Source organism: Brienomyrus brachyistius, chromosome 25 (assembly GCF_023856365.1).
Source record: "Brienomyrus brachyistius isolate T26 chromosome 25, BBRACH_0.4, whole genome shotgun sequence".
NCBI classification, from domain to species: domain Eukaryota; kingdom Metazoa; phylum Chordata; class Actinopteri; order Osteoglossiformes; family Mormyridae; genus Brienomyrus; species Brienomyrus brachyistius.
Window position 1 is genome coordinate 79,638 of NC_064557.1, and position 134,275 is coordinate 213,912.

At 42.6% G+C, this 134,275-nt stretch overlaps 1 protein-coding gene and 1 long non-coding RNA gene across 4 annotated transcripts; one reads left to right on the plus strand and one right to left on the minus strand.

Annotated features, from left to right (window-relative positions):
* Positions 1-21,586: 21,586 nt before the first annotated feature.
* On the minus strand, positions 21,587-117,851 carry LOC125720713 (follistatin-related protein 5-like). 3 transcript variants are annotated; one of them, XM_048996478.1, is made up of 18 exons: positions 117,713-117,851; positions 117,314-117,376; positions 116,709-116,813; positions 101,192-101,330; positions 95,830-95,863; positions 87,356-87,604; positions 69,878-70,074; positions 67,204-67,318; positions 51,193-51,359; positions 47,733-47,853; positions 44,982-45,143; positions 43,026-43,160; positions 32,262-32,288; positions 31,928-32,046; positions 30,012-30,161; positions 28,073-28,180; positions 27,210-27,334; positions 21,587-23,952 (listed from the first exon to the last, which is right to left on the minus strand). In XM_048996478.1, the coding sequence occupies exons 4-18, from the start codon at positions 101,324-101,326 to the stop codon at positions 23,250-23,252; spliced, it is 2,547 nt and encodes an 848-aa protein (XP_048852435.1). In that variant the 5' UTR covers positions 101,327-101,330; positions 116,709-116,813; positions 117,314-117,376; positions 117,713-117,851; the 3' UTR covers positions 21,587-23,249. The 3 variants fall into 3 exon arrangements, with proteins under 3 accessions (XP_048852435.1, XP_048852436.1, XP_048852434.1); XM_048996479.1 differs by lacking the exons at positions 116,709-116,813; positions 117,314-117,376; positions 117,713-117,851 and adding an exon at positions 113,408-113,689 and having other exon boundaries at positions 95,830-95,860; XM_048996477.1 differs by lacking the exons at positions 116,709-116,813; positions 117,314-117,376; positions 117,713-117,851 and adding an exon at positions 113,408-113,688.
* A 10,682-nt stretch (positions 117,852-128,533) lies between these two features.
* LOC125720766 (uncharacterized) lies at positions 128,534-129,473 on the plus strand. The gene is made up of 2 exons (XR_007385569.1): positions 128,534-128,897; positions 128,968-129,473. It is a non-coding gene; the product is annotated as an uncharacterized LOC125720766 (long non-coding RNA).
* The last annotated feature ends 4,802 nt before the right edge of the window (positions 129,474-134,275 follow it).

Genomic DNA, 134,275 nt, shown 5'->3' on the forward strand with positions numbered 1-134,275 from the left:
CTGTCTGTCTCTCTATGTAACTGTCTGTAAGTGTTTATGTGTTTGTGTGTCTGTCTGTCTCTCTATGTAACTGTGTCTGTCTGTCTCTCTATGTATCTGTCTGTATGTGTTTAAGTGTGTTTGTGTGTCTGTCTGTCTGTCTATGTAACTGTGTGTGTGTGTCTCTATGTAACTGTATGTGTTTGTGTGTCTGTTTGTCTCTCTATGTAACTGTGTGTGTGTCTGTTTGTGTATCTGTCTGTATGTGTTTATGTGTGTTTGTGTGTCTGTCTGTCTCTCTATGTAACTGTGTGTGTCTCTCTATGTATCTGTCTGTATGTGTTTATGTGTGTTTGTCTGTCTGTCTGTCTCTCTATGTAACTGTCTGCAAGTGTTTATGTGTATTTGTGTGTCTGTCTGTCTCTCTATGTATCTGTCTGTATGTGTTTATGTGTGTTTGTCTGTCTGTCTGTCTCTCTATGTAACTGTGTCTGTCTGTCTCTCTATGTATCTGTCTGTATGTGTTTATGTGTGTTTGTGTGTCTGTCTATGTAACTGTGTGTGTGTGTCTCTATGTAACTGTCTGTATGTGTTTATGTGTGTTTGTGTGTCTGTCTGTCTCTCTATGTAACTGTGTGTGTGTCTGTTTGTGTATCTGTCTGTATGTGTTTATGTGTGTTTGTGTGTCTGTCTGTCTCTCTATGTATCTGTCTGTATGTGTTTATGTGTGTTTGTCTGTCTGTCTCTCTATGTAACTGTCTGTAAGTGTTTATGTGTTTGTGTGTCTGTCTGTCTCTCTATGTAACTGTGTCTGTCTGTCTCTCTATGTATCTGTCTGTATGTGTTTAAGTGTGTTTGTGTGTCTGTCTGTCTATGTAACTGTGTGTGTGTGTTTCTATGTAACTGTATGTGTTTGTGTGTCTGTTTGTCTCTCTATGTAACTGTGTGTGTGTCTGTTTGTGTATCTGTCTGTATGTGTTTATGTGTGTTTGTGTGTCTGTCTGTCTCTCTATGTAACTGTGTGTGTCTCTCTATGTATCTGTTTGTATGTGCTTATTTGTGTTTGTCTGTCTGTCTCTCTATGTAACTGTCTGTAAGTGTTTATGTGTGTTTGTGTGTCTGTCTGTCTCTCTATGTTACTGTGTCTGTCTGTCTGTCTCTCTATGTATCTGTCTGTATGTGTTTATGTGTGTTTGTGTGTCTGTCTGTCTCTATGTAACTGTGTCTGTCTGTCTCTCTATGTATCTGTCTGTATGTGTTTGTGTGTCTGTCTGTCTCTCTCTATGTATCTGTGTGTGTGTCTCTCTTTATGTATCTGTCTGTATGTGTTTATGTGTGTTTGTGTGTCTGTCAGTGTCTCTATGTATCTGTCTGTATGTGTTTATGTGTGTTTGTCTGTCTGTCTGTCTCTCTATGTAACCGTCTGTATGTGTTTATGTGTGTTTGTGTGTCTGTCTGTCTCTCTATGTATCTGACTGTATGTGTTTATGTGTGTTTGTGTGTCTGTCTGTCTCTCTATGTAACTGTGTCTGTCTGTCTGTCTCTCTATGTATCTGTCTGTATGTGTTTATGTGTGTTTGTGAGTCTGTCTGTCTGTCTATGTAACTGTGTGTGTGTGTCTCTCTATGTATCTGTCTGTATGTTTATGTGGGTTTCTTTGTGTGTCTGTCTGTCTCTCTATGTATCTGTGTGTGTGTCTCTATGTAACTGTCTGTATGTGTTTATGTGTGTTTGTGTGTCTGCTGTCTCTCTATGTAACTGTGTGTGTGTGTCTCTATGTAACTGTCTGTATGTGTTTATGTGTGTTTGTGTGTCTGTCTGTCTCTCTATGTAACTGTGTGTGTCTCTCTATGTATCTGTTTGTATGTGTTTATGTGTGTTTGTCTGTCTGTCTCTCTATGTAACTGTCTGTAAGTGTTTATGTGTGTTTGTGTGTCTGTCTGTCTCTCTATGTTACTGTGTCTGTCTGTCTGTCTCTCTATGTATCTGTCTGTATGTGTTTATGTGTGTTTGTGTGTCTGTCTGTCTCTATGTAACTGTGTCTGTCTGTCTCTATGTATCTGTCTGTATGTGTTTGTGTGTCTGTCTGTCTCTCTATGTATCTGTCTGTATGTGTTTATGTGTGTCTGTCTGTCTGTCTCTCTATGTATCTGTCTGTATGTCTTTATGTGTGTTTGTGTGTCTGTCTGTCTCTATGTAACTGTGTCTGTCTGTCTCTCTATGTATCTGTCTGTATGTGTTTGTGTGTTTGTTTGTCTGTCTGTCTCTCTATGTATCTGTCTGTATGTGTTTATGTGTGTTTGTCTGTCTGTCTCTCTATGTATCTGTCTGTATGTGTTTATGTGTGTTTGTGTGTCTGTCTGTCTCTCTATGTAACTGTGTCTGTCTGTCTCTCTATGTATCTGTCTGTATGTGCTTAAGTGTGTTTGTGTGTCTGTCTGTCTGTCTATGTAACTGTGTGTGTGTGTCTCTATGTAATTGTCTGTATGTGTTTATGTGTGTTTGTGTGTCTGTCTGTCTCTCTATGTATCTGTCTGTATGTGTTTATGTGTGTTTGTCTGTCTGTCTCTCTATGTAACTGTCTGTAAGTGTTTATGTGTTTGTGTGTCTGTCTGTCTCTCTATGTAACTGTGTCTGTCTGTCTCTCTATGTATCTGTCTGTATGTGTTTAAGTGTGTTCGTGTGTCTGTCTGTCTGTCTATGTAACTGTGTGTGTGTGTGTCTCTATGTAACTGTATGTGTTTGTGTGTCTGTTTGTCTCTCTATGTAACTGTGTGTGTGTCTGTTTGTGTATCTGTCTGTATGTGTTTATGTGTGTTTGTGTGTCTGTCTGTCTCTCTATGTAACTGTGTGTGTCTCTCTATGTATCTGTTTGTATGTGTTTATGTGTGTTTGTCTGTCTGTCTCTCTATGTAACTGTCTGTAAGTGTTTATGTGTGTTTGTGTGTCTGTCTGTCTCTCTATGCTACTGTGTCTGTCTGTCTGTCTCTCTATGTATCTGTCTGTATGTGTTCATGTGTGTCTGTCTGTCTCTATGTTACTGTGTCTGTCTGTCTGTCTCTCTATGTATCTGTCTGTATGTGTTTGTGTGTCTGTCTGTCTCTCTATGTTACTGTGTCTGTCTGTCTGTCTCTCTATGTATCTGTCTGTATGTGTTTATGTGTGTTTGTGTGTCTGTCTGTCTCTATGTAACTGTGTCTGTCTGTCTCTCTATGTATCTGTCTGTATGTGTTTGTGTGTTTGTGTGTCTGTCTGTCTCTCTATGTATCTGTCTGTATGTGTTTATGTGTGTCTGTCTGTCTGTCTCTCTATGTATCTGTCTGTATGTCTTTATGTGTGTTTGTGTGTCTGTCTGTCTCTATGTAACTGTGTCTGTCTGTCTCTCTATGTATCTGTCTGTATGTGTTTGTGTGTTTGTTTGTCTGTCTGTCTCTCTATGTATCTGTCTGTATGTGTTTATGTGTGTTTGTCTGTCTGTCTCTCTATGTATCTGTCTGTATGTGTTTATGTGTGTTTGTGTGTCTGTCTGTCTCTCTATGTAACTGTGTCTGTCTGTCTCTCTATGTATCTCTCTGTATGTGCTTAAGTGTGTTTGTGTGTCTGTCTGTCTGTCTATGTAACTGTGTGTGTGTGTCTCTATGTAATTGTCTGTATGTGTTTATGTGTGTTTGTGTGTCTGTCTGTCTCTCTATGTATCTGTCTGTATGTGTTTATGTGTGTTTGTCTGTCTGTCTCTCTATGTAACTGTCTGTAAGTGTTTATGTGTTTGTGTGTCTGTCTGTCTCTCTATGTAACTGTGTCTGTCTGTCTCTCTATGTATCTGTCTGTATGTGTTTAAGTGTGTTCGTGTGTCTGTCTGTCTGTCTATGTAACTGTGTGTGTGTGTGTCTCTATGTAACTGTATGTGTTTGTGTGTCTGTCTCTCTATGTAACTGTGTGTGTGTCTGTTTGTGTATCTGTCTGTATGTGTTTATGTGTGTTTGTGTGTCTGTCTGTCTCTCTATGTAACTGTGTGTGTCTCTCTATGTATCTGTTTGTATGTGTTTATGTGTGTTTGTCTGTCTGTCTCTCTATGTAACTGTCTGTAAGTGTTTATGTGTGTTTGTGTGTCTGTCTGTCTCTCTATGCTACTGTGTCTGTCTGTCTGTCTCTCTATGTATCTGTCTGTATGTGTTTATGTGTGTCTGTCTGTCTCTGTTACTGTGTCTGTCTGTCTGTCTCTCTATGTATCTGTCTGTATGTGTTTGTGTGTCTGTCTGTCTCTCTATGTATCTGTCTGTATGTGTTTATGTGTGTTTGTCTGTCTGTCTCTCTATGTATCTGTCTGTATGTGTTTATGTGTGTTTGTGTGTCTGTCTGTCTCTCTATGTAACTGTGTCTGTCTGTCTCTCTATGTATCTGTCTGTATGTGCTTAAGTGTGTTTGTGTGTCTGTCTGTCTGTCTATGTAACTGTGTGTGTGTGTCTCTATGTAACTGTCTGTATGTGTTTATGTGTGTTTGTGTGTCTGTCTGTCTCTCTATGTAACTGTGTGTCTCTCTATGTATCTGTTTGTATGTGTTTATGTGTGTTTGTGTGTCTGTCTGTCTGTCTATGTAACTGTGTCTGTCTGTCTCTCTATGTATCTGTCTGTATGTGTTTGTGTGTCTGTCTATCTCTCTATGTATCTGTCTGTATGTGTTTATGTGTGTTTGTCTGTCTGTCTCTCTATGTATCTGTCTGTATGTGATTATGTGTGTTTGTGTGTCTGTCTGTCTCTCTATGTAACTGTGTCTGTCTGTCTCTCTATGTATCTGTCTGTATGTGCTTAAGTGTGTTTGTGTGTCTGTCTGTCTGTCTATGTAACTGTGTGTGTGTGTCTCTATGCAACTGTCTGTATGTGTTTATGTGTGTTTGTGTGTCTGTCTGTCTCTATGTAACTGTGTCTGTCTGTCTCTCTATGTATCTGTCTGTATGTGTTTGTGTGTTTGTGTGTCTGTCTGTCTCTCTATGTATCTGTCTGTATGTGTTTATGTGTGTCTGTCTGTCTGTCTCTCTATGTATCTGTCTGTATGTCTTTATGTGTGTTTGTGTGTCTGTCTGTCTCTATGTACCTGTGTCTGTCTGTCTCTCTATGTATCTGTCTGTATGTGTTTGTGTGTTTGTTTGTCTGTCTGTCTCTCTATGTATCTGTCTGTATGTGTTTATGTGTGTTTGTCTGTCTGTCTCTCTATGTATCTGTCTGTATGTGTTTATGTGTGTTTGTGTGTCTGTCTGTCTCTCTATGTAACTGTGTCTGTCTGTCTCTCTATGTATCTGTCTGTATGTGCTTAAGTGTGTTTGTGTGTCTGTCTGTCTGTCTATGTAACTGTGTGTGTGTGTCTCTATGTAATTGTCTGTATGTGTTTATGTGTGTTTGTGTGTCTGTCTGTCTCTCTATGTATCTGTCTGTAAGTGTTTATGTGTTTGTGTGTCTGTCTGTCTCTCTATGTAACTGTGTCTGTCTGTCTCTCTATGTATCTGTCTGTATGTGTTTAAGTGTGTTCGTGTGTCTGTCTGTCTGTCTATGTAACTGTGTGTGTGTGTGTCTCTATGTAACTGTATGTGTTTGTGTGTCTGTTTGTCTCTCTATGTAACTGTGTGTGTGTCTGTTTGTGTATCTGTCTGTATGTGTTTATGTGTGTTTGTGTGTCTGTCTGTCTCTCTATGTAACTGTGTGTGTCTCTCTATGTATCTGTTTGTATGTGTTTATGTGTGTTTGTCTGTCTGTCTCTCTATGTAACTGTCTGTAAGTGTTTATGTGTGTTTGTGTGTCTGTCTGTCTCTCTATGCTACTGTGTCTGTCTGTCTGTCTCTCTATGTATCTGTCTGTATGTGTTTATGTGTGTCTGTCTGTCTCTATGTTACTGTGTCTGTCTGTCTGTCTCTCTATGTATCTGTCTGTATGTGTTTGTGTGTCTGTCTGTCTCTCTATGTATCTGTCTGTATGTGTTTATGTGTGTTTGTCTGTCTGTCTCTCTATGTATCTGTCTGTATGTGTTTATGTGTGTTTGTGTGTCTGTCTGTCTCTCTATGTAACTGTGTCTGTCTGTCTCTCTATGTATCTGTCTGTATGTGCTTAAGTGTGTTTGTGTGTCTGTCTGTCTGTCTATGTAACTGTGTGTGTGTGTCTCTATGTAACTGTCTGTATGTGTTTATGTGTGTTTGTGTGTCTGTCTGTCTCTCTATGTAACTGTGTGTCTCTCTATGTATCTGTTTGTATGTGTTTATGTGTGTTTGTGTGTCTGTCTGTCTGTCTATGTAACTGTGTCTGTCTGTCTCTCTATGTATCTGTCTGTATGTGTTTGTGTGTCTGTCTATCTCTCTATGTATCTGTCTGTATGTGTTTATGTGTGTTTGTCTGTCTGTCTCTCTATGTATCTGTCTGTATGTGATTATGTGTGTTTGTGTGTCTGTCTGTCTCTCTATGTAACTGTGTCTGTCTGTCTCTCTATGTATCTGTCTGTATGTGCTTAAGTGTGTTTGTGTGTCTGTCTGTCTGTCTATGTAACTGTGTGTGTGTGTCTCTATGCAACTGTCTGTATGTGTTTATGTGTGTTTGTGTGTCTGTCTCTCTATGTAACTGTGTGTGTGTCTGTTTGTGTATCTGTCTGTATGTGTTTATGTGTGTTTGTGTGTCTGTCTGTCTCTCTATGTAACTGTGTGTGTCTCTCTCTATGTATCTGTCTGTATGTGTTTATGTGTGTTTGTGTGTCTGTCTGTCTCTCTATGTAACTGTTTGTCTCTGTCTATGTATCTGTCTGTATGTGTTTATGTGTGTTTGTGCGTGTGTCTGTCTGTCTCTATGTAACTGTGTCTGTCTGTCTCTGTATGTATCTGTCTGTCTGTGTTCATGTGTGTTTGTCTGTCTGTCTGTCTCTCTATGTATCTGTGTGTGTGTCTCTCTCTATGTAACTGTCTGTATGTGTTTATGTGTGTTTCTTTGTGTGTCTGTCTGTCTCTATGTAACTGTTTGTGTGTGTCTGGCTCTCTGTGTATCTGTCTGCATGTGTCTGTTTCTGATCTTGACTTGGTCTTGCTCGCTCTCCACCAGTGCACTGATGTTAAATGCTTAGCACCTGCTCACCTTCACTTCACTTCCTCCTCCATCGCTTGGCTCTCAGGTGAAGCCCAGTGGCCTACCTTTTGAAATCACCATGGTGTTTCCTGGAGCGCATGCCAAAAATCCAATGAATGAGCCCCCCCCCCCCCCCCCCCCCATGTCATAGCACATTTTTTTTCACATACTTTTTGCTGGTAAAACTCGAGACTCTGTATATTGTGAATAGATCAGACTGATTCCTCTTACTGTTAAAACTCGATATTTTGTGAATAAGTAGGACTGATTCCTTTTACTGACTATTATTTACAAAAATCGTTGCCCTGATTTTGGTAATAAATGTACAGATTCTAATTCACATTGTTTATTTATCTGACGCTTTTATTCGAAGCTGCTTCAAATAAAAGGTTACAATTTATTTGCATTCACTGGGATTCAAACCCATGACTTCTGCATTGTTTAGTTAATGAGTGATACAGTATATCAATCACGTAACTAATAGTTGAATAGTTGTAAGCATACACTCTTTTAAGTCTATAATTACAGTTTCTATTAGGTGTGACTAATGTAATTGAAAAATACAAGTACTGTATCTTTCTGTGGATCAGGAGACCAAGTAAGAGTAAAGCAGGGAGTACTGTAGGAGCACTGTCGGAGTACCATAAGAGTACTGTGGGTCACATTAAGGTCACAGATATCCACTAGTGCTCAAATTGACTGCACTGCAACACTTCCTGTCTGCTTCCTCTCTCTGTCCTGTGATGCTATGGGCTTTGAAGTCTATCTTTTATATGTCTGGCAGACATCCAGCCTCTGACTTTTCTCTCTCTCCCTGTTTCCTTTTCTCTTTTTGAAGCTGTTATGGTGAGGAGTATTTCTTCCAAGATGAGTTCTTCCATCTGCCCTAACATTTCCTAGCTTACTCTTCAGTTTTAAAATTCTTTATATATATATATATATATTTTTTTTTCCATATATTTAATGTTTTTGCTGTAGACCTTCTTACGATGGATAGCTGAGTATTAGCATCGCCGAGGTGATCGTTTTCATACACTTTAAAAAGGTGTGTTGTGGTGTGAACGGTACGGTCCATTTCGGGTTGTTGCGATTGGAAGCTGTTTACCTCTGGGCCATTTCCTGATATACGTTGGGTGAAGGAAATGTGACCTTAGGACCATTATAGGACAAAGAGGCAGTTTCCTACTGAATCCTATATGTAGGAGCTGAAGAGATATCTTTTATTTCTAAGTACTGCATCTACATGCAATCATACAATACACATCAGAAACAACTTCAATCCATCTGTCCTTGTACACAATATAGACAAAGTGCACAAAGCAAGGCCCATAAAGACATGGTTGGGTGAGTCTGGTGTGGAAGAACTTGACCGACCCGCACAAAGCCCAGACCTCAACCCCATCGAACACCTTTGGGATGAACTAGCATAGAGATTGTGAGCCAGGCCTTCACGTCCAACACCAGTGTCTGATCACCTCACTAATGCTGTTCTGGGTGAATTCCCACAGAGACGCTCCAAAGCCTTGTGGAAAGCCTTCCCAGGCGGGACCAACACCATACTGATGCCCATGGATTTAGAATGGGATGTCGTGAAAGTTCCTATAGGTGTAATGGCCAGGGGTCCCAATACTTTTGTCCTTATAGTGTATATGATTAGGCTCACCTAGAGGCTATTTTAGGCAGCACAGGACACAAGGCTGAGTTGCTCCCTGGATGGTCCATCACAGAGCATAAACACAATCACACAAAACAGGCAATTTAGAGACGCTATTTAGCTTAAGTGCATCTCGTTAGACTGCTGGAGGACCCTGTATACGGTGGTAACCATACTTCATGCCATTAGTTTGATTTATATTAATATTTTTATTTATATTTATATTACATTATATTATCATTAGCGTGGCGTAGGCCTGCAAAAACACTATTCTCAGTTTGAAACTTTGCAACCTAATCTGTAACTCTATCAATCAGCTCAATGAACCCAATCAGTGTATTAACGTGGTAATTACTTCTATAACCAGCTAAAAATAGTTATACAGACTAATATACAGATATCAAGACATGAATAGCTTGTCAAACTTTGCAATGGAAATGATAATACGTACCAATATATAAATATCGCAGATGCAAATGTTGTGTGTTCTTGAGATGATTAAAACTTTGTATTAGTACAACGCCTATCTGGGAAGGGCATGTAATTATGAAACGTTTCCAATCGCCCCGAAGCTGAATAAAATCATTAAGGCACCATGATTGATTTACTGAATGAGGCTTGCAGAGAAAAGAAGCTAGCTACGCCATCCATAATCATCATCATCACTCATTGCGCTGAAAGCTGCGAAAGTCTTTTAATGCCATTGACGTCTTTTCATTCCTCGTCAATATCGGTTTGATGAGCGAGTGACTAAATGCTGCCAGCCTGTTAAAGTAGCTATTTATCATGTCTTTTTACGCTATATTTAGCTACTGATGTTCAGCATTTTGAAAGAATACCTGACCCAGAGGTTGGACAAAAACGAAGTTAAACAATCCTCTGACTGAGCATGACAGTCATTTACCAAAAAAAAGGACTGAGATCTGATAATCAGTATTTCGATGTTTTCTTTTTTTGTTGTTGCAGAAGTACAAATGACTGGCCTTTTATAAAAGCGTGAAGTCTTCATAATCGGTGTTTCGGGAACAGGATGTACCACTCTTAGAAACAGCTGTGCAGAATGGGATGATTAGAACTAATATTTTCTATATATCACAACAGAAACTCGATTTCAGATTCCAGGTTAGTCTCCACGCACGATGTTCGGTGGATAACTTCAGTGCTGAAGTTTAGCAGTTTGTCATGTATTCCGGAGTTTGAATACTGAGTATTGAGTATTACTGACTGTTGTTTTTTCACCTTCCCAAGTAAGAGAAATCATATGGGTTAACAGCGTTTGCAATATGATGGTATTCAGGTGGTATAAACAGATTGGTGGTTCAAAGATTCATCATGTTTAAACCATTGATTAGCATGTACAGAAAGCTGGTTAATTGAGTTTTACTCTTGGGGGTTGTCCCACAAAGCAAGACTTCGCAGTGGGTTAACTTAAGCTAGAAGTTATTATTGTTCAATAGGAATGCATAGTTATACTATTATCAAACAATCATAGCTTAAGTTAACCCAGCTGAGACATCCTGCTCTATGGAACGTCCCCCCCAGTCCTCAATTCAGACCTGAACTGCTTAATATGTTTACTTGTTATAAACATGAAGTCAGAGTCTCAAGCAAAAATGCTGAGTCTTTACACATTTACAGTACAGCCCATTTGCGCTAAAAGTAACAGTTCTGGTGATTCTTGTGTTCAGGGATTGTTGTGTTTGTTGATTGAGTTGCTGATAAACACTGTGATTTTTAAATTGAATCTGGCCATGGAGGTAAGGGAATCATTTCACTTGGATGCAAAAAAGAAAACGAAGAGAGTCACAGTCACCGACAGCTCGTTTGGGGCTTAAGAGCATGCAGACATAATTCACAGGTTATTATATTACTTTATGTAATATAATGTAGACGTTCCATTGTTTATTATGCAGCCGTGGTTCAGTTTTTCTCTCTGTCCTTATTACAGGAGTCCACTGGCTGCAGAACTAATTAAATATAAAATCAACCAGACCAACTGGGGAGCTCATCATTACAAATAAAGCCTTAATATCACATCAGCCATGAGAAGAATAACAGAAGATAAGAGTGAACCTACTTCCTTATATTAATTTAGTTCTTGATATGAAATGGAAAACCAGAAGTGGGTTGTTGTACAGTGGGTATAGAAAAGAGTTAACCCATTAAAAATATTCACCTTTTGTTGCTTTGCAGCCTGAAATAAGGACACATATTTTTCCAGCTGGATTTACTCGACACAACTTATAACAGCCAAGTGAAAAGGATCTTTATGGAACCACCTTTGACTTTGATTTCAGCCAGTCTTGGATTCCCATCTAGGTTCCTGTAACTGCTGCCATAAGCCTCTTGGGAACATCTCTGATCTGTTTCCTTCTTGCTCTTCCATCCAGTTTGGAGGGAGGGCCTGATCCAGGAAGGGTCCTAGGTTCTTTACTGTGGACTTTGCTGTTCTCCGAGGGACTGATAAGGCCTTTGATTTTCTGTGTATCCATCTCCTGACTTGTTCATGTCCACAACCCCGTCCCTGAGATCGTTTTGACGGCGCCTTGCCGCCCGTAGTTCACCGTTTGCTTTCAGTTGCACTTCGTATCTCTGCAGTGTTTTTATGCTGAACTCATCAGAACGATTACGATTGATCCCAGGTGGAAGTAAATTAACTTGGGGTGCGATGGAGAAGGCGATTACTTACATCTGATTGAGTATACAGGTATTTTTTTTTTTGGGAGGGGGAGAGGAGGTAATGCTTTAACTGTCTCAGTGATTGTGATTTTTTATTTTCTATTTTATTTTTTCTGAACTGTTGCTATTATATCTTTTATTTATATTAAATATCAGAAATCAATCACTCAATGATAAAACACAGTAATACGGTATATAAATGTAGCTAACTCTTTTTCAACTAATTTTAGTTTAATATTTGTCAGACTATTTGTAACGATATTCTTTTTTTTTTTATTTCTACTCACTGCGGGACTGTTTAGAAGAGCAACTCAGTGCATTTATTTCTAGTGAGTTTCTGTCGTCCTACTGTGTTTCGTGGTGTATTGTCACCGTTGATGGGGAATCGCACGTGAATTTATGGGTCTCTTGGTAGCTTATTTCTGTGGTCTTTGTTGTTTTTCGCTGATACATTTTTACGGGGTTGCTTGTATCTGTAGGGGATCATCGTACCGCATCATATTTTGTACATATTAAGTGTTACATGTCATGTCATGTTTTGTTTACTTCACGTGGGGAGCTGCGGTCTCAGTCTCATTGTACTGCCACGTACAATGACAATGAATAATTGAATCTCGAATCTTGTATTTTTTCTGCTGGGGTTTGCATACGTTTTTTTTTTTAATCTATTTAATGATACTTATTATGATAATGATACATTATTGCTTTGTAGAAGGATGAGGCACAATCGGGTTCATCATTAGCGTTCACAAACACTATATAGACAAAGGTATTGGAACACCAGCTTGTCCAACATCTCGCTCTAAATCAAAGGTTATTAATATGAAGTGGGTCGGCCCTTTGTTGCTATAATAGCCTGTTCTCTTCTGGGAAGGCTTGCCGTTTGATGCTGGGTCATTGTTGGCGGGATCTGCTGCCATCCATGTTGGGTGTTGATGTTGGGTGACCAGGTCCCTTTCCATGAGTTTCTGTGGCTCTCACCTGGCAGCTGAACTTGCTCCCAGATGTTTCCCCTTCACAATCACTTCACTTGAGGTTGACCAGGGCATCTCCAGCAGGACAGTCATGTGGAGAACTGCCTCGTTGGAAAGGTGCCCAATGGTATCCAATGATAGTGCTAAGTTGACTAACCTCTTCTGCAGGACCAGCCACTGTGTTGCCATTGTTTGATCCTGCAAAACTGTGTGCTTAATTGTACACCTGTACGTCAGCAATGGGTGTGGCTTATATGGCCAATCTCCGTTGTGGTAGAAAAATTTAAAATATAACACTTAGAATAAAAGTCGGACCTCTCAGTTTGATGAGGTAAAGGAAATCTCTTTTATTCCAGCATTCCAGCAAAGCCTCCCGTCACACTCTGGCACTTGGTACCAAGTCACCTGGAGCTCTCAGAGCAACCAGTTGATAAACCATAACTCCTAATTCCCAATAAGTAATCACTATTTGCGTCCCAATACTTTTCTCCATACAGTCCATCTTACTCCCCTACGAGAGACACATATAGCGGTGAGAGCAAATCTTGGATTTGGACAACAGGGTCAGCCACGTATCTAAGAGTATCGTCAGAAGTGGAAGCCTGTGAGGTTCTTTGGTTTTTCTGAAAAATGCTAAAATGCTCCCAGCTTTTCCTAAGACTGCATTTCTTGTCAGAGAGAGACAGCAGGTCGGCTTGTTAGCAGACACCATCCAAAACCGGGTTTTCTTACCATTAGTTATGCATTAACACCTGGTTCATCTCCTTATATTGTTATGTAATACTGAATGAGTCACTATAGCGTATATAAGATCTGCATGGGTATACAGTAATATTCTGATAACTTATTAGAGTAAACAAGACCCAGGAGTGCAATACTCAGATATTAATTTCCAAGCTGTTTTCCTTGAGATATTTCACAGGTGAATCTTGTAGGTTCTGCCTTTGAATCTGATCAAATTAGCATACTTTCCTCTCCTTTGATTATTTATTCATCATTGTACCTACTTACTACACACCGGGCATTCTCAGAAGGCGTACGCCACGTTCAGACAATTCTGCGCAGATTTAGGCATTTGCGATAGAATCTCAATACTTTTGCGATTTTCAAGATTACGAGATGTATTACCTTGAGTCCCTGAATTACATAATAATCATAATAAAATTGTACACTTTAAAATGCTATTGGTTCTGAAGACAGTGGTTATAATGAACATCATTATAGCTGGTTTTTACGCAATCTGAGGACAGTGTAAAATATTTCTAAATATGTAGGTGTGTGTTTAATTATTCTGTCTGACCAAGGAGATATTAATAATTGAATGAGAGGTGTTGAAAATCGGCAGTGTGGAAAAAGTAGCACCTGGAATCGAAACGACGTTACCCTTAGATTGACCATTTAACCTTGAATATTTTGCTAAATGGCTTCAGATTTAGAGGGTTTCATCAAAAGATAAAACTCACAGACTGCGACATGTTAGTTCGAATCACACACTTTGGTGTTTTTCAAAGCACGGGCTCATTCGCCAGATGGAAACCTGAGTCTGATTCTCAGAATGGAACCACACGTTTGTTCCAGTCACTGAGCAGCAGAATCGGAGCGTTGTGATTCGCCTGCTGAGGGGAGGAGTCAAGCCTTATGCAAATGAGGGCACCAGTAGGTTAATTATGACCATAGGGGACTTATTTTAAAAGAGCCCTGCTTCTTTCCAAGGGGAGATGAGAATGAAGGAAATGGAATCATAATTTTCCCCCACTGGTTCCTGCTTATTTGCTTCGTAGATTTATTACTTTGCTGTTCCTGAATCATTGGCAGAACCTCTGGATTGTCTTTATTGCTTAAAAGTAGACACTATTACTTGCATGCATTATGAGATTTATTACCTTAAGTCTCTTAAATTGCAGAAATCTGGATTATGGAAAATACACACACACACACAAACACATCTCAAAATTGGATTTCCTGGATTATAAAGCATAAGTCTTGTAAAATAAAAAAAAAAACAAATCATAAAAAACTTCTCCTGCTCTGCTTCACCATCCTATGACCAGAAAAGTGCAAACTTACGAGATGCAACCAGCAAAACAAGCAACGTTCCCCGGACATCACAGAGGAAATTGTCTGACCTTCTGAATTTAAACAGACCCTCTAGCCCTGTTATATAAAACCAAGATGTTTGATGTACGGTCATAATGCCTCCTGATTAAAGACCCGCAAAAACACAATGAAAAGGTTTCAAATACTCCTACGCAATGCCCCCCAAAATGCTTTAATAGAAATTTTGTAGAATGAATGAAAAGATTTCTTTCCATCTATCTTCTGTAACTGCTTGTCCTATTCAGGATAGTGGGGGGTTTGGAGCCTATCCCAGAGATTATGGGCACAATGGGGGGAGCAACCCAGGATGGGGCACCATCTCATCACAGGGCACACTCACACGCCATTTGCACCTACAGACAATTTGGTAACTTCAATTCACCTCAGTATATTTTTGGACTTTGGGGGAGAACATGGTGAGAACATGCAAGCTCCACACATGCAGTATGGAGCCCTGGCAGACACTCGAACCCTGGTCCCAGACGTGCCACCCCACTTTTATTATTATTATTATTCCTTTCTCTGTAACATGCACTGGTCCAAATACATCTTTTATGCCCAGTATTAAAAATATTTCTGTGAAGGACACATGAGCGGCTGGTAGATGCTCCATGTCTAATTCAGCCAGCTGGACGGGTCCACCGCGGAAGAATTCAGCGTTGTCCTGAGCATCTGCTGCTGGGATTTTCGAGGTGAGTCATTCGCAGCCGGCCTTACCTTGTCATGCACGTGCCAGGCCCCCCCCCCCCCCCCCCCCCCAAAAAAAAAAGCCGAAGCTGGACACGGACAGACGGGAAACTCAGGAAGGTGAATCTCCGGCGTTATCGTGCCTGACTTGTAATGCTCCACTTTTATTGTTTTGCTGTTATTTTTCATTTGTTATTTAAGCTGATCTCAAATATATGCAAGAGCACTGATTAAACCCAGGCAGCTAATAACAGCAGGAGGCCTCCATCTGCCTGGGAAAGGAAGGGGAAGCGAAAATCTCACAAAACCTGATGCTACTAAAGAAATTAAACAAACGGGCGAGCGATAAAGGATGCGGACGAACGGAGGGATTCTGAAGCCTTCCAGAGATGATGCTTAAATTAGCCATACGGTTACTGTGCCGTCATTACCGACACAGAACATCACGGAAATGCTTACCAGTTCTTCTCGGCATTTTCCCCAGTTTCACCGAATCTGAATTGCCACCGCACACCTGGAATGATAGCTTTGTTCGTCCAGTTTGAGTACTTTTTGCTTCTCTGAGAACTCTTGTTTGACAGCCAGAGGAAACTCTGCCGGATAATTAAAGCCCTTTTATATCCACTTAGTCTTCATTGATGCATCCGCTTGATTGTCCTCGCTCTTCACCCTGAGCGCTAGCTGTGAATGCTCTCAATGCCACTGCATCGATGGCGAAATTGTATCCATTACATTCCTACCACTCTACAGCGTCTCACGAAGCATTAACATATAAGCATAAACATTAGTCAGTTGTTTTTATTTCCAGAGCTGCTACTGCTCATAATAAATTTTTTTTTACCGGAGAATTTTAGCGCATTATTTTAACGCTAATAGTACAATGCTAATTTCTAATATGCTAATTTAATAATCCGTGTGCTAACAACTGGTTAGCATCCTAAGGGTGTTACAGCAGGGCCCCTGCTGGGAACCTTCAAAAGGCCGAATCATTATATTACCTGTTTGCCCAAAGACAAGCCTATGAAAAAAAACTGTGAGGCACCTGTGATGTGCCGGAGCCTGGCTTTGCTGCGGAACGTAAGTGCTCATTTTATTCTGCATACGACGTGATGGACCTTTTCGAGATTAAATTAGATCTCTGTGTGATGTCGTTCACTGTAATACAGTGATACAGTTATTACAACAAAGTCAGCCATACATTCATTCACAGCTGCTACTTTCAACAGTTTTGCTAACACGGAATAATTAAGTGGCAAAGCAACTAATACCCAGACAAATCAGAACCATATATACACTGCACATCATACAGTGGGTATAGAACCAGTGGAATGGAAAAATGAATGAATGAATAAAAGGAAAACAGATCGTACTGCATCATACACTTGACTAAGGGACAGATGGAAGTTTTAAACTTCTTCACCTCAAGGTCATGGCGTCCTGTTGGATTCTCCAGTGAATGTCATCTTGCTAAATTCTGAGTTCTATAAGTCTGGCTCAGAGAATGTCACTTAAACCAGACACTGACCACACAAGGCTCCTAATGTATTGAAATCCAAACCCTTTATGAGAGGGAAGACCTCCTGTCCACACAGGAGATCGGCTGGTGTGGCTGGTAAATGGCCAGAGGTGTTAAAGACACAGGACTTCATTTTGGTTGGAGGAGGCATAAAGACAACAAGAGATGCAACAAAGTAACCAACAAACTAAAATATGGGAAGGGATTCATTTTTTTCTACCTTCGGAGGTAGAGATTTAGGATTTCCCACTCCATACTGCTTCCAGTGTCCTCAGTGGTGGATAATTTTGCTGCATGTTCCAGACCTGTTGAGTCCATCCAGACTGGCTGGTTGAGCGTTCTGCAGGTGGTGACGTTTACATATATGATAATCCGATATAATCCATATGTAATCCTCTCCCCTGCATCGCACACTGAATAGACAGATGGAGGAAATAAGCGAATAGAGGGATGAAACCAATGATGCTTAGCACATGTGTTGGAACACCATTAGAACGTTCTGAAGTCCCATTCTTAACAACTGCAAATCAGTACCGGTGTGACATCAGCAGAATCTGGCCTAAGCCACGCCCCCCTGTTTGCTGCAGCCCTCCCCTTCGAAAACGGCACTGCTGTGCACCCTGTACACGACTTTGTGGCTTTCTGCTAGTCTTCGCACTATGTGTTTGTGTTGTGAGGTACATTTGTTTGCCCTTGTTCGCCTCTCCCTGGCTTTTGACCCCTTTCCTGCTTGTGGACTACAGCCCAGGATCCACTGTGACACTGCAATTCCTTTTTTCCTCGTCCGAGCTTTGGGGGTCAGGTGGTTTTCCCCATTTGTGTGATCATTCTCTTCTTAAAGATTACAGGTACAGTGCCTTGGCAAACGTCGTAGGCAGGCAAAGAAAATGTTTCGAAATATTTATCTGAGTATATTTGCTCAGAGGGAAATGCAATTTAGTATTAGAACATTTTTCTTAAGGGCACCCAGTAACTCCATGCATTTGTTAAATTCCACCACCGGCTCACTTAATTCATTAGTTAAATTAGTTTCTTTTTAAAAAGTCTACGAGAAATTGATTAGCAGAGGGGATGCTTGAGATTTTTGGGCCCCCGACCGAGACAAATCCAGTTATGTTCCAATTTTTCTTAGGGACTGTCATAACTTTCCTCAGCTTTACAGCCCCCATGTCCATTAGTCATATGAGGTGTGCTGGAATACATGGGTGTGTTGGATGGTCGCTGCAAATGCAGGGTGATTGCAGGAGAGGTGTTGAAATGGCAAAGCTGACATATTTTGACAGACATAATATCATAGCTTAACACCAACATGATCACTGAAATAGCATTTTCTTTGACTGCCTGAGACTTTTGCACAGTACTGTAGAAGTTGGGTATCTGAGAGTGTAACTCGAACTATTTCCAAACTAAAAGACCTGAACTCAGCATGTGAGTCACTGTGAGTAGACAGATGACTCTCTTATTGCCGTGAGTTGCGAGGATGGGACTGTGGTGTATTGCAGTGAGTTGCGGCAGAAGAGATTGCTTAGGAAACTGTTTTAAAAACTTTGTTCCCCTGTGATGTCTTGTGTGTTGTGCATCAACATACTATAATATCTGCCCTGTGACTGAATCCTGTTAATTTTTTTAAATTTTCCCTTGGTGCCTCAAGTGTCAGGATTTTGTTCTGAAAATAGAGAAATTGCATCCCCTATTTGCATGGAAATATACTCAAGACTATACGAGATGAGGGATTATGTCAAAACTAAAGCCAGTGAGAATGCTTTGCAATTCTAAACAAGTGGGACTTCTGGGAACAGGACTGATATCAGAATTGCCTCACTGGATCATGTGCAAAAACACTTTTCAGGGTCCGTCTGACATTTAAAAAAAATGTCTTAATGAAATCCTAATAATCACCATGAAACATAATCAGCCGACTGAAATTACAGCTCTCGCTAAAAAAGACACAATTCTGAAAAGCAGCAATTACTTTATAGCGAAATTAAGTGAAACAGAGTTCTATCGTAACGTTTTCTTATTTCTGTCCAATTTTCCATTCAACTTATCCAGTTGAGAATTGCGATACCTCTCATGTAGGATTATATAGGCCTAAACATTACATAAACATACCAATTAATGTAGCATTAAGTAACACTTTCTCTCCGTTAAGTTTGTCTGACAGGCTAAGAACACTTTTATCGAATGTGTAAGGTACCCCTGTATAAGTTATATATGTTTCATTTATGCGAGCATCCCATCCCTGTTACACTTCGGTCTTATAAAAGACTCGTCCCGATAAGTATTAATGTATTCTGGGCTTCAGAGTCACATACACATACAGTAAGCAGTCAGTTACATGCATTTTATTTTGCTAATTTCATAGCAGGGACAGTATTTAATGCTTATAGAACAATTGTATTATATAATTATGTAATATCCATCCATCCATCTTCCAAACCGCTTATCCTACTGGGTTGCGGGGGCGGGGGGGGGGGGGGGGTCCAGAGCCTATCCCGGAAGCAATGGGCACGAGGCAGAGAACAACCCAGGATGGGGGGGGCCAGCCCATCGCAGGGCACATTCACACACCATTCACTCACACATGCATACCTATGGGCAATTTAGTAACTCCAATTAGCCTCAGCATGTTTTTGGACTGTGGGGGGAAACTGGAGTACCTGGAGGAAACCCCACGACATGGGGAGAACATGCAAACTCCATACACATGTAACCCAGGCGGAGACTCGAACCCGGGTCCCAGAGATGTGAGGCAACAGTGCTAACCACTGCACCACCATGCCGCCCCATTTTTAATTATATTACTTCAGAATGTTTTCGTGTTTTTAATGCTTTAAAATCCCTGCGTCAATATCAATGCGTAATTTCCCTCCGTGTTGCTGTTTTTTAATTAAAATATTCTGGGCTCCTTCAGCCTAATCTGTTGTTTAATGGAGAGCAACAGGTGTAGCAGCAGTTAATGAATGACTCGCAGTTCCCTGATGGAACATAGGTACTTTGGCTGAGCGATACGACAGAAGGATATCAGTGTTGGTCTTTAAGCTATGTACATGTGTTTCGGGGGGTCTTCTAACTGACTAGAGGCAGATTTAGTTCTCTGGCGGCCTTAGGCTAAAAGGAGAAATGAGAGAGAATCTGCTAATCAGCATGCGGAGTGCAGGTGGTAGAACTTCAGGCGTTCAAGGGGGTGTGCTGGTGGCAAAAGTTGTCGATCTTGGGGGTGCTGTCGGAAAAATGTGCTGAATGCTCATGGGAGATTTGCTTACACGAAAATGTTCTGATGGCAGAGCAAAAAAATGATTGGTTTGGAGAGAACCAATCAGATTGTAGAGGAGGTGGAGCCAAACAACTAGAGGAGGCAGCATCAACCAGTCAAATGTCTTGGTCCCACCTCTTTTAGTTGTTCTACAATCTGATTGGTTATCTCTACCAAAAATGAACCAATCATTTTTTTATTCTGCCCTCAGAACATTTATGTGTAGGTAAAAGTCCCATGAGTGTCCCGCATACGGATGGATAGTGTTGCCAGTAAAATTTAGGGTGGGAGAGTGTTGCCGGTAAAATTTGCCGAATAGGGAGGGACAGTGCTGCTGGTAAAATTGCCAAGGCTCTGTATCTAGCTCAGGACAGCCTATGCATTAGACTGCAGAAGTAATCGACTAAATCATAGAAGTGGAACTGTTTTTCACGTGACTCAGATCCTTGATTTAATGAAGTCAGGAATTCCATGGCAGTGGTGCTCGATTTTGTAAGCAGTAGTGCCTGACACCCCCATTCCCATCCAGTGATCAGCATTCAGCACGACTGGCGCACTCATCATGCCCTGCCAAGGGCCGCGTGCTCCGGCCACCAATCGAGGCCGGGCTCGGCCGAACGTGAGCTCTCATCAGCCGACTGTATTATTTCACACATCTTACCCAGATCGTGACCCGCGGCATCACAGGATCGGATGATGAGGAAGAAGCCTCCTGTAACATCGCCCTGGCAACGGTGCCTTCACTGCTAGCTATTTAGTTGGCGAAAACAGCAGGGGTTTATTCTTACACTTTTTTTTTTTTGAAGAAATGGCTTCGTACATTCAAAGAAAATACTGGTGATTTTCCTGTCAAGAAAGGTATTTATTCAGTTTAAAGGATGTGCCTGAGATCTTGTACGCAATATTTTTAAAAGTGTTTAGAAAGTGTTCCTAATAATATTTGAAAAAGTGACACAAATACTTAGCCGTGGATAAATCTAAATAACGGTGCATGGAGGGAACATCTAATGTCATTTATGACCTGCTATGTTTTTTTGCATCTCGTACGCCAAAAGATAACTGTGATAGCATTACTCCAAATTGCTCAAATAATTTCAGCTCTACAGGCACCTTATTTATTAAGCATTTCACCTCTCTTTATGACCTATGTACAAAATCCATAGTGGAAACTTTAAAATTGAGCAAAATGCAAATGTAAACAGCATATGCCGTCAATCTCCAACATCATACAATGGACAGAAGTGGCGGTCATAAAGAAGAGGTTAGTGACTTTCCACTTGGCGCCATCATAAGATGCCATCTTTCCAACCTTTCACCACATTTCTGACGTGCTAGAGCTGCCCTGCTCAACAGTAAGTGAAATGATTGTGAAGGTCAAAATAAATTGGAAGGAAGTTCGGTTGGGAAATGGTCGGCCGCACAAGCTCAAAGAGAGCAACCTGACCACCAAGCATCAATACCCAACCGGAATGGCAGCAAATACCACCAGCGATGTTCCAGCATCTAACGGAAAACCTTCCCATAAGAGTATAAGCTATTATAGCATCAAGGGGCCAACCCAGAACAAGATGCTGGACAAGCTGCTGCTGACATACTGTGGGCTACATGGTGTATTAGCACTAGTTGACAAATGAAGTTAACATCAGAAATGTTTTAAAAGTAATGTTTTATTGTTTTTTTTTCCCCCCAATTTCAAGCAATTTTCTACATAAATAGCAACCACATGAATAAGCACTCATGACTAAATGTAAAACAGACAATGCTATAATAGGTGACGTCACAATTCGGCAGATAATGTTTCACTCACCCATGTGCATCTGAAACTGTTTCATCTGCGTCACGGTGGAAAATCTTGTTTTCGATCTTTACAGAGGAAACTAATTTAGTTCCTATAAATTAGAAACACTAAGACACATTTATGGAAACTAACGAGCAGGATAGTCAAAGGACCACTTAGTGTCTATGTACAGAACGTAACTAGAAAAAAGTTTTTATCACAGGATAGCGATTAGAAAGCTGTGGGATCTGAGCAGCTCTGTGTAGTTTAAACAAAAGATTAGAAAAGTGTAATAGTTTTGGATGATCACCTCAGTTTTAAAGCCTCAGTATTTAATGTTAAACTAAAATAAAATGGCATAAAACTGGTATCGTGCCTTCGAAGAAAAAAAAAAGTAATCATAAAAATAAAAACCATTCAGTAAGGATAAAACAATGAAAATGCATAGAATACATCTACCCAGGAAAAGGGTTTGAATATGAAGCACAAACGGAAAATGTTCTGTGCTTAGATTTTTTCTTTTAAGACTGAAATGAAGGACCCTCCACCATAGTCTGTTGATGTCTGTTTCGTTCAGTTTCACTTAAGAATAAAGCTTTACAACAAACCTTGGGTTCCTTCATAAAGCACAGCACAGACACCTTACAAATGGATGAAATGTTCCTTTAAACAGTTTAGACAGTTTACTTTCCATCAAACAAGTCATTTTTTAATCTTACACTTTAGATACATCAGTCTTTCCTTAATTCACCATGTTAACGAAATTTCCCCGACACGAATTTCAAATAATAGCTATTAGTTGTATCTTCGCACAACATGTGAAAATGACTCATTTAATTGCTTTTTGTTTTTTGTAGTAAGTTTAGTTTTTTATTAGCGGAACTCATTTTCCGATTTTCTTTTATACTTAAGTTAAAAGTTGCTGCAAAATCGTAACTGTCTGAAAGCCGTAATCGACATTCTTGATTAGGTCACATGCCTCAAAGTGATCTTCAAAGGAAATGGCATTATTTTGATCATTGAACTCGGCCTAGGAAATGATTTTATAGTTATGATCGTACTGCCTCAGTGCCGGCAGATTTGATTGGACCTCTCGCACCTGAAAGATGATCTTAGGACTGCCGTTCCTACGAATGTGGATAATAGTTTCATTTGCTCTTCGTCTTGAAGGTGTATTCCTCCAAGGTACAAAAAGCAATAGAGCACAGTGATCAGTTCTCTAACTGTGATTTCCTTTTAGGTCTGCGGAAAATAAGGAAATATTTAGACATAGTATCGTAGGTTATTTAATTTAATCATTTTCCACCATAATTACTATCGTTAACAGAGGTTTTCTTTCAACAAGACTATTGCAATATGTCCTCACAATATTGGAATTTCTTATTATAAATATGTATGCTTTTTGAATTGTTGCCACGGATACAAATCTCGATTTAGTAGAATACCCAGAGTTCAATACAGCTTTTGTATAGGTCTTAAGTTTAAACATTACAAGGCTGGTTAAATCCATAATTTTAATAAGTAGAATGTAATTTCTACGCTTCCCCTACCCATATGATCGTGTTACCCTTGGGGACATCAGTAATTTCACAGTTAAGTTTATTCAATCTGCCGTCCAATATGAAGAGAGACTCCCGTGAAGGAGTCATTAAGTATTGTCCAAACAGGCCGCTGTCCACGATCGCTCGGTTCTTCCTGTTCCAGAGCCACTCCGAAGCTCTCATTGGTTCCTTTAGGCTTTTGATCATCTTGACCTGCCCGCTGGCCAGCTCCACATACAGCACGTCGGTCTGTAGCCTCGAGCTGGCGAACACGTGGTACTGGTGGACCTCGGTGAAGGACGGCTGGAATGCCACGTCAGAGACGTGTAGGTTGGTGTGGATGTCGAAGGGTTCCTGGATTTCTCCCCTGACCGTGATGGACTGGATCCTCATGAGGCCTCCCTCGTCGTCGACACTGACCAGGTAGCGCCCGTCCGGAGAGACATAAGGGGTGCCGCTGACGTCTCGGTTGAAGCCGATAACAGAATCGGTGATCCCGTCCAGAATGAGCTGTGGTCTGGAGGCTCCCGTCACAGCATGCCTGCAGTTCACGAAGTAGTAGCCGCCCAGGTGTGTGTAGGCGAGGGCCTTGGGAATGCAACTGTGTTCCTTCAGGGAAACCTTCTTCACAGTGGACATCGTCTCCAGGTCGATCTTGTGAAGCGCTGCTTCATTCTTGTGAAGGATGAATCCAAACCTGTCGACACATTTCAACGAAAGAAAGCGATTGGCCAGGTGCCCCTGTCCCAGCAGCCCGCCCCCCCCCCCCTTGATTGTGATTCGTGCGCTCATTTTCGCCTGGGATTTTTACCGCTTGCTTCCAGGCGTCAGGTGTTTGTTTACTGCGTATGGATCGATACGAGATCACTGATGACAGTTCGCATTGTAGGGGGAGACTCTGGGAGAGTATGGCTGCCCAATAATGAACATATTTCCTGAAAAAACTGTCAAAATCAATGATGTCTGCATTTTTAACAGGGGCGCCACGGTAAATCAGTGGGCAGCACTGTATCCTTGTGCCTCCACAGCGGGCATTTCGAAGCCTGCCTTCGCTCTGTCTATGTGAAGTTTGCATGATCTTCCCACTACACTGTCTGGTTTTGGCTCCAGCCCCCTAGGTGTCCCTGACTAGGATAAACGTTTAGAAGATTGATGGGTGCCTGCATTTTCGACATCACTATTACTTCAAGTCAAAATCACCAAACTGCTAAAACTGATGAGCAATGTTTTATGTCAGCTTGGAAAGGTAATGAAATGCAATGAAGATGACTCTGCGGGCCGTGACGGTAATGAAATGAAAGCTAGCTATTTATCATCATGAAACGGTTACTCTATAACTTACTACTGACCTATAAACGGCCAGTCCAGCAAAAATGATTAAGGATATGCTGACATCCTCATACCTGACAAGTTAGTGTTCTTTTCTACATCTATATGTTGCAATCAAGTGAGACAGCTCTTTAATAAGGGAGGCATTTTTAAAACACTGTGCTATCAAACTTAATGTACAGCAATGTCAAGAAACATGTAATGTGGAGTCATATGCCTAAATCTACAATTAATTATCCTTGTCTTTAAATGTTTCTTCTCTGCTTAATTGCAGACAGTCTAACTCAAGTGATCTACTGAGTTTTTATTTACTAGAAATGTAACAACACCGTCTTCAATATTACTTGAATTTTGTATATTAAATATACTGCCAAAGAAATCACGGAATGAATGATAAGCCTAGAGATAATCCACGCCAACATAAACAAACAAATACTTGGTGCCAGGTGTGTGAGGCTGAGTGCACAGCCAAGGTTTCTGGGAAGGGTGGGCTGCACTAACAGCCGGCTGAATGGACACTGAGCCCCCGACCCTCTGCTCTCCTCCTGCGCTCGATCTGCTATGAGGAAACCTCAGAAAATTCCCCGTATGAAAAAAAAAATCAATGAACCTCCCCCCTCTATTGGATTCAGTAGGTTCCTGAGGCTCACTCGCCATTGCTTAACTCTATCAAATTGCCCTGTCGAATCCAAGGAGGACAGTCCCGGGACTACGTTCCAGAATCTTCCAATCGCCCACCTGCAACAGTAGTGACCCAGACCTCCAGTCCAAATACTAGTATGAACTACAGGTCATACAACTCATAGCAGGTCACACAGGAAAACGCAATATATGACATTTTATGTCTATTTAGATGCCCTTAAACACTATTTTCCTATCTGCTTTGATGCATTTACGATTTTATAACATTTTTAACATTATCAACTCTTGAAACAAAACCGAATCTCGAATAAAAATAAAATGAAATCTCAAATAAATGTAATCTGCATAAACAAACTGTACTTTAATTAATATATATCTTAATATACATCGTATCAGTTAACATTATTTAACTTGTTTAGTAAAGATAGCTATGTGACTCCCACCCCTGTACACTGTAATAAGTCGCTCTCAGCACTATGGAAGGATGCAGGTCTGCTCCTCTGGGTTTATGAGTGTGAATGATGCTTCTTCTGGTGAAGGGCTACAGCCCGAGTCCTGATGCGGAGAAGCATCTGAACTGCGACCCTGACACCACCGGGCTGCGCTTTCACTGCAGAGGGCACATAATGACGGGGACAGCGAGTGGACCATGATTACGAAGGGGACGGTTAAGGATGGTGTGGTTCATTGGTGGGGCTTTGGAGATTTTTGTAGAACAACAGAACCTTGATACTTTATCAGTGTGATATGATCATATGGCCGACCGACCGACCGACCGACCGACCGACCGACCGACCGACCGACCGACAGACCGACAGACCGACCGACCGACAGACCGACAGAGACAGACAGAGACAGACAGACAGACAGACAGACAGACAGACAGACAGACAGACAGACAGACAGACAGACAGACAGATAGATAGACAGATAGATAGATAGATAGATAGATAGATAGATAGATAGATATAGAATTTAAAGCATTAAGAAGGGCCGTGTTGTCTCTTGTCCTGATGGCGACCTCTAGTCAGGCTAAAAATGCTGTGCATCAGACATTAAATGCAGCCCCTGCAGTTCAAATCTATGCACAAAATGCATGTGGTGACCTTTTATGAAGGCGTCAGTGGTGACAGATGGTTCCTGTTTTCAGTGGCTGGGGGGACAACGAGTGTCACAGGATATGCACAGCAGGACAAGGGACATGTAAGGCAACCCTAACCCCCCAATCCTACCCCAGCTTGAACCGTAAGGCAGTGGTCACTTTCGGACGTTCCTATTCAGCCACATGGATCAGCCGGCATCACCCTGCATTGTCAGGTAACTAGTCAACCTTCTTCGCGTACAGGAGTTGCATTAGTATATTTTTTTTCTTAGACTCGACACTGAAAAACAGACATCCCCCCTCTTCCGGAAGTTCCCGCAAACTGACAGCAGTTCCCTAACAGTTCCCCTCAGTGTTGTGCAAGTAACTGAAAATTAATAGTTAGAATTACTAGTTACTTCATTGAAAACGAATTATATTACTTTACCAATTACTGCATATAAAAGGAATTAGCTACAGCTACTAGTAACTTTTGCGTAATTGCGCCCCCACCTGGTTGGCAAATTTTACCACCACCCTCTAGCCCTGGTAAAAAAAAATCCTAGTGCTTTGAGTCATTCGGAGAGTTACTAGGAGTACAGCAACAGGCCGTTAGCCTCAATCGTTAGGCGAAGCTACTCATTGGCTCCCTTATTTATAGTATCAAAAAAGGGCCTGTTGGCTCTCGTCCTGGGGGCGCCCCCTAGCCAAGCTAAAGATGTTAAATACAACTGCAGCAGTGTCAAATCGCCGTACAAAATGAATCTACTGCACTTTTATAGAGGCGTCAGCCATGACAAATGGATCCTACTTTTGTTGGCTGGCAGGACAGCGGGCGTTAGAGGAAGTACGGGCTGGGTCACGGGATGGCCAGGCTCACCGGCGCCCCCTACCTCCCTTACCTGACATGATTGATGATGAGGGTGGTCCTCGGGATGAAGAAATCATCCACCTTGTCGAAGCACCTGCCGACGGGCTGTGTGTGGATGGTGTGATGGGATATACTCCCACTGGCCTGATTGATCACCTGAGCAGAGAGGGAAAGGAAAGGCGTTTCAGATGGAGACCTTCTGCGCCACTCCGCTCGTTAAGCCGGCTAGAACACGCGGCCACGCAGCCCGCTGCTGCCTCTAGTGGCAGCACTCCTGCTTTGCACATTAGCGGGATGGACCCAGCACAGCGCCATCTGTTGGTGAAAACTAGTAGAAACAGGGTTCAAACCCCATGTCCGGCTGAGTGACTTCACCTTAACCCTAACCCCCCCCCCCCCCCCCATTGCTTCAGGGACAGGCTGACGCTGCTTTCTTGACTGTACGCCATTTTGGATAAACTGTACAATTCGTACTACGGAATGCACTGCCATGGTGCCTATTATATAAAAAACTGGGTTAAATATAATAGCTCGGAAAAACGAACGCACATGCTAATTTGTGACACTCGTGAAAACATTGCATGGCTTTAGTCACTTTTTTTTTTTACTGTATAGTTGTTATTCTTATTATGTAGTGAATTATAATTATTCTGACTTACAAATTCGACTTAGAGACAGATTTAGGGAAGGAATATAGTTTGTAACCTGCGGACTGCCTGTACATTATTTTACCGCTGGGCCCTCAAGCAAGGCCCTTAACCCCAACTAGGTTGCTTTGGTTAAAAGTGTTAGCTAAATCACTGTAAATGTATGCTTCCAATGTAAAATCCCATGATGCTTTGAGGTAGGCGGAGTCTTACTAGGACTACAGCAACGGGGAGGTGCTTTGAGTACCTGTAGAGTAGGTGCTGTCTTCTCCATGTCGCCCCAGCTAAGAACCCAGACCTGGTCGTGGGATTTGTCGTAGTGCAGTTTCACCGGGACCGGATCGGTGCTCACTGTCTGCAGTGCCAGGCAAAACAGACCCTTCATCCGTTATTTATTCATAATTGACCGGAGCAGTGTTTGCAGTGACGCCGCATCCCAGTTGCCCGGTTTGTTAAAAATACAGAACCATCTGCTTATATGATTACTCGACCTCGATTAAGCTGCGCATTAAAAATTAAATGAGCTTGTTTAAAAATGCATTGACCTTGACAAAACGAATGAGACGCGCTGCATGTTTAAAATACGGAATCGTTTTTGAACACAGAGTGTATCTGGTCGGATTGACATATGGAAACCATGTATTCCAAATCACTTCTGACATGCAAATGCATATCGCATAATTCTCAGATGGAAATTAAATGCTTTGGTTATTTCAAATTTACTGTTTATACATTATTTATATTTTGCCATATTTGGCTATTTTTGCGCCTGCAAATATTATCATATTTATTTATGAATACCTGCAAATATTTTGCCTTTAACTCTTTGACTTTTAGAAGAAGTCTGTGTTTGTAGTCATATATATATATATATATGTATATATTCAAAAATGTGACAAAGCATAGAGCTTTAATATGATTAAGTCTGTTGATTAACCTCCCTGCAATAGCTGATTATGAAGTAAGCTGTAGCATTGGCACTTAAACACTGAAGGCTGCAACAAGCACTTTAATCAAAGCAGGCAATTAATTTAGGCACTAGCTACTTTGATTATGGCTTCCGAAAGAAGCTGCAACAATTTTCTCTTGATTTAGACTTTAAACCCACATCTAATTAGCGTGCTTAAGATATACCACAACATAATACCGACAAAATGCTAATACGGTGAATCCTGCTAATCCAGTATAGAGACGGTGTTTGCTCATTAGTTACGATTTTTTTTTTTCATTCCTCGAAAAGAAACATTTCCCGAAAATAAATGGGAATAAAAACAAATCCTCAATCCCCCATTTCTCGCTGCATTTAGAGGGCTACCAGGGGGCTAATTATGACCAATGGAATAATGGTACGAAAGCCAATCTTCAGGTGACTGACTAATGAACATCGCGCCAACAGAAGGCATGAGGCTGGTGACTCACGGGAAAGAACCAGCACAGCTTAGGGAGGGCCTGTTGAACACTAGGGCCCCAACCTGACAACAGGCCCCAAGCTCAGGGACAACTTGCATCCCCAGAAGCATCAAAATACACCAAAGCCTAATTACGTCGGAAAAGCAACCTTTCTCACACACCCCACGGAGCCACAGCACCCCATGGTTAGATCTGTCCGAAGCACCTGCTCCTCGCGGCCAGAGACAGCACAGTGAATTTGCACGTTAATGTTGACGTCGCACATAAGAGTTTGCCAGGATGATATCTTTGAGCCATTCTGCATATGCCATTCAGTCACCTGTCAGGTACAGGTAGTGGAAATATAGTTTAGAAGGTGGCTCGTGCACGAATGCTGAATTTAATGTGTAATGTGTACACACAGGTGTGCAAATATGACCGCACTCATGGTAATGCAAAGAATTGCAATCCGCACGCGACGGAAGTTTAATTTAACCTCAGTCACTGTGGGAATCTGTGTAACGATGAGACAAATTATTTTCGGTGATGAATTCAATGAGAATAAAGTACTCTAGCTGTGAGCTGACTACTGGGAATTTTCCAAAAGATCAATGAATACCGTGCTGCCGCTCAACAAAAGCAACTCAACACAGAAATAGTTTTAAACAGAAGACCCTGACTTCCTACACAATGCTGATCATCAAAGGAATATTTGGTATTCACCACGTTCAGCTAGATTTATTAACAAGTTTACAGTGGCATGAAAAACGACTCTTTTATAGATAAAGAAGGCTTACCTGGACGGCCTTTTGTGATTGAATGTCTACAACGAGGACTCTGTTCAAGGTTGGCTGAGTGGCATAAATATACTTGTCCTTGACATTCACCGCTGACGTCCAGATGCATTTCTGTCCTGCAAAACTTTCTGACTTTGGGCAAACCTCCTCCTGAACACAGGAAATTAACGAGGAAGATTAGGTGAACGCGCTGCATATTTTATGGAGGGAAATAACTCGAACATAAATATAACAAAAATGTGTAAAAGGTCCTCATATAGGGATCGAGACATGAATACGAGATTGCACCGATTGAGAAAAAGACCATCTTAGCCAACCAAATTAGCTCAAGCTGTATCCCTAGAGATGCCACAAGAGGGCACCATTTAGTCTCATCTTCAGTAAGACGGGTCAGCTGACCTACATAGTAGCTTCCCAGTGGAGCGGTCACATTCAAGGTTCTGTGTTGCCTTGCCAGCACAGCCAGATGGAACCAATCTCAGTGGCAACACACAGGGGGATTCCTGAAAAGCCCTCACACCTTTCCTGGCAAAACAATCCTTCCTGAAAAGCTGTGACCTGCGTCTGTCATTAAACAGCCAAGGCGATAATGGATAAGCATTGTTGATCGTTAATATATTCTCTGGTAGGGTTGTAGTAGAAGAGTCTAAATAAGAGCCACGCAGGGAAAAAAATAGTATTTGCTACATAAAGACATACAGGTAGGAGATCTAGACTAGTTATGTTTCAGATTTTGTTAATGTTTAAATTGATTTTTCAATTTTGTCTATATTTAATTTGTAAGTACTCTGCCATCAGAATTGCATCCATGGCAGCTAAATCACTCTAGCTGAACCCCAAAATATGTCCAGCCTTCATAATTGCACACACTTTGCGGAAAATCCAGCACGTACCCTCATTTCTACAGCTCACTTAAGTAGCTAAAAGGGATTGATTATGCACCAGGACATGAAGTCACTGTGCTCACGATGATAATATTCGGAGTGAATTCCGTCAGACACTATCGTCAAAACCCCACAGCCACTTCACATCAATAAGGCATAAAATGCTCCGGACTCTAGCATCCGAAAGGAATCGTCTCCCTCCCTGTAGAAATCCGGGTGACCATCGGAGGTGTAGTTGAATTTGAGTCTGAATTTCACAGAGGCTAACCCTTCGCAGCTTTATGAAATTGTAAGGCAGGCCTGTGGTTTGCATGGAAGAACCTCGCCTTGCTGCGTTTGCTACTTCACTCAAATCATTTGACAGGGCATAGAACATTCTAAGACAGCTCTTATGTTTCGCTAAATTTACATTAATCATTTTCTCTTTCACTGAGTAAGCATACATTTGCAAAAATCTGCTGCCTTACACCAAGAACGCCATGGCAATGAAAATGGATGGTTCCAGGAATACCTTCATCACGAGTTCTCCTAACACCATTTGAAATCTCTCGAGTCCTACCATCTCTTGGAAGCCCTCATTGAAGCACACCTTGTTTTTTGACCCTTCCCCTGTTTTGCAACAGATGCCTGCTAAATGTATTCACAAAATAACGGCGAGAAAATGGGCAACTTCAATACTGCTGTATTAAATGTAATTGAGGTGTTCTCTCAGATGAATCCAGTTGAGTTTCAAATGTGTGCAGATGATGGAAATTAGATTCCAGCGGATCCCTTTAGGAACCAGAGCAATCCCAAACATTTAAGTCGGCTGTGATCTCCAAACTCATTACGCTCATTATGGGATGCGAGCAATATCAAAAAACTAATGACAATAACAACACTCCCCTCTTCATATCACAAACACCTACCCAGGATATGAGAGTTTTCCCGGACCGCAGACGATAAACAGTAGCGCGCTACCGGGATGAGATAGCTAGCTGCAGTAATCGTATTTATCTGCGTCCGTTTTCAACAAAGAGCACATTACGTTACCTGCAAACCCAGCAGCTTCTCACTGGGTTTTATGTGTCTCTGGATTTCACACGCCACTGGCTGAATGACTTTAATCCCATCCTCGTAAAACACATAGAACATATTGGCAATTCCCAGGCCTGCAGGACAGACAGAAAAAATAACCTCCCAGTCAGAATCTTGGTTTTATCATCAACGGATGAAGAAGAAAATTTATGGCCTAGTATCATTTTATGATGCCCTTTATGAACCTCTCGTCTATAATTTACAATTAATGCTGGTTTGCAGTACACTAAAAATAATCTGAACACTGGGGCATCCAATAATATAATTATCAAATAATGACAGTGTGTACCTTCTTCACGCCATAGAATGTTTGCCACTGAAATAGAAGAAAACGAGAAGTATTATTGCAAATAAAAAAACTCATATTCAAGAACTCCTGGGATTCAATTCCATCCTGTAATCTGTTTTTATCCATATATGGGCCTACACTAACACCTGGTCGCAGAAAACCGGCCATTAATCAATGCCATCGAACGTATGTGAGTAATGAACATACAGATGTGTGTCCAGGATATCTGAACAAAACAGCATTATTGTCACTGCTCACCATATTTCCACAGCCACTTCAAATGTACTGGGGCTTGACACAGCAGTCAATGGTCATCACCAGTCAGATATAAATGTCCTGAAGGATGAGGTTCATGACAGACAACCTCACATATCTTCATGACTGTGTCAATAAATTAGTTTTTAAAAAAAAGAGATTTTAGGCTAACGGATAATATGTGGCAATATGTAAATAGGGTAGCGGATAACAAATGTGTCTCACAAATGTCGACAGTTTGTTTTGTGTTTATATACATGATGATAAAATGTTGATGGGGTGTGTGTGTGTGTGGGGGGGGGGGTGTTATAATCTTGGCCCCATATTTTGTCTGTCAAACTGACAAGTAGCCGGTGTTGTATTCCCAATTTAAACACCCTCTGGAAAAAACAGTTGCTTATTGTTACCCGGGCGATGAGACAAACTGAAAGCTAACAGACTAACCAGGTGTCCCGGATGGGGACGGACCTTCCAAGCTGTCTAATATGATAATCACGGCTTGACGCCTGAGTGAAGCCCACTGGCGACTCATGATTCACCTCCAGTCCACTCCAAGTGCCCCTTTCACGCCAGGATTAATGTGTCTCACAGAGGACGGACGCTACTACGCACTGGGCACAGATAAATAAATTCTGTGCTTGTCTTCACACTCGGTGCTTTATGGTATGAGTACCACAGACCTGTTTCACGGCCTGTCCATGTGGAAATATACAGCTGCTATTACAGGTGGCGATTTTGGCTTTATTACAGCTATTGTCGCAAAAACAATTACAAAAGCTACATAGTAACTGAAAAGAGTTTATTATGAGTACTTCATATTTTAAATTTTAAAGTATTTTGCATTTAATGGCAGTTCACAGGATTGTCGTGCCAGTCATTTTTAAGAGAATTTGTATATGTAACGCAAGATACGATTTAGAATGTGAAATAAATTGTTGTCTAATTTTCGTTTCATTTCGTAAAGTTGCTGCAAAAATTCATCACGCTTATTTCACAGCTGGCTGAAGAGCGCTGACCTCAAGTTATCCCGTAACTTGACTCATATGGGAACTAAATGGGAATTTTTATTTGCATTGAATTCATATGGCATGTTATGTTATAGAAGGGTATATAACTTCAGAACTTTGAAAAGATTCTAGAATGTGTGTAAGAGCACTGTTCTGCTGGAAAATGAAATGTCTGTTTAAATATGTACCATATGGTCTGGGCTGTATCCCCTCCTTTCTGCCCACTACAGTTACTCTGGGATACATTCACCTGTAAAATCCACTGCTTTGCTAGCCTCCTGTGATACGTTGTTAAACCATCCGTTGATTAAAACTCCCGTACTAAGAGAGGTGTTTGCAAAAAGGCCGACCCAGCCACAAAACTACAGACTCAAGCAATTTAATAATGGCAGTACGTTGGAAATGGTTTGGTTACTCTTCTCTGGTACATCAATGCATTAAGTGTAGCTATTTTCTATGTGGTTCCATATTCCTGGATTATTCAACCGGGCCTATAGTCTCAGGAATGATTCCCTAAAATCAGATTTTTACTCCAATCTGTCACCACATCTGGGGCCGTGAATCTGATGCAAAGTGAATCAAATGTCTTGTGCCAGATAATTGTTTATTAAGTTCTAGAGACCTACGTGTATACCAGAAAACCAGGATGTCTGACGAGCGCTTCAATCCATTAGACGAATAATCTATTAAGTCCTGAAGTCCAGACAACAGCGAGGCGTATTAGGAACGTAAAAATGGAACGAGATGCTTGGTACCTTGGGCTTATGGGATATGAGATTATACTATCGAACATGAAGATTCACAACAGGCATCATTCCCGACATATGAAAACTCATATATCGTCCATTTCTGCCGAATTAGAAGGACTGAGCTGCTTAAATTCGGGGGTCTACCCACCAGCTATCTTATAAGACGTAATGAAACAGTTTAACTACGAGTGGAGAAGCTAGTTCAGCCCAGGGCTATTAGCTAGCTCTCCAACATTAAAACACCCCCCCCCCAAAAAGAAAAGAAAAAAAAGATTTCAAATACAACAATAAAAACATTACCCAATGTGCAAATCACGCCAAGGGCCTTTGTTAATTAACACTGACGGACACGCTAACGACTCGCAGCTAACGGATGTTTCATTTTTCCGTACAATTAAATGCTGCTCGTCAGCAACCAGAAGTTACCTCACAACATATAACAATCTAAAAACAGTGTTTAACCGTGATCTAATTAAAAGTCTGCAATTGCTGGTTTTGTTGCGTATTAATGTCTAGAATATATAAATAAATGGCAGTAATAATATCAATTGTAAGAATTATTGTTCTAATTTCTGCAGATTTAGTGAAGTATGATGATTCACAGTCTCAAGTAAAACTTTTTAATGAAAATAGCCAAGAAACAGATTCTTTCACATCAGTAATCAGGACTATTTTCAATGATTCAACGATTCAGACTATAACAGTGTTCCTGATCCTTATATGATGTGTTTTACAAGTATTTTCAAATAAAGTCATTGTTTTCACATCTACTTTTACATTCATGTCTCTATTGCTTTGCTTCTGGTTATTTATTAAGAAAGAATTCTTAATATTTCCTTTTCAGCATCAAGGAAAATATTTAAAAGTATCTCCATATTTATCTACCTAGTCTTCTTTCGGTGACTGGAAATCAGCGGGTTCATACGTCTTCACCCAGATGCTGCAGAGAGCTTAACAATGTGCTTTTCAGCGTGGTGCGGGGAACCATCCCTGGCTGTGTCTGCTTCCAGTAGTGGCTCACATTTAATGAAACACAGTAATGCGAAGGTTTCTTCAAAGGCAGTCAGAGAAACCTTTAGAGGACTCGCGTGAGAATGGAGATTTCATCTTCCCCTCAAAGCTAAATGCTGTGAAGTTCCTTGGATATGAGACCTGCCAAAATAATTGCTGTCAGAAAGTTGTAACACACTGATAGCCCCCCCCCCCCCCCCCCCCCCCGCACCACACAGAGAAAGCTTCGAGTTGCACAAACTTGAGCGTGAAATATGTTACGCTACCCTCTGGAACTAAACAGAAATAAATAAAAATAAAATGGACATACGGGCAGCATGAAAAGTAGGAATATTTTCCCACCTGACACCCTGTTAGGCCCCCCCATGCAGTGATGGAAGTTTTATTATTTTATTTTTTTTTACCTGTTACTTGGACTAACACAGGTAAATAAAATATAAATGTAAATTTACTAGATAAAAGGATTTTGAAAGGGTGTATTCAGTGTCACAGGACTGAATCTGACAATACTATAGCAGCAATTTACTTATGCGTTTCCATATTTTCATCTCATATTATTGCGGGCATTTAAAGTATCGCTGAAATAGATGGAATGTGACTACAATCGAGAGATCACCTTAAAAACTAAAACCAGTATTTTATCTAACTGGCCTAGATAATTTGTATTTCCCAGATGTACTAAAGCAAATTGATATTAACGTGAAATAGTCTTCATAAGCATTACTCTTTTTTCCGATTATCCGCTTATTTTAAAGGCAGACCTGATGCAACACATGCATACAGCAGGCCGGTCGTTTGTTCAAGCTGTTCTGCACTCTTCCTAGCAGCTCAGTCCGGTGAATTACGCACGCCGGCACTCAGCGGCCCTCAAAACGCCTTGTAGGACGTCGCATTTCCCAAGGCAAACATTTACAGAACTCTCCGTTTTTCGAGGAGAGTGATTGATCGACGTGGACACATTCTGATTCTACGGAAATGACCCGGTGGTTCCCTGACCCAAAATGAAGGCTGCTTCATTCCTACTCTTCATTCTTTCTTGGTGTATGGCTCAGTGGGTTAGGACAGTATATCTGTGATCGGTAGGTTGTTGGTTTAAATCCCAGGGTCGGAAAAGTCCCCAACTGCTCCCGGAACTGGCTGACCCTGCTGTTTCACAATTGTACGTGTGCCGAACACTTTCCCCTTCGGCATGAATGAAGTTTTATCTTATCTTGAGTGAATGAAGAACATAAAATGTAATCTTACTTCTGCCAGACACCCTCGGTTCATCTGCTGTGTCCCCTAAACAGCAGCAATACTAAACACATGGGGTCAGCTCGGTCCATTTATCCATCCGTCTGGATCGATATAGCTAGCTTCAGAGATGAGCTTCATTTGTATCATTATAGATCCGGCAAACGGCGTATTGATTTGCGCACTCAGAGGCCGGAACACTCCTTCAAGACACTGAGACTAACACTGCAGAGAGGAGTCATTCTGAGTGCCAGTAAACTGAACTATTCCAACCTTTGCGTGAGGGTTTATGTAACACGCCAGAGGGCTAGCGGGTAGTAATGCGAGCACGAAATGGCTTCCTGACAGCTTTATTGTGACTAAAAGCTGCGAGGAAACCTTCACAGTCTATAACTCAAGCAGGTAAAAATGTAAAGGTCTTCATGATATATGTTTTTTTTCCCCCTTTGAGGTCACGGCTTTTCGCATCTCTTCCCACCTGTCAGGACTCACCGGCACTTTCCGACTCAACACGTCACCCGTATTTAATCATCGATGGTACCTTGAAGTTTTTCTGGCACAAAACGCAGCCACATGTCGAACTGGGGTGGAGCCGGAGCGCCGCCCTGCTGACTCTCAGGAGAATTACACCCTCGCTGCAGCATTCCTCGCCTCCCAGTGGCATTCGGTGACCCCTGGTGACCTGACAGGCTTGCTGTGAGCCTGGAGATGAAGCTTCCCCAAGTGGCAGGTGACGACACCAGCTGACAGCAGCTCTCAGAGAAACGCCGACCATAACTGCTTAGCCAAGCACTGCCACTGCAAGGGGTCCCAAATGGAATTCAAAAATTGCCCCCCCCTCCCCGTTTTCCTCCGTCATGTGACTATATCCCACTTGGGGACTGCAGAGCTACCTTGTTTATTGCTGGGTTATGGTAAAAATTCAAATTAATTTCCTCTAAGGTGTGCACTGAACGTAAAATCCACCCATAAGTCTTCTACCCGACGATCCTCTTTTACTGGGTTTTTGTTACGCTAATCAAAAAAATCTACTGCGGGGGTGGAAATCACTTGTAACAGTTGTGGATTTGCCTGGCAGCCTTTGCTGTGGTCCCCTTGGGCCAGGTACTTAGCCTACATGGGGTTTATTTAGCCACGTAAGTGGATAAACAGGAGAACTTTAAGCTGTGTATAAGCTGCTCTGGGTGAGGACCGTCAGCTGAGAGACAGGAACACAGACGGTGGGACGGAGGCCTCACGGGTCCCTCTCCCTGACGGAAAACCTCGTCAAGGACTCTCGCGTTAGTTGCCAACAGTCTAAGGTAGTGTTTCTCAACCTGGTCCCCGTGGGTCCCCAGACAGTCTATGATTTTGCTCCCTCTCAGCTCCCAGTAGGGAGCAAAAATGTGGATTATCTGGCAGGGAGCAAAAACATGGACTGTCTGTGAGTCCTCGAGCAGCGGGCTGGGAAACACTGGTCTAAGGACAGTTTACCAAGAAACAAAGAGAAGAGACACCGAGCTATGCCAGGCAAACTCTATTGTGCCAGTACACCCCAAAAGGCTACCCTTATGCACTCTCTAATACTCTCAAGCAATCACATCACATCAAAAACATGATGCTTTAACCATTCAGAAAACAGGGAGCTTGCATGATCACTGTGGGTCTTTATCACAAAGCAAGATTTGTTGGTTAGCTACACTAGATGACTTGTCAGATTTAAGGTACCCCATTTTAAATGGACTTTATCTTCGTCCACTTACATTTAGCCCAGACTACCTTAAGTCCGACACGTTATCTTGCTAACCTAAAAATCTGTGATTCATGATACAGGCCCCTGCAGTCCACCTGGTTAGGATCTGCACGTACAAGATATACAGTACTGTGCACTCAAAAGAAATGTTTAACGCTATTTATCTGGGTATTAAGTGCACATTTTCCTATAATTTAACATAAGAACATATGAAAATTATGAGTAACACAATGAAAACTAGTAAAAATGTCTTCTGTTCTCCAAAAAGTTACTGATATCTACTTGGATAGCTAGATGAACACCACTTCAGTTCCCAAACTTCTCCTCAGTGGCACCCGATCCATTCTGTGTATTTATTAAATTTCACCACCGGCTCACTTAATTAATTAACTTAATTAGTTAAAAAAGTGAAAGAGATATTGAATAGATATATGAGGCGGGCTAGTGGTCAGGTCAAAAAATACACGGGTGTGTTGTATGGTTGCTGGAAATAATAGGGTTATTATAGCAGAGGTTTCGAAATGGCTAAGCTGACACGCTTTGCCAGGCATAACAGCATAGTGTTACACCAACATGACAGTTATTTAAACTTTTTATTTTTTTTTTTGCTGCCTAAGACTTTTGCACAGTACTGTATGTTTACAGATTCGAAAGAACTTGTTGACTTGTACAATGAGGTTTCATGGGCCTCTGTCGCATACGGAGAGACTGCATTTAGCCAAGACCATGACTCATCAAACTAAAAACAAGGACTAAGGGGCAGAGAACAACTGATAGGACTGCAATGGCCCTCATCTTTGATCTGGGTCAAGAAGCAATTTTGGTAACACTTTACTTAAAGCTGTTATCTATAATGCACTATAGATACCTTCATAATGCATTATAATGGTCGGTATTGTCATGCCCTGCTCGTCGGCTCCTCCTGTTTGCCACGCCCCTGCTTACCCACGTGTGTTTCCCGGATTGTACCCAGCTGTTTCCGTTTATTTTCAATCAGTCCTGTGTATTTCAGTCCGTGTCTTACCCGAGTCCAGTGTCCGTCATTGATGTTACCTGATGTTGTCGATGCCTATGTCCCGTCCTGCCTGTACCTCAAATAAACCCCCGTTTTCCCGTATCCCGCTTGCCTGCCTGCTCCTTCCGCACGATCGCCGCTCTGCCCGCGATCTCTCCCGTGACAGGTATAAACATTAATAAAGCGTTACAGCATCTTATATTGACAGTCATAAGGCATTATAGTGTTGATTATAATACTTCATAAGCGCAAATGAAGCTCTCATCTGTAATGCACTATAGACCCTGATAATGCATTACAATGGTTGATATAAGAACTAAGGATACTTTGTACTGCATTATGAATGTGTCTATAATAGATGAGAACTTCATAGAGCATTCATAATGCATAATAAACACGGCTTTTTATAAATACTTTTAGCCATGTTAATAATGCTTTATGAATGCGTTCATAGATTCTCAGACATGTTCATAGACATGGTATTCATAGAAAGTCTCTGAGCTACAGCCTAATTACAATAAATAATAGTTAATCGCCATTAATAAATCCTTAAACCAGAACTGCTTACCCTTCAGATTATTGATACAAAGTTTGAGATTTCACAGTTGCAGGACCCCCATATGGAGGGTGCCTTAGAAAAGCCCAGCCTGTCCGAGGCCTGATTACCCAGACCTCAGAGCATCAGCACGTCTTCCTGTCCAGCGGAAGCCCTACAGGGTCTGAACCCAGCTACCGGCTCCCTGCAGCTTCACTGCTCACATCGTCCCAGCACAGCAGGAAAAAAAAAAGCATACATTTCACAGAGCTATTTTTTTTTACCCAGCAACGCTGTATATGATCACATGCCAGAGCGTCTCTGGGTTGCCTTCTTTTATTTTACCGCAAAATTTACCGCTTCGCAAAGACTACTCCGATTGCAGGAAACAGCGTGCGTGCCCCCCCCCCATCCAAAATCAGCAAGGGAAGATTCTCCGCAGATTGGAGAAGTTCGGAAAGACGTCAAAACAGGGGATGCTCCGCGCCTCCTCCCTAGGACGCCTCTCACCTTGTCTGGAGGCCGCAGTACTTTCCCAGGCTGCCTCTGAGAGCTTGAACGCTTGCACCACAGTATATTTACATCAGGCTATAATTATCAGTGATATTATCCAGCCGAGAGCACATGATTGCCTATTTACATCACGGCTTTTTTGTTTTGTTTTGCTTGTTTTACTTCCTCTGAAAATTGCACATAACTGTGGTGATATGGGCTGTATTAGACAGAATTTATTGAAACACATTAGATGCGGGACAGCGTGGCGGCTCCGTGCTTGGCATGGTCGCCTCACACCTCCAGGGCGGGGCTAAATTACATCTCTGGCTAAGTACGTATATGGATATTCTCCATGTGTTCATGTGGGTTTCCTCTGGTGTCTGAACCGGCATCTTTGAAGTGTGTGTGTCTGTGTGTCTGTATGGTCAGCATTTGACTAGCAGCCCATCAATGGAGTCCTCTACCTCATTCCCTGGGCTGTCAGGCTCAGCTTCACCTTATACCAGATAAATAACGACAGAAGATGGATGGATGGATGGATGGAAGAGTTACACCCATACAAACCATTCAATGTGTAGATGATAGGACTATCTGCATAAAACGTAAATAGCAAAGACAGTTTTTGGCTTGTCATAAGGTCATGTTATCATCTCCTTTCTTTATTTATTTGTTTATTTGTTTGTTTTGGGGGGAGGGGTCACATACTGAGATCAGCTGTGAGGTGTACAGTAGGGTGAGCAGATAATCCATGTCAGGGGGGACAGTTTGCATTGAGACAGGATTTGTAGGCTATCATTTCCATTAAATGGACCTGGATTTCGCTTAAGGTGTGCGCTGATTGGTCGGTCTCCTATAATCATGCAGGTGTCACTAATGTTAATGAGAAACAGCTGGGTGAGTCTTTCAGTCAAGGAAACAAACCAGTCAAAGTCAGGGACGGATTATGGGTTGTGTGGGCCCCGGGGCAAAACCACCACCACAATTCAAGGGCCCTTGGCAGCCAAACGCCCTCCCTATACGGTCAGGGGCCCTTGTAGGCAGAGGATCAAAGAATGTAGGCCCTCTAAAATAGACAAACGAAAATACATTGCAAATTGTTTTGGGCTAGGGGCCCCATGGGCCCCTGGGCAGTGGCCCCGCTGGCCCGGTCCGTAATCCGTCCCTAGTCAAAGTACCAGAAGAGCTGAACTATTTAGCCAAATACAGGAACCTTGGGGTTTGAAAGTAGTAAAAGTAAAAGTAAAACCTGAACTAGCTCAAAGTGTCCTCCTTGGAATGGATTATCCTATTATCTTAATGTATAATATTGCCTGTTGAAACCGCAAGTTGACTCTTCGATGAAGTAGCCCTCTCTAGAATGGTATTTGACACCTGGCCCATGAACGGGTTTTGCCCTAAACTCAGCATGGACATGTAAAAAAAAAAAAAAAAAAAAAAAACTCACCACAATATTTACTTTTAATGGAAAAACTCAATTGAACAAGAGGCCAGATTATTCCAAGTCGATGCACCTGGGTGAGCAATCTCCGAGAGTCGTTTAACAGTGACTGCCCGGCATCCGTTAATATTAATGTGTCTAATTCGGCGCATCCATTATTCGGACGGCACGCGACGAAGGGGCCCTTAAACGTAAGAAAGCAATAAACTGTTTTAGAGGGTGGCGACAGCGAGTCAACAAAGAAGTGATTTAGCGCAAGTGTGATGTATGAAGTGTGGCGGTGTTCACAGATCATTTGCTATAATGTACGAAGCAGTCACGGCAATCATTTTGTTTGTAATGGGAAAATAAGCACCGCAATGGCATTTGCAAATAGCCTACTTTCCGGCACCATTAAAGATCTACAATTACCTCAGACGTCTGCAGCAAATGCCAGTCACCTCAGAAAATTTGATTATGGACTGGTCTGACTTAATTATTGTCTCTTATAATAGAAAAATAGCACCTTTCTCTAACAGCGAGACGTTCGTATCCATAAACTGAATTAATCAAGCTAAATAAACATCAGACTCATTTAAATAAGAAGTTTGGATTCATTCTAGGCTGAATTAATACCGTGATGTTCACAGAGGAAATGTATGCAGGGGCAAGTTTGTATGCAGTCATTCATTAGCACCGAGTTTTTAATTAAACATTAATAAACATTAAAGACCAGTCACAGAAATCACAGAGTGCTGTGTCACGCACACAAGGGTGGCCACTTTTGAGACGTAAAAACACACCTGAACAAAGAAAGAAATGTTAATTTATACCTTCGGGAGAACTAATTCATGTAAATGTACATCTCAGCACATAGTCTGAATTAATTAGCAATTTATTAGGGTGAAGAAATTTGAAATACCTTGTTTACTAAAACCGTCTTTGGAATGTGTCTTGGCTTTGACTTGTGAAAATTGACCTTCTTTGGAAAATCAACAAGATCTGTTGATGTCACGCAAGGCTGCCAACTTTGGAGATATTCCAATTCGAGGCAAACTTGCACACACATGCACACGCATTTACATGTATGTAATGGTTTTATTACCTTGTAAATGGTCTGCAGGGTCTACACACTACTCCAACGGTTTTGATGTAACCAATTTTAAGTTTAAAATGGAATAATATAGATTTGCCGTAAAATTTCTTGCGAGTTGGCAATCCTGCTCACACACATAAATCTTATGTTTAAACAAACGTATTGAGAGAACGTGATCAGCATGCTAGTCCTGCGGAGGTTGCATGTCCAGATACGTACATGTCTTCCTGCCCGAGTCCTCCACAAACAGCGAGGAGATGTCCTCGTCCACCCCAGCCTCGTTCCGGGCGATGCATGTGTACGCTCCCGTGTCCTCGTAGCGAACGTTGCTCACGTGCACCTCGCTCCCGTTCGCTGCGTGGGGCAACAAGGAAGGCACGCGGATGCTGGATATTCGATCGCAAACCACTTTTCTCTTTAGGTTTTTTTAAAGGGTGCAATAAATGCAGCCCACGTTCTCAGGTTGTATTACCTGCGTTATGTTTGTTCCTCTACATCCAAAACTGCGATCAAAGTCTGTCATCTGTTGTCGGCTGACACGCAGCGACAGGAGCAAACTGCCGTCGATACCTATGCAGATTATTAGTATCTGGCTTCTCTGTTATTTCTGTGCCGTGTGCGATCTTTAGAGAGACTTAAGAGCATACGCCAGATTGTCTCAGACAACTCTGAGTGAAATGTTTACAGTAAAGTGGGAGGGAAACCCTTGAGACGTGGCTTGTCAGCCGGAAAAAAATACATCTCATACTCTTGATATGGCAGCCGAGTAACACTAAAACTGCAGGGATTTAGGGAATTCTACTGGGCAAAAATCCTTTGGCAGTCGTAATTGCACTCTGCGATTGCTGGTTCCACAGATTGTGTCTGTATTTGTATAATGTAAGACGGTCAGAGACAACGCAGGCTGGGGTTATAGAGATGAAACCAACATTGGGCAAACAAGCCTTGAGTAAATAAAGCCAACTGACCCCGATAAGGCTTTCGATGCTAGGACTTAAAGGGTCAGGTGAAACGTGCCTGGAAGATGCACCCATGGAAAGGTGCGATTAGATCACAGGGGTCTTGGAACGGTTAGTTTATTCTGTTTGGTTTTATTTAAAGTGTTTTATTTTCTTAGATTTTTCCACACTGCTTCTGTTTAAATTATACGCTTTGCTTAGTTTTCTGTGTAATAGTCACCTCATTCATTTGAATCTTGCTTTACAGCACTTCTCTCTGATGGCTGATTTTATTGCCATGTCTATTAAGAGGATGTGTAGAACATGTGTGTATCTTTATGATAGCAATGATAATAATAATAAAACCCTTATGGGGCCGGTGTATGGTTCAGCAAGTTAGGCCTCTGTGCCACTGATCAGATGGGTGTTGGTTTGAGTCCCGTCTGCGGCAGAATAGTCATATGCCTGTTGGGGAGAGGTCCTTAATTCACTGAGATGCTCCTTGGTGCAAGATAAATGCTGTTACTGTGTACTCAGACCCCAAGCTTCACTCCCAACCGTATACAGCTCTGGAAAAAAATGAGACCTCTCCATATTAAAAAAAAAAAAAAAAAACTGTATTTTTACATCCTGGTTTAATTCAGAAGGCTACACTGTGCGGCAGGCTGCTTCCAGGCTCAAAGTTTCTGAGACAGCAGTACACAAGAATAAGGTGAAGCAGGAGACACTGGGAATGACCAGAAACCAGCCAGGTAGAGGGCAGAAGCAACTTTCTTAGGCCAGAGATGACTGTCAGCTTATCCGGCAGTGTCTCATAAATCAGAGGATGACATCAAGTGACCTTCAAAAGGAATGGGAAACATTAAGTGCAGGTGTGAGGTGCACTGCTAGGACAGTGTGTGTCAGGCTCATAGAAGCAGGACTGAAGTCCCATAAAGCAAGGAAGCAAGCAGGGAAGCAAGCAAGGAAGCAAGCAAGGAAGCAGGCCTTCATCAATGAGAAACAGGGAAGAGCCAGGTTGAAGTTTGGGGGGAAAAAATGTATATTTCACACAGGTACATACTGTACCCGGAAACTGACATAATTTTTTCCAGAGCTGTATGTGTTTGTAAGTCTCAAAGGAGAGTATGATGGGATATGTGAAAAAAGAAGCATTCTGACATACTTGTGCAAATGTTAGATAAAGCATTATTTCACGTGTTTTTCCTTCATGATAAGTGAATAAGCGACTTCACACCTTGCAGAGTTAGCTGCTTGGATAGCTTTGTTGCTATGTCCATGCCGTTCTTCAGCCAGGAGAGCTGCGGTTTGGGGATCCCCTCGGCGTGGCACCGCAGGCTGGCCGTGACGCCCGGCTCCCTGGCCTGGCTCTCTGGGTGCACCAGGATCACTGGAGGAACTAGATGGGTTTAAGCAAACGGGAACGTAAAGAAAAAAAAACAGGCGCGCAGTGGACGCCCCGACATAACTTTACATAAGAGGACCCAGTGCACTGACATTTTTTTACAGATGCCAGCACCGGTTACGGTGAAGTATTGCGCTAATTACCTCGGAAATAGCTGCTGTATGCCTGCAGCATTTAGTAAATAATCTAAATTACGCTTGGCAGAGGTGTTTGCAAAAGAATATGGAACCAATATTAAGTTTCTATTAGTACAGGGGGAAAATGTTTAGTTAAATAGGCATCTGCACATAAAATCAAGCTAATGGAACAAGGACATAATTTAAAAAAACATAGAAAATGAACTCTTCTTAAGGTAAGGCACTATCCCTTTGCGAAGGGGCATTTTTAGCCGTACTGGGCCAGTTCCAGGCGAACAGCCGTCTGAAGAATCCCTATAAAAATCCGCCACCCTCGGAGCGGCACGTTATAAATGGCAGATCAGCGCGGGCCGGACATGTTTTTCCTGGCACGGATACAAAGCCGGCGAAGCCCTAGAGACGCTGCCCCCGAACTGCGTAGGCAGGTGAGAAGAGGGCCACACCGCAGCCATCTGCCGCAACTCCTGCGCTTAACCTGCGTGAGTCTGCAGCATGCGGCTAACAAGTCTGTCGCAGTTTGGGGCGAAAATAAATAAATATATATAATAAAAATGCGAGATTATCCCCTCCAGTGCACTTAAATCAAGCCTCAATTAAAATTTATTCCTGCTCCCGGCACTGTATCAGTTTTATACATTTTTTTACGGCAGAATATAGCTCATAAAAAGAAAGACAAGCAGTCGTAGTGTTTAAAATCTGAAGGCCTCGCGAAAGAAAAAATAAAACAGGTTAACTTGTATCGTTTGTAAGTGAACTGCACACTTCTGAGATTCAGCTTGTTTTGAGTTGTCCTGTAACTATTCCGATGTCATTCAGTGCATATTTGAAGTAAATCTAAGTCACAATGAACTGCCACTTAGTTATTTATTTATTTTTTTTATGTTACAGAGAATCAATGGTAGGAAATGTTCTCTTGGTTCTAGCCGCAGGTATTTTACAGCTTCCGATATAATATATTGAATTAAACAAACCATTCACGGCACTTTAAAAGGAATATATCGGACCTCCAAAGCAATCTGCAAATACTTACATAGTTCAGATATTCACCTTTCTATTCATCATTCCTTGGGTATTTTGTGAATATAATTTAAAAAACGGATTTCTGAAATGTGCGCCCTCCTTAGAACCTGCATTTTATTGATAAAAGTCGGCGTCACTGCGGGAGGATAATAGCAGTAGATCTCTGGAGACTCCCGTGCTGTGCCTGAACGAGGTACCTCTGACTTTTTAACATTTTCTTGGAGTCTGCAGCCCCCCCCCCCCCCCCCCAAACTACACAAGCTCATGTTGCCCAGGGACCAATGGGGAATGTGTATTTGCCTCGCCCTCTCTTCCACTAAGTCAGGTTCAGAAGCCTCACCCCGTAAGAACTCGCTCAGGGAGTACTTTCCGGAATCTCTTCACTGAGACCCAAATCCGGCTTCGTGAGGGTCAAAGGAGCCAGAACTTCTCCCACCACCTGCGGCCTGAACTCCCCGTCCACATAGCACCCGATTAAATCCCATCCCCATCCCTAGATAGATGAACCTCTGCTGGAAAACCCACTGGATTCTCACTGGAGAGGTAATAGCACTCATTTTAAATTAGTAAAAGCTTCTTGTATTGTGTGTAGAAAAAGATTTTAAGATTATTATTATTATTATTATCATCACTATTATTATATCCAGAGGGGCAATCAAATGAAGTAGCCCAGCATTTACCCTCTCCAGTTAAATTTAGATTTTTCCATAGCAAACCACTGGGATTAAGCCTGCCTTCAATTGTGTTTTTTTTTTTTTTTGTTATAATTTAATGCTGAGGTTTAGACGGGGGGAGAATGCTGGACAGGCCTGATAGAAATTGCATGTGGAGTAGAGTATCAGGTAGTGTGTAAGCATAATGACATTTTCAGGGAAAACAGAGCCCAGAAACAGCCTTTTGTTTAATGAGGATCTACACGTGTAAGAACTCTTAAGGGACGGAGCCGGTCATGTACAGTAATTGGCGTAGGCTAGAGCTCTGGGGAATTCTGAGAGAGAAGTTCATTAGGGGTGATGTGTGGCTCAGTGGGTTGGGATGTGGTGCCTAAGACAGAAGGTTGCCAGTTCACATCCCAGGGCTAGTGAAGTGATGTCACCATTGGGCCCTTGAATAAGGCCCTTAACCCTTAATTGCTCCAGGGACTGGCTGACTTTACTTTCTCAATTATACATCACTTCACTTTGCATAAAAGCAGCTATTAAATAAATAAATCGTAAATATTAGAAGTATTGAGTATTTCTTACAAACAAGCCGGAAGGCTTAGATGCCATAAGAAAATCACTAATTAATCAGAAGGGCCACAGATGTAAGCTAACCACTGAGAATCACAGACAAATTTGAGTTACGGACAAGCAAATGTTTCCCACCGCTTATGACTAGATTGCATCGGGATGTTAAACGTGGCGTTTAAAGTCGCTTCCCTTACCATTTACTTGGAGAACAAGCGTCTGTGAGAGCTGCTCGTAGCCATCGGCATGGCAACTGTAGTTCCCCATGTGCATCGTGGTCACTTTGGTTATATACAGAGATCCATCATCTCCGAAGTCCTAGACGAGAAAATACGGTGTCATTTCATGAAAGCGGCAAAATCAGCTGTGGCTAAATAACGTACAAAAAAATCTGTGTGTGTGTATGTGTGTGTGTGTATATAATATATATATATATATATATATATATATATATAACAGCAGAAATGGTCAGTGAAAAACACAACGGAATATGAACACAGGAAGTTGACACAGTCTAATTTCCGAAATGAGAATATTAGAAGCTCCACTCTGTTTTTCTGATTTCAGATGAGCTTACAAATCAGCCGAGCGGTGGGTGAAGTATGACTATTGCAGCGAGAGAGATTGAAGGTGGTTTTTATTATAGGTAGATTGTAAGTAAAATCCACATCAATCCCAGCAGGAGAGAGAGCCATTAGTCTTCACTGCAGTGGAAACCATTTTAATTTCCTTCTCGTTGCACCATGAAAAATGACTTCTTCTGAAAGGTGGGACTATAAAGCACCTCCTCGTGGGTTTTTGATTTCTACCCTGACTGTCTGAAGTATAAAGAAAGGAAAAACTTTTTATTTATTTAGGAAAAGTTCTTCTAATGGTCTCCTGATAAAATCTCTTGAACACAGAACAAGTCTAGAAACGGCTATTAGGTGCCTCATACATGATCACATTTCACTGGAGTTTAATCTCGTGGATTCGTGCATTTTAGCGCTTACTGTACGAGAGTACTGTACTATTGATTACCATCCTAGAGTTGTAAACATTCTTTTATTGGCTTATTACAATGACTGTCACTCTTGTTCTACCATTTTTTTTCCAAAAAAAAAAAATCAAAATGAAATTTCTCCGAACAATACATTTCTGATCATCCTGTGATTATAATCACAAACATTGTTTTACGATAAGGCTGACCTCAAAAGACTGTGATTATACTTTAAGTCAGATTTTTACCCTGAGAATAGTCTTTTTTTTAAAAAATCCTTCTGGAACAATCTTGGCCATAAACAGCTCTTCAAAGCTCCCTTTGGGAGACTTCAGATGTAGAGTTTTTAGAGTCCTAATTGCATATCAAACGCTGGCGTCTTCCTTGAACTCACTTCAGTTGTGCATATTCCCCCCCCCTCCCCCCAGACAATCTGTCACAGAGGTCAGTGCAGCATGATTGTAGAAAACGGCATCTCTGCAATAATAGGCATACTTCCTGTAAACAAAGACTCCACAAAGGTGCGTACGTTTATGTGGTGACAAATTCCACAGTCCACGCTGTGAAGGATGCAAAACAAATGTGAAAATTCAGCATGTACACATACGCCGGAGCAACGCTTTAAATGTTAATTGCAAGTATTCAGGCGGCAGGCAATGTTGCAAGCTGAAAGGGCAGAAAAGACAAGCAAATCAGCTTGTTGCAATCAACGTCAAAGCCACAACGTGACAGAGATGATAGCCATGAAACTAATGATTTCAGGAAGACTTGTCCCAAGTCAAAATGCAGTACAGTTTTATGTAAAGGTCTTGTTTTTCAGTAGCAAACAATATTCTACATGATTCTGTTTATATACTTGCACTGCCTGGCAGACAAATAAGAGGAGTATCCACAGAGACACAAATGTTTTTTTCTTTTTTAATCCTCTGGTTCAAAGATATAGTTAAGGGTCTTCATTTTCAAAGACTCCCGCTTACAGAGGCTTATCGGCTACTCTGGGGTTTGCTACCAAACAACGGCCACGGGAGGCTGCCAGACAGGCCCCAATTCCAGGATTTTTTATTTTTTTTAAGGTGGAGGGGAGCATAAGAGTGGCCATACTTCATACAGAGTGGCTACCCCTTATCATTAGCCAATGATGTGTTTTGAATCGGTGAGTGACAGGAGAAAGGACACTCCAGGGGCCAATCAGCATTCAGTTAGAGCCAGTGCCCCTGTGGTCCCGCCCCTCCTGCCAGAGCTAGAACATTCAGTAAAAAGAAAAACTCATGCCGCAAGTGTCTTTGAGGGTTTGCTGGGGCTCACGGCCCGGTGAACTGGACTCCACGGCCTAACCGTCCGCATTAAAGATTCATGGTAAACCGCACATTACATGGCTGGGGCAGCGAATGTGAAGGCCTCCCCACACCACCCCTCGACTAGCCCATTTGTGAGGAGCATATAAAAGGATCCGCGGAGCTTATGGAATGCTGTCTCTCACAGGATTAAACCAGGCCGGTTTCCATTAAATAATCTAACTTCTCGGTTGCTATCAAAAAATGACCTCTTAACAGGCACCACCAAGTACGATAACACGTCCGCCGTCCGGCCTGAGCCCCCAGAAGGCTACGTAGCATCACCTGAGCCCCTACGTGGTTTGTTATTATACTTCATTAGTTTTATGGCCTTAGATGCTCGACGGGTGATCGGGACAGACGACACATCATGGACCTACCTCTGGAGGAATCTGCGGGAAATAAAAAAAAAAAGCAGCGACCGTTTAAAATAATAACGTTGGGATGATGGAAACAGTGTGCGTCGAGACAGAAGAATCCGTTAGTTGGAGGGAAAAGCTAGCATGGCAAATGAAGAGGTATAAATCCAGGGGTATGAATTTGCAGATTAGTCTGCAGTGGGCGCACATAGCAATGGCTATTTCACTCATTACCGAAAACGGATAGTAAATAACTAGAAATGCACAAGTATTCCGGAATTCTGTGGTCTGATGCACTCATCCTTCCGCCCTAGTCAACAGCATCAGGTCACATCGTAGGTCATACGTGCTGTGCGTTTTATAAACGGGTGCTCTGTCGTAATGAATGCAGGGGAAATGAGGTATAACTTCACCCTTGACGTATGTGCCCTTCGTCGTGCCTGCAGGCTCTGTGTCGATTCATGGAAGCTTAACACGCACAACGAAAGCATTCGAAGACGGACCGGTATTGCTTTTTTATTCCACGGTAGCATTATGCAAACAGCAGGAGCCATTTTGGTATAATGACCAACTGACTCTTCTAATTAGGAGCTGCTTGGTGATTGTCCAGCAGCGCAGGACTTAAGAATAATGTGGCCATTGATTTACTGGCATCATTAGTACTCAATGAAAATTATAAATCACGTCTCATTTATCTATCCCTTAAGTGCCCCGACAAATGGACAATATGTAAGAAAAAGGTAAAAGAACAAGATTTTTATTTTATTGGTTTGTCGTTGGCTACTACTGTATGTGTCTTTTAGTTTAATTGACTATAATAAATCTGCGATCCCCTTCTACAGAGACTACAAATTCACAAATGTATTTAAATAGGCATATTTGACTTCCCACTAATTACATTCCTTGATAAAGTGATTGAGGCCATTAAGACCATGGAACGTTGATGCGATTAAGCTTGGCCACAATTCGCGCTGTTGTTACTCACATTCATATCCTCCAGGTCCAGCGTATTTAAGATGCGGTTGTTGCGTTTCCAGACAATACGAGGCCTTGGCATTCCAACAATAGAGCAAGTTAGCACCACGCTCTGGCCCACGGTTGCTGTGGTGACAGTAACTTTCTGGTCGTCGGGCAGACTGAGCTGAAGAACTTCTGCAAAACGACAGCAAACGATAAAGTAATGATGTTGATACAGCAACAACAAGAACAGCAACAACAACCATCCAATAATCCAGCCCACAAAATAAATGAAAATTTTATTTTTCATCTGCATATATTCACAGCACCTCATTTAGGACAAGTTACTTTATGCAATATTCAAGAGACTATATAAAATTTAAGCACATTTTTAAACACAATGGAGAACAAAAGGCAACTAAATCTACACAGGAGACTCAAGAAATATGGTAAGGAGCATTTTAACAAGTGGAATCATGAATGAATTTTATTTAATATCCATTGGAGATTATGTGTAATTAAACTCTAACAGCATTCTAAGTTAAAAGCAGGAAATTTTGTAGGAATACAGGACAAAGGTTTAACTATTTGCCAAATTACATAATCCCACAGAGATTCACATATCCTCTATTAAGTACACAGTATTTCAAAATGAACTTCTTATGAAACCGACTATTAATATACTCATGAAATTAATCCAATCTGCGTCTTGAAAATAATTTCTTTAAGTATTAAGTATTTTTTGCAACGCATATCCTGCTAGCCCAAGGAAAGATTAGCAGCCAAAAATGAGAACAGTGTTTAAATAAAGTCTGTGTTATAATTACAACAACAATGTAACTTTTCTTGCAGTCGCCTGGCATATCAACAGCAACCGAGTACACAAACATCAAGTACGAGTATTTAACGACTAGCTAATAGCAGTGAATAAGTCTTGCACTTTAGAGAGTGCTTCATTAGAACAGTTGTGTTGTTATTCAGCCCTTTGATTTCATTACAGAATTGGACATGCGGATTCATAATGCCCCTTATGGGCAGTGAGGACCAGTCCATACTTCAAGCCAAATGAAAGTCTAACTCAATTCGTTCGGCTCCTGGAGGCATGAAATCCCAAACATAATGAATGCCTAGCTATGAAAAGTAGCACAGTAGCGTCAACCGACCACTGGCAAAACCAGGGGTGCCCGAATTAGGAACCACGCTGGACCTCTTTGTGAAATAATCCTCATTATTTTGTTCCTCCGGATGCCAATAGTATTCCCGCCCCCCCCCGTCTTTCATGAATTGGCCCCTGAGGAAGGTGCCAGATACGATTTTCTTTATGACCTAACGACGGACAGACGGCTCTTACTCATTACTCATCGGTAAGTAACACATGCAATCTGATGGATAGATGAAAAAGTAAAGTGAAGATGAAGCTGGAACTGGGACACGACTTCATCTGTCCATACAAAAGGTGCTACTTCTGACTGCGGGAAAGGAATAAAAGGACGTTTTTAAAAAGCAAAGATTACTGTCGCACTTTGACCTGCAGTTTGGAAAAACGGTTAATGTGGCGAATGTCTAGAATATTCCATGTGCCTCATCCATTTGTGACGCATCGACAGGGATGGAAAATTCTGATTCAGAAAGTACAGATCCAGACCAAGATTTCGTTTCAACCAGACAGTCGAGCATAAAGAGTCACAGTCACAGAGAACTCAACTGGTTAGTGGAAACAAAACCATGGACTGGATTTATACTTTCTGGACCTGAACTTTGCACCTCTGCACATCGCTTGAGAGTGCAGAGCAGAGACTATTCATCCCGAGTAGCAGGCTCCCGGTCCATTAAAACAAGACAAACACTAAAAACCAATGTGTGTCTTGACACGACCATTCAGCTAAATATTAAAATGGGAACATTTTTACATTCACTCGGAATACAAGATGAATGGGTGTTGCAGTTAATTGTGCACGTGTATTTGAAATCACAATTAGATATAGCTTTCATTATTCTCTGAAAATAATTTGTAGCGCAAGTGATTAAATTCAGGTGTAAATTCTAGTTTTATCATCGCTTCACAAATGCTTTAAATAACTTAGATTGACGTTTCGGTTTGAAAGACAACAATATGATTTCACGTGTACGTCTATCTTCCACAAGTGATGTTATCTCATTCGGCAGCTCTGCGACTTCAATGTACAGCATACTGCATTATCTGCTTCCAGAGTATTCCGTCACCAAACTTATTCGATTAAAACCTGCCTAGATTTGGAACCTGATCTGGTCCGAAGTTTTGGTTCATAGCGGATGTGTGGCTATCATAGTCATTACATTCAGCTAATAGGCTGCATCAGCAGTAGAGTACATAGGAAAGGGGTAGGGAAGAGCAGAGCAGAATCCAAACTGCACAGCAGATCTGTTGGCGCCGATCCAAAGCCAACCCAATTTATTACCTAGGAGCTAATGATTTTTCATTCATATTTGGTCCTAGGGCCCTTGATCTTATCTCAAGGGGCATCTGCCTTCAACACAGTTTCAGGAACAATGATTAATGCCCGGGTCAAAACTTTGATTTGCTCTGGTTGATAACCTTAATTGAATAGAAGCCCAGGGATTTGGTAAGTAAAATAAATCAACAACAAAAAGAGAAAAAAATTTAGATGGGACAAAAAAATCGCGTAACACATTAAAAATGAGTCACTATGCAAATACACTATACTATGTATGCATTTGGAAAATTATTAATGAGAAAAAAGTAAATCTTAAAAACTACAGGCTTTTAAGAACATTTGCATAATGAATGTTGGCAGGGTGTTGAATACTCTGGTGTTAGTGCAGAATATGTTAGGTATGTACCCTCCCTTAATGATAATTATGGTCAATATGGGCTGATTCAGACAATTATTGTTACATATTTCCATTAGAGAAGATGGCAAATGTCTTATTTTAGTCAGCTTCTTTCTCTTGAATCATGAAAATGTTCTCCTAGTGACAGACTAGTCCTGGAAATGTAACATCTACGCTTGTCATTTAAAATCCAACAAACACACACTGTCTTGATCGGCTGTTGCTCCTTAACATGCTCATTGTGACTCGTACAGATGTTGGTTGTTTTCTCTCATCAGCAGGTATTGAAGCAGATTATCTGTGGTTTTCTTCTTTTTTTCCCTTTTTTTCTCTCTTCCCTCCCTCTCTATTTCCCTTCTTCTCCATTTTCGTCCTTCTGTCCCTCTCTCCCTCTCTTGAGGAAATAAATAAAAATAAATAAATAGAAATAAAGTAGTCCTCCGCAGAGGGGGGGTGGTGGAGGGAATATAAAAAAAAAGAAAAAAAAAAGAATGAAATAATGCAACATTTGAAGTGTCACCTAAAATAATAATTAGTCTCATTTTGTGCACCATGGTGGATCTGCTCATAGGAAGAGCTGAGTGTCTCTCCTTAAAAGTCAGTGTTGGCTGCAGTGACTGCAGTTTCTAACCTAAGAAACGTCCCAAACACTTTTCCTGCATCGAAAGTCAAACCAGTGCCTATTCCTGCCATGAAAGCTTCACATAATGTCACCGATACCTGAGCCAACCATGTTTATCAGAGGATGCCAACCCTTTGGCTGCAGCTTTCTCTGCACAGGCTGAGAGAGTCTTCAGTGTAGCAGGAAAAGATTTCAGGCTAGAATATTGCAGATTAAATCATGAAACCTTTGAAGATATTACGCTGATCAAATGTAATATAATAAATGTATTCATGTTTATTTGAATAAATCATAATTGCATTTGCAAAAAAAAAAAATCCAAGGTTTCCAAAGATTTAAGAATTTAAAAGTTCTTTAAAATTACAACTGTATTACTGCTGTCTTTTGCTTTTGCAAATTGTATTCGACGGTAGACAGCCAAATATAAAAAAAAAAATTCTCCATTTTTAAACAGACTCTCATTATGCCCCACGAAAGAATAGCTTAATCGTATTTGTAATCAGTTTACACCAGAGGTCTTCAGCTGCTGTCCTGGTCCTGGAGAGATACTGTCCAGTAGGTGTTCTATTCCCTCTGGCTTCTGATTAGCCACACCTATTCTCAGATAAATGCCTGGAACAGGTGTGGCTGATCAGAAGCCAGGTAGGATAGAAAACTTACTGGATAGTAACTCTCTGCGGGCCTGTTTCATGAAGCAGGATTTCTTGCTTTTCCGGATAACTTGTCAGATTTAAGGTAATCTGGGCTAAATAGACTTTATTTTCATCCACTTACATGTGGCCCTACAAGTAAATCCTACAAGTTATCCAGCTAAGCAAGAAATCCTGCTTTGTGAAACAGGCCCAAGGACCCGATTTGGATATCCCTGGTCTACACATATTATTATGCGATGTTCCGGCATCCCTTTCCTTGCTTCCTGTGAAAGGCTCCTGGCTGGATGATGGGTTTAGGGATGGATGGATGGATTAGACACTTTACACATTCTAATCATACTTCTGATTTAGCCCTGCTGGCATAAAACAGTCCACTGCCTTTCATATGGGGACGTTTCTAATAGTGCTACATGATGAAGGGTGAAAGTCAACAAAAACTTACCAAAATATTCAACTGAAGATGCTTTAATTTGGTTTTGTAAGAACATATATGTTCATTTCAAAAGAGAGAGGCATAGACTCCATGGTGCTGTTATGAAAGATTGTATTCTCAAGCACCTACAGATGTGGGTAGAATTATCAGCCCTCCTATGAAAATTTAGTTTTTGTTAAAGCATTTCCCAAGTGCTGTTAAACAGAGCAAGGAATTTTTAACACAGCTTTTCCAAACATCCTAGTTTTATTTCGGCTGCTTACATTATTTTGCTTTGAATACAGAAACAAAAAAATTTCACAAAAACCAACATGGTCAAAATTATTAGCCCCCCCCCCCCCCCGATGCTAATAGTCAGATGTGTATCCTTTTTGCTGGATGACAGCCTGCAGTCATTTGTTGCAGTTTTTAACACGTCTCACACACGTCTCCTGAGCAATCCCAGTACATTCTTCTTTGGCGAATCTCTTAAGCTCCTCCAGATTTGATGGTCTTCTGGCATGGACCTTGGTCTTCAGTTCACCCTACAGATTTTCAATGGAATTCAAGTCAGGATTTTGTGTGTGCCAATCAATGACGTTCACTTTGCTTTTCTGGAGGTAGTTTCCCAGGAGCGACGTATGTTTTGGGTCGTTGACGTGACACAAGGTGACGACTCAGACCCAGTTCTGCTGCAGACTGCTTGAGGTTTTCGTTCAGAATCTTCACATATCCTTCTTTCTTCATGGTTCTTTCCACCTTGCAAAATTCCCAGTTCCAGGCGCACTGAAGCATCCCCACAACACAATACTCCCACCATCGTGTTTAACTGTGGAAGGGGTGGTTTTGGGTTGTACGTCTCTCCCTTCTTTCTCCACACAGAAGCAGCATCTTTATGGCCAAAGAGCTCTACTTTCGTCTCATCTGACCAAAGGACGTGCTTCCAGTATGCATCATCTTTTTTCAGGTTGTCCTTAGCATACCTTAGTCTGGCTTGTAGATGGCTCTTCCACAGAAGTGGAGTTCTTCTTCGTGTGCAACCTCACATTCCATGCCTATGCAGGATTCTAGTGATTATCTTCTTGGAGACTACGATTCCCAACATGGCTTTGTCAGTCACTAGTACCTTGGCAAATGTTCTGGGGTCTTCAGATACATCTCTCACTAGTTTTCTTTCCAGAGTTTTTGAAATCTTTCTCTTCCTACCTCTCCCTGGCTTGTTCTGTACTGTGTGGCTCTCTTTGAAATTCTTGATGATACTTCTCACTCCAGTTCTTGACACTTGGAAACACTGGGATAACTTGGCACATCCATCTCCTGCTTTGTGAGCAGCAACAAGTCTTTACTCGACTTAAAACTGATTTCTTTTGTGTTTGGCATGATGCTTTCCCAAGTGAAAGCTCAGACCCTTGCTGCTGCAAACCCTCTTCCACTTAAAAGTGTTAATTGGAAGGTAATCCTCAGGTGTAACTTCAGTTTACAAGCTTTGAGCATTACAAAGTTAAAACAAATCATGGCACAGCAGTGGTTTGTACTATGGCTCAATAAAACGGTCAGTTTTTCAGGGTGCTAATATCGACCCTGGTCATTTAGAAATAATTCTGTTATTTAATGCAAATTGAAATACATTATGCTTTATGCTAAAGAAAACTAATATGTTTAGAAATGCTATGTTGAAAATCCCTTGCTCTGTTAAAAAAGCACTTGGAGGTATTTTGACAAGAACATAAAATTTTATAGGGGGGGCTAATAATTCCGCCCTCGTCTGTATAACCGATGCTACCCTGACAACTCACAAAGCTCATCTCTAAATGTTTTCAGGGAAAAGACGTAGAAAGGGAAGAAAACACCAAAGAAAATTAACAAAGCAGCATGTGGTATAAATGTCTTCTCTTCCGATTCACAGATGACTTAAAGAAGCCAGCCAGAAGCAGATGGGTCACCGCATAGCAACACAGGCTCAAAGCAAAGTTAAAAAAAAAGGAATTAGAGTAGTTTTATTTTTTTCCGTATCTTGTCATGTATAAAAAGACCCAAAATGAACACTGTATGCAGACTGGTTGATTATTATAAGCAAATTAAACAGCATTTGTATAGGAATGATTCCGTCCCAAGCTTCTTGATCCATATAAGCGGTTTATCACTATAACCATGAACATTATAAACAGGTTCTACAGTAATAGAATAGCCAGCAGGAATTGCTGTTATGTCCGTAGGACAACAGCAATTCTAAATCACGCTGTGTGGAATATTTGCGGAGTGTTTGAGTTTGAAGACTGACGACGGTGATGCGTGGGACCAAGATTCAATGATCAGCAGTGACCAAACCACAGGACGACTTTATGATGGGCCGTGCTGGATTCGGCGCCTGATTGGCTGACAAATAACAGGTCAGATGTTAATTCAAATTAGACTTCCGAGAAATGGAAAGAGATTTGGTAAATTCAATGGAACTTGAATAAGGAAAATGATAGAATTTTCATGAGAATGCAGTTTACTGTACACCTGACTTTTAGCCTATTTGAAATGTTATAAAAAAAGGGGTGATACCTTTCACAATTTAATGAAACTCCCATGCTATTTAGAATTTATTTTCCTAATAAATTCAATTAATGAATTTGTAAAATTATCTTGCTATCAATTCAGATTCCAGTTCTGGGGTCTATTTTGAATTGCGGTGAAAGACGGAATTTACAGTTGACCTACACACTCTGCTCTCAAGGTCCATCCTTGCTTCTAAAGAGCAAAGCATACATCAACACTGAAGATCAATAAATCTAAACCCTTAATGTTCCATCCATCATTTATGAATGTTTACATATCCTTGTTTTATGTTTCATGTAGACCTAACCACATGAAGAGCCGTTTATGGAATATAGCAGCATGCACTCACGGACTTTTAAAACAAACATTTAGTAAACATTTTGAAATGTTTACACTCTGAGCCGCAGCTAGGAATGCGTAAGGAAGGATTCAAATAGCACGCTATACGTTAAACGCTACATCAACTGCTACATAATGCTGCCCAATTTAGTACAAGGCAACTTTTCACATAAAAGTGCACAGAAGCCTAATGAGATTTTAATGAAAATGCATCGACCCATTAAGAGCCTAAAGTACTTTACATTTCTTAATCTGAGTGTTTTTGGGGGGAAATGGATTATGCAGTGTGATGGTGTGTGAAGGAACAAACAACTTTCAGTCTGGGAGTATATGACACAGATATATACTGTAATATAGATATTATTACATATATATGAAATTATACTGCAACTTTATAACCTCATTCCCAGTACCTTCTCCCCCCACAGCAACAGTAGTAAATATGACCTACAATATGCGTAACATTTATTGGACATTTAAATAACAATATTTAATAACATCAATGGTGAAATATTGTACTAGCATCAAATGTAGTACATGAAGTAAAGGGTTTGAACTGTTCTTGGATCAGTCAGTGTGGTATTTAGGACAGCATAGTATTTTAATGGATTAGAATGAGCGTTAGAAGGATGTTAAAAGAATTTCTGGAATACTATACAAATGGTATTCTGGGAAAAGTGAAACTGTAGTGAGTCAACCTCGATAGAAGTGTCATACTCGGGGCATTGGTTCCAAACAGCATGAATTAAGCATAAACAAACTATAAATCTAAATCAAGATATTTATGCTGTACACATTGAAGCTAAGCTGTACTACTACTAGTACTAATACTACTATGCTGTATATAAGCTTGTATAAAGTAATGAGATGTGATACATGCTTGTGAGTATGGGAGTGCTGCATTATTTACAGTTATGTGAAGTTCAGCGTCGAACTTCGTAACCTTTCCAGCAGCTGTATATATGGATGCTTCCCTGTCAAATCACTGGAGGCCTCTGGAGTCTGAAATAAACCTTATTTCCATGGCCAAATGGTCTGTCACGCGCTGTCAGAGCCAGAGAACGAAAAATAAAATATTGAAAACAATATGATCTTTTTTTTTTGGCCTCCGATACTTGCCAGGATTATCAGCTTCAGCACTTTTGGCGCCATTGACTGCCAACTGTTCTAGCTTGAAACAGGAATAAGAATAAAATTACATTTTATACAGCACGACTATTCTTGTTGGGGCACAATTACCCATAATGCTGCAAATTCCATATAGCGAATACGGTAAAACAAAACTATGGAAATAATCAATTGCAATTTAATTATGTCCATCACTCTCACCAGACATTTGCCTTACTGTTTGTTAAAGAAAATGAAAATCTTTTGGCGTGAGGTGTAATAAATTATCCATGCTAATTAAACTGTTACCATTCATATTCATAATTCCGAAGATTGTTGTGCCTTTTCTTTAAATTTAATTAGCATATATTAAGCTATTTCCAGCTCCCTGACTCTTGTCCATGCCTCGCGGCCATTTTTAGAATCGAACACTGGCTGTATTTGGAGGGTTCACATAAGGCTGCCCCCTTCATGTAGCGTTTTATTTACTTGTCTCTGATGTATAATTCAGGTGGAATTGTCTCCCTCGGGCACATGGGACACTGAAGAAAAGAGGTGAGAAGTATCTCCAGCAAATTTTTACGCCTGAGTAGGTCTTCCTGCCGCGGCATCGATTGTTCTGACATAGCCGACGACGAAAAAGATTTTTGAAGCACTTTCTTCTGAGCAGAGAGGAAATGGACAAGGATTCTTCATCCATCTTATAATTGCTTACCCTGATCAGGGTCACTAGGGGGTGACCTGGAGCCTATCCTAAATACCGGGAACAAGGCTGGGCTACACCCTGAAATGGATGCCAGTTCATTGTAGGGCTCATATATTTAAACAAAGAAATTTAGAATCATCAAATAGTGCTTGTGGGAGCGAAAAATGATTGGTTCAGAGAGATAAGACATCTGATCGGTTGGTCCCATCCCTCTAGTTGCTTAGACCAACCTCCTCTACAATCTGATTGGTTATCAATCCGATGTCTTATCTCTCTAAACCAATCGTTTTTCATTCTTCCCTCATAATATTTTTGTGGGAGTAAAACTCCCAAGTGCTCAAATAGCTTAACTGCATGTCTTTGGACTGGGGACGGACATTTGTGGCATAAGGAAAACAAGTTATATGAAAGGGAGGGGGGCAATTCAAACACTCAACATTGGAAATGTGAGGCAGCAGTGTTTCCCAGAGAGCCTCCTCCATACAGAACAAAACTATAAAGATTTCATTTTTTTAAATTAATTCAACAGGGCTTTCTTAGTTATAAAGTTGGTCAAAGACAGGGGGTACATTCCAGCACCTATAACTCTTCGAGGAACAGCGGCAAGCCGATTTTATCGCCACGTGTACGTCGTCTGGGCTTAAACACTTTGAGTGGCGTTGCATTATCTATGAAACTTTACAAGGACGACAAGTGGGCCTTATTTCTGCAGAGCGGATATCGGCGAGCATCGCTGATCTGGGGAAACAGCACAGGGAGCTGCCCAACGTAAACATACAAGCCTCCTCTATCTGGCTCACGCTGGTAGCCTTGAACATGTACCTACCTACAAAACTGATGATCATTTCACTTCCTCCTCAACACAGGTATTTCATGGGCCTTTTCAACTGCCTGATCTGGTATAGTAGGAGTCTGCCCTGCCATGGGTGAGGAAGGTGGGATACCTATCCATCTCAGGGCGCATGCACGCATGCACATACATACACCTCCACCCACATGCACACAGATTAGGCATTTATATCTTTGTTTCGACTTTCCATTCATTTCTATGGGGAACACTCTAATCTCATCTCTGACGACCTTACCCAGCCCTAACCTTAACCATAAGGGACCGAAAAAATGGTCCCCACAACGTCAAAATAACAGGTTTTCATAGCATCGTGGGGATGTCTGGACACTACGATGCAACATACAGAAAACCACAGTCACAATCATGCGCTGTGGGGAATTGAAAGACTCCAATTCACCTAACCGCATGCCTTTGAAGCGCATGAATATGGAGTGAGCACCACACACAGGGCAAGAAAACGGAACCCAACAGACTGCTGAACGCCGGTCAGTGAACCACACTGCCGTGCATATCCCTCAACTGTATTCACGAGCTCGTTCCCTGTATTTAATACCTTTGTTTTTCACACTATTAATACAATGCTGTGTTGCCGATCCTTGTATATTTCCAACTGCACTGTCGTCTCGGCATGTTTCATATTTATCTGTTCATCATGGCTTCATTACTGCTGTGCAACTTTGCACACAAGTTTGTCATTAACTTATGCTTTCCAAGTATCAAGCAACAAATACAGTGACTCAACTTAACTCCCTATGTAATCAGTGCCACACACCTACCCACTGCTTATGTATACAAGATTTATAATTAATCTTGCATGCCAGATAAAAACGGGTTAAATCAATTATTTTACGGAATATTTATTGCACATAAGCTCACGTTCTCCCAGTCAAGTAAACCGCAAATCTAATTTTAGACTGTAAGTAGCAGACAAAAGAGAAATCAGCCATAAAAGGAAAATAAAAGACAATTTGGACAGGATTTCTAAAGATATTCTGCTTGTATTTACTAAGATTTACATTCTGGCGGCCAAACGTACTGGTAGATTTAGTAACGTGATGCAAATCTTTTTTTTTCTAAAAAGACAGAATAATCTGATTAACCTAAAGAGGAAGCGTTAATTCTGGACTGTCTTCATCACCGTGTCCCGTACCACCAGTGGCAGCGATCATCATGCAAGTGCTTTGCTTCATCATCCTTTCTTAATCTTCTCTGGGGGGAGTTTCCCAGCTCTGAGCCTGGCTGGCAGCTATTTTTAACCCAGGACTTGCACTCCGAGCAGGAAGCTGACGGGCTTTCTCCTCATCCAGGGCTCCGGGCTACACCACGGCGCCTGTGTTGCTGATTCTCTTAGGCTGCCTGGCTTTTGAGGATCATGCACGGGCATTTTGCTGATGAAAGGCCGGATCTTCTTAGCTGTGGTTCGGGGGCTTCCCCAGGTATCAGCTCCACGCAGAAGAACAGACTTGATGTTTGACTTAATGAATCTTCATGGATTTTCTGAGCTCCCTTGAACTCGAGCTGTTTTGCAACACAGGGGAGACAGTTTTCACCTTCCAACTTGGTTTTTCCTGCTTTTAATGTGGCCAGGGAGGATAAATACATAAGTGCAGATCAGATAAATAAATACGAGTAATAATAATAATAACAATAATAATAATAAATGATTGTATTTACATTTGTCTCGGTTGCTCTGAAAGGAGTAATGATTTTGAGATGCAGCTTGATTCCGCGTCTTTTGTGCCCTGAATTCAAGCTGGTAGTTCATTTCCTCCTGAGACAAATCCAGGCCCGTCAGTGCAAATGACATCCTGAGTCTGACAATGTCCATCTGGCTTCACACGACGCTGTCATGACTCGCGTTTCACTTGCTACCGATCTGAAAACTGTCCCACGTCAGACACGGGTCAGATGTTTTAGGCGCCGATGACAATTCGAAGGAGTTTTTTTTTTCTTCTTTTCCAGCTATTCTCTTTGATGACAGAAAAGGGCTTTGGCTACAGAATCACCATCTCCCTTCTTTCTTCTAAAGTCCAGCTTATCCTGTGTGAGTGATCTTTCCATTTTATGTTACTTCTCATTTCAGCACTCGTTTCGAGGGAAGACACTTCTAAAGGTGTCATGCGTTTTGCTTTATTGCTGAGCACAGGGCCAGCGGTTGGGCGTCTCCTAGGAGCCTGAACATTAACCAGACTTCACGTGGTCCAGTTTTCCCATTTTCCTTCCCACCGAATCCCATCTGAGTCCTGTTAGAGTGTGATGAAAATTCATGTCGCTTTTTATAATGTCAATCAGGGGGAAAAGACAGTTCCCATATCGTCAAGAGAAACCAGGCTGAAAGAAACTAACGACGGACCAGGCTGCAGATTTCTGTAAACATGAGTCTGACATCCAGAAATTGAAGAAATGCACTGTACATTCAGCAAAGGACATTGTCAGTGCCAAGGACTGCTACATATTAATAACTGTAATGCAGTTGTTCCTGCAAGTGTATCTGCCTTTTTGCTGAAATTCTCCTCAGAGGTGTACCAAGAAATAAGATGTTCGCCCACCGTGAAGTCACCTAGGACAGCTTCTCTCCAAGAAGACTAACAGTGCGGTTTGATCTCTCATGCAAACTCTCGATTTGCCCTCATCCTCTCTGAAAATGAAAGGGGTTTTATTTGACACAGCGGAGGAACTCTCACAGGAAATTAAGCCATATTCAAATGTATCACTGTATCCCCCCCCCCGACTCTAAGGACCACGAAAACGGTGCCGTGCTGAGCTTCTTCTCAAGGAAATGTTTTACGCCGTCAAAGTTTTCATGTAATTAAAAAGTGGACTTCATCAATCGACTTTTAAAGCTTTACCCGTCTAAATGTCAGTGGAGATTCAGAATGTCCAGTTGACAGTGGGGATGATGAAACAGTGGCTAAGAGTCTAAGGAGTCAGAAGAAATTAGCTGGGTTTCCTGTGTTCCCTCAGATGTGGATTCACCTGTCTAATGACAGACCGTAAAACACAAATGTTGTGCTACAGTATAGGCTTCTGCGGCACGGATGTGTCTGAATTCCAGAACCCGTTCATGCGCTACAGCACATTGGTAGGATTACAATGCACGGTACTTCATTCATCCGCCCACTACATAGAAAAACCTAATGACACATTTATCATCTACATAAATGCAAGCTCTTGGCTTTCGTCTGTGTGACTGTTTAATCAACATAATTTTTCTGCAAATGGTAATTTTAACAAGCCTGGCACCAACGACAGCTGTTCCCAGGAATAAGCAAGAATGACTTTTTAACAGAAGTCAGTTGCCTGTTCTTGATAGTCATGATGCTTCTTACTACCAGGGGTGCTGTAAGGGGGGGGGGGAGTTCGGACAATTCCAATGGCCCCCAAGTGACAGGGGCCCTAAAGAATTTGGAAAAGAACTGGATTGGTCTGGACTAGGGGGGGCCCAGTATGATATATTTTCATGGGGCCCAAAATCTTTAGCAACAGCCCTGCTTACTCCTCACAGACAGAAAACAAGCTGGCGACCATCACCCACACACATGGCGCTCAGAAAAAGCAAGGGAGCGTGTTACTCCTCTGTTTTTAAACTGCCTGAAGGAAAGAGCTTTCCAGTCTCGCCAGCGAAAATAAATCTCAAGATGACTTTAAATGCCAGGCCCTCGTTGGCTCGCTTTCACACCAGCTATTATCTTCAGACCATAAAACTGTTTGTAATTTCAAAATATGTCCATGGTTTATTTACTCCAGCTGATTGATAGTGTCAAAAATGAACTTGCTTGAGAGTATTTCTGAGCGCCTGATTTTTCATAGTTTGCCGTTAATAATTAGCTGGCCTCTCATGAACCTCACCTAAATAAGACAATATGTGGGAAAATTTCTCCAGCAGCGGATGCTGTGATTTCTGTGCATTGCTGGTAAATGTAGATCTGGGTCAGCTTCAATGAAAATTTAATTAGGGATCATTCCGGCATTAAAATCCCTGACAGGCGTGGAATTCTTTGCACCAGGAGGTTCCTTGTAGAACAGTTCTCCCGGCCTTGCCGCCGGTCCGACCTCACATCAGAGGACGTAGACGTGAAATCAGCCTTCAGTAGGATTTTCGCTTCCAAAACCGACCGCATGTGAAGCCAGAGCCAAACAGCTGGGCCGGTATCATGTTTATCCAGCACGTCAGTGTTACTCTACTCTCTTCCTGCCAGGAAACGATCACCGTGAGGATCAGAAAACTTCTTCAGAAGTACGAATCCTACTTAAGAGGTGAAGGTCACAGCCAGGACCATAATCCCTTTTCAGTCCCTCCGTGAAAGATGCCGTGAAAAGAATATCCAATTCCAAACTACACAAATGGTAAGGGAGGCTTTCAGGCCATCGCGTTTAATGAGCGAAAAATTTACAGTGAAGCCCCTTCCAGCCGATGAGCGTGAATTCGATCACACCTAGGAGCAACGTTAACTCCTCTCAAGAAATTGTTGCTCTTCAGCACTTGCCTCAAGGTCAATTTTACTTAAAACATATGGGCTGCATGTGATGAAATGCCACTGATGTAAAAAAAATAAATTGACATAATTGCCATGGTATGACATTTTGCAAACGACGACTTCGATTCAGTGAAGCACTATAATCCATCAATTCACCCTTGACAAAACTTTAATGAATAAGTGGGTGGAATTTACATTTTATTGCTTAGATAGTAGATGTGAATTTAAGTATCTAATATATGTTGGTGCAACAGGTATCAATAACTATTCACGCCTCCAAGGAGAAACGGCAGATCAAAATTCCCCAGAATGAGGGATTTTATGAGAATATGTATATGGGCTGTGATGGACTGGCATCCCATCCAGTGTTTACCCCAGCTGTGTGTCCTGTTCTGCTGAGGATAAGCCGCAAAGTCCCCCCCAGCCCCCTCCCCGTAGTAGATAAATAAACTGAAATAGCCTCGGAACAACAGCTCACCATTAAAGCAAAATATGAGGGAAAATATTTGCTTTAGGATTAATTAGACAACAGAATGGATGTTCAAAGGAGACGCGGAATAATTTACGATCCATCAGCGCTATCTGCAGTTCCCTTCAGTCTGCGGCTCTCGCCGAGAATCTGCCTTCGGAAGTCGGCATCTGGAAGGAATTAACGCCTCGCTGACAGTGACGAATGTCACCCTCACGAGCACATAAACACACGCAGTTCAGGCCCCAAGTTTCCCCGCTGTCTGAGAAGAAGGACTGTCAGATTTCGATTTTTAATCCTATCCAGCGACACCATCGTACAGAATTAAATATAACAAGGACTAGGGGGGAGGTGCAGTGGCTCAGTGGTTGGCAGTGATGCCTCACATCTCCAGTTTCTGGGGTTCAAACCAAATACTCTGGTCTCTCAAAGACATTTACTTAATTGTTTGGTATTCCTAAATTCCCCTCAGTACGTACCAATATTCTTTGTTTCTTCTAAATTCTAGGTGCTTATCCTGTGTGTGTGAGGGAGTGTGTGCCCCCACCTTGTGCCCTATACTGCCCGGGACCGACTTCAGCTAACCCCTCCCACAAATAAGCAGTTGGTAGATGGTTGGAATGGATGTGACTGTAAAATAATCAAATAAAATAAACATCCATCCATCCATCCATTTTCCAAACCGCTTATCCTACGGGGTCGCGGGGGATCCGGAGTAAACGTGAAGTAAACAAACCAAAAATCCATATTATGTCCATGAAGTTAAATCAACACTCTGTTGCTTAAATAAGTTCTTCCAGTTTATTCTACAGACTGGAATGGACAATTGTGACGTACCGGAATGATTGACTGAAACCTTATATGCCATATTCTCCCTGATTAACGTATAAAATGACCATGACACGTCTGAGGAATGATAAGACTAAGGTGGAGCCTCGGTATCGTGAGATCACGGTCATGGCGTCGTCAGACAACAGTTTGCGCTCAAGGCTAACAAACAGACGTTGGAGAAGAACGAGGCGCCTACCGAACGCTGTGAAGAATTCCTCCTTTGTCAAGCGCTCGTCGTCGTCGTCGTCGTGGTATTTGAGGAGATCAAAGAGGGTGCAGTCGGACAACTCCAACCCTTCCTGCCTGATGATCTGGAACGCAACGGGCAGCGACTCAAAGGCCTGCCTGCGAAACCTGCAACACTTACGTTCATGTGTGATGTTTTTTCTTTTTTAATAAAGCAAAGAAATCGCAGTGGCTACCGTGACAGTTAATAGAGGGGGGGGGGATAGGGAGGGGGGACAGGTCTAATAATGTGCATTCAAGTAAAGAAAGTAAAACACCAGCTGACGGTTTGCTACACTCCTTAAATTCAATAACCACAGTGCTTGGCCAGATGTGATGGTGGAAATTGCTCCCTATGAATGTATGAGTACTAGGCTGAATGCTGGAAGGTAAGATGGGATCTCACTTTGGGATGGATTTTGGATGCATGCTAGAGCTGTTGCTGTGCCTGGTTAGATATACTGATTCTTTTTCATTTTTCTTATCACTTGGACGGGATTTGTCACACATCTTTCCTTAACTGCCCCCATCCTGTCCGTCACATGTCATGTCTGACGAGTGTGTCCTGTTCATGGGGCCTGATGTGACGTATGATCAACATTTTGACCTTATGTAAATATTCAAGTGCTGTGCTTTTCTGGACAATCGATAACAAAATCGGCAGAATCTTCTGCTTTAGACAGCCGGGCTTGCAACCTCTACATGTGCTCAGGAGAAAGCTAATGCTAAGCGGTACCCGCTCTATGCTAACAACCTCTCCATGTGCTCAGGAGAAAGCTAATGCTAAGCGGTACCTACTCTATGCTAACAACCTCTCCATGTACTCAGGAGAAAGCTGATGCTAATGCTACACGGTACCCGCTCTATGCTAACAACCTCTCCATGTACTCAGGAGAAAGCTGATGCTAATGCTAGGTGATACACGCTCTATCCTAACGTCAGGGCGGCAGTAACGGATCGGAAGGTAAGTGGGGCACAGATGTATCCTGTGCCGGAATCTGGTGCATGTCAGAGTATCTACTGCAGATATGGACAACCACCCTCGTAACGCTTAGCGCATAGCACCAGTGCAGAGATTCAGCCAGGTTGCGAAGGACAAACAGAAAGTCATGCTATTGTTTGACTTGAAACTCTTAGAAAAACTGACGCTACCCTAGGGTTGCCAAATTTGGTCAGCTGGTTGGCATGAGATTTTCAATTTGAGACAAGTCTGCACACGCATGTACGTGTATGTACCAGTTTTGTTACCTTCTAAATAGTCCATAGGGTTTGTAAACTGCCCCGATGTTTTTGATGTAGCTAATTTTAGATTTATAATGAAATAATATAGATGTTGTGTGAGATTTCTTCCATGAGTATGAGAGTCTGAAAGTATGAGTATCATACCAGATGCATGAGAGCTGGCAACCCTGCGCTATAGTGATCGGCTGAAATTCCCCCCTTTGAAAACACATGTTGTACTACGCTGCAAGCATTCTGTAACATATGTTAGGGCTAAGGTCTGCTCTACTACCAACGATGGGAAATACCGTTTTAAACTTATTAATTGCCTTTTCAGCAAAGGGTCATCAGATCACATCCCCTTGTCTCTACGTTGGAAATGTTCTGCTGTGTTTCTCTGTTTGCTGTGTAGCTTCCTGTCCATTTGAAAATGTTACCTATTTTGTAACATTTGTTTGTTAACTATGCAAAAAAAATGTTTTTATTGCTTATATCATGTCTTTTCTGCTTTAGTCTCCCTTTGAAGCTGAAGCATTGTCTCAAGTGATCAATTTGCCTATGATACATTGTTGCAAACTCATCTCCGGTGATATAATGTAAATGAGCAATGTGTCGGGAATGAGAGAAGACATAGACTCTCATAAGGTTCCAACCATCAGCTATATACGACAGACCTATCATTCTGAGAGCTGGGGATATACTCCTTTAGCTTTCTGTGAATGCAGAGCCCATTTATGCATAATTACAGCTTTGTCTTATGCAATACAGTACAGAATTATCTGGCTCTATTTTTAGCCGTAATATTTGTGATTTATGTGGTTCGAGATGTCAAGTTGCATTATTTCAGGTTAGCAACCTGTAGCTTTTCCAGAAGACCGTCTACTCTCATCAGAACCACTGGAACCCTCAGCAAGACAGCTCTGGTTACCTGAGTGTACTTTAAATTTCATGCTTTGTTGGACACTAGCTGATGTAATTCTGAGATGTTCTGGTCATTATTGAAGTGACAGGCTAGTGTGTACAGTGTTTATCAACTATGATGAGCTGAAAAACTCTAAATTAAACCTTATATTAAGATCAGCATGCAGGTAGATGTTATCAGAGGTAAAGTGGGAAAATGTTTAATGATTGTAAGTGACAGGATGATGAAAGCATTATTCATTTCATGCATCTTCTGTGTGTTTATATTGTCGGTGGGTGAGTCAGAAGGATAGGGGCCCCACACTGCCAGGGTCACGGGTTCGATTCTAATCCAAGCCCTCTTTGCATAGAACAAATCCAAAATTGTTTGTCTGAAGTGGACTGATGTCACTAAAAGTCCTTTCAGTATGTGCCCTGTGATGGACCGATATGGGTTTATCTAGGTGTCCCACATGATAAACTGGAAACCCAAACAACAAAAGAATGTGTTTTCCTTGAATCACCTGTGATAACTCGTTGCTGTCCACCAGTTCATTGTTATCTGCGTCGAAGTCCTCAAACATGCTCTCCACCAGCTGTTTCCTCGATGTCATCGCGTCCTCGTTCCGCTGCCGTTTGCCCCTTCTCGTCTGCCTCTGCATCTGCAGGTCAAGGACCTTATTCCGCAGCTCCCTGTAGCCACTTGGCCTGCATTTATCATCTGCAGAATTAGCCAAATAAACAAGCCAGATTAGCTCGGAGGAGTACATTGGGGAATTATGCAGCTCTTCAACTGAGATTGTAGGGTTGTTGAAAAAAATAACATTTCACTGCTAGTCCTAATTAGGATATCCATGGTAGTTTTTATGTGAATAATTAACTCTGTGTAATACTTTGCAAAGTGTGTGTATTTCATATTGGATTTAATATTATTCAGGAACAAAAAAAATCTTATCCAAACATAATAAAACCACTTAAAATTATATCTAAACTTGATATTATTACAATTAAATGCACCTCAGTCAATGGCAAACATGACATTTAAATCATATTCACATTTTTACACTGTCAAAAAATTTTATATTTTAAAAGCATTTTAATGGCAGGAAATATTCTGCATGTTCCTATATTAGCAGACATCCGCTCCTTATTCTCACGTACTGTGCTCTTAAGGTTTAACACTTTGCATAAGGCTGTAAACTCAGAAAGCACAACAAATTGCACAACCATGAGGAAAAAGTGCAAAAAAATATATCTAACCAGTGACAATGGAGAATTACACAGCCATGTACTTTATGGCTTAAAAACGACTTTCTGGAGCAGGACGGAATTTTTTTATCGCCGGCATCAAGGCCGCTAACTCTTGCGGGAGTTTTATGGTGCCTTTCAGCTTATCGCAGCGGCCTAAACGAAAGTGCCCTGCAATGCATGGCAGCGAGAATGCAAAAGCAATGCTAGAGGCCGCAATAAAAAGAGCTTCAAGAGGGACCTTCCTCCTTCCTTTAAAACGACGCTTAACCAACAAACGTATATCCATCCATCCATTTTCCAAACCGCTTATCCTACTGGGTTGTGGGGGGTCCGGAGCCTATCCCGGAAGCAATGGGCACGAGGCAGAGAACAACCCAGGATGGGGGGCCAGCCCATCGCAGGGCACACTCACACACCATTCACTCACACATATGGGCAATTTAGCAAGTCCAATTAGCTTCAGCATGTTTTTGGACTGTGGGGGAACACCGGAGTACCCGGAGGAAACCGCACGACGACATGGGGAGAACATGCAAACTCCACACACATGTGACCCAGGCGGAGACTCGAACCCGGGTCCCAGAGGTGTGAGGCAACAGTGCTAACCACTGCACCACCATGCCGCCTCTCCATACGTATATCCAGCTACAAATTTATATAAAACTACCACATATGAAAGATCTGGTAATATACATATATACACACATACATATATGAAGACAAATCCTTGTAGATAATGTTACTATTATGTGTAAAGTGTTTCCCAACCCAGTCCTCGGGGAACCCCGGACAGTTCACCTTTTTGCTCCCTCCCAGCACCCAGCCAATAAGGAAATAACTGGTACAGGTGCGCTGGGAGCTGGAAGCAAAAACATGGACTGTCCGAGGTTCCTCGAGGATTGGGTTGGGAAACACTGTATTATTCTACCCTTCCTACTGCTACACTAATATGGATCACAGAGGCTTCCTGGAATCAGCCCAAGGAGACCCCGATGGGTAATCCACCACTACTACGCAGAGATATGTGGCTCAGCAGATTAGGCCTCTGTGCCTGTGATCGGAAGGTCATAGGTGTGAATCCCATCCTCAGCGGAATAGTCACACCACTCTTGGGCCTGTGAGGAAGGCCCTTAGCTCCCAGAAATGCTCCAGGGTCCCTTGATAAATGTGTTCAGACCCCAAGCTTTGTCCTCACCTGTGATGTCCGTGTCTTAAAGAAAAGCATGATGGCATATGTGAAAACGAAGACATTGCAATGTTCTTGTGGAAACAAAGGTTTGCTTCACATCTGCATATCTCTACCTTTTAGCTCCTCCCTCACCCTGGCTCATGTCCCCCTATTGGCTGTCGATTGCAGGAATAATCAGATTTATCTGGGGACAGCTAGGGAGAACAGCGCGCTGACAGTCCCTGATTGGTCTGTATAACTCCAGCATGATGTGTTCACTATAGGTCACACAGGACCATGTGTTAAACAGCCATACAAAACACAGACATAACGTAACAATTAATCTATCATGAGTTTATTATGTACATTTCAGGTCGTCTATACAAAACATGCCAGCCGTAACACACTATAAATTGTTTAGGACAAATCACAGTTTAAATTGTTTCGTCATGTTTACCTCAAAAATGTTTTGATAGCAACCACCATAAGTATAAAGCCATAAGTAATTTAGGACACTTTGACGTTTACCTGGCAGGAAATGTGCTAATACGTCGTGTTTAATGGCTCGGAAAGGCAGCGTTTTTGCCAATTTCCCCGCTTGCTTTAAATATTGCATTTAGCGGTGACCTTGTCCTTACAGCGCCTGCACTCACGCTGATGTAGCTGTTTGTTGGGCCACTGTGAAGGCCCTGATATAAATTATCATGAACTGGCTATAGGGGTGAGCCGGTCAAAGCTTACATTGATCATTAAATCCTTTCATTGATCAGTCTGATAGTGCCAGTGATAGAAAGTAATGTGTAAATGTCCTAGACTACCACAGAAAAGTATGTTTATGTTTGCAGAACTGTGATTTTGTGTCTTACAAAGTGTGTCTACTTGGCCATTTCAAAACCTCTCCCCCCCAGTACTGGTTGTAATATGCTCAGATATAACACAACCACTACCCTCATTTGACTATTCAGTAACCTCATTATGTTTATCAATTGTTTAAGTTAATTAAGTGAGCTGGTGGTAAATTTAGCAAATACCTGGAGTGACTGAGGTGCCCCCGATGAGAGGTTTGGGAGCTGAAGTGGTGATCTTATAACCATCCAGCAAGATGGATGGTTAGAAGACCAGTAACAGAACCAAAGAAATGTTTGTTACTTTTTGTTGTTACTTCAGGTATTGTTTAGCTGCCAAACATAACCCGAATTCACCTTTGACACTCAAGAAAAAGTTGTCAAACTAATTTGTATCATCCAGTTTCAAAACAAGGTCTCCTGGGATTTTTTTCACGGTTGCAGAGCTCATTTAAAATCATCCTCTGCAATAAGGCTTAACTTATTAATCCATTGCAGGGAATTTTCACTTGCTTCATTTCAGTGTACGGGGCTCTTATGCCAAAGAGTAAGATGCACAATGAATGCTTAAAGTGGTTTTACCGGAATTTAAATGTCCAAAAGGTCCAGAGGAGTGTTTCCTCGGTACTTTATGTCCCTCTGTTGGCAGATCCGCATGCTCATTGAAAAGCACGCCACACTGCAGCCCCTACGACAGGAGCATGTTGGCCCAGCGGCTGAGGGAATTGTCAATGCCCTCCTCGCCGCCTCTCCGAAGTTTGATATCCGATTAGCGGCCGTGTGTGGCAGAACACAGCAAGACACCATCCTTACTTAGTCATTCCTCACATCGCACCGCATAGATGGTAACCTGCTGGACGGCTGCCGTTTTCCGGCTACGCGGCGATAATTGCTGGCCATCGTTTAACATGGACAGCCTGTCCGGACTGTGGGGGGAGGCCAGAAAATACCCTGAGAAAAGTCTGGGGGGCGTGGAGCTGAATCCATACTGGCAGAGCCAGGGACAACCAATTCAAGACGTATTACTCTCTGGTTTAGGCTCGGGACCTACGTTTCACTTTGGTCATTATGTCCCGACCCAAGTTTATTAATTTGAACTATATACAGTATGTATGATCCATAAAACTTGCCCACCAGGGTGTTTGCAATAGAATTTGCCAACCAGAGGGTGGGGTAGGGGCAGTTTTACCCACATACTCTGCGACCCAGTGAAAATGGACCCACCAGTTGAGAGGCAGTGTTCCAATCCACCATCCTACCAACAGATTTTCTTCAGGTTTCCAGAAATAACTATGATGCGATTCTAACAGCAGAAAGAAAGCGATGCCGATTTCCAAATGGTCAACGACATGAACGCCGCAAAGGACCTACGCCGGTGTAAGATTCAGGCCGACAGCCATTCAGTCTTAAACGTCAATTATGAGTCTGAAAATGATCATCACTCAGATGTTAGCGCACTGGACAAAATTGTAGCTTTGTAACTGAAATGGAGGGAAAGATTAATGGATAAATGCCGGTTCTTCCATTCAAGGATTTTTAGAAGGTCTCCCAGTTCCCAAATGGTTCCAACGTCTAGGAATCGGTTTTCTACAGGGACGGGAAGCTTGCCGCTTTCGATTTGTCAGCCACGGGAAGCTTCACCCATTCCTCAAGCCGTCATGCCGTTCTCGTCGTCCCGCCACTGACACGGCTTGGCTACCCCAACCCCCCACCCCCCCGGGAAGAAGGAATATAAGAACCATCGCTCATATGATGAAAAATAAATAAACGCCAGCCTCCTGACAACCGTATGCAGCCGGCGCGCAATCGACAGCGACAAGGTCACTTTGGCGGACCGAACTTTCCACGATTCCTCTGTTTTTTCGGGTTGCATCCAGTCGAAAAAGTTTTCAGATTTATTCCCGCTTAACTAAAGAAATGCAGACGTTTCATTATTTGCATAAATCTGATATGCACCCTGGCATTATACAGCTGTACTACCTAAGAGTCATGAGCACGTGCGGACCAGACGGCAAGCATTTTAAAAATGCTAATCTTTGCTATGAACTTGCCTAATAAATTTGTAATCAATTTCTTGAGTGGGCGTTGCATCCCTTTGTTCTAGACGATAATGAAAAATGCACACTCCACGCGTCTCATTTCGCAAAATGATGCATTTTGCATTAGGCCCCGGATGCAAATGAATAACAAATAATGACAAGGTGCAGAAAGGCCATTGTTTTTAATTTGTGTTTGCACCGACCACTCTCTCTCTCTCTCTCTCTCTCTCTCTCTTTCTCTCTCTCTCTCTCTCTTGTTTTCTCTCCAGGAAGAATGAAAGCCTCAAATTATAAATGAGAGCTCGGCCCTAACAGTTCCAATAAGGCATTCGTCACACTGCAGAGAACGATCCAGAAGGTTGTACCACAGGTGAGCTCTCCCCCCCCCCCCCCCCCCCTCCCACCCCCGGAAGTCCTACTCTATTATTTATACACAGGAGGTCACCCGACAAAACCGAGGCTTCCATCTAACCATCGGCCTCCAGAAAAACATCCTGCAAGCCCACAGTAGACCAAGCTAGTGATGACAAACTTGGTTCCTCGAATAGGAGGGTCACGGACTGCAATCTTGAAGGATGGTCAGAGGGACTCTGGCGGCAGCGGCAGGTTGCCATGGCGACATGCCACCCCGCCCACTAATCTGACTCCCCCCCCCCCCCCTTTAAATGTCTGGCCACTGTGTTCAGACTGGTGAACACAAACAGATGCAAGCCTAATATATGGCCCATAGACATACTTTGCAGTCTGTAGAAGAGCAGCAGCTGGGGGCCAATCTACATCTCCAAGGAATGAGGTGCACTGGGAGCACAGCTGGCCCTTCGGGGCCAGGGATCACTGCACTTGGAAGCCCATTTCTATATCATCATCATAGGGTGTCCCTCAATTCCAAGAATGTGAAGATCACACTTGGGGTCTTGGCAAGACCGGTGTCGCTAACTTGCCTCCCGAGAATGAACTCGTGGCACAAAGAATCATGGGATTGGTCTCTTTCAGCAAGGACGCCACCGGTGAATCTTTGATATTTGGGGCAGGGCAACACCAACATCTGGGGATTTTTACCATCCTCGAGTATTTGTGTTATTAGTATTGGAACTGATCTTAGGCAATGGAAGATGACATAATACAGGTACACAAGTACGGTCAAGTATGCATATTGAGGAACACCCACAGACTTACTGTTCATAGCTGAGTGTTTGATCAAGCTTTTCGATCTGATCACCTTGCTCTGGGGCACAAATCCTCCCACTTACATGTGCACCATTCAAGGCAAATATTCAAGTAACCTGCTCGTTCAAAACAGGTGTTACTGTAGGTTAACACGCCTATAGCAGAAGGCAGTTTTCCCGTTTCGGTTTATTTGTTGATGGTTCACATTAAATATGCGAATATGGAGCAGAAATATCGCTTCAATAAACAAAACATCAGTGTAACGGCAATGATTTAATAATGCAGTTCCCTTTTCAATGGTTCTGAATTTTAATCTCACTTTTTAGTAAATCTGGTTAGAACCGTAGTTACTATAAAAAATGAACGTTTAATACAAGGAATATCTATTATAGGCCTAAAGCAAATATTACGTGTTTACCCCATCGGGGTTAATAAGATAAATAATGGAGGATTGAAGAATATCTACATCATTTATGGAAAGGTCTGCCCAATGTAAACAGAAAAATGACATCCAGCTGAGCGTTTATATCTGGGTATTTGCATTTGAACTCCATCCCCCGAATGCTTGGGGGCCACTTTACGGCTGGAGCGAAACCGTCAAACGGGGACTTTCTCTAGAAGACGGCGAAGTGGAGCGTGCCCGTGGCTTTCGGCTTGGCAGGACCTGGGAGGCATCGCTGCCAGGCTGCCAACCATAACTGGCTCTCCGAGGCTGTCCCCCGGCCAAATGCCGAGCCCGTTGCCACCCGCTGGACTTCAGCCAATTGGCCGCGGCCGGTTTGTGCGGCAGCATCGAAGTACCACAGCTTATCTCCATGCTAAATAAGCGAGACAGGCTTTGTTCTGCAGCTAAAGTCTTTGGGCGCCTTTTCATATTAAAATCTTTTCGCAGCTCCAGACATCTCCTTTGTGCTCAGGAGTTATCAGGTGAATAGTGGCTCCACTGCAGAACTGCTGATATCTGCCGGCGTATTGTACGGCGTCCTGATCGGCGATGATCGAGCCCTTCATAACGCTACAGCTCGGACTGAATGTCGGGAATCACATAAGAGATAAATACGGCTTTGGGATCGTTAGACGTTCGTTCCTGATCTCCGAACCAAAACTCGATCCTGACATTTTATCAAGGTTAAAATAAATATTTCACTTAAAGGGGAAATTTATATGAAATCAACCTGTTTGTTTGAATTAGAAACTGGAGAGGAATTACCCCCTTATGAGTAACAGATGTTTCCAAAGCATCAAACAGGTTTCACAGCAATCATTTTTTACCTGGAAAAGGGTTGGAAAAAGATTTTTAAAATCACAGGCTAGGAAATGTGGAAGAAATGAAAAAATACTTAGCATAATTAACAAAATTGCCAGCATATATGGACAAAGATTCAAGAACTCACATTTTACTCTAAAGTAAACATGCTTATGTTATAATTATGTACTTGTATAATTATGTTTGTAAGACGATGAAGTGTATGATATCAGCTGTTACAGTATACCAAATGACCTCTTACAGTGGACCAGATGACCCCTTACAATGGACCAGATGACGCCTTACAGTGGACCAGATGACCCCTTACAATGGACCCGATGACCTATTAAGGTGGGTCAGCATTTCTCCATTTTTCAGTCAGTGGTCGATGGCAGACTGTTGTTGGCAACGAATGCTTTCCCATCGCAGTTTTGACATGAAGGTACATATTTTCAGGAAATGTTCCCAGGTCCTCTCATAAAATATGGCAGGTAGTCAACGGGAAGAAAACTAATTTTTGCTATTAGTCGGAATTCTTAAGGAAAGACGCAGTACTAGACAAGCACGTGTAACCCTAAGTTAGGGCGGGAAAACAGGATAAAAACACCTTCGGAAACAGAATTGCCATGTTTCTGTTGCGGATTCGCCCAGCAAAGTGGTTAAAGAGAGACACTCTTACTCTTTATTGCATGTAAGTGGCCATATTCTAGTTTAAATCAGTTGTAATTGGTTATATTGCGATGGTTAAAATGGGACGTAACGGATTATTACAGTGCATTCCTGTACCTGTCTTGTGATTTGCAGTAATTCCACTATGCATGTTCCCGTGCCTGCTCTACCATTAAATTATGCAATTCATCTTGATTCATCTCTTCTTTTCACACCTAATATGATGCATACCTGTTTAGCAAACAATGAAACGTTACAATTGAAGCTCCATAAATTGTATAATGCACCCATATCAAATCTTTTTATCAAACTGCCGGTGAAATCATGTCAGCTCTCATCCGAGAGAAAGTTGCACAGACACATCAAGCAGACAGCAATCACTTTGATCATCATGTTTAGTATTCCTTAAATGCAGAGGCCTTAATTCGTCGTTAATTTTTTGCCATGCAAACTATTCTGCTCGAGAAGGATAGTTGAACAGCTATGTTTTTAGCAAGAATGGGACAATTTTGTGACCGATCTAATAAATTTCTAGCCAGTAGCATCATAATACATGCAATATTATTCAATACGAGGCTCTCATTAAATATTAAATTCCTATAAATTTGTCGTTATATTATAAGATACCAGAAGTGGAACCACAGCAACCCTGACCAGAGTAAGTGGATAGAAGATGGATGGATGGATGGATGGATGGATGGAAATTGAACTATAGTAATGTAATATCCAAATAATAAGTTACAGAATAAAGCACAAAAAATACCACAGCCATGAAGTTTACTAATGAAAACACAATGTAACCTAGTAACAAGATTGAGAGAATAAAAAAAAGTGTTGTATTCTGTTTCTGGGCAGCAATAAGGCAGTTTACCCAGCATGCCCCTGGACAGTAGCTGCATTTCCCACTTCGGCTCGAGAGGTTAACATCGTAACGTTTGTCCCCGAACTCAGTCAGGTCTCTGCCTCTGGCTCCCTAGTGAATGTGGCACCAAGCATCAACATGCCCATCAGGCAGCGATGCGGCACAATAAAGATTTTAATTATCTACATTGTTACATAATCATTGGATGGTTAATTTATAATACGATATATTTTATCTTGGGGAAAATAATGACCTCAACACAACCCTATGCTGGATGAATGGCTATGAAAAGCAGATGGAAAAGTGCCCTCTTTCAATTAATATTCATGTAGCATATAAATAATATGAAAGGATTGTTATATTTTTGAGTAACTGTATAAGACATAAATAAAAGTAAGGCTAGGAAGGGAAGTTACCGCTGTCATTGGTGGCTCTACAGTGCATTGAGCTGGCTGACATTAGCTTACCCTTGGGGGTTTCACGCAGTATTTATTTATATATAAAAATCAGAATATGTAAGGATACAGAATTAATGCCGCATAGGAAATTGATCTATGGGGGCACGGCATAGAAGCTAGAAAATTAACCGATATTCTCAATCAAGTCACACAGTTTAATGAAAAGTTTAATTTATCCCTAATTCCCACCAAAGTCCCCCGTTATTTGGGTCTGTTGTAGTTACATCTCGATTTGCTTTGTAATACCGTTCAGCAGTGAGCCGTCGTTTCTGAAGGTAAAGCTCCGAAGACCTGCGCTGGGGTTCCACATTCTTCGTAAAAACCCTTTGGAGTAATAGCACAATTGCGATTTGACTGTATGCAGGTATTACAGCTTTATTAAATAGAGTGCTTCTGTGCTTCGTTAAAAAAGACACAGCAGTTCTGTGCACGAGAAGCAGATTTTAAAAAATGAGGCCGGAACCATTACTGGTGGATTACAGTAACACCTAACAAGCAGCTAGAGAAATACTCTAACCCATACAGTACATCATGTTTTGGTCAGCAGGTGCTTTTATCCAAACTAACTCACAATTTTTGAGAAAGCAGGATCAGCCATTACTTGAGATAAGTGGGAGTTAAGGACCTTACTCAAAAGGCCCAACAGTGGAATCATTTGAGCGACCTTGGGATTCGAACAAACAACCTACTGATCACAGGCACAGAATCCTAACCCACTGAGCCAAACATACCCCACCTTAATGGGGTGGCTCTGAAACAGCAGAGCTAACCCCTGGACTTCCTTCAATCTATGGTATCTGACTCTGCAGAGGTCCCGGCATCCAGGGCGGCCGCGCGCCTCATGGCTGCGTTTCCTCTGAGTGCGATTATTTTCTGCCTCATTTCCACCGAAATGCTGATGTTCTGTGAAACATACTTGGCACTGTGTCATCTCTCCCTGTTTGTAGAGCCACATTTAGCAAGCAGATAATAGTCATGCTCAGAGAGATAGCATTTTAGCTATATACCGTCTATACTCTACTACTATTCAAAGGATATAGTAGAAAATGCTCCGTCATTATCTTCCAAGGCTCTTGAAAATATGACTTGATTTATTTTTGTACCTGAATTCTTTTTATTAATGGTGAAGAAATATCTGTTTAACCATAACAATTCTCCACCATTACAATAATTTCATGCTAAAAACGTAAGATATACAATTCAAATTGGCCATTAATCACCTGCCATTGACTCTCTACTTGTTTTGGTGAAGGCTTTCAGGAAAATGAGAATACAGTTTGATTTTAAATTGCTATTTAACATTTCTCTTTTCAGTTAATCTCTCATTTCTCTTCAGTTAATGACAGCACTTAAAATTATTATATGTGTTAACTTTTTTACCATAAAATTTTAGGGTACATGCAACTTTGGGCATGCAGTTTGCATCATTCAGTAATTAGATTTTATATTCAGCAATACCCAGCCATCTCATTCTGTATTCTGTCAAAACAAGTCTTTTCTTTCTCCTACTTTGTGTAATTGAAAAGTACTCAGTGACAATTCCTTTATGAGGGCTGGTCGACTGCACGGATCCGGTTAATGGGTTCCGGCCGGCATAATCAGATCAGCAGAGAGCTGAAGCGATGCCAAGGTCCCGGGGCAGCGGGAGAGAGGAGGCGCGGAAATATAGGAGGCGCCGTTTGCGGAGATGCCGGCGGGAATGTGCACAGTCAGCAAAGAGGGAGAGGCAGAGCCTTAAAGCTCACTGTAGGTCAATCCTTTCACCTTGTACCTCATTGACTGCACACACAGAACATGCGGAACATTTAGACATCAAAAGGACGCTGATCTCCTATTCAGAGGAGGCGGCAGCTTCGGGATCATATGACATCGACTACTGTGCATTCTACTGTTGACTTTTTTTTCTGTGTCAGTGCCCAAGCCCCTCCCCTCGGTCGACATCCCCTCAGAAGACGCGACCCCATCTTCCCTTTGCCAGTATCTGCCACTGGTCGATCCTACAAGCCCCTTACAGATCTTTCCATCTTTAAAGCACTTTCCAGATTTACCTCCCAATGGTATTACGTTGGGGCCGGCATGGTGGTGCAGTGGTTAGCATTGTTGCCTCACACCTCTGGGACCTGGGTTCGAGTCTCTACCTGGGTTACATGTGTGTGGAGTTTGCATGTTCTCCCCATGTCGTCGTGGGGTTTCCTCCGGGTACTCCGGTTTCCCCCCACAGTCCAAAAACATGCTGAGGCTAATTGGAGTTGCTAAATTGCCCATAGGAGTGCATGTGTGTGTGAATGGTGTGTGAATGGTGTGTGAGTGTGCCCTGCGATGGGCTGGCCCCCCCATCCTGGGTTGTTCCCTGCCTCGTGCCCATTGCTTCCAGGATAGGCTCCGGACCCCCCCCTGCGACCCAGTAGGATAAGCAGTTTGGAAAATGGATGGATGGATGGTATTACATTCTTCCTCTTAAGGAAAAACAATATATTGTACGAGGTCGTCATGAACGCATTTGATAACACAGCCCCCACTCCGTAACATACTTTATCGCATTTAATTACATATCGAATTTCACTATAACTCCCTACAATGTACACGAACAAAAAACATCCCCAAGTATCTTCGCTAAACATGTGACAAATCTGAGCTGCTTAATCGAGTGGAATATTTGTCCCGATTTCCTTTATATAGGTAGGACCAACCTAAATTAAATCACACCCTGGAGAGGAAGGGTCCCTATGCATTGGCTATACTCCTGGGAGCGTAATTAATGTTTAATATTTCATAACATTTCTATAAATATGGAGGGAGGACAGTGCTGGGCTGTGCGGACGGCTGTGGCGCCTTGAGTTAATCAGTGCCTTGTGGTCCAGTTCAAATGCGCACATTGATAATTTATTCCTCTCCGCTCGCTGAAGGAGCCGTGCCAGACAGCCGGACAGGTCTCAGAGCCCGGTGTTACAAAACGGAAACGGTGTGGCCATCTCATTCGGCTAATAACATAACACAACCCGAAAAGTCTAGCCGGCGCCGCCCCCCCCCGGTCTACGAAAATGGGTCAGAAGGTCACATGGGAGCTTATTTAACAAACCTGGTCCCCCAGCGGTGGAAAAGGTTAATATAATACAGAGGGCCATAAAAAAAAAAGAAGACTGGGGATTATGTGCTTCTATCACTCTCCGTCTCTTTAGGTAGTAGAGTAGGAACAAGCAGAGTTTACAGAGCCCGCATTGCTGTGGCCGCAGTTTAATGAACCCATCGCGTGGTTACATCTCGACACACATGCAGAGGCAGGAAGGGATCCGACTTTGCCCATCGCAAGAGCGACGGCTTCTATCCTTTTCTTCGCTTCACAAAAAGCAGGAGAACATAATTTACATACTTATGAGCTGGCTGCCTGTATCTAATGCACTCAGAGAAATAAGAGGAGGTTATATACTTATAGGTATAAGAGGAATACTAAGAGATCTTGTATTGGTGGATGTTTTATTTATTTCCTTTTATCCCAGAAGGTGCGAGGGAAGGGTTATGAGATATAGGCTGTCCCCTCCGTTTTCCATTTGCTGATATACGGAGCCTTTTAACAGAATATGACTTTGTTTGCGGTATAACTGATAATGTGAATACAACATTCTGCATATGTGACTGCTTTATTATAAGCATTTTGTCAGTGACTGTGATGTGGATATAGGGTTAGAATAAGGGGTTAGAAGATGATTTTGATGGATGGATGAATGGATGGATGAATGGATGGATGAATGGATGGAGGGATGGATGGATAAACATTTTGATAATTGCATAGAATGCCAGTGACATCCATCCTTATCACTTAAATCAGCCAGTACAGGATCACAAGAACTTTGAAGCACATTGCAGCAGTGTGGTATGTGTGAGATGCCACTACAGGGCATGCACCCCCCCCCCATACACACACACACACACACACACACACATATACACACACATTTGTACTGATATGTTTCTAGGGACTCTTCATTCATCTCTAGAGGGATAACCCTAATCCCAACTATGACAGTCTTAGCCCCTACCCAGCCCTAACCTTAACCATATGTAAACAAACTTTTTGTTTAGCTTTTATTGAGTGCGGTCGCTGATTTTTAAAAAAACCGAGCTTCCCCTTGTGGGGACCGAAAAGGTGGTCCCAACAACGTCAAAATCACAATATTATATTGTGAGGACATTTGGTCCCTAGAATGTAATATATACATAACCCACACTCAGATGCAGAGTCACACACAGGCATACACACATACTGTGGACTCTATATTGAACATCCATAACCATAGCCTTACTCTCCCAGCCCCACGCAGACACATGCAAACTCAACATACACTGATCCCAGGCAGATAATGAGCCAACATCCAGCACCCATGGGGCGAGTGCTGAACCCCCCCAACCCACCGTGTTGCCATGCAAAAGACAAAATACTTAAAAAATATACTACACAAAAAAAAAACTACACTGAAACACAGTCTATCCGCCCTGCACAGACTTAGCAAATTATCCACACCTAGGAGTATAATATTTAGATCTGGACAAGTACAAAAGCAAGGTGTAATTTTCCCACCTCCAAAGTCGAGGCGGAGATCCAGAGCACAGAAATGAACGGCTCAGAGGTACGAGGGCAGATCTCGCCACATGTGGCCGCTGCGAAAATGCCCTCCTGCATCAGCAGAATTCTTATTTGTTGTGGGTATGAACAAAGAGGTGAAATACATTTTCTTTCAATCTATAACTGTGATGGTGGACTGTGATTGCTTGACAAAGACCTTCCTGGGGGCCCTCAGACTATCTCTTCTGGAATAAAAGGAGCCGTACTTTCATAGCTATCTGCAAAAGCAGGTCACATTCTGCACACTTTTTCTTTTTTCTTGCATTTATTTTTCCTCATACATGATGAGTTTCATTCTGAAGCGATGAGAAAAGAGCGCTCTTTTAACAGCTAGCTAAACTCACAGTCCACGTTTGTCCTTTGACGATTACTTATTAAATTAACGTACATTATTTAAGCGCGTTAGGTGTTACCGCCACACAAGACAAAAGAGGGCAGGGTGAGATAGCCGATGTTGTGGGGGAGCCGTGGTGCTCAACATCGCTCAAACCACGCCCCCTGTTGGCGGCAAATAGTCACTACACTAAAGGGGCCCCGAAATGACTCTGAGTGGCACCCCAGGAATAACCAACCCGCCCCTGATGCATGGAGTCTACAGACCGATGATACGGAATGACTCCACGGATCAAAGACGCCCCTAACATCCCAACAGCAGGACAGTGCAGGAAACATCTCTGCCTCTCAAGTGGAGGAACAAACCGGGCTGGTGGACTCTGTTTTCCTTAAAGCCACTGTCAGCCCTAACGGCCTCTTCACTGGGACCCTCAAACGAAGCCTCTCGGCCCATTCCCTGGACGACACCACGCAATCACAGAGACGTTTGACCTAGAAGCACCCATGATGGGGGGGGGGGGGGGGGGGGGAGTGACTCCCTCCAGCTCCAGGACTTATTCGCTATGCCCCCATTATAATAATTACGTGCCCAAGGCTGCGTTTCACTCCGAGAGGAGCTTCCACCTGTCACAATGCAGAAAGCATTAATCACCATGATCTATAGGAAGAGGCCAGATATAATTTGTCCTTTGGCGTTTTGTAAAGTGCACTAATGGGAATAAACATAGCCACAGGTGAAAGATGAGAGCAGTCTTCATATCAGTGATATATGCTTCCTTAATGGCACGAGGAGCCAAACCAGTCTCAATACGACCAAATGAAAGACCTTTGCATTTTTTTCCCATAATGCTTTTCACATATCTTGACCCCGGCGGCTGCTAACACTGTAGCTAATGTTTTAAGAATGCGACTCCCTGAGTGTCAGCTTTAAGCATCGTAGTTTTGCGTGTTCTTGCTATAAGGAGGCACGATAATCCCTTGCCAACTCTTTCCCTACAAAGCCAGCTCAACATGTCATCATCGATAACACCCAACCTACTCCTCGCTGAAGGCTCCGGACTCAAGAAAACCAGGGCAACCAACAAAACATAGCTGCAATTAGGAAAACGGGGGGGGGGGGGGGGGGGGGGGGGTCAAAATACCCTTGAGCTGATATGCTGCTGTATCAAAATTCCTGATGCATAGAAAGTGGCTGTTTAGCATTCCGGAATCTGACAGTTAATTTTCTGTTGTTAGGTCTATTGATTGCCTCTCAGAAATCCGCCTGATAGACGCCATCGCCGTCCTGCACGGAGTGAGCCGTTGTTCACCGTTTAATTTTTTTTCTGCAGCATCTAATCTTTAATCAGACACTAAACGGCGGTGGGGAAATCGACACATTCTCCCATTCCTTAATGAACACCTTCCATCAGATTTTTTTTTAATCGCGTTTCGTTTGTCAGTAATGAATGAAGGCTGTCAAGTCACAAAACAGGTAAAAATAACTGTTCGGGGTTGCTGTCATCATCGTATCCCTGTTTACGAAACAATGTGTTTACGGCATAAATAGCAGAGCAGACTTTGAACCTGAGATGTGCCTGAAAGCCAATTAGCAATTAAATATGCATTCTGAATAACTACATGAAAACAACTCTTTTTTGTCAAACGATGCTTTTATTTCTGCAGCCTAGTAAACTAATGAATTATCCTCAAAGAAGCTACGTGACGGTTTCTTAGGGTTACGGTATGATACCAAGAAACCACATGAGACTATGTTTCCTTTATTATCCTGCGCATGAACGAGCTCAGCGTTTCTCAATCCGGTCCTCGGAGACCCCAGACGGTCCAGGTTTTTGCTCCCTCCCAGCTCCCTGCCAGACATTTCACATTTTTGCTGCCTCTCAGCTCCTATGCTGGAGCTGGGAATGAGCAAAAATGTGGACTGTTTGAGGGTCCCTGGGGACCGGGTTGAGAAACACTGAACTACATCCATTTCAACACTTCTTCAGTAAGTCCCTGATCCCGAAAAGTGACAAAAACAACAACAAAAACTCCATATATATATATTTTTTTTTTGTACTCAACAGCTCCTCATTCTCTGTTAAAGCTCCTTACTCACAAAAGAAATGTTCTCCCTATTTTCTCACATTTTCTGTAGGTTTAGCACCATCAGAAGCAGAAATAACAGAGGCTTTCATTAATCAAAAGGCTTTTGTGTTTTTATTGAGTGCAGGCATTCAGAATCGATGTGGATCCTCTCCAGATGACTGGCTTACACTCATTTACAGTCTAAAGTGGACCCAGCTGCCATTTCTGCTTGCGCCTGTAAGGTTTTTCTGTGTTTTGGTCCTAGCAAGAGGCCACATTGTTAAGCGACCTTAAAGAAACTCTCCTCGGGACTGGGCCTTATCCCTGTGAGAAGCAGAATCGTGGCCCAGATTCTTCAGACGCAGGTCTCAGTAAAATAATCCAGCGCTAAGGACGCCAGCAAAGGTCTCAAACAACCGCTTTGTGCAGCTTAGCTACCTATACATATTACAATACTCAGATATTAAACACTCAGCCCATTGGGGGCCTTATGCTAATGCGATCATTTCAGGGTAAATATTTAATTCTGGGCACCACTCATCAAACATACAGCACCATTAAATGAAAGCTGTCAGAAAGTGTGCTGTACTGGGCTGCAGCCTCATAACTACGACAATCTGTTTCCATCTGCAGTTACTGCCTGGTGCACCATCCCAGGGGTCTCCAACGCCAGTCCAGTAAGTTTTCTATGCTACCTGGCTTCTGATGAGTTCCTGGTATTTACCTGATAACAGGTGTGGGTCGTCAAAAACCCGGCAGGATAGAAAACCTACTGGATAGTAGCTCTGTAGGACTGGAGTTGGAGATCCCTGCACTACAGGATTGAGAGGAACCAGTCTTATGACTGGTGCTCATGTGGAACAGTTATTTTGTAAATAAAGCAGTAAAATTATTGACCGACCGACCATCCATCCATCCATCCATCCATCCATCCATCCATCCATCCATCCATCCATCCATCCATCCCAGAATGCACAGAGTAAAAGTCAGGGTAATCCAGAATGGGATGATCTTCTTCATCATCGTTATTTCTTTTATACTAAAAAAAAGATTGAGTGGGGGGGGGGGGGGGGGTTGTCTACCACACTTTATTAGAACTACATACATAACTCAACCGTAATACATGGTCAAACAGTCAATGGACTCAATTTCCCATAATGCACTGCAAACAGCAACTACAGTAGATCATCATGCGCAACAACCGTTATCATCACCTCCATCGCTGTCATTATTATTGACCATGATTTGATGCGCCACATCCCTTCGTTACACCTACCTTTGTAGAAGCACTCCTCGCCGTGCACCACGGAGATCCTAAGCTTCTTCAGGCAGGCGGCGCGGTGCAACTCGCAGTGGTTCTCGTAGAGGCTGCCGTCGGAGCCGCACACGGGCTTGTAATGCGGCCTGCAGTGCCTCATGCACGCGCATTCTCCCCGGCCCGTCTCACGGTCCACGACGCAGTGCCTTCCCAGGCCACAGTATTTATGTTCGCAGGGTCCCCGGTGTCCGTCGTGCTCCAGAGATCCTGGAACAACAAGCTGTAATTATGGGGGGTTCCCTGTTGATAATGGACACATTTAATTACATTTTTATTTATTTAGCAGACGCCTTTAAGCACAAAACTAAGGAAGCAGAGTCAGAGTTACATATCTACAGAGTGTTTTTTTTTTTTTTTTTACATGCTTTTATGCAAAGTAACATACATTTTTTTGGAAAAAACATTGTTTTACCAGATGGTCCATCAATCTGCTGACAGTGGGATTTGAACCAGCAACCTTCCAAGCACAACAGCCTAACCTGCTGAACCACACACCATCTCTACAGCACAATACTTATGAGGCCAGACTTAAAACTAAATCCAGTACACGGTCGTAGTGAGCCTGGAGCCTATTCCAAAACGTGCGCTCATGAGAGTTTTACTTACACAAAAAACATTCTAAGGGCAGAATGAAAAATGATTGGTTCAGAGAGATAACCAATCAAATTGAAGAGGAGCTGGGAGGAAGCAAGTAGAGGAGGTGGGAACAAACGATCAGATGCCTTGGTCCCGCCTCCTCCAGTTGCTCCTCTACAATCTGACTGGTTATCTCTCGGAACCAGTCATTTTCCATTAGAACATTTTTGTGTGAGTAAAACTCCCACGGGCAAGAAATGTGAGCAAGAGGGCACCCAGGACGGGCTGCCAGTCCATCTCAGGACCCAAACACTCACACGCACAATGGACATTTTAGCAGTTTCTGGTAGTCCTGATGACTAATGCTACACATGTTCTCCAGATTGTATCTGTGCCTTAAGCTGCTGCCCTTTGCATGGCATTTAACGGTGGCTGGTGTTCACACATGCCATCTTTGTACGCGGCTGTAAACACAGGTGTTTTAAGACCTGGAAATTTAGGTTGCTGAATGGCCCCACATAAAACCACAGCTCAGCCTCGAACAGAGAATGCTGTGCAGTATATTTCTGTAACGTGTTCGTATTTCTGGAAGGCAGAGCAAAATTAAACCATGATAGAGGTGCACAAACAATATGCAATATTTCCATAATTAGATAAGAGATAAGAATGTAAATTTTAGAAAGTTATTGTTACAGGTAGAGTCCATTTTTTTAAATAAATGCCATATAATCTTTGCATATCGAATAGTGCAATATCTACAGTGCTGAAAACAAAACAGAGTAACATATTTGCTGAAACTCATCTCTTATCAGGTCAGGTCAGGTTGGGGGGCACGCACTGGTAAACACATGACGGAACACCTTGGGATCCCGGTTGATGACCCCCCCCAGGCTGACATGCGGTCCAGTCCCACCCTACGGAAATGGTCGTCTATGTGCTGCAGCCAGGTGTTACGTGGGCGTCCTGGTCCGGCCGCTTGGGTCCTCAGCAACTGACGTTCCCTCACAATGCAGGTAACGTACCTCATTCAGGACTCCCTTGAACAGCCGCTTGTTCGACACTAAGGCGAAATTAGCGGTAGCCAAGGATTCTCTAAAGAGACACGGTACGAACGGAGTCCAGTCTTCGTCTCAGGTCACTGGATACCGTCCATGTCTCGCAGCCATATAGCAAGACAGTGAGCACCAGGATTCGGACCTTCATCCTCTCGGGAGCACCAAACACCCCCCCCCCCCATGTTCTCCCAATCCATCTACTGACTTCATAGGAAGAGTCACCACAGACATGAATGTCGCTGCCAAGGTAAGTCGACCTCTCGACAAGGATGACATTCTCTCCGCAGACAGACACACTGCTGATGGCAACAGGTCATTAAAGGCCCGAATCTTGGTTTTTATCCAGGACACTCGCAAGCCCAGACACTCAGACTCCTCGCTCAGTCTCCAGAGAGCCCCGATCAGAGCCCCCGCTGACTCCGCGAAGATCACAGCATCGTCGGCAAAGTCAAGATCAGTGAATCTTTCTTCACCAACAGATGCCCACCAGCCACAACCCTGCCCGGTACCAAGTCCACGCAAGTAAGAACACAAACCCCAGAATCAACTGGGAAAAATGCAGAGGTTTGGCCCACACTCTGCACAGCCCTACAGTAGCAGTGCACTGGACCATGGCGTCCAGCAACTCTGGGAGGCTCCTGTGAAGTATTTCATTTTTTCCCCTTGAAAACAAAGAACTGTGGGATCTCTTGTCTTCAAGAAAAAAAAAAAACATTAAATACCTAGACAACAAAAGCGCTGTTTCAGGGACTTTCCAATTCAGAGCATTCCTCATGCACAGAGGCTAGGTTACAAAGTCACCCAGAACATTCTCCTGACTGCCTGTCACCTCGCCAGTGCGCTGACTGTATTATACTGAGTGCTGCACATGCGGCACAGTCATACATTCAGATATTTCATATTCAATACATAATTATATTTTCTTCTAGTTGGAATTTCACATTTCTGCGGTTTTTCTAAGCCTGAGGACATGAACCCGAAGACACACATAACTATGGCCCTGAATACTGATTCTGAGGTACTACTACTACTATACTACAACTGCTACTATTAATATGACGACTACTACAACTAATACAGCAACAACTACTGTTACTACTACTAATGCAAAACAACTACTACTACTATTAATATGATGACTACTATTAATACTAATACGACAACTACTACTACTACTACTAATACACCAGCTACTGGTACTAATTTGACTATTACTAATACAACTATTCAGGGGCGCTGCTAAGGATTTTGGGCCCCATGAAAAGAATCTTGACAGGGCCCCCAACACAGTTTATTGGGGGCTTCTCTGGGCCCCCTCTTAGTCATGGGCCCCGAGAATCGTCATCGTTTACCCCCCCCTTTACAGCGCCCCTGCAACTATTACTACTACTACTGCTACAATAATAATAATAATAATCATCATCATACAGTTAAATAAATATATTTCTTGAACTGGATATAGATGTTATTTTAAAATTAATACAATGAGCTACAATGAGACTGTATTTAATACAAGTCTTGGGTGACGAACCAGGCATGTGTATAAGAAAGGCAATCGTACAATAAAACATGTGTCCCTTAATTAATATTATTTTCTTCCATGTTCCCTGCCTATTGAAAGCCATCGTATCACTCCTTCCCTTCAGTTGTTTTATACACCAACGTACAAGGCCTGACCTGCCCGGCATTTCCATAACGACCGCGCCGTGCTCACCGGGGAAACGGCGATAAACAGCTGTGAGCGGAGCTCAGCACCTTCCCGCAGTCTTTCGCTGTCCCAGAACAGCCGAGCGTAGCATGTCAGCACATGCGTGCTTGTGTGTGCGTGCATTCACCGGTAAACATTCAGAATTTAAGCCACCTATGTGTTTCGTTTAAAACAAAAAATATCAGAATCATCACAAATAGCCACATCCATACGAGCGTACATAAAATTCAGGCGACTTAAAATCAGTGCACATGCTAAGAAGGGAGTTAGACAATAAACATACAGAACGCATTTTGTATGCATTTTAGAAACTACTAGAACAGTAATGTCCTGTTGTTCTTCGGCAAATTAAATCTGTCTGAAAGGGAGCCAATCCTATAGGTCAGTGACATAATTCACCGAGTAGCTTAATTCTAGATAATGAGCTTCCATCTACACTAAAAATAAGCTCTCACAATGGGTTATCATGGCTCGCACTGGGAATACCTGACTTAGATCACCGTCTGCACCTCAGTATTAAAGTACATCTTTCCTGTGTTAGAAATACAGCAACATGCATTTCATGAAACCGGAACAATATGTAAAATATTTTAAAATTCCAATTCATTGTATGTAGAACGATTCTGTAAAATATGTCCTCGCGGCGAGCTTGCGGATTTATTAAAAATGCGCACTTCGTTTTATTTCTGCGGAGTTTCTGCTTGCCGGAACATCTCATTTGAATACTTCACAATCAGATTAGCAGCTGGAGCAGCGGAGGGCTCATTGACTCGCCCAAATTGAAATGCATCCCTCATAGTGTCAGACCGAGCAGCTCTGTTTATCAGGCTAGCAATGCTCCGCTAATTGTAAACTCATCCAAAACGCCTGCAGCTTATTCACTTTGCAATAAGCCATCGGAGTTCTTTATTCATTTGGTGGCACATGCTCTGATTCGTAGACACTTAGAAAGTAAATACGGGCATTTCATGACAGGGGCGGGGCCACGGGGGGGTACTGGCCCCAGCTGAAAACTGATTGGTCCCCGGAGTGCCCCTCCCACTTCACTCTCTATTCATTGCTTAATAATACGATTGGCCTCTCCTTATAAATTACCGCGTTTCATATCCCCTCAACCTTAAAAAATCGTCTAATTACCCCCATTCCACAGTGTCTATAATATTAAGATGGTGATTTTGCATTTTTACCCTTGTTATTTTTTGATTCCTTTAATGTTACACACCACTGGAATATCGCTTATTACTTCCTCTTTGATAACACGAGCCAAACCCTAGGAATATTTGACTACCATTTTTTTTTTCAAACCATGGACCTTATAATTAAACTGTAACTAAAGACTAGCTTGGTTTTCTATCCTGTTGGAAATTCCTCAGACAGCTAAGGTCGAAAGTGCATGTTTTAAGTAGCTATTAACAGAAATATTAATGTTAGACATGTCACAAGGCAGCGGAATGGAACTACAAAGGCTACAAAAGAAGAAAAAGCAATTGAAATCTATTAATAGCCATTTTGTTTTCCTAAAAGAGCTAACACGTTAATATTTGTTCATTGCTGAGTATTTTTAGGATATTGTTATGGCTACAATGTTTACAGCATTAAGACCATAATATTAACAATTAGAATTACATACAAAAACTCAGATTCAGTCTTAAATTCATTATAAATCTTTGGCTTCAGAACTTGCTGGGAAAAGTGTCATACATGAGAAAAAATATAGTACCCATAAAATAGTAAATAGGGCAAAAAAGTTAGTTTCCGGTACAGTTATATTTGCTCTGTTCTGTGTTTTCAATATAGTGTTAGCGTAAATCTCACACCATGTTCCAAATAACACCCGAAGCGCTAAATATCGTTACACGCGTGCCCTGCTTAGGCATGAATATTCAGTGGATGCTAATATTGACTTTTCCAGGAAGCGGAGAGCGCTGCCCTCTGCGTTGCGTGACATATTTGCATTTCCTCTATGCGTGAAAGCTGGCGTGGGAGTCCTAGCTGGCCGCCCGTCACCTACATCCTTGCACGACCTTTTAACAGCTGCCAGGAGGTTAGTGGAAGGAGCAACCTGTCAGCGATAAAGCCGCGTGCGATGCAAAGGGCCAGGCCTCGCCTCATTTGTCCCTGTGGATGCGCATATCACCAGAAACCCAAGGAAAAAAAGTGCGAATATTGCTGAATGTGAAGTGAGGTCCCCGATCTCACTGTTAGGGAAGGACACCAATATGGCCTGCGCTACCCAGAAAAACTGGATAGAAATCAGATGATTTGTGCATCGCGGAAATATTATACCTCCAAAATTAAAGAAGTTTGAAGAGTGAAATATATTCGGATGCATACTATATTTTTCTGGACTGTAATATAACCACTGTCTTGTGCCTCAGGGCGTAAAATATATATGATATAGCGCACGAGCATGAGAATAACACATGCATAAATGCACACAAACACACACACATATATATATGATGTACAGCAGGAGCGTAACACATGCATAAATGCATGAAGATTCGGCGAAAGACCAATACATAATAATAACATTCAACAAATAAAGCAAACAAACATGCTATAATTGTCTGTAATTGAAAGTACGCTATTTATGTTTAATTTATGTGCTTGCAAAACGTTGCAAAGTCATGAATAACTATTAATAAGGTAACACAGTTTGTTAAACGCACTTAAAATTCGGCAACTGCTCAAATTAAGACAGAGTGGACGCATTAGGACGCAATACAGACTGCAGTTAAGCAAAATTTATATGAAAGCTAAAGTTATAAACAGACGTTAAGACTTCGTAGGCCGTTGCTTTAATGCGGTAGAATTGAACAGTAACACGGCGGTTTATAACCTAACCGTGCGGATGTAACGATGGCGCTTAGCCTGAATCGAAGTCATCATTGTTTAATCTTCTTATCATAAAATCCTTTATCGCTGCAGAGAAGTTAATACTGTATGAGGTCCCCCCCCCCCTCCCGCCCCACCACCCCGATCCTCCTATCTCAAATCTAAAAACCCCACAGGTGTTTTCTTTGATGTGAATATAAAATGGGGACAGACACTTTACACTTTCCAAAAAGGTAACTGGGACACGAACAAAGCAAAAGGAAAAAACGGCAAGACATTTGCTTGTTGCTTGGTGTGAAAGTGCTCGTTTGTGCTTTCCATATTTAATATAATAATTCAAACAAACAAATAAATAAACAAATGCTAACCTTTTATATAATCCGCAGCAGTGTGGGGCCTTTGTGATTTGGGGATACCCTGTTGTCTCCCTCACACACTACATTAAATATTTAAATGCCTTCCTTGCTAAAGAGTTGCTGAGGCAGCATGTTCTGAATCATCCAGGGGCCCCCACTGACTTTTTCATTGGGGCCCCAGTGACAACAAATCTGCTCCTGCATACATACAAAGTGTGCGATTTATGTGACTTCAGACTCTTTACTGGTCCTTAAAGAAAAGCATGGAAGGATCTTGACACACCCATCCGTCGATAATATGATAGCGGAATTTGAACGGTGTGTCAGTTTAGGGATTCGACACAGTCTTGCGCCGGTTTTTGGCTCATGGGTTGGTCAGTAACGTTCTCATTGGATCGACAGTGATCCCTGGCTTCCACCTCAATGATCCGGTGTGAAGACAAGCCAGAGGGTAAGCTGAATGATAAGGTGATGGGAGCGGATTAAAACGAGAACTAAAGCCCAAAACTTTCTGCCAAAGGGGAGTTTATAAGGCCGTCATGAGGCTGCCATAAACCTGAGCCCCCGAACTGGACTGGGCCAAATTCTTTGTTCACCCTTCGTTGCTCCTTCGATCCAGTCATTCGTTTTTTTCTCTGTGAAAGCAATTTTAATTGCTTATATGTAGCAGGTCATTTTGCGGTTTGTAGCTTTCGTTGCAACTATCATCTCCCTACCGCAAACCTGAGTCAAGATGGTCAGCAATTTATGCGTGCATCTATAAGCATTGTGGGTAATCTGATTTTCTCTCCATAATCCCTGAGTAAAAAAAAAAACACAATTCCCGTTTGAGTATTCAGTGCCATAACGTGCCATACTGTCAAAATTCCTTATTAATATTTTTCAGTCATAGGATGTCAGAACACTTAGCTTCTATAGAAGAGTACTTGGGTAAAGACATTCACCACTTCAGTGCAAAAGCATTCAATTCTCACAATCTATACACTGCTTTCATAATAAATTGGAAACTGGAGAATCGATACTTTAGAGAGAAACCCTGCAAGGAATTTTATTTTAATTGGTACTGAGGAATCCTTCCTAATGCTCTTTTCAGCATCACTTTGGTGTGGTGATATATAAAGACCTTCAGCACTGTTGAGGTTTTTAGACCAACGATTTTCCCCAGGTTTTAGTGGGTGATAATGCGTTTGTCAATCAGCAGAATTCAAAGCCAAGGATCAGATGGGTCAAACTGTTTACTAATAAAACGCGTCAACCGCACGCTCAATTAGCTTGACCTCTGGGTCAAAGTGCGTCGTGTGTGCAGGCAAATAGCTGACGAGACGTTAAGGTGTTCTAGCTGCCAGTCTTCAAATCTGCCTGAGTGAACGTCCGTTTTGTCACTGTTAGAAGGAAGCCCACTGACTAAGAGAAAACAGCATCGTGTGCGTGGTTTTACACCATATAAACGGTCTTCGCTGTGTTTTGCGTCTCCAACAGATATTCACACTATGGAAACGCGGGTGTGAGCTTTTACGCGTTTGTGGATTTGCCTTTTTTCGCCAGTGAGTCCAGTTTTCCGTGTTGTGGTACTGGTATTTAAGCCACACCCCTGACCAATGATGAGGCAGGGATTTGCCACTTCATTTTGCCCCGAGGTTGCCGTCACAATGAGAAAAAGCGGGCAGTGGGCAGGCTGTCTCAAACAGCCCTACGCAGCATCCCAGAATGGGTCACGCACTAGTATTTATAGCAAGTGGTATTTATAGTAATGCTTACCTAAAAAGAGAAAGTTTATTTTTTTAAGACAGTATGATGAATAATCATAAATGTTGCCATCAAGGAAATCCGCAGCGCTGGTGGAGCCAAGACAGAAACAGACAAAAAGTAAATTTTGAATAAAATTAAATAAAAGCCTACCTTTTATTTGCAATCCCTCTGGACTACCTTCCTGCTGCAAAGAAAAAATAAGAATAAATCACTCATGGTCAGCGGATTTTTGTTTATATACTTTCAGTGTAACTGTATTGGTGCGAGGATTTAATCTATAATAAAACCATTCATTTAACCAACATAACCATCTAAAAATATTCATAATTTTTCAAGTGATCAAACGAGTTTTTATAACTGTATATATTTTTTCTTATAGTCCATTGTGATTCAAGCAATACAGAATATTATACATATGCGATATACATGTTTATTATCATATATACAAATAAATACATAATAACGTTCACCACAACATTGTAGTATGTAGAAAATCCAATGTCCGGCACGGTGCATTTTTGCTGACAGAGAGGAGAGAGAGGAGTGCGTGCAGGGATGGTCTCCACCCCATAGTGCAGAGGCTTGCATTAAGCTTGGATGACAAATTCGCTCGCCTACACCTGCTGGGAGCTGCTTCAGAATCACTTCTTCAGCAGGAAAACGCGATAGGAGGTGATGAATCAGTATAGGCGTCTTTGCAGAGGTACCACAGCGAACGCTCTGCGTAAAGCCAAAGGCCGCGATGAGGGCTTGTTTCTATCTAGGCGTCATTTCTCATTTTTATTATGATTTGGTCGGGGACTAACCAACAATAGACGTCCCCCACCTCCCAGAGGTCCTGCTACATTTTGGGCTCCACTAAATCGGGCCCCCAACCCAGAGCAATCCAATCCAAATTCTTTAGGACCCCTTTCGCTTAGGGGCCCTTGGAATTGTCCTTACATTCCCCTCATTACCCCCCCCCCCCCAAGCCAAAGGTTTGCATGTAGCTGCATTCAAACTCTGAGGTGTCACGTGACCCATATTCTGCTCCCTTTCCTACTCTTCTCGCAGCTTTCGACCGAAACCGTTAGCGTGTCGCAAGCTCATCTGGGCCCCCGAGTGTCCCCCTCTGAACTAACCTGACACGAAACTAAAGACAGCAGCAGGGAGCAGCGACCGACTGAAGGTTCTTTAAGTTCCAGCCACAACGAGGCCCCATGCGTCAAAGCAAACCTGGAGGTAGATGGAGAAGTTTCACCTGAGCAAAAAACAGAAAACTGTCTACTCTAGTGCGGTAGCTATAGATGTTATGCTAATAAGCAAAAGAAGAGGAGGGAAAACGATATGGAACATGACAAAAATTATAAAGCAGCCCATCCTTCTATTTGTCAGTTTTAGCTGTAGAGACGGAGCGTCGGTTTACAATGGTTCAATCCCACCCCCCCCCCCCCCATTGGTTGAGACGACCTCAACGCGCTCTCGGGGGATTGGAGCACCCAGCTGCGTGACAGCCAATCATCTGCCTGATGACAGGAGCTGACTGACAGCTTCTATCTTTATCTTATCTACAAATCCCAGGGACCTCATTTCACTAAACCTCGCCTTCCAACCCGAAACTGGGAAAGCATTCTGTCCGTTTATCCCGTTTTAATCAGGCGTCACCTTGAATACCGAGGGACACCCCTCCCCCGAGTTACCACTTTGATTTCCAGAACAATGGGAGCAGCCTTTGAGTGACAACGTCAGGGTAGATGTCTGTGGGAGCCCCCCCCCCCGCTGAGGGCGGTATGATTTATTTCCCGGGGTAAATAAGTTTCCCAGGTGAGTACTGCTGTCGCGCTTCTGAATCATGCCACAGAACAATATCTGCTCCAATCTACCAGATTCTCTCTGCTTGCCTGCTCCCGTTTATCGTGTCAGGAGTTACGTCTGTGTTTTCCTCCCGCGTGGCTGTCAGGACTCTCGGACAAAGTAGTGTTTAGTGCGTTCGCTGCTCAAAGATGCCGCCCCCCCCATGTTTTATGTTGGAGTGTCACCCAGCACAATAATTTCTTTATGGTCCTGACTCACTAAATAAAACAATAAATATAATAGATCATTATCACGACGATGCTTCATTTGCCATTTGCGCAAGAACGAGTACATTGGAATGCGTCTTTTAAAAATATTTTATTCCGTTGAGATTTACACACACATAATATGCAGATAGCAAAGCCTGAAGTCTGGCCATTCATCCCATGCAGGGGTGTGTAGTCCAGGTCCGGTATGTAAAAATCCAGACCAAGATTCTGTTTCAGCCAGCCAGTTGAGTCTCTGTGACTGTGATTCCTTATGCATTCGACTGGTTGTTTGAAACAAAATCATGGTCTGGATTTTTACTTTATGGACGTGAACTTTCCACCTCTGGTCTTGAGTACCCAGAGCATTAACCTAGAGAGGTTAAGGGCCTTGCTTAAGGACTCGAACCGACAACTTCCCGGTCACAAGCACAGTGGCAAATTATGAGGAGCATTCGCTCATAATTTCAGGTCATGAATGTGAGCATGCACCCTGTGATGGACTGGCACCCCCATCCACGGTCTTCCCCTCCCTCCTCCACGCTGCCTGGAATAGATCCCGGCCCCCCTGCCTGTCCATTCTCCTAACCTTGACCGGAATAAATGACTGGAAGCAAAGTACAATGAATTTTAGGCATAAATTTTGTGCATTTAACCAGTAGAGATGCATTTTCTAATGTAGCCGGCATGGGGGAAAAAAAAAAAAAAAAAAAAAAAACCACCTGCTTAAACCGATCGAGTGCAATAGAGGGTCTTAATCAGAGCTGAGGCGAATGCCGCCTCTTTGGCGAGTCCTGGGAGATTCTCTGGCTGACAATCCTCTTCGGTTGTCATTGCCTGCGATGTTCGCCTCATCGAAGCGCGTCCAGTGTCTTCATAGCTGCACCCCACTGCCCCCTCCCCCTGTAGCACTGGACCCACTAAGAGATGTTGCCGCGTGGAGTAAGCAGTTTGCACGCAGAGCTGAGCGAGCGGTACTGTACGTGAGGCCTCATATTTTTTCCCTTGTGCTTCATGGGCGTTCAGGCTCTTGTTTCATTGACAAGTAAAGCGCTTCTCTCCACACACTCAGCAGCATCTCCACTTCCGCTCCGCTCGATGTCCCTGCGGCTCCTGGCACTTGTGATTGCTCGCCACGTACGAGGATCCGCTGACATGACTGTATTTGTACCTATCGCAGACAGGCTTTACAAATGCTCCCGACAGCAACTTACATTGCTGGAACCACTGAGTTGTTGCATGTTTCCAACTATATAAGTTGTTAACATCGTTAGCAACTATGCTTTTGGGAAACATACCCCAGGATCTGCATAGTTAGTTCAATAGTCTGTGGTCTCCGAGTTTTACAAACAATTCAAGTAAAGGCTAGCTGTCTCTTAATACATTCATGGAAGACAACTTATTTTGAATACTAGGAGACCTGGAGGGGGTGTGTTCCACAAAGCAGGATTTCTCCAGCTGGATAACTTAAGCCAAACATGGACGCTGTCCTATAGGAGGCGAAATCAGACATTCCTATTGGGCGATCCTTACATTTGGCTTAAGTTATCTGGCTAACGAAATTAGAAATATCCCCTCACTTTAATCCCAGTCTTTTCACCAGGGGCGAGTTACAACACCAAATTCATTTAATTTCACCCAACACTTTCATCCAAAACAGTACACTACCATTACATTTTACAATGTACATTTTACAATTTATGTGCACTCTCGGGAATTCAGACCCATGACCTGTGCGTTGTTAGCAAAACAGTGTTGAGCTACAGGCCCCACCCACAGTGAAAATGGATAATAAAGTGAGACACACTCCCTATCCTACAATCAACATGTTTCATATTCCTTTAATTAGTATTGGATTGTCATAAATTAATGTTCACCTAAAAAAGCTGAAAGCCGTACAATAGATGCTTGTTTAATATTCAAAGGCAGCACTTAAAATGACTGTTTATTGGCTGACTACACAAGGAATTAAAGGTGACCTCAGTATATTAATGTGCGGCCTGTCGAGTCTTTCCGCTGGCTGCAGAGCAGTACACTTAAACCTCATTTGTCTTCATCAGGAGTCCACAAGACCAGGATTCATTTTAGCTTCACAAAGTAAGTTAAAAATACTCAACACCTAAGCTCCAGGATTCAAAGGCGATGTACCTGGAAGGTATAAATGACTCACGCAGCGTCAACAAAGACTACAAGCCAGTTTGAAGGGTGGATGGAAACGTGCTTTAATGAGAACAACCCTGCTGTTCAACTCAGTTTCACTGAAAAGCCATTTGGAAAATTAGATTTTCTCAACAATATCTTGGAAGGGCAATGGCCTCAACTCTTAACAGCGCTCCCTCTGCAAATGTCGAACAGATGATTCATCAAAGGTGTTTTCCTAATAAAGCTGTCTTAATTAAAGCATCGTTCCATTTTGCCTTTCATTTTTCTACCGGCCCGACGTGAATTTCTCATTTGGTGTGAAAAATCTTTGCCCGATGTGCTTGCATAGGTTTATTACACACCATCTGTCTTACTTTGTGATGTAAATACACTCAGTGTTGGAGTTAATGTCGCTGCCGTGGTTACATCTGCAAATCATGTATCTACAACTGGGAGTTGTGGCAGGTATCAGTAGTTGCGCTACGCCGCTGTGACTGGCTCTGGAGGACTTGCCAGGCTTTTAGCCAAAGCACTTGCTCAGTGTCCGAGATCCCTCAGCAGCCCTGCCAACATTGGTCAGCAGGCTGGCCCGAGATTTCCAATTCCAGACACGTCCGCGCACACATGCACACGCATTTACACGTACGCAACAGTTTATTGCCTTGTAAAAAGCCTGTCGAGATTGTGAACCATCCACCGCTTTTGATGTAGCTAATTTTAGATTTATGACAGAATAATATAGATCTGTTATAAGATTTCTTGCGTGCATGAGAGAACCTGAAAGCGCGAGTGTCACGCCAGATGTGGGAAAGCTGGGAATCCTGCCACACTCCCGTGAAGCTTTTCGTTTCCCTGATCATGTTACATTTCAGTAGCTGTGCCTGGCTGTCTAATCGCTCTTTGTGCCTTAAAGTACAGTCCCTTCAGAAAATGGGCCTCATTACCCCTGCGATATGTTCCTTTGATTTACAAAAACATCGCTGGCACCCTGATTAAGTATCCGGGCTGCTCCGGGAGTTTGGGCAAAGCGGGGCCCCTCGACGTCCAAGTATTTAACAGCGTTACATTACAACGCCGGCTGCTTCCGTTCCGCTTTGCATGCGAGTGCGGCTCCCCGACCGCATTAACCTTGGTCTCTTGAGTGCCGCGTCCATCCGATTCTGGGCACGGCGCTCGGGTCGGAAGAGGCGCAGACGGGCATGCGAGTAGAACCGGAGTCGCTTTACTCCGTGACAATGATCGGTGTTATTTGTAAACCGAATTCCCCTCGCGCTCGGGACAGCGGCGGAGGAGCTCGGAATGGGGCGGGGTTGGGGTGGAGCAATCGATACCTTATGCCGGAGCCTCACTAGTGGCTGGTTGCCTTTCAACCCATATCCGTCTTCGCTTGGTCTCCCCTTGGTGCCCAGAAACAAGACTCCCAGCAACGACAGCGCTCTCCACCATGCGTGTGCCCTCATTGGCATTTCCCTGCAAATAAAAGAGCAAGTGGTAAATCATTAGATATTGTTCCGGCGACCACACACTGGCAAACATCATCTCTAAACAGCGCCGCGTCCGTAAGTTAATGATGCCCATTGCAACTGCGGCCTATCAGGCTGTTGTTAAAGCTAATGATTTCAATAACACTGGGAGAGATTTACGCTGAAAATCTGTTTAAATCGAATACGTGGCGTCATAGAGCAGAAGCAGCAATGTAAACAACAATAGCAAATAATTATCTTTGTGTGAAATAACATCGTAATTTAGCCCATGAGGGCTATTATGCTCTGAGTGTGTAACAGCCCTGGACTGCTTCAAAATCATCATCAGTGCCCTCTAATCACTTTATTTGAGTGTTTTTAGCCTGTAGGAAATAAAATAATGATACGCAACCCATTTTAATGTAAAGCTGCACCAACTGGCTAAATTAAATAAGACTGGTAAGAATCCATAAAAGCGGAATGCTGCAAAACTCCAGCTATTGTTTAATTATTGTGGGTAACTATCCTTTTCCAATTATCACAATGAAGACTGATGAATGTAATGTCACGGATTGCCTACAATGCTTTCAAACGCTAAACAGAATTGAGACATAGCAAGTCGCGTAAGTCTCGAGTTCCTGTTTTAGAAGGACGCAGCACTGTCTTTGTCCCTATAAGCTCGCGGTATTTTTCCTCGTGCCTGCCACTTGTAGAGCTTTCACCTTGCACTTCCTGCGGCGTAGAATCACGGCATGGTGCCTTCCCTGTGCTAGCAGCAGGGGTCAAGGTCACATGCTAATAATCTATGGCTTCAGAATGCAGCTCAAAGCTCTCTATGTGGTCACCAGCAGACGAGGCAGCTGTCATACACTCCTGGGTCTTACCTCCCTCGCCAGTCTTTGATTCTAGTCTATATTTTGTCTTTTAATACTATATCATGTCATCATCACCTTCCGTCCTTCGCGCGTCATCTGTATAAATTGCGCTCACCTCAAATATGATTTAAGAGATTGTAATATTAAAGTCGTCCATTCCCTTTCGATGCATAATACATTGTGAATATACTTATTATTAACAGACATAAAGCCAAATTCAGTGCTAGATTCTGAAACCACTGCTGCTCAATGTATATGAAACATCCAAAATACACCTCTTTTCAAATCATAATTTTCTAATTGTTATCTTTCGTGTCTACCTTGAGGGGGGAAATCTGAATAGTCAAAACCAAAACAATCGTGACTCAGTTTTAAAGCAGTACTGGTCATTTTGTTAGGACTCTAATTAAATTTATGTGAAAATGCACTTAGAGGATGCGCATTGCTGAGGAATAACATCTGAACTTCAGTATGCTTCATTTCTTCTACATCTGATCATGCAGTTAATCACTGATATGATTCAAATCTCGTGTATTTTAAGAAATCTTTTCCAAAATACACAGATCTTGCATGCTATGCAACAAAAAAAGAAATAGTATGATTAGGCTGATACAATTCAATTTCCATTTTCATTCTTTGCATGAATATTAAGTAGTATGAAAATAGTACGCTTCTGTATGACGTATTTGGGTATACATTACAAATGACCATTGTCACACTGGTATAAGTTATGGTTTAATTACAACATTATATTTGTGAAGGAAAAACTTTGAACAATGAAGTACTGCTCTTTTAATACATTCTCAAGATACAGTCCAGTGACTGGCAATGACTAGTACATCAATATTCATTTGTTTTTTTTTGCCTCCAGTTGTAACAATTGAGCAGGGAGTGTCCAGTGACATACACCTCATGTGAAGCTTGATTGATTACAGCAGCAACAACAATAACAGTGATAACAATAAAAAACAATAAAAGCCAATACAATAACAATGGTAATACTTAGCGACACACTCTCTCGTTGTTGCCTTTTGTTTTGTCTATATATCTTTGGCTGTACAATCGCAGAAAGTCACCATCCCAGGGGACCACGGGACGCGGTTACATCCTTCTCAAGGTCTGCTGCCCGTCAAGAGCCGCCCTTTGAGCTACTCAGTCGCTTACAGGCGGTAATCAGGGACGATGATGATTTATGGCCGTTAACAGCGGAGCCCGTGGTCAACGCAGCCCCTCCATCTTCCCAAAATGCATTTGTTAATAAAAGATGAGCTTGTCAGCGATACCCACTATAGCTAGTCATACGCACATAGTAGATTTATGGATTGGGAATATATAATGAACATTATGGATTATAGGAAGAGTATATTTACATTGTAACGTGACATGTTAGCTGTATCTCATAATATATAGTAATTACCTACGTGTTCGGCTGTGTTGAATTACGCCGACAGTGACATGAAAATGAGCAAATGTCTCGAGCTACATCTTTAACTGTCAAAAGTGCTGCATGTTTTTACACCCCCCCCCCTTTTTTTTAGTGCTGTAGGGATGATTGAGACTTTGAAGAGCGTGTCTGCGTGGGCAGATGTGGTTAGTATCTGAATGCACTAGACTAACATATCTGACTGTGCGAGGAAGGTCCTGAAGCCCACAGTTAGTGGAAAGTACCGTGTACTGTCAGTCACGGCTGAGTTTAACCCCAACGGAACCAAAGACTGGTAACGGCAGCCAGTGATTGACAACCATAATACTCTCATTATTACCTGACTTGGTAGGTGGAAAAAAAACGCACAACACCGGCGTATACTGTGCTCGACCGAGAAAAAAACAGACGGTACCTCTTGAACAATATGTTTCTTTGGCATTTGAAACTTTTTAGCCACAAAAATACGTCCATATCTAAACATTTCCTCCTATCTGGCCCATTCTGTTCTCATTGTTACCATAGCCTGAGCAACATCTTGTTCTCTGAAAGAACTCGCTGTCATTTTTTTTTTGCATAATTATCCAAGATGCTATTTCTTTCGTCTTCTTTTACACCCTCCACGTTTCATAATGATTGTTTCCGTTGTTCCAAAATAGCTCGGGTTTGAATAAACTACATACATCACAAATATAGAGTTGAAGCCCATAAAGTACTGAACACGCATAGACTGCAGAAGAGAAAAGCCACACCACCAGAATTCCTGTTTACCTTCACTTTACAAGCCGTACTTTCTTCCTACACGAGCCATTTTCTCGTTTTGTTCGCTTAGAATAACATTGGTCAAAACACGCTACAGTAGAAACTTCATTTAACACCGCGTTAAAATTAAGCAGCCCTCAAGTAAGCGGCAGAACTGATTGCGGCACTATGATTAAACCTGAGTCTCAGTGGGGAACCAGCCATTGTGCCCCAGTCGCCTGGCAGACAACCTCTTAAGAGAGAGTCAAAGTCCCATCACTACGGAAAATAGACGATGTCCTGATGAATCGGTTATAAGTAATGATACAACTGGGCCAACAAATCCGATTCCCATCCCATAGATTCAAATCAGATTTTCCATTTTCAGACTTTACTTCGGGGGATTACTGCTATCCATAATGAATCATCTACGGAAGCTCAAATACATCCCAGATACGTCCCCAGCTGACACTGTGATAGCTGTAGATTCCATGCATCCCCATCCAGAGCCATTTTCCACCAACCAGGTAGTGGTGAGCTCTGGCGGAGCTGCTCCCAATTGCTCTTTTTTTGCAAGTACAGTCGCGAGGTTACGTTTCAGAACCCGTCGCGAAAGAGGAGGATTCGCGGATGTTTGGTAGAGTCACTAAAAATGGTAATATGTGCTTATTTCTATAGTTTAAACCCTAAATATGACTCCAGTCATGCTCCCAAAAACACTTTAATTTAATTTAAAAGTTAGCTTAATACATTACCCTTTTAAAAAAAACAAATCTTTGATGTAAAAATAGAGTACAGTATCGCCTAACGGATATTTGTCACACTAGCACATTTACAGTACAGTATACTAATGTTACCCCTACTAACTCAAAGAACACGGCATTGGCTGCGTTTTCGTTCAGAGTAAAGTAAACTGAGGTACTGACAGAAGTGAGTACAACTGAGAGTAAACGAACGGTACTGTAAACTTACTGACAGAAGTCATATACGTAACCAAGGTACAATTCAATAAAATACGTAAAGGAAACATGCAATTTTCGCGGATCTGTGAATTCGCGAATCACGAAGAACGAATGCACGAGGGCTGACTGTATAGAGACTTCTTGCGAAATAGAGATGTCTGGTGTTTAGATGTGCAGTAATGACTTATGACCTCATAGCAACACAAATTCACAAGACTTGGCAAAAATGGGAAAAAAACACCCATAATGATCAATAAGAGCGCTGAAAATTTTCTGTTTTGGACAGAAGCAACCGCCCCCCCCGCCCCCCCAAAACCATGCTGAGTATTCAAAACAAAAACATTGTTTTGATATGAGGTTTTTGTAACTGGTACACACTCAGTACAAAAGCAGGTATTTCAGCAAGCAGGAGATTAAGTGTGTCCAATGTTCATCCTGGTCACATGACCTAAATCCAGAGGGCCATTTATGCCAGTTAGAAGGATGTTAGTCAGACATGAGGCAAATCTGACTGAGAGAACAGAAACAGATATCTGCCTCCCATTATGAAGGATGGCAAGTGTAAAATATCAACCTGGCAGTGTCAGACTCCACAAAATAACGGTTGTATTTTCCCTTGAAGTCTTGCTCTTACAATACAAGGGAGAGTGATTACTTTAGTGTATTGTAAATACAGATAATTTTATTTGAACTGGGAGCACGATAAAGAACAGATCTATACATTCAAAGAGCAAGGCACGGAATTTACGAGCGCAGAACTTCCGAATTCCAGAACCATAATAAAAATGTCAGCCATTTGTTGGTGCGCGCAAAGCATGTATTGGCGCTGAAATCCTACAGAAGAAGAGGATGCATATTAAATTCCCGTTAACCCGTCAGCTTCTGTGATTACAGGCGTGACGGCAAATGCTCACTTCAGACAAGCACCCTTCAAAATGGCTGGGAACAATTTAGTGTATGTTGGGATTTAATTAGCGCGAGAGCGAGCTCGCTATCAGAACAATGGTGAACAGAACTCCGGGCTGGGAAAAAGCTGGTGACAACAGCAGATGGGTTTTGGACTACTTAATTGCGGCTTTCGTGCCAGACTAAACTAATGGTTCCAATGTGGCTGAGCCCAAAACAAACCAAATGCATTTGGTCTTAAGTGAAGAATATTGTGCGTGTACCATCCAGGTAATAATCACTGCTGAATGTTATACTTTTTTGACATGATCATGACTGAATGTTCTATACTCATTTGCAACATTCTGTTGGCTGTAGGAAGTCATGCTAGAACTTGTGATTTGTATCTCCTGTCCATTATCGGATCAGCGTCGATCGCTGATACAATAAATTCTACATCTCTGCGAACGGAAGTGACAGATCGGTGCCCTTATGCCACGTGACACGAACTAACATACTAGAAGATTTGAACTGATTTGTTTCTGTAAAGTTATCAGCAAAAACCCAAATATCTGCAACGATAAACAGCAGGTAGAGAAAATGATGGGGACAGAAAATATGAAGCATGAATAATTGACATTTGCACCTCTGCGGTTCGTTTTTATCAAACGCAGACATTTTTGCATCATATTTACCATGTCAGAGATGGAGATGAAACTACTGTTTTCAAAACATACTTCCCTTTCTGGTCAGTTCTGTTGTCCCACACCTGCAGGGTTGTGGGTTCGAGGCTCTACCCTGGCTCCGTGTGTGGAGTTTGCATGTTCTTCCCATGTCGTTGTGGGGATCTGAGTTCTCTGGTTTCCCCCTACAGCGGGTACATGCGAGGAGGGTAGGGGTACCTGATCACCCGCCCCTTTTTAGCCTGATCGATTGAAAACATCCCTATTCTACAGCCGACAGCCAGGCGGCGAAATCTGCCCTAAGCCACATGCCCCCCCCCCCCATGCCGAGTTGGACTGAGTAGTCACATGGGTGTGAATGAGTGCATGACTGATCTGTGGTATGTACGCCCTTTGATGGGATGGTGCTCCATCCCAGGCCTGTAGCTTCCTGGATGTAGTGTATATACAGTATGTACTTTGCAATAGACTGATGTCCCATCCAGGGTGGACTCCTATTCTCCCTGGGATGAGCTCCAGAATCATCTCCGATTCGGACAAGCTGACAGAAAACGCACGACCTTTTCCTTTCTCAAACACATAATTCTAGTCAATAGAAAAGCAAGAGTGTGACACCTGCTAATTATTCATGCTTACTCTCTGGGATGAAAAATGGCCCATTACTGCATATCTGTTCCACAGACTTCACTTACACCTGGAATACTGCCACACCCCCTCGGATCATTCCACTGGAACTTGATCTCCTACCAATTATTCAAGCCTCTAGACGAGGCTTTCCCCTGGCAGGCTCCAACAGTTCCCTTCTCTCCCCAGCTTGGGTGCCAGCACAGCAGGGCTCTGCTCAACATTAGTCAGGCCTCACATGTCTCCAGCAGGACCTGCGGGTTTCTGAGGTACCAAAGCAGTAAATAAATATGGCGGAGAAATCTCCAGTGCTGTGCAAAAATTCTGAGGCAGTCAAGGAAAATATTTAAAGCTATTTATCTGCAGAGTGAGTACGGATGGTCACTGCAAATAATGGAGTGACATTAGGAGAGGTTTTGAAATGGCAAAGCTAATACACTTTGACAGACATAATATCAAGATCATTTAAACATCACTGACTGCCTAAGACTTTCACACAGTATCGAATATATTTCGCGAGTGCATGTGCGTGTGTGTGTGTGTGTGTGTGTGTGCACACACTAGTACATATGATTAGAGGAAGTGAATACACAGACACACACGCCTGGAGGATCGATGCTTTTGTTTTTTTAAGGGGACAACAATTTTGCATTATCTAATGTTATCAGAGATGTCTCCCTCTTTGCTTAAAATGAAATCTGGATGAAATAACGGAATGTACTGGGAATACAAATTGGAATTCCGAGTATCTAATATGGATAATACAGAAAAGGCATATACTCTACTAGCCTGATGCCTCTATGTTCCCTGAATGTTCTTACACTGCACCTGAACAGTCTTATTAGGTTCTTACTTTGTTACTAGTTATTATGCAGCTCCTGCTCCGATACTGCTTACACTCATACCTGAAACTTCATTGGAATCTCAGCCTAGTTGACTCCTCAACAGAATGAGAAAAGTGTCTGCTAAGTATGCAAATATGAATCAATATGGGAAGGTAAACACGGCATCTATGCTGCGACTGCGACAAGATAACATTCTCATCAATCTGTACCCTAAAGTAAGAAGAGATGGGTAATTTATGTGCAGAGAGTAAAAGTCCAGACCGGGATTTTGTTTCGACCAACCAGTTGAGTACCTCTGTGACTGTGACACTTTATGGTTGGTTTAAACAAAATCGTGGATCTGGATTTTTACTCTCTGGACCTGGATTACCCAACTAAACTAACCTCACACTAGTAAACACTACTGTGACAAATAGTAGGATGGCACAACACATGGGGGCCACAACAATTCTATTCCTTTTCTGTAATCATTCGCCATTTATTACTTAAGACCAAAAAAATTTTAATTCCAGACTCTGTATGGCCTCAAGGGGCGGCATGGTGGTGCAGTGGTTAGCACTGTAAGGGGCGGCATGGTGGTGCAGTGGTTAGCACTGTAAGGGGCGGTATGGTGGTGCAGTGGTTAGCACTGTTGCCTCACACCTCTGGGACCCGGGTTCGAGTCTCCGCCTGGGCTACATGTGTATGGAGTTTGCATGTTCTCCCCATGTCATCGTGGGGTTTCCTCCGGGTACTCCGGTTTCCCCCCACAGTCCAAAAACATGCTTAGGCTAATTGGACTTGCTAAATTGCCCGTAGGTGTGCATGTGTGAGTGAATGGTGTGTGAGTGTGCCCTGCGATGGGCTGGCCCCCCATCCTGGGTTGTTCCCTGCCTCGTGCCCATTGATTCCGGGATAGGCTCCGGACCCCCCGCGACCCAATAGGTTAAGCGGTTTGGAAAATGGATGGATGGATGTATGGCCTCAAAACAACACTGATGGTTTTTTACATCAGCAGGAAATTTTCAGTACGTAGTCCCACTCTTCATAGCATTACTTGTATTTCTTTGGTGGAGTGATATTTCCTGCACAATTGCTCTCGGAAACTGAACACTTTACCACGGTGACCTTTCCAATGATGTGCACTTGAAAACCTGACCCTCTGCTCTCAGCAAGAATAAACATGCTGAATTGAGCAGATGAGCATTTCTCGACTTGATGTATTCTAAATTAAGGTGGGAGTCTAATAGGCGACAGGGGACAACTGCTAGATTTAAATTTACGCTGCAGATCTATTTCGCAAGCTATTTCTAGACACAGATTTTAGAATAGATGCATAGAGAGGAACACCGGACAGACGAAGACTCTGAATGTCAGACAGACACACGGACAGGGAGGCAGATTTAGTCAGTCAGTGCATCTAATCGTATTTCAGTGTCCTGGTGTAGAACTGGGCTAGTGGCCAGGAGATGAGAAACCCACACATATGTTAAAATTTGTAGCATCCTCGAGCCGAGTACAGGACCAAAATGAGGAGTCCAAAGGCAAAGAGACTGAGGAAAAGTGCTCTGGGTCAGAGAGATAACAGCGGAAGCTTTGCAAATGGATTAAGTCAAGTCCTAGGTCTTAACTGAACGTCATTTAAATTCATCACCCGGCTTTTCTAATGGTGGGAATGAGTGTTTCTCAGCAAATATGAAGCCAGCATGGGGTGCCTTACCCAATAACGACGGCTCTGACTCATTCAGCCTCGTCGCAGTTATGTGACAGCGGAGTTCGGTCTGGATACCGCGATGCAGAGAGGCATTCCGAAGCCTGTGAGGAAGAGGCCCGATTCTCCCGGCCTGACAGACGTGCCGCTGCCACCCCCCCACAAACATCACAAAGAGTTTTCGTCTAAGCATGCATTGTTTAGTTGCGTTCCCTGGGTTTATCTTTTCAACAGTCATTCGTAATTTCTCTTTTCAAATCGCTTCCTGCACATTCGCTTGAAAAGAAAAAAATTTACGTTAACCATTTGAATATGACAATGATTAACTTTAACAATCTGTGATATTAATCAATTAATTGCAGGTAATTAATCACAATATCTGGCACTGTCCGAAAGTGTATCATTGACCGACACCTGCCATTTAGCTACCCTGCTTACTGCAATTAATAAACAAGCAAAGAAAGATGATAACAAAGTAATATGAATAAAACCAGAAGGAGCTTTATGCCCAAATTAACTAAACGACATGGAAGGGTGACGATCATTGTATTCAGCCAATGCTGAGTTCAGGGGATTGGATTTTGGGTTCAGAACTCTTTGCAATGTTCTTTTCGGTTTAACTGCAATGAATCTGTCAACTACCATCTGTTGAACCAACCATTAACTCCCCAGCACAGCGAGCTGGGGAGTAAGCCATAATGGCAAGGTTAATTCCTGCAGCGAGATATTTACGGCAAACCTGCACAGACCGCAGAGACAAAACTCTCGCTAAAAGGTTTGACTGGAGAGTGAAAAACAATGGAACTGGGGGGGGAAAACGGACCTTTTATGTACTTTCCTGCCACACGTCTCTCCTGTCAAATAACCATGTGACATAAACCTCACATTATAGTGAACTACGACTGTGTGTGTAGCACATTCAGGCTCTGCTCTCCAAAATACTGCCAGCTGAGATTTATAAAGTACATGTAGCAAAAATGTCTTTTGTTTTCGAGCTGTAATTTTCCTTAGAGTGAGCATAGGCCCACCAAAGAATCCTGCACACGAATATCTAGAATGAAACTCTCCGTTAAATACAAATTCTTTCTAAGAACTGGGTATGAAGATGTACGATGTTTTTGAAAATGCTTCAAAACCTGGTTCCGAGCATTATTTCAAAGAGCATTACATCACGGTCATGTGACCAGGGAGCCCGGGTATAAGAGAAGCAGCTCTGCTCACAAAGACATTGATTTGTCACATTCGTGACTCATGATTGGTCACATGATAAGGACACAACCCACCTCAGTGAGACACGCTGACATCATAAATCAGAAGGCAAATGACACACATCAAAATACTACCAGTACTACGATTCTTTACCTTCCAAAAAACCTACAGTAGGTATATAAATGCTGTGAAATAGACAAACCGTGAATTATGCTTAACACTGCTACAGCCAAGTCTGCAAATTCAACTACGAATGCCATTCTTATCAGTTATGTTTAAATTATAATTTCATTTCACCCTGTTTTAATTCAGATGACTAATTATGTCTCATCTCCCGAGAATTATCACCAGAACACTGTGACAGAACAATTTCACAAAAAAATACTACAGGAGAATGATACTGGAATGGATAGTTACAAATCAGCAAACCCTTTTTAACCGTTTAAAAATAACTTTGTCAACGTAAGTGTTGACCTTTTCATTATATTCATTACACATGGTGTTCTGTCCAAACCAGTACATTGCAGTGATGAGAACTTCTGTACATTTGTGCAAGTGTAGACAGATCAGTAGCATATGGCAACAGATTGAGAAATCAATTTCCATCACCAAGTCAAATTTGTAAAGAATCTGGGGAATTCAGACCCAACTAACTACCTTATTCTGTCCCCTAATTACACGTAAATTGGTATTGACCATATAATTCATCCCTACATTTGCCAGCAAAGCATTATACTTGGCAGTTATGTATGTTGGTACAGCAGCTGGACGTGGGTCACCTTCTGCTACTGTTTAATGTAGGTGAGATCTCAAAATAAGCCCGTAAAAATCCGATGGAAAGGGACATGGAAGTCAGAGTTAAGTGAGTTATGCTTAAGACACGGTTTTGGGATCATAATTGCTTAATATCGTGTTCAGTTTATCGGGACGCAACCAGTAGCTTCTGATAAAAAAATGTGTAGAAACTGGTGAGCTGAAGTGCTTCAAAAACGTGAATTTCACACCGGCGCGCCAACTACAGTAGCTGCTGGCTGCGTCCTTTCATTCAGCAACTAGTAAAACTGTATTAAACTGCAACTGGCAGACTGGTCCCCAGTGACTCATTTCTAACCTCTTAATATGTTTCTTATATGGAAAAATTTGCATTTTTCGTTCTTTCAGCGACAGTCACAAGTGCAAAACAAGCGAACAGGAAATGAAATAATTCGTGTGTGCTGTCGGTGTTTTATGGAGTGTGGCTGGTATATCCGATAAAAACAAGCATGTTAGTCAAGCAACGCGAAGGCGATTAAAGGTCAGAGACTTTGCGGGGATGAAGGAGCGTCCCGGCATCACCGAAGCGCTTCCCTGCGCTTATTGAACTTTTTTATGGACTAAATGGAGTCACTGACCGTATCGGACTCCTGTGGCCACGTAACATAACACGATTCATGGGCAAAACTTGTTAAAATGGCGAGGAAAACCAGCATGCAAAAATAAAGCTTTAAGTCCAGTGGTACTTCAAATGTACAGGGAGCTGTGGATACTAAGGAGCTGCGCTAGTTTCATAGTTATTATGAGGACGCATTGTGCTGCTGAAATAAATGCAATGAATACAACAAATAGATGTTAGCAAAAATGGGTAGAAAACAGTATCAGACTCCCTTTGACCGGAATCGAGTCACCTATGTGTTAGTAAAAAACCCTAAGTGACAAAGGCAGGAAAAATACAGGCAGAGGCTCGGATAAATGTCATTCATATTCGACATTTTCTGAACTCCGGAATCATGGCAAAATGAATACTGTGCCCTTTAAAAAATATCCCGTAACATTTTCCAAAGGGGTGCAACTAAACCTTTCTATCCGTCCACACTGGAAACGACTCACTTCTACCACAAGTGACAGGCAGGGAAAGGATTCAAAATGCCAGTTTTTTTCCGGCTTTTATGAGACTCTTCCACGATACATTACAAGCATCATCCTAATCACAACTATTGCTGTTATACTTTATTACAGACATTGAGTGACGGACGGACCTTGATCCAGTACTTAACCACGTAAATATCTGCTGATTGTTTTTTTCCGGGACTTTCATCGACATTTACTTACACTGAATGCGCGTTATCCCGCAAAACAGATACAGAGTGATGAAAAAACGTGTGAATTACCTGCAAATCCGGTCACAGATATCCAAGGAAATATTTTTCAAGTGGGATAAAACAAAATAATAGTTTGAAAGAAACAATATTTAGGAACGGTAGCCACAGATTTAATCCACAATAGTACGATTTCAGCACACAAGAGCCAAAATAAGTTAGATTGGAGATGATTATATCCGCAGCCGACTAAGACCGATCTGCCGAGCGCCGCACTTCAGCACCAGGAGAACGAAGGACAGCTCCGTCTGCGCAGAGTCGAACCTCCGCTCGCTTCCCCGACGCCACTGAGCGCCCAGCCTCGCCAATCAGCGGCGCTCCTGACGCGGATTTGCATACAATCAGGGCGCCAGCCAATCATCGGCGTCGCCCGAAAGCGACTGAGGCGCGTCGCCGAACTGCTGTGTCACACATTGCGAAGTGGCCCCCCGCTCCGAAGCGCACGCGGGTCCGTGCGTAGCTTTACGCGCTCGTTCACGAGTCTCTCGCATGCTTAACGACGCACTTGCGCCTACATTGTCAGTTTTGGTGTGTGCCTCTTACATGCCAGATAATTAAACTTGTCGCCGAAGGTGATATATACCAACACTAGTTACAAAATGCTGCGACACTTTACTACTTATGGGTGTGCGTGGTTTTATGTAGAGGAACAGGCTTACAGAAGATCATAAAAAAAAAAAACAATAAAAATTTAAAAGTAGTCATTAAAAAATAACTTTTCTCAGACCACAATTCTAGACGTATATGACATCAAAGTCTACATCATGCGATAAACTTATTATTATTATTATTATTATTATTATTATTATTATTATTATTATTATTATATAAATAAAAATATACGTGTCATAGGAGTGTAACGCCAAATCCACATGGTAGAATATATAAATGTATCCGGCTGCTTAGTCAAGGACGAAAGTTTGGTTTCAACATTGGTAGGGACCAAATCAGTACCGAACCCCCTAAACTCAAAAGGTACTCTCACGATACTGGTATAGCCATGTATGCACCATACCCATATATATATGCGCCCTTGTGCTTAGGAGTCATATACTTCTTGCACGAAACCACAAAAATGGCGCAAACTCATCCATCCATTGCCCGTAACTGCATGCTTGTCTCATTCAGGGCCGTAGGGGGTCCGGACCCTGTGGGCGCGAGGCAGGGAACAATCCAGGATGGGGCGCCAGCCAGACGCAGGGGGCACATACACACACGCGCACCTACGAGCAATTTGGCAACTCCAATCAGCCTCAGCGTGGGTGGGGGGGAAACTGGACTACGGAGAAGAAACCCCAAGCCGACACGGGGAGAACATGCAAATTCCACACACAGAAAACGGGCTGATCCCAGAGGTGTGAGGCGACAGCGCTAACCACTGCACCAGCATGGCGCCCCTGGGGGGGGATGCATGATGCCTAATTATGAAGCCATAAGCGTACCTTCCAGGTTTGATAGTAACTATGGGTTACCCATTTAATTTGTTCAGTCGTCTTTATTCACACAACAATCAAATTAAGTTGCAGCATAATATAAGGCTTAAATTACTTCTATTCTCTTATATAGTCAGTTGTACTCATCTGCGCCTGAACTTGCAGCTGCAAATTCAGGAATTAGACTGATTACAGCAATTGATCAAATTGCTAATTAAATCCCGCACGCACAAAAGAAATATGCATGAAAGGTGGCACTGATTTTTCTCTCTTATTTCTCTCTCAAAGGCTTTTCTTCACATCCCGCAACAAACCAAAAGTGTATTATGGCGCTATTTGGCGGCTCATGAATGAAGACAGATAGCGTTATTGTGAGATTGTGCGTCTCTCAGTCTATTGGATGTTGGTGCAAAGCCCAAACCTTTATTTTACAAATGAACTGGCTATAATAAGGACATTGAGAATTATCATTAGGTCCAACCAGCCGAATTTAAATGAATGCAAAATCCTAAAAAAGACAGTGAATTCAAATGCAAGCACTACGGCAGTTCATTATGCCGTCGTTCTAGCATAACTTTATCTGAAATATTTATTTTGTTAACTGATAGAGTCCTGCAAATGAGTTTAGCTCAGGGTAACATGGATGCTCAAAACGTTCTCGAATGTTCTCCGAAATGGCATCACAGAAACTCTTGAAGTTAACGAGATTTAAAATTCAGGCCAAGCTCATTATCTAGTGCGGGTCTGTTAACTCACCAGCATAAACGTGTGCAATGATCAGAAAGAAAGTTTTCAAAATAAAGAGGAAAGAATTATAAAGGTTTCATAATCCGTTTTCCCATAAGGGCATTATTCTGAATAACGCGCATGCCTACTGAAATCACAATAAAATGTAATTTAATGACGGAGGCGGACCCCATTGACTTATGATTAATTGGGATGTTTTTCTAAAGTCAGCTTGTTAATGTTGAAAAATAAAAAGCTCATAATAGAGTTCAAAACTCAAACGACGATTGCTTAAAATATACCCTACACCATAATCGTATAAACATTACAGCTTTATGCTTTAACAAATTACATAGCATGCAGTATATATCACCGACATATAAACTGCGCTTCAACAGGCAGATGTTTTTAAATGTGAAAGTCTATTGTGTACAAAACAGAAATGTAACGAGACTACTGCGTGTGAAGGCGACCCTTCTAAACTTAACATCAGAAATATGTAGAACAACCAGTCTGTTTCAGCGGGAAATGTCGATTAACTGAACATAAGCAAGACATCATAGAGCCAAGATGTTTTTAAATAATAACAATTCATGTTTGTTGGAAGTACAAGTCAAGGGTGTAGGTTTGATTTCAACATTGGTGGTGACCAAATCAGCCTCGAACCGCACACGGTGCTCCTACAAAATTGATCAGAGCCGCTACAGCGTACAAACCAAACCTAATTGTTTATATTGAAGAGCAAGATAGATCGATCGGGTCATTCACAAGCTACCTCACGTTGTTAAAACTTTATATTATAGTACAAAAAAGGTGATTTGGAATGATTAGGGCGGTCATTAAAGCGGAAAACCTGCTTATACCTCCATCTGACAGCCACTATCTCGGTCATCAGGCGGTATCACGGTGGGATTAATAAGGTGTGAATTCTCAGGGTGACATTTCTTTATAGACCTACGACACTAAATCAATTCATAGTTAATGCAAATCTGTTTTTCTCCAAGCCATATGATTACAATAGTTGTCTACTATTTTTTTTCCTCTGCGTTAGTTAATTTAGAGTTTACCAGCTAAAAGAAAAAAAACACATAGTGCTCAGGATATAAGTGCAATCCCACACCGTCAGCGCATCCACGGATTAAATATCCACCAACCTGTGCTCTTCTCATCCATGTACATCGATTCAGTCGCGTTCAAATGACCAAAGGCATTTCTGAAATGACGATTATCAACTGTTCCCCTTGTCTGCTGGCAAAGAGCTGTCAACAGTAAAGTGATTTTAAAATCAAAACTACAAACAATTAGCAAAATTATAAATAAATCCATAGTGTGCGTGGGAGGAGGGGGGTAGTGACAAATAGAGTAAACAATAACAAGTTCAATCTAAGGTCATTGTGATTGAACCCTTTGAAACGTGTAATAAATGATTCCTGGCCTTTTATCGCTTTTCCATGCACACAAACACTCGCAGACACTTTCAAACTTTTGATTTTTGTCTTCTGCTTTATATTCCCTCTGCAATGCAATCAGCAATCTCCCCATCTGAAATGAATCACTTCTAAATGATGTTTTCTATTCTTTCCACTCCCTTCCCACCCATTTATGAGATTCTTCTATCTCCAGCCTGGCAATTCCAGCCTCGCCTCACTCACAAGCGCCGACACAGACGGCGCGCGTGCACACACACACACACACACACACACACACACACACACACACACACACACACACTACTCTTCTTCGAGAGTCATGGGGTTACCTGTAATCTTCTCCTCGTCTTTGCCAATCAGATCTTATTTCCCCTCCAGCATGTTCTGCTTCTCTGTCGGTAGGATAAATACAGTTCACGCATATGCTGGTGTATACAGTGACAGAACGATTTTGCATCCCAAATTCCATTATTATCGGATGAACTCTTCCCAACTTTCCTTTTCTATTGACACTTTTCTCATTTGTTTTCAGTCTAAAATTCTTGTCCATGTTCTTGCTGAGCCATTTTTAAGAACAGGAAGCCAACAATAATCTATTTGAGTAAGGTCTGCGGAAACCATGGCACGTTGCCCTTCATTCCTGTTTGCACTGCGTCCTGTTAACTGCCGTCTCTGTGTTAACTGTTTACACCGAACGACAAACAATTCTGATATGTTCACATACTCACAATAAAGTGTTCTGAGTTCAGAGTTCTGGGTTCATCGCTATTTTTCCATCTTCTTTGCATCTAAGTTGCTAATTAATCGTTATTAAGAAAATGGCAAGCTATTAGGTGTCGAGAGAGTGACCTTGTCATATGCGACATTACAAAACAACCACTGCGTCATAAAATCCACTCCTATTGGTCAACATATCCCTAATAGATTAAATGAACCTGTTTTTATATCCATTTCCATTTCGAAATTTGAGAATCTCTGTATGGAGTTATATTGTTGAATTGTAAACGCAGTTGCATTTTTATTAACTTATTTGTGTGATTTCAAGAAAAAAAAACAGGCCTGCAGTCGGTGATGAAAATATAAAGTGCTTACAGTGACATCTAGTGGCCACATTTATAACTTCTGTTTGCTGAAAGACATTGACATATTTATCTAGTAACATTTCTTCGCGGAACTTCGATCACGTTCCTAGCCTTAACATTTCATTAATTTGCAAGCCGTTGCAATATAGGAAATAAAAAGGCAGCTCTTAAAACCTGAACTGCGCCTAAACTTAAGCATAAGACAATGTTTTGTTTAAAATGCATATGACGCCGCCAATTAGTTTGCACTGCGATTCCACTTGCAATCTGTGTTGCAAGTCCTCACTGTTGTAGAATTCAACAGAATTCAAGTAGAAAACCGTTATACTGTTTAGCATGGAGCGAAAGGCAGCAACAACAAGATACGAAGCAAGAAAATGACTATTTAAATTAAAATACTCCTACTAATCATACAATAAGAATCTGAAACCATTATTAATCCACTTTGTGTTTTGAGGAAAAAAGACAAGGTGCTGAATTAACGTTCTTGGCAAAAAAAAAAAAAAAACATGCATTTTTTCAGTGATAAAAAAAGAATGTACTTTGCCATCTCCATAACTACCAATAGAGGTCAGTATACCACCATCTTTATATGATGGACTATGCATTTCAACAGGGTCAAGGTGCTGTAGCTATATAAATAGCCTTTAAAATCCAGAGTACGATTTTCTAAGATCATCTTTGTGGTTACCAAACTACATCTCCCACTTGTATGTATTGAGTGTCTGAGGCTAGGGATCTGTGCCAGCCATCAGAAGGTTGCTGGTTTGAATCCCGTGAATGGTAGGAGCGATCCTACTCCATTGGGCCCTTGAGCAGGGCCCTTAACCTGTAATTGCGTTCTACTGGCTATGATGTTGATCTACACCCGGCCCTACAAGCAGGTTCTCCAGCTTACAGGGAACCTTCTTATCCCTGAGGTGGGTTGTTATGTGGTGGGTGCGACAACCCACTGTTTCAACACACACTCCTTACCTGTTCTGATGTGAGGGGTTTCCAAGGTTTCATGCTTTCATATGGATTTTTTATTTTATTTTAAACAGTTTCCTTTCTGAAGTAGGAGAAAATGGGGTGAAACTATTGTGTGACTCAGCTAAGAGGCCCCCCCCCCCCCCCCCCCCCCCCAAGTGTGAAAGAGTTAAATATAGTCACGAAGGGCATTAGAGAGAGAAGGGAAAGTTGTCAAGGGAACGAGGGCCACCATGTGACCAACACATTACAGGCTGCAAGGTGCTGACCCTGAGTGACCTCACAGCACACAGGCCAGGGGCTCTGTACTCTGGGACACCCCCGATGCAGACCTGTCAGATGGTAGCTCCGCCCAATGCCCCGATGCCTTAACCCTATTGTCTACTTCATTCAGAGATTTCCCCAGAGACTCCTCAGTGATGATTATGGAGATTTCCAGAATAACACACTTAAGCGTTTGCCCCGTGGCTGATATCTGAACGTTTTTCTGCAAATATGCCTGCTTTTGAATCAAGGGTGTGGATTTGGGTATGAGTCAACTATTAAAGATGATGATGTCCAGAGGTGGAAATCTCAGGTCCAGAAACTAAAAAAAATCCAGACCAGGATTTTGTTTCAACCAACCAGTTCAGTACTTAGTGACTGTGACTCTTTATGCTCAACTGGTTGGTTGAAACTAAATCTTGGTCTGGATTTTTACTTTCTGGACCTGGGACCCCTCCGGTCATGTCCCTAACAATATTGTGGCAGCACTGTGTCTTTAGGGGGGTGGGAATTGATTCCCCCCATCCCCCCCCCCCCCACCAATGTTGAAGCCAAATCTACACCTCTGTTATGTATAACTGCCATGTTCATTCCAACCAATTCCAGGATTTAATTTAGTAAACATACACCGGCCATATTTGCGCTTCCGCAGGTTTGCATGCCAGCTGATCCAGGCCTTTCTGATCTCCCGGCTTGTGAAGTTTCATCTTCTCTACCCCCACTATAGTCTTGTGCAGCCTTCTGGGCTGTGGCAGTTATCTTCTGCATCAGTTGATCTTGCTTCATCCATGTTAGCAACACAAAGTGCCAGCCCTCTGTGGCTTGCTAGCACGGCTCTTTTCCATTCCAGTTCATTCATAAATGATCAGTTGTGACACTTCCCTCCCTTCCATGAGCAGAGAGAGTGTTATCTACATAAAAGATGCATTTTTAGGTACCAATTTACAATAGGACTCCCTTTTGCCACTTGTAATTGGTAGTAATTCATTAATAAAAAGAAAACTGTTATAACTTGTTTAAAAATGGTCTATTAATAATTTACAAAGTGTTACAGCCTAATTAATAACCAGATTATAAACCTTTCATAAACCCTTTATATGGGTAGCCTTATTGTAAAGTGGCACCCATTTTTATTCTAACATCTTCAGCCAGTCAACCCTTCATTCCAAATCTGTCTTGTATGTTTGACCCTGCGCTGAGTAAAACATCTATAGTCTGGTCTTCGGGTGGAAGATGTTCATCCACAGCAATGTTGTTTTTCCCAGGCTTGAAGCAGATGGCGCAATTTTCCGTGAAAGAGTTCCAGATGACAGTCATCAGTGAAGTCCGACAGGCTGAAGGCCTGATCTCATGCCCCCTTTTCCGTCAAGGTGAAAGCATGTAATTATTTCCCGGAATTGGTCTCTGGAAATAGGCAGCTTGTCTGGGGCACAGGTGCGCAAGTAAAACGCCAGGAAGTTACGCTCGGCTCTGGTGTCCTCAGCTCCTCTGGAAGACACTGTTTGGGATGAAGATCAACAAGTATCTGGGTCAACAAGGGAGGGGCTTGCGTTTCACTCCTTTAACCAATCACAGTCTTTATTGCATGACATCACCATTAATTGCTTAAATTAAACCGGTGTTTTTTGTTAAGCGACAAGGTGCATAGGTTTCTCAAGTAACTGTTTCATTGTGTTTGTCTTTTGTTAAAGTGCATGACATGGGTACAAAGCAAAGGAACATACTTACCTGTGTCTTTATTTAATGATAATAATAGCAATAATAATAATAACAATAACAAGGCTTGAATCGGCAGCCTTCCTGTCATGCAAAAGACAAGAGAAAAATAAATGAGAAAATTTGAATAAAATGAACCAATGTGGTGATGTCATACAATAAAGGCTGTGGTTGGTTATAAAAGTGAAACACAAGCCCCTCCCTTGTTGATTCAGGGACATGTTGTTCTCTGCAAAATCAGGACGTCCGTTATTTGTGTCCTTCACACTGAGCCTTTTCGTATCCCATCTGACGTGCTGTCAGCCGCTTCTTCTCTGACTTAATTATCTGATAAGATCCACTCCACTCATTTGCATTGACTTTAATGTCCTGAGCTACTGTAATAAATTATGCAAGGATTCTGTTCATTTTTTTTTGCTCAGATTTATTTTAGCTCAACTTTAATACCATTTTTGTTTGTTTGTTTGTTTGCTAGTTTTGTGAAGGACTACAGCAGTAATTCTGAACGATTATCTTCAACCTCCACTTATCTCCTTGAGGGTTTTTATTATGTCTGTGGTCGTGACACATTCTCGTTAGAGTGGAACAAGACATTTCTAGTCCTAATTATGACCTCGTTTCAGTGAACGAGTCTAGAGAAGTGCCTTGCATTTTTACATCCTTTCAGCAATTTACTGAGATGTAGGGAAGGGAATCATCATTTAGAAGCATTTTAAATCCAAAGTGTTAAAACAGTAAAATTAAATAGTATAATAGCCATTGAAATTTAGGGAAAATAGCCGACTTGTTGAAGGTTAGGTTTTGGTCGTGAATATAAAACAATAGTGAAAAATATAGTGATGGAGGCATCATGGACAAAATGATGCCTCATGAACCAGTTGCTGTATTTTTTAAGCCCATTGGATGGCGCCATTTGTTCAGAAAAGGATACAAGAAATTATGCAGGATTCCGTGATGTTTGCGATATAACATTCGCTGCTAAAGGATATCGCCTGTGTTTTTCCCATAGTGTTCAAACTAATGAAGGGCTAGGTCTTTCATCGTGCTCGAGATCATGCTCTTCACTGTTATTTTAGTAAACATTGTTTTGTTTTGGCTGGGCAATATACACTTGTTTTTTAAAGCACATCGAAGCACAAACAGGGATTTGAAGTTATTTTCCTATATAAATAATACCTGAAAACCTACAATCTACCCCGACACTTTGAAGTTCATAAGCAAGGGGAGTTAGAAACTCACAGAGCTTTCCACACATCTTAAGCTGCACAAGATGAAATCGCGCCTTTGACATTGACATGGGGTCTATAAGCAGCCTCATAATTACGTTATGAGATGCAGGGGAAATTTAAAGAAAACTTTCATTTGAGCTGCTATGCTGCTTTAGAATGTGAGCATTGCACTGTTTAATATGCTGAGCACGATCCGCTTCAGAACAGAGTCAGCAGGCTATCCTTGTGTGCCCTTCGCCACTGACTTCCTTTCACACTCCAGAAACTGTCTACAAGCCCCGTTTTCTCTGCTCCAAACCCATAAATTAGCCGGGATTCAGGTCAGCGCTCTGAAGACTTACGGCAGATCCATCTCGCCAAGACATTCGGAGGTCAGAAAACACTTAAGAGAAAATATTACCTCCGGTGACACGATAAGGTGCTATTTTGCGCGATACACAGAAAGATGACAACCAGATATAGGATTAGCGAGACGGAGGGCACTGTCCTCTGTAATCGAATCCAACCTTTAACTCAAGGGGGCCTAAAGCAGATAACATCTGTGCTATGTCGATAAATGAGGAAGTCCCTGACTCTTTGGGGAAATACCAAGTAATGCTGAGATAGAAATGCGGGAGGAAACCAGTTCAGAAGAAAGAAGAAACACAAAGCTGAAGGTATGTAAGACGGCGAAGGAACAGACAGGAACCGGAAAACAGGGTTAGCCTGAAATTGCAGTGATATAGAGGAAATCAGTCTGCGATCTGAGCTGAAGCAGTTGCTGTCATGTCTGAACGGATCTCAAGCGGAATATCGAGTGGAACAAAAAGTGATTCTGTATTCTCAGAACATAACTAATGCACTTCCTTGAAAATTAGCAAGCATAGTGACCCCCTCCTGATGTGCTGTCATGTAGGTCAACTCACAGGCTAATCACCAGAAAGGAGAGATTCCATTTGTTTGATCTGTTATAAAAATGGTCAGACTGAGAAATTCCAGCATTGATCTACTGAGTGGTGCTGAATTTCCACAGTGCCAGTCAGTTGAGACATAAGCACCCCCCCCAACACCCACACCTGTATTAGGCAAAACCCCAATGACGACCGTAACCCCCACCCAGCCCTAACTTCAACCATAAGTAACCAAACAAAATGCAAAACTTTTGGCAGTTTTAGTTTTCTGATTGCAGTCACAGATTTTTATAACATTGGGTGTCCTCTTGCGGGGAATGAACAGGTGGTCCACACAATGTCAGAATAACATGTTTTTATCATATTGTAGCACTGGCAGGTGGGTAAATATCCCAGCATGCCCTGTGTGTAGTTGTTGTTGTTGTAGTTATGACTATCGTTGTATTTTCCTATTGTATTTTTCCGTGTCTTGCACGAACCCAGTACAATCCTAGTATGTCTTCAGTGTTGTATAAATTACCCACCATGTTTGAGCGTCACCCATTTCCTCGTTGGGTTAGATGCTCCTTGGGCACCTGCTACACTGCGGGGAAATTTGGTCCCCAGAATGTAATACTTATATGAGCCACACACACACACGGTAAATAGCTGATGTACAGCGACAGACACTAATGCCACGCTGAGACCTCTCCTGTCGCAGCCGCGGCACTGACAGCGACCGTGGAATCCTGAGAAATTCATACTTCTTGACAGACGCGCGTTTGTGTGTTGGCTCAGACAAGCCTGGCTTTCTGGCCTGCAGCCCAGTCACAGTCAGAAAACATCCTGCTTGGGGGCTCATTCAGGCCGCAATCTCACCCCCCACCCCCCCGCTTTGTTCTAACAGGATAATTCATTCTAATCACTGCTGGCTGTGACAGCAGCATCTTACGGTTTTCTGCACAGATGAGCACACCCCCCCCCCTGTGCTGTATGACATGTGTATTTCAGTCAGGGAAAACTTCACTTCACTTAGGCTTTTATGTCCAGAAATACTATCAAGTGATTGCACCCCCCCCCCCCCACCCCCCACCACCACCGCACATTTCCGATGAGCAAAACATGAAAATCATTCAATGCGACTCTACAAAGGGGAGTGATAGTGATTCATCACATGACCAGGCTACCTCACCTGAGCACAGTAGGGGATGAAAGGCAGCCAATGAGAGCTCAGCATATTTGTAGGACGTCCTTCAGGACATCTGGAAAAGCATCTAAGGAAGCCGCCTCATGGAACTGGTGTAGAAGAAGACAGTGCGGTCAGCCAGACCTGGGAACAATTGGGGTTAAGGGCCTTGTTCAAGGGTCCAGCGGTGGGATCCCTCCACCGACCATGTGATTTGAACCAGCAACCATCTGAGTTCCAAACCACAGATCTGCCTCCCCAAAAAATAAAAAATAATTAAACAAAAATAATTTGTTTAATACTTTTTTGGTCAGTGCTTAGTTCCATGTATGTTATTTTATAGTTTTGATGTCTTTAAAATTCTTCTGATATGTAGAGAATACAAATAAACCTTCATATGGGTGGGTGTGTCCAAACGTTAGACTGATACTGTGTGTGTGTGTGTGTGTGTGTGTATCTCAAATGTGTACTAATCGACTGTTAGGTTACATCCACAGATGCTGGTGTTTGAAAACATGGCCTTACCGTGACTCACACCAATATACTCACATTATCTTTAATTCTAGAAATAAATAGTCCATGACGAGAACATTCGCATGTACATCTTGAATCAGAAGACTCGTATTAAACCGTCAATTTGTTTCACTGAATTATAATTTTGTATATGCAGCTGATTTGAAAAATAAAGCCTTCTTGCGGCGTTGCATGTTATTAATGGTTCCTCTTACACCAGCTGGCTTTAAACAAGGGGATTTCTGCCACTTGTTTCAGTAAAAGTGCGTGTCTGCAAACACCTTGGCTGGATTTAAATGATTCTTTCATAAACACGAACCATTTGGTTCTTGGGTTAAACCGCAAGATGGGTTTGCAGCTGGATGCCTCTTAAGTCAAGATTAAAACAAGCTCCAAGACTGATTGAATTGTGCTGCCCTTGTTATTTGCTTAATTTTAAAAAATTCTTATTAACATTAGAGTATTCGTCCTGTCTCATATTTTAAGACTCAACTGAACCGGAGCCGTTTATTTTTTAATTCACGCAGAGCACTCGGTTTAGGTTATTTTTTGGTACATAAACTACTTATAGTTGCATAAAGACATTGCAATTCGGTTTGTTTTGATGCAAACTGTATATCAGACTATGGAGCATGATGTGCGTAATTCAAAGGCAAAGCAGGATTTATTTTTTTGCCATTTCAGTCATTAAAGCAGCATGTAAACCTTTCTTTAAAAGAATGGCTCGTTTCGTTTTTAAAAATAGAAAACAGTTCCTTAGTTATAAAATTATACATTTTTAAAGCATGGTTCCGTCGCTTAGGAAAATGTGGCAGCGTTTGGATCGGGACCCCCGGTCAGTACATCACACTATTAAAACTGTCCAATGTGTAGCTCCGCAGCACATGTCCATTTACCATTTACAAACATGCCGCAGAGATCGGTCAAATCGGCAACATGCTTTTCTTATCTCATTAAGTAATCATTTCCAGCATATACACGCATTGCCGTAATCGTTCTGGGAAGGGGAGGGATAAAAACACACAGGGGGTTGTTAAAAATATCCCGACACCCCATTGAAAAGATAGCAATGTGTCGGAATGAGCAATAAAGGTATAAATTATGTTGGTGTTCAAACGCAGCCCAGCTCTAGCTTGAGAAGAACTATTAAAATATTATTTGGACCAATTATTTTACCAGTCATTATAGTCAATAATATAATTTAATGTGCAGTATATCTCTTGTTACAAGATGCCACAGGAATTAACTCCTAGGTTATGATGAAATTATCCATCCATCCATCCATTTTCCAAACCGCTTATCCTACTGGGTCGCGTGGGGTCCAGAGCCTATCCCGGAAGCAATGGGCACGAGGCAGGGAACAACCCAGGATGGGGGACCAGTCCATCGCAGGGCACACTCACACACCATTCACTCACATATACGGGCAATTTAGCAACTCCAATTAGCCTCAGCATGTTTTTGGACTGTGGGGGGAAACCGGAGTACCCGGAGGAAACCCCACGACGACATGGGGAGAACATGCAAACTCCACACACATATAACCCAGGCGGAGACTCAAACCCGGGTCCCAGAGGGGTGAGGCAACAATGCTAACCACTGCACCACCATGTTACCCCTGACGAAATTATTTGCACTTGAAAAGGACCATTTCCGGATATTGCTGTTAATAGTGCGACACGGTTCACCCGCAGTTACCAACCTAGTTCTGGTTTTAAACAGGCACATTGCTAGCTTGGGAAAAGACCCTCATCCTACCTGAGGCACATGTTGCAGATAAGGAGCTCCACCTGTATATGTGTAAACTCTGGGAACCAGTCCCCTGAACAAGAGAATACAACCGGCCCCGTGATTATCAAGCACCTCGTATTATTCATCTAAGGCTTCTGCGATTTGCTAGGACAGGATCAAGATGTGCTCTCGCCCTGTCTGTCACTTAAGGCACTCGAGGGGCTTGGCATTTAGCTTGACACATCTAGACGGATGGATATTTATATACACATAAGTGGTGGGCTGTAATTTCGAGAGACAGAAGCTAGTCTTGTCAGGAGGAACTTGGGGATACGGTCATGTGACTGAGACACCACGAGTCACTTGTTTTGCACTCTCCAGCGGTTCGTGGGTAGAGATGTTCCAGGAAAAAAAAAACAATTCATTATCGCCTCCCCGGAAAATGGCTTTGTTGAGCAATTCGAACAATTGTCAAACTGAGAGGTCCCAGTGTACAAGAGGGAAGAACAATAAGGCATTATTTGATTCTGAAAGGCAAGGGGGTTGGGTGGGATTATCAGGAAGTACCTGGATTAACCCAATGAGAACCAATAGAAAAAAAGCAATATGTGCATTAAACCAGTAAATGATTGACAGAGCTGGATAATCCCACCAAGCCTGGGATGCAAAGCTTCATTTTCTAAGTCACATTTTTCATTAAAAAAAGGGAATTTAGTGATGCCTGTCTACTGAAAATGGAATCGATTCACTGACCTAGAAGGGTAAAGGGAAAACTAATCAAACTCGCACATCTCCAGGGATGCACACTGCGGAATGTAGGAAAACTGAGGCAAATGGTGACACACCGGTGTGAATTATGGACCTACCCTTAAACCATAAAACGAAATCAATGAAAAATGAAACATAATTAATTTGTGGTTGTTTATCTACAGAATGCAACCTGATTTTGATGGATTCTGTTTATCGCAATTTTTTTTTTTAGAACAGTGCGTATTATTGAAGAGAATCACCTAATGAAGAATGAAAGTAAAATTGGACAAAATACTGTAAGAAATATTATCAAAGACTGCTCATCAGTCATTTATAGCCCAGTAAATACCCAGTAAATATATTATTTTGCTGCCACAGATGGTCCAATTTATCCAAACAGCAGAAGATGAACAGTGTGCTACAAAGTGAATAAGAGGTCAAGAAATTTAATTAATGACCCAAAAAAAAGATTTAAGAGAAACAGGTCGGAAAAATATGACAAAAGCTTTACCTTCGACCTAGTAGCTGAAGTGTCACAATCACTATATAACTGAAAAGTTCATTTTGAATTCTTCCATATGTTTACCTCTTCTCCATTGTCATCTTTCTTTTTATTCTACCACTCTTTCTTTTTCATTCCTTTTTCCTATTTCGTTCCTTTTCATTCTTTCTTTCTAGTTCTGTTGTTTTCTTTCTCGTGCTTTCTCACTTTCACTTTCATTCTCTCTCTTACACTCCCTCCATTTCTTTTGAACTGAACTGAATTTACAGATGGCAAAGTGTTCAGGGCCTCAAAGAGTGGGAGGGTTGAACAGACAGAGTCTGTGAAGAGCAAAATTTTCCGTACCTAGTAAGTCTGAAGGAAGAAACCATTTTGAAAAGCCTCATTCCACTCCATCCACTTTCCCCATTTTCAGATACAACAGATCAGCACTATGTGCCGAACTACACAATAAGAGGCCCTCGTAAGTGATCTCATTTCCCAGAACTTAAGCAATCTGCCGAATATAGTTTTACCAACTGCTCTGACCGCCTCGGGGTCAGTATTTAGTCGTGGAGCGGATGGAGAGCAGGCAGTTTGGGATATTGACATTACACATAGACAGAAGTATAACCCCAGGGTCTCATGGAACGTCAAACTTACTGAACTCAATCTCAAATGCTATTTTCATAAAACCAATTACAAACACGCACCATCCCATAAACGCAATATTTATCTATTGCACTCACCTGCTGTGAGTCGATTGTAATGAGGTGGAGCTGGAGGGTGCGATCTGGTTGGGGCATGGTAATTTCATTAACCTGATTGCTTAATTGTTGCAGCCAGCACGCGTATATAGGACCCGGTTGTGGTTGCGTGTGTGTGACTGATTTGCAAGCGTGACGTGACTCTCCGTGCGCTAGTATCTCCTTTTCCGGAAGTTGTGGCTATATCCAACGCTGCAGGTAGGGCATCAGTGGACGGGGTCGTTTGCTTGCTGTATGGGTGGTTGTAATGTGCTTTTGGTATCTTTCTTACAGTTGCAAGGGCTTAGTAAATCTAGCAGCTTGCGGTTGCTTCCGCTTTTAAGGCTTTCCAACTTTTACCGCGTGTAATCTGCCAGGTATGTCTCGTCTCCGTTTACCAACGTTTGGGTAGTAGGGGCATACCTAATACTGTGTTTGTATTTGTAGTGGATCGCGACTTGGAGTGTCCCGGACCGACGTGAGCCAGACCATCAACGGGATACTAAGTCACTACAAGTGCTGCTGTTTTGCCGGATGTTTTATGTTTTGTTTCATGTTTTAATGGGTTTTAAGTATTAAGGTTTTATTGATTGGATGTACATTGGGGGGGTGTCGTTGGGAAGGCTTGGTGCTGGTGGGTGAGGATCCGTGTCGGGCGATACCGCGCTGCGTGGTCGCGTTGCTTTCTTGTAGCCCACCCCTTGGGTGGATGTACGTGCGTCATGTACTGCGGGACCCCTTAGAGTGTTGTCTGACTGTATGCCTCCCATTCCCCTCCCGATAACAGCTGCCTGGTTTGTGTTCTCTTTTGTCGTGTGATTAGAGTTTTAAACATGATTTGATGTGTATTATTTGTGCTGTGATTTTGGTTTTGTAATTTGCTGTTTGGTTTCTTTGTGTTTTTATTTTGAGTGTGAATAGCCAGCAGCCTAATAAAGGGAGTGTTTATGGTCTTCGCGTCTCCCCTATGGTGATCACGAATCTGTGTCCTTTTATATTGGAGTGGGTTTTGAACTCCGGTATTCTAATTCTCTGGGTGAAATTCCCAGAGTGGCGTAGTCGGCTTGTCCATTTCCGTATTCCCTCGCTACTTCCTCCCTCAGTAACGCCACAGATTTGGCGTAGTCGGCAGGATCTTCACCAGCATATGGTGGAACCGTGATTTCCTGATCACTCCCTTGGAAGGATAGGTGAATTTTTATCTTTTGTTTTATGATTTGGTTTTGAATGTGTATGTAACCGAGAGGCAAAACAGCAGCATTTGTGTCCGTTGAGCTGGTATTTTACGTAAATTTGCTGAGTCTTGTAGTCCACCTACTTTATTGTCATGGATGATGAAGTGCAACAGCTCCGGGATTTGGTGGGGCAGCTCCAGGCTGATATTGATTGTTTGCGCCAGGAGCGAGCAGAGGCTCCAGATCCCTCCGTCACCCAATCCGCCCCTGCACCTCCACCTGTTTCAGCCGAGCATCGTGTTTTCACCGACCGGTTTGCTTTTATTTCTAGGGACCGGAAGTGTCCCATGTCTGGGGTGAGCTTCGAGGAATGGGAGGACGAGGTGCAAGCGTGTATGCGGGCTCGGCAATTGTCATCTGCTGATCAAGCATTTTTTCTGTTTGACCACTTAGAGGCGGGAGCCAAGGAGGAGATTAAACATCGCTCCGCGGTTGAACGGGGTGACCCGGAAAGGATACTGGCAATATTGCGTGAGCTGTATGGTTGTTCTTATTCTCATGTATTGTTGCAGGAAGCTTTCTTTTCTAGGAAGCAACAGGATGGGGAGGGTCTGCTTGAGTTTTCATTGGCCCTAATGAGTTTGATGGGTAAGATTCAACAGGCTGCGCCACATGCGGTACCTAATGCCGAGGTAATGTTAAGAGACCAATTTATGGAGCATGTTGCTGATTGTGCACTCCGTAGAGAGTTGAAACGACTGGTTCGGTGTCAACCCTCCATGAGGTTGTTAGATGTACGGAGGGAGGCTCTTAGATGGGAACGTGAGGGTACCCCCTTTGGTGGGCGCGGTCGTAGTTTGTCCATTCCCGCTGCCTATGGTATCTCCTATGGGTTGCAAGGTCAGTCATACTCTGCCCCTAGGGTGGTAGCCTCAAATAGTGAGTTTCTAGAATTAAAGGACCTTCTGACACAGCAACAAGAGCAGATTAATTTGCTCACTCGGTCTGTATCACTTTTGCAGGCCTCTAAGCAAGCTTGCCACCCTCGCGGCCCTGTCATTTGTCGCCGGTGTCAGCAACCTGGTCACTTTGCACGGAATTGTGAGGGACCAAGGGTTTCTGGTCCTAGGGACCCACCCTCTTCCGGCTCGGTGTCAAGCCTTGCCCAGTCTGGTCAGCAGCCGGGAAACGAGTACCCGCCGCGTTGTTGAGCCACAGCGCGGAGGGGGTTTCTACTGGCTCTATAGTGGAGAATGTGGGGATGGTGTCTCAGTTAATGTCATCTTGTCCGCACATTAGCGTTAATATGGGTGGGGTGGAGGTATCCTGCTTGGTGGATACTGGATCGATGGTGTCCACGATTACGGAAAGCTGTTTTAGGAGCCATTTTGAACCATGGGGGCCTGATCGATTGAAGCTGTGTCAGTGGCTGCAGCTTCGGGCTGCCAATGGCCTGGCCATTCCGTATGTTGGGTATCTGGAAATGGATGTGACCCTTTGTGGTAGGGAGATACCAGGTTGTGGTGTATTAGTGGTCAAGGATCCACCCGGGGGTGTAGTTCCCCAAGCACCTGGTGTTTTAGGGATGAACATCATTAGTAAGTGTTATCGCGACCTGTTTGGTCAGCATGGGCCGCTTTGGGTTGAACATCCGCCTGTGGTGCAGGCCCCGAGGTCAGTCCGGCAGGCGTTGCAGCAGTGTCATCAGGTTGATGCGATCCCTACTGAGTCCTGTAGGACTGTGCGTGTAAGGGGAGGCAGGGCGTCTCGTGTCCCTGGGGGTGTCCTTGCATTTGTTCCGACTACCTGTTCTGGTCACATTGCGCACGGCTCTGCCCTGTTTGAGCCGCATGCGGCTGGGTTGCCCGGAGGGCTTTTGGCCCCTTCAGCTTTGGTTCAAGTGGATCGGGGAACTGCTTATATTCCAGTGGTTAACGTGGGTACGGAGGCAGTGGTGTTATATCCCCGTACCATTCTGGGGAGGCTGAGTGATGTTCTTATAACCAGTTTACCTACTGGAGTTGCTGAAGTGAGGGCGGTGGCTGGTTCGGTTACCGATCAAGTTGCCCATGCTTCCATTGAGACCCGGATCCAGGAACTTGATTTGTCAGCATTGCCTAGTTCAGAGCAGGATCAGGTAAGGGCCATCTTGCTGAAGTTTAGCTCGGTGTTTGCTGCACATGATGGGGATTTGGGTTGCAGTAACCTCATTTCCCACGAGATTCCATTATTGGATGACATTCCGGTTCGTCAGCGTTATCGGCGATTACCTCCCTCTGAGTATGAGGTAGTGAAGGCCCATATCCAACAGCTGCTTGAGGCACAGGTCATTCGGGAGAGTTGCAGTCCCTATGCATCCCCCATCGTTCTGGTTAGGAAAAAGGATGGTAGCCCTCGGTTGTGTGTGGATTATCGGCAGCTAAATAGTAAGACCCGTAAGGATGCTTTTCCATTGCCTCGCATCGAGGAATCTTTGGATGCCCTTTCAGGTGCATGCTGGTTTTCTACCCTCGATCTAGCCAGTGGTTATAATCAAGTGCCCGTTGCGGAATCGGATAGGACCAAGACTGCCTTTTGCACGCCTTTTGGGCTTTTTGAGTGGAACCGAATGCCATTTGGGCTTTGTAACGCGCCTAGTACCTTTCAACGGTTGATGCAGCGAATCTTTGGGGATCAGCATTGTCAGGCATTGTTGCTCTACTTGGATGATGTGGTGGTCTTTTCCTCCTCTGTTGTACAGCATCTGGAACGATTGGAGTTGGTACTTGGATGGCTACAGCGGGAGGGCCTTAAAGCTAAGTTGGAGAAATGTGCTTTCTTTCAGAAGGAAGTTGGTTACTTGGGTCATGTGATTTCAAGCCAGGGCGTCTCGACAGACCCTAAAAAGGTTGAGGCGGTGGCTGCGTGGAAGAGGCCTTCTAATGTTTCTGAGCTCCGCTCCTTTTTGGGGTTCACTAGCTACTATCGCCGTTTTGTGGAGGGATTTGCACAGCTGGCAGCCCCTTTGCATAAGTTAGTGGCAGAGCTAGTCGGGACAAAGTCGCGAGGCGCTTCAGGTCGTTCTCTGGCTTCTGCATGGACTGCACAGTGTGAGCTTGGCTTTGAGGGCTTAAAGAGTAGATTGGTGGGGTCACCAGTGTTGGCCTATGCCGATTTTTCTTTGCCTTTTCGATTGGAAATAGATGCAAGCCATGGGGGCCTGGGTGCTGTTCTTTCTCAAGAACAGGGTGGCCTAATTCGGCCTATTGCATATGCTAGTCGGGGCTTGAGGCCCGCGGAGCGGAACATGTCGAACTACAACTCCATGAAACTCGAGTTTCTTGCGCTGAAGTGGGCCATGACGGAGAAATTTCGTGAGTACCTGTTGGGCGCTAAGTGCATTGTGTTTACTGATAATAACCCCCTCGCCCATCTTTCTACCGCCAAGCTGGGTGCTACCGAACAGCGGTGGGCGGCTCAACTTGCGGTGTTTGATTATGAACTGAAGTATCGGTCGGGTACTAGTAATAGAAATGCCGATGCTTTGTCTCGGCAACATCTACCGCCTAGTTCTGCCTCAGATCGTCCTGGGACGGCTGTCCCAGTTGTCGTGCAGCAGACCCCGGTACCCAGTAATTGCATCTTTGCGTCACAGGCGGTTGTTTCGGTCTTTCCGCAGTGTTCTTCGGTCGACTTGCGAGTTCAGCAAGAAGCTGACCCTGATATTTGTAGCATCCTGACCTTTTGGAATAGGAGGGAGCGTCCTACTGCCGTGGAACGGGGGCAGCTATCATCTTCAGCCTTGTTGTTGTTACGTCAGTGGGACCGTCTGGTGGAAAAGGATGGGGTACTGTATCGGAGGATTCTCCGTCCTGATGGGGGTGAAGAGGTGTTCCAGCTGGTCTTGCCCAGGTCTTTGCAGGTGGTGGTGCTGAAACAGCTTCATCAAGATCATGGTCATCAAGGTATCGAGAGAACGAGTCAGCTAGTGCGGCAGCGGTGTTATTGGCCAGGAATGGCATCTGATATTACACGCTGGTGCCAGGAGTGTGAACGCTGTCAGGTCAGTAAAGACTCTCAGCCTGTTCCCCACAGCTACATGGGACACTTGTTGGCCTCACGACCCAATGAAATCGTAGCCTTGGATTTCACCATTTTGGAGCCAGCACGTAATGGGGTGGAGAATGTGTTGGTGATGACTGATGTCTTCAGTAAGTATACTTTGGCTATACCAACACGGGACCAACGCACCTCAACAGTGGCACATGTTTTGGTGACCGAGTGGTTTTACAAATTGGGAGTCCCGGGTCGTATTCATTCCGACCAGGGCCGTAATTTTGAGAGTGCGTTGATGCATCAACTCTGCATTTTGTATGGTGTTAGTAAGTCACGTACTACCCCTTATCATCCAGCGGGTAACGGTCAGTGTGAGCGTTTCAATCGTACTTTGCACAATCTTTTGCGGACACTTCCTGCGTCCCAGAAGAGGGATTGGTCAGCATGTTTACCCCAGGTGACATTTAGTTACAATACTACACCGCATCAATCTACTGGTGAGACACCATACTTTCTTATGTTTGGACAAGATCCCAAACTGCCTG

Coding starts and splice junctions, on each gene's coding strand:
- LOC125720713 (XM_048996478.1), bottom strand. CDS start 101,326: ATGCCAATGAGGGCACACGCATGGTGGAGAGCGCTGTCGTTGCTGGGA. Junction 87,605..95,829: donor AGAGGGATTGCAAATAAAAG/GTAGGCTTTTAT, acceptor TTGTTGTTCCAG/GATCTCTGGAGCACGACGGA. Junction 23,953..27,209: donor CTCATCATCAATCATGTCAG/GTAAGGGAGGTA, acceptor ATGTGTCGACAG/GTTTGGATTCATCCTTCACA.